General features: G+C 43.1%; 2 protein-coding genes across 3 annotated transcripts; one reads left to right on the top strand and one right to left on the bottom strand.

Annotated features, from left to right (window-relative positions):
- The first annotated feature begins 25952 nt into the window (after positions 1-25952).
- Positions 25953-53400, top strand: CNN3 (calponin 3). Of its 2 annotated transcripts, none has more exons than XM_057718187.1 (7): positions 25953-25973; positions 47231-47352; positions 47552-47618; positions 48429-48566; positions 48905-49021; positions 50853-50999; positions 52292-53400. In XM_057718187.1, exons 2-7 carry the CDS (start codon positions 47297-47299, stop codon positions 52631-52633), a joined length of 867 nt encoding a protein of 288 aa, XP_057574170.1. In that variant the 5' UTR covers positions 25953-25973; positions 47231-47296; the 3' UTR covers positions 52634-53400. The 2 variants fall into 2 exon arrangements, with proteins under 2 accessions (XP_057574170.1, XP_057574160.1); XM_057718177.1 differs by lacking the exon at positions 25953-25973 and adding an exon at positions 26909-27184.
- A 3101-nt stretch (positions 53401-56501) lies between these two features.
- Positions 56502-141160, bottom strand: SLC44A3 (solute carrier family 44 member 3). Its single transcript, XM_057718117.1, has 14 exons — positions 141070-141160; positions 137499-137641; positions 135189-135325; positions 134171-134264; positions 116650-116810; positions 114914-115003; positions 113543-113667; positions 109464-109650; positions 99048-99213; positions 88302-88458; positions 85755-85841; positions 60041-60178; positions 57817-58053; positions 56502-56723 (listed from the first exon to the last, which is right to left on the bottom strand). Exons 2-14 carry the CDS (start codon positions 137630-137632, stop codon positions 56625-56627), a joined length of 1812 nt encoding a protein of 603 aa, XP_057574100.1. The 5' UTR covers positions 137633-137641; positions 141070-141160; the 3' UTR covers positions 56502-56624.
- Between the last annotated feature and the right edge of the window lie 3019 nt (positions 141161-144179).

Raw genomic sequence — 144179 nt, 5'->3', positions numbered from 1 at the left:
TGATATCTTGCTAGGGAGCAGCCCAATGCCAGCCTCCTTGTCAGCCTCCTTGTCAGGGGCCGGTTTTCTCCTATGTGATGATTCAGAGACCCAGGCTTCTTTTATTCTATGATCCACTTTCCTCCAGGCCTCTGAGTCCTCTCTGTCCAGCCAGCGGAAAGGAAAGTGAGAGCAGAGAAGGCACATCTTCTTAACCACCTTGGCCAGATGAGACATACATCATTTCCACTGCTGGGTGTTAGTCACATTTTCCATCGAGAAGGATGCTGGGGCTGGGAAATGTGGTCCTTGACTGGAAAGCTACTTCCCAACAACAACTCTTCACTGTAGAAAGAAAAGAAAGAATCTGGTAGTTACCACAGTCTTCTTTGTGAACACTTACTTTCCGATAAGTATCTTTAAGAAGATTTAATGCACCTCAACTCTAATTCCTTTTGTATTTTCTTTGTTGAATTTGTTTCCTTCTGTGATGACACAGAGCCTCTTGTGTCAATTTCCTGAGTGATTGACCTCACATCATTAGACCTTTCCCGGATTTAAAACCTAACAAGGAAAGCAAGGTTAAATAACAACAGAAAGCAAAGCATGTTATTACATGTGCAACGAGCAGGACGGAAGGCAAGTACAATGGGCCTTCAGAGGAAGGAAAGACTCTTGGGCTTTTATGTTCAGAGAGAGCACTTAGGGAAGATGTGTACTTGAACTGGGACATTAAGTATGAGTGGGATTTCAATGGGCAGAGGGAATGGGAAGAAGGACATTCCAGGATGAATAGGAGGCTTGAGTAAGAAAACAGAGGCAGAAATGAGAAAGTAATTTTTGAGGAATCGTCAGGAAAACAATTTGACTAAAGAGAATACCAGGGAGGATATTGAGTTTTTTAAAAAGACAAATTAAACCTGGCTTGTGTTTTCATTGAATCAAAGTAATATATAAATAATGGAGATCCTTGGAAGACTTTTGCATGAAAAAAATAATATTTTAGAAGAACAATGTAGTGGAAGCATGCGGGGTGGCTTGGAGGGGAGGGCATAGAAGCAAGAGACCAGAATCTTCACAACCCCTGATCATACAGTCTGTGGTTGTCTTTGTATTAGTCAGAATGTTTTTAGTTGCAGGCGAAAGAAGTGCAATTTAAACTAGCTTAAGCAAAAAGAGGATTTCTTGGTTTGTGTGAAAGAGAAATCTTGGCTACATCTGTTTGAAGCATGGCTGGAATCCAGGACCAAAAGTCGTATCATTAGAGTTCAGTCTTTCCATCCCTCAGCCCTGCCTGACTCTGCTTGCAGTCCATTTCTACATGATGAGCAGCATGGCATTGGCATTGCCAGCCTCACATCCTCATGGTTTGGCAAGCCCAGTGTCATCTGAAACATCCAAATGGGTCTACCAGGACAAAGATTCTGTTATCAGAAGGAGAAAAGAGGGGTGAACTTGACTACCACGTCTAATTTTTTGCATTAGGTTTTTCCTTTTCCTAAATGTATTTTACGTTCCTATTTAAACAGACATTTAAGTGCTTCTTCATTGACTGAATCCTGTTTTACTGGTATCCTTCATTTCATCTCCCTATATCACCTATGCTAGTATTGAGCATATAGTGAATACTCAACTCGATCTGAATTCTACTCCAGAGATATCTCACACTCATCCTTCTATTCACACTCCCCATCCTTACCCTATGAACAATACCCTCATGCTTCTTGCCTGGCCCACTGCAACAAACTCCCAACTGGGCTTTCTACCGCTAGTCTCTGGCCTTTCTAATTCATTATTAGAGTTATCTTCCTAAAACACAGGTCAGGTTGTGATAGATCTTGACATAGGACAAATGCCGTAATCCTTAATATGGTCATGTGGTCATTTGTCTAATGCCCACGAACTCCTCCCATCTCAGTATTTCTCTCCTTTGCAGTGTGACTTTGCTGCTTCTCCCACTGAGACGTGGAGTCCCTTTTTCTGCCTCCTTGAATCTGGGCTGCCTTGGGATTTGGATTGACAAATAAAATGCATCAGATGTGACAACAGAGTCCTGGAATTTAGGCCTAACGTGCCTGGTAGCTGCTGCTTGTTTGGAGCGTTGCCCTGAGACCCTGATGCGAGGGAGCCAGTCTAGCCTAACGGAGAAGGAGAAGCCACGTGGGGAAGAGCCGAGGCTCTCTGGCCAACAACCAGCCCCCGACACCAACTGCCAGGCTTGTGAGTGAGGCCACTTGGACCTCCCAGCCTGCTCGTTCTCCAGCTCTCTGCCAGCCACGTAATGAGCCCGGGAGAAACAATAGAGGATTTCCCAGCCAAACCATCAAGTTATGAGAAATAGTAAATCATTGTTGTTTTAGGCCACTAAGCGGGTGGGCATTGTGGTATGCATGATGGGTAACTGAAACAGAATCACCAGGATCTGCTGGAAGACAGGGAATAAAATGACTAGGATGACTCCCCTTAATTGAGGTTTAAAGAAATAGATGATGAGTGCAGATGCAGGTGTGATGAGCGCTGGAGCCTTTGGGATAGTCCAGTATGTCCAGATGTCCAGTCGGTAGGTGAATACATGGGTCTGGGGCTGCCTGGGTTGAGTCATCCTTTTCAGTAGTTGGGAGGGGATTAAGTCACCCAGGACCACCCAATGAGCGAGAGGAGGCAGAAGCCAAAAGTCAGAAGAGAAGACCTTGGGGAACACTAACGTTTAAGGTTGGGCAGAGGGAAGAAAGCCAGAGGAGAAGATGGAATTTTTTTAACACAGTTAGAAAGGGGTAGAGTATGTTTATGCACTTTGCTTTTATTCTTCCTTTTTTTTTTTATTTTTTGGCTGATGAGTGAGGAAAAAAAGAAAAGCAGTAGAAGAAATCAAGACTCTACCTGGGATGGTAATGGAAGGGTGTCCCAAGGACCTAATTAGTCATCCTCAGGATGCAAACTACCCTGGAAACATAGCAGGTCAGTGATGAGATGTTCCCCATTGCATTCTAGGGCACGGGGGGAATGCTCAGCAAAGTGGCATGGCAAACCATGAGAAAAAACTATTCAACAACCCTGCTGCCTATGCTCCTCTTTCGCCCAGACAGAGATCTGAGGAAAACCCAAACAAATGCAGAGAAATATAGACAAACTAACCACTTAACACCAGAAGAGGCAGAGATGTGTGCAGAGGCAGCCACAGACAGACAGAAATCAAAATCTACAGAACACAGGCAACACAGTGAAGAAGAGACAAAGATGCACAAGTATAACAAAGAGACGTGTTTCTTGAACTGTTTGACCTCTTCCTCAAGCTCACATCTCTCTCAGGTACAACATCAGTGTAGCTTTACGGACAACACTGAAACTCAATTATTTTGGGAAACTCAATTATTCCATTTGTATTTCATGCTATGTAAATATACAGTTACATATTTATAATGTAATTATTTGTATGTAAATATACAATTGCATATTTATCCACAGTCACAAACTCCCCGTCGAAAACCCACCATAACAGTTTAAATTAACAGAGCTGCGGATACGCTTTACAATATGTGGTGTGTGTGTGTATGTGTGTGTTTAGTAATCACATCATATCCCTCAAACAAACTCAGCTATCTTGGATTTAGTCTCCTCAGTTTACAATTTTTTTGACATTTCTGATGGTAAGACTGAAGCACTGTTTGCACCTCTCTGCCTCTTAACCAAAGACTCAATTTAACAAACACATACTGAGCACCCACTCTGTGAGGTTCTGCAGGACCCACATAGACATAGGCAGTAGTGCCCTGGTAAACCAGCACTCCAGAAAAGAAGACCTGACTTAGATCATTTGCCAGTTTTTGTAGTGGAAACATTCCCACTGTGGCTGATTCCAAGCCACCAGAAGTTTAACAACTGGCTCACAAAAATTCTGAATATTTAGCTGCCCTGGGACAAATATTTAAGGATGAGTTGCCACATGGAGGAAATCTGAGATGCCCCAGATGACAGCCAGTACCAACCATCAGCTACATGTGTGAAACTGTGTTGATCCTTCCAGCCCAGCTGACTCTCCAGGCAAAGTGTGCCCAGGTGAGACCAGCATAAGAACCTCCCAGCCAAACCAAAGAATCATGAGAAATTACAAGGTATTGTTTTAAGCCACTAAGTTCTGAGATGCTTTGTTATACAGTGATAGCTATCTAATACACATAAAGTACAGTTTGCATGGGAAGGGCCAATCTATAGAGAAGCAAGACCCTTTTTAAGCCTTCCCATCTCCTTGTTTTTAATCCTCAGACCCATTCACAAGCTATCTGGGAGGTTTCAAACTCTCTCTTGGCCGCACCAATACTTCCTGGACACCTGGTGCTGAACATAAGCACTGGCAGCTCCAATGCTCTAGCTCTTTTGACTATGCCACCAGTCCAGTTTTGAATCAGACTGGGGATTGCACACAACAAAGATTCACATTTACAAGCAGTGGTCTTAGGAAAATGTGTTTTACTGAAAATCAGGTCTGATGATTCCACGAAGTGAGGGTAATTGGAACCGCCATGAGCAAGGCTACCCAAAGGCAGATGGAGTGTTTAATAACACCCTCCTCCTATGTTTTATTGTCCCGTCTGGATACTGACATGTCTTATCTGTCCCGCCGTCGGTGATGGACTTTGATCAACTGTAACTGATGTGTTAAATATTGACTTGTTATAGTGAGGATCCAGGATCCATTTCTTCCAGGACATTCCATTCCCATAGTGAATATTTTGGGGGACAGGGTGTCTCCATTTCTGCAGAGTGGTCTCCTCTAAGGGCCTTTCTCCTACTAAAGATTTCCAAAGACAAGGTCTGTCACTCTGGCCTGTGCACTATCATCATGTGTGAAACATTGGTAGCTCCAAAGTGTCAGGAACCAGGATGATGAAAAAGCATCACCTCAAAAATTCAGTTTTCTAAATAAGAGCAAGAAAATGATGATCACAAAAGTCAAGACTGGGTTTCCTCCCAGGAGGAGAGAACAAGTTAATGATCAAGGAGGGACACGGAGAGAAGGCTTCAGGTAGTGCTCAGTTTCTTACCTGAGTGCTTGGGTCACATGGCATTTGCTTCATAGCAATTTTTTAAAGTATTCACATAATTATTTTTATTGAAGTGTGGTTGATTTACAACATTGTATTAGTTTCAGGTGTACAGCAAAGTGATTCATATATATATTCTTTTATATATATTTTTTATATATATAAAAAATATATATATATCTTTTCCATTATAGGTTATTACAAGATATTGAATATAGTTCCCTGTGCTGTATGGTAGGGCCTTGTTGTTTATCTATTTTATATATAGTAATGTGTATCTGTTAATTCCAAACTCCTAATTTGTCCCTCCCCTCCTTTCCTCTTTGGTTTACTTTCTATGTCTGTGAGCATGTTTCTGTTTTGTAAATAAGTTCAGTTGTATAATTTTTTTAGATTCCACATATAAGTGATATCATATATTTGTCTTCCTCTGTCTGACTTACTTCACTTAGTATGATAATCTCTAGGTCCATCCATGTTGCTGCAAATGGCATTATTTCATTCTTTTCTATGGCTGAGTAATATTTCGTTGTATATGTACCACATCTTCTTTATCCATTAATCTGTTGATGGACACTTCCATGTCTTAACGGTTATAAATAGTGCTTCTGTGAACATTGGGGTGCATGTATCTTTTCAAATTAGAGTTTTCATCTTTTCTGGATATAAGCCCAGGAGTGGAATTGCTGGATCATATGACAATTCTATTTTTCGTTTTTAAAGAAACCTCCATGCTAGTCTCTATAGTGGCTGCACCAATTCACATTCCCACCAACAGTGTAGAAGTGTTCCCTTTTCTCCGCACCCTCTCCAGCACTTATTATTTGTAGATTTTTTTGATGATGCCCATTTTGACTGGTGTGAGGTGATACCTCATTGTAGTTTTCATTTGCATTTCTCTAAAAATTAGCAGTGTTGAGCATCTTTTCGTGAAACCATTGGCCATCTGTATGTCTTCCTTGGAGAACTGTCTGTTTAGGTTTTCTGCCCATTTTTTGACTTGGGTTATTTGTTGTTTTGAAATTGAGCTATATGAGCTGTTTGTATATTTTGGAAATTAAGCGCTTGTCGGTAGCATCATTTGCAAATATTTTCTGCCATTCCACACATAATTTTTATGCTCTTTTCCAAATGAGGGTTTTATTTCACAATAAGGAAAAAATAATCAATTTAAAAGTAGTGCATTCTGCATTCTGATTTCTTATTGTGTCACCCGGGAACTTGTTAGAAATGGAGAATCTGGACCCCACCTCAGACCTACTGGACCTACTGATCCCCAAGTGGTTTGTCCGTACGTTAAAGATTGAGAAGCACTGTCCAAGCCTAAAAGACCATAAATCACTAGTCCTGAGGTATTGGGAAAGTCACTGTATCCCTGAATCTTAGTTTCTTATCAGCAAAATGGACATAATAATACAGATGTGGCCCCCTTCCAGGCTGCTGCAAGGAGCATGTGAGATGATGTGTGTGAAAGCACTTTGAAAACACAGTAAAGCACCATCCAAATATTAGGTATTGTTATTACCTTAAGGTAGAGACCTAAAAGAATTGATTACAAAGAAGCAAACAATTACCATTTCCTCAGTTTCATACTTTCTGGAATCTTTTCAACTCCAATTTCGTGGCAACCTCATGCTTCTTGGTTTTACTTCTTCAAACTTGCTTTCCTCCCTGCCCTAGGGTGTAGCTAGCTTCACAACCAGATGCAGGGTCCTCAAGGCCCTTTGCAACCTCTCTAGGGCAGATGGCCTCTTTCAAAAGGTACTAGGGGGACTTCCCTGGTGGCGCAGTAGATAAAAATCCCCCTGCCAATGCAGGGGACACGGGTTCAATCCCTGGTCCGGGAAGATCCCACATGCCACAGAGAAACTAAGCCCGTGAGCCGCAACTACTGAGCCCATGCACCAAAACTACTGAAGCCCCTGGGCTCTAGGGTCCCCATGCCACAACTACTGAGCCTGCACGCTGCAACTACTGAAGGCTGTGTACCTAGAGCACGTGCTCCGAAACAAGAGAAGCCACCACAATGAGAAGCCCGCTCACAACAGAGTAGCCCCTGCTCACCACAACTAGAGAAAGCCTGCATGCAGCAATGAAGACCCAATAAAGCCAAAAAACCCCCAAACAACAAAAAACAAAAAAATCTGAGAAACTTTAAAAAAAAAAAAAAGATACTGTGGTAGCCAATGTGACTTTCTGACAAATCAAATTGTGCTGTCTAAGCACAGCAGTGTTCTGGCCTCACCTGCGTGGAAGCTGAGCTCCAGAGGAATCTGTGAACAGCAGGTAGGCAGGCCTCAGACACACCTTTCATTCTCAAGGCTCTTGTTTTTTAGAAAAAAAGCAGTAATCCTATGTTCTGCACCTTGGAAGAACTCAAAAAGTGATGATAAATACGTGCATTATTTCATAAGATATTAAGTCTTCTAATCTTTGAAAAATACTAAAACAGTTCACAAAAGGTGCAAACAGACAGGTAAGGAAAGTCCTTATGGGTGTGGCTGGCCAAGGTTTCTTGCATTGGGCTCCTTCTACTGAGTTTCAAGAATCAATATGATGTTACTTTTAAGGATGAGATATATAAACACTAGACAGTCAGTTGTTATGGTTAATCATTTGTTCATTTCAACATGTCTTTAAAGACTGGCCCATACCAGCTTCTTGGTTGTCTTTGTGATCTACCAGTACAACATGGAGATATATACGAGGGTGAGTCCAAAATTATCTGCACTCTGACTGTAGAATTTATTTTAATTAACTTTTAGAAAAGACAAATATGTCACTTTTCGACATAATCTCCTTGATTTTCAGTACACTTTGCCCATCTGTCAACAAGCTTTTGTATTCCGTCATTAAAAAATGTTTTAGGCTGAGCTGCAAACCATGAATGTACTGCTGTCTTCACTTCTTCATCAGAAGTGAATCTTTATCCTCATAGGGCTGCTTTCAGGGGACCAAACAGGTGAAAGTCTGATGGAGCAAGATCAGGACTATAGGGAGGAAGGAAACACCTCAAAAGGAAGTTTTTGCAGAGTGTCGACAGTGTGGGCAGAAGTGTGCGGACGTGCATTGTCATGCAAAATCACAGTGCTCTTGGATAGCAGCCCTCTGGGTTTAATCTGAAGTTTAGCCTTCAGCTCTTCAATAAGCATTTTACTGTAATGAGCACTGTTGATTGTTGAACCTTTTTCCTGATAATGTTCCAATACTGGCTCTTGAGAATCCCAGAAAACTATAAGCATCAATTTTCAGCTGATGGTTGACTTTTGAACTTTTTCTTGGTCAGTGATTGAGGATGTTTCCATTCCATACTCTGCCATTTACTCTCAGGCTTGTAGTGATGAATCCATGTCTCATCACCAGTAATGATTATCTTTAAGAAACTTTCACCTTCCTTAGAGTATCGGTCCAAATTTTGTTTGTAGATATCCAAATGCTTCTGTTTATGCTCTTCTGTGAGTTGTTTTGGTACCCACCTCACACAGACCTTTCGAAATCTAAGTCTGTCGTGGATTACTTCGTTTTGAGGTGTTAAAGCATCCTCTCTATAGTCCTGATCTTGCTCCATCAGACTTTCACCTTTTTGGTCCCCTGAAAGAAGCCCTATGAGGACAAAGATTCACTTCTAATAAAGATGTGAAGACAGCAGTGCATTCATGACTGACAGCTCAGCCTAAAACATTTTTTAATGAGGGAATATGAAAGCTTGTTGGCAGATGGACAAAGTGAATTGAAAAGCGAGGAGATTATGTTGAAAAATGACATATTTGTCCTTTTTAAAAGTTAATTAAAATAAATCCTACAGCCAGAGTGTGGATAATTTTTTATTTACCCCTGTGTGTGTGTGTGTGTGTGTGTGTGTGTGTGTGTGTGCGCGCGCGCGTGCGCGCGCGCGCGCACACACACGTGCATGAGTGTAGGTTTTTCCATGACCACAATCAAAGAAGGAAAGGGAAGATCTGAAAGGGGTGTGGTGAAATGTTTAAGAACTCCGCCCAGAGCCCATGTTCTAGAGTCAGACCCTCCTGGCCAATCCTAGTACTATCAATTATTAGTTGTAAGACTAGGCAAGTTATTTAACTCTGCTGGATCTAAATGTTCTCATCTGTACAATGGGGACAAAAACATGACCTGCTTTTTAGGTTAGCTGTAAAAATTAAATGACTTAAAACCATGTGCCTGGTATGTGATAAGGCTCCATAAATGTTAATTACATAAGGATCAAAGAAAGGAAATGGACATCAACTTAGGGAAAAAAACATCAAACTTATTAATGTCATTATCATGATTATCAATATTCTACTGATGATATTTGTGCAGAAAAGAGTTAACATAGCAGCCTCTTTTATTTTCAGATAAATTATGCTCAGAGACTGAGAATATCTTTGCTAATAATTTATTTAACATAGGTTCACTGTGGGAATTATAGCCAATAGCATACAGGATAATGTCTCTTAATAAGCCAGTAAAGAAATAGCATACTGCAAACCAGTGATAGATTAATTACACTGTTCTTCCAGGCAAGGGGGAGATGAAAGGAATAAAGTCCAGATTTAGTTGAGGTGTGCCTTTGCACGAGCTGGTTTGGAAGAGTCGGCTTAGACAGCAGGAGCTGACTTCCAGCTGCTGGAGAAGTGGAAGTCCCTGGTTGCCAAGGATGAAGGTGGTGGTGTTGGCAGGCAAGGTGCCCTCCTTCATGAGGCTGCTGCATGGTGTTCACCACTGCCAGCAAGGAGTCACCTTGCCCAGGCAGGGGCTAATGCCCCAAGATCTTCAGAGAGCTATTTAGATCAGTGAAGGGTAGCCTTGCCCAGACCGAATGCTCTTGGTAAGTCCTTACCAACTCTTGGTGTTTAAGGCTGAAACGTCCCCTAGCCAGAGTGGCTCCTCATACATTCTTATCCATAGGCCCCCAGCAGTGCTACTGAGCACTTATTGACAACAACAGATGTCAGTGACAACATTGGGACACAGCTTCCTCAATGTAAACAACTTTGCTCTTAGATCGAAACAAGCTCATTCTTAGGTCAAAAAAACAAGTGGGTTTGAAATCATGTGAACCAATACCCAGGCCTAAACATCTATCCAAGACGAGGTCTGCTTGCAAGGTTGGCCCTTGGCTGGTGTCTTGGAACATAGATTTTAAGAAGGTCTTATCACCCTCAGCTGATAAGACCGGCTCGCTCTGCCCACACTGTTTATACAGACAATGTGGTTTATGCTCAACACCCGCTTTCCTGGTGAGAGTCTGGAATTTGGGCTTATGCCAGGCAGAGGCTGCCTGAGTGCCCAATCAAAACCTTGGGCCCTGAGTCTCCAAGGAGCTCTGGTTGGCATCTCTTTCATATGCAGAATTCTTTGCTTAATCAAAGAACCAAGCATGTCCTTTGGGACTCCACTGGGAGTGGACCCTTGGACGCTTGCGCCTGGCTTTCCCTAGACTTCGCTCACCTGCTCTTTCCTTTGCTGACTGTTCTTGCTTGGTATCCTCTCACTGTAATAAATCAGAGCCATAAGTAGGATGGGATGCTGAGGCCTGTGAGCCCCTCTCATGAATCATCGAACTTGAGAGTGGTCTTGGAGACCTCTGGACACAGTGCTAAACTAGTTGCCTCTGAAGAAAAATATTTATTTTGGAAAATACTGGTACCACAGCATTATCTAATTTAACGTCAAGAAATGAACATATCATTTTCATAAAAAAGACTCAGAAACAGGACTTGAAAATATGTTCTTGAAAGAATAAAGGATAAAAATGCTGCCAAGCAGCATTTGGTCCTCAATGACCCCTCTATAAAATTGTAAAGATATATTAGGAATCTTTCAGCACCGTAAAAGTTAACTGCAGTATGTAGATGGAGGCAGAAAATGGCAGAGCTGTAACGGATAATTTTTAAATCATCATACTTTAAAAGTCGCCCTGCTCCCTTCACAAAATTTATCCACTAATGGGCTTGATTTTATTATCAGTGTAAATTAATTTTGATATTCACTCACAAATCCTGTGTTTTAAGAGTGAAATGTACATGTATCATGTTATGGATAATTCTAGACTGCTCCAGCATCAGTTTTGAAATGTATTCATTCAACAAGAATTAATTGGATACCTTCTATGTGCCAGGCAGACGTAAAATTCTTTGGTTTAACTTCAGTCCTGCTGTTTTCATTATGATGCCACAGAATGCAGCTTAGTGGCCCTGGTTAGGCAAACCTCTCAAAACCCCTTGCTTTATTTTCTCTTGAAGATGATCATCAAACCATGTATTTGGGTATGTTGTTGTGCTGGGCCCTGTATCAAATGAATTAGTCAAGAGTATTGTTTTCCATCCTTTTGATGAAAGGCAGCTTTCCCATTGAAAAAGCAAATCCTTCATTAAAAAAGAAAAGAAAAGAAAACATTTAATAAAATGATACCATTTCCAGTTGGTTAAATTTAGAACACTGAAAAAAAAAAGTTCCATATAAGGCTCTTCTCCAAGTCTGGGCTAGAGTATTTTCAATGTGAGGGTTAGCTGGATGAGTTGGTATTTAACTCACACATCCACATCCACATGAGGGGCCAAGCCCTCCTGGTCCTCCTGGTTAGCATAACTGGGGGTGAACATTGTTGTTGCGTATCGCTGCTGATGACGACACCTCCCTCTGAGCGGGGACAGATTTCAGGGAAGGGCCTGTGCCAAAACTGTCGTATCTTCCACTTCAGGTCTCAAATTGAAACATTCCCTGGTCCCCTTACAGGCCCACCCTTTCTGTTCTTTGAAGTAGTTTGGAAGCCTACAGTCTGTAACTGGCAAAAATGATGGAGACAGATAGTAAATGCATCCAGTTGCAAAAGGAAGCAATACAGTAAGTCAAATCAGTGTTTGTCTGCTGAGCATGGGTGCTACGGAAACCCTAAGTCAGGATTAGGAAAGTAAAATGTTGACTTCGAGAAGCATATAATCAGGTTAACTCTTAGCCAAGGCTTTTTGGTGTCAGGGAACAGAAGCCCCCTTGGGCTGGCTATGCAAAACCAAGGCTTTATTATAAGCCAGAGAAAGAAAGCTGCTGGGTTTCAGCAAGAGACTGAAACCAAAAACTGAACGCCAACAGGAACCAGTGTGGCTCTCATTCTAGGTCTCGAGTCTCTCGCTGCCTCTTTTTCCCTGAGTTTCTGTTTCATGCCAGCTGCGTGCTGACCAGCTGTGTGAGATTGCAACCACCTGAGACCGCTTGTTGTACCTGTGAGATCACTCCTCCCCTTCCCTGGGAATATCGTTTTAGCTGGACACAAAGCTACCAGCCAGACGCAGTGTTTCCACACCTCCCTTGCTGCTAATGCAGCTGCTGACTAGGCTCTGGCCAAATGCAGTATGGACAGAAGTGACATATGTGCACAATTTCCAGGTTATGATCTTAGACAGAAAGGCATGAGCTCCTCTCCTCCTTTTCCCTCCTCTCTGCCTAGGTGTGGCTGAAGATGGCAGAGCTGAAGCCATGTCTTTGACCTAGAGATGGAAGCTGCCAGTAGAAAGTGGCAGAGACACAAGGTGGAAGGAGCCTGGGTGTCGAACTCCACAGAGCCCTCAGGTTAGCCTTGGGCAGCTCAGGAAAGAGAAACAGGCTTCTCTCTTGTTTAAGCTGGTGTTATTTTGGTCTTTATGAAAGAAGCTAGAGCCTGGAACCTAAGAAACCTGCTTTCTCTGCTTTTCTACATATAAAATGGAAAAATGACCACCTCATAGCTTCTAAATTTATAAGACCTAAGTTGAAATGACCAACCAAGGATCAAACACCCAAGCAAGAGAATCAATTGCCCCATCTTGGCCTTCTAGTCAGCTCACCTAAGAGGGGAGAGTCAAAGGATACAAGCCTAGTGCTGGGCTCACCCCGTGGGTGGGGTGAATTTCAGGGGACCTCAGAGAAGCCCATCTACTTTATTGACCCAGGCTTCTATACTGAGACTAACCATTCCTAGAGGCATATGTGTATTCTTTTAGAAAGAAATAATGTATAACATGTAAACGTAAAGCATATGCAGTAAGTGGATTAGTGAGTGAGAAGGAAAGCTCGGAAATTGGAAAGGACACCATCTCTCTCCCAATGAATAGGTCTCCTGTGGATATGAGGGTAGACCCGTCCTCCCACATAGATCTTCCAAAGCTGCTGGTTCTGCCAAGGGGGATGACAGTCCCAAGCAGAGAAGACTCTTTAGTCAAGGGTATTCAAGGAGCTGTGTTCTCCTGCTGGACCCTCAAACCAGACAGAGTAACTCTGAGGCGTGTTTGGTAGGTAGAGGAGAGTTCGAGATGAAAGGAAGGGATGCCAGAATGCAGAGCAGCACGCTGGGGCTACGGTGGGTCATCCCTAGGGAATGAGATAAGAGTAAGGAAGGAGGAGGCGGGGATTTTTGTGTTTATCTCCTCTCTCCCCTGTTCTCCCTCGCAGCCAGCAGCAGAGCATAGTACTTAAGAGAATGGAGTTTGGAGCCCCTGTGAGTAATCTGGCAGGTCATCCTCTCTGGGCCACAGTGTCTTCACTTTCATCTGTCGGAGGAATACAATAGCACCCACCTCACAGGGTTATGTGAGAATTAAGGGAGATAATCATATGTGGAAAGTGCTCAAAACAGTGCCTGGCACAAAGTAAGTGCTAGGTATGTTAGCTATCATTATTAAGCCTCTAATAATCATTATTATTCTTTCATTAAGCGAATGTTTATTAAACCCCTGCTTAACTCCGAGAGCAGGAGACCTAGCTGAGTTAAGGAACTTGCCCAAAGGGTCACAAGTAAGACTTACTGATGCAGGGTTTGAACCAAGTGGCTATGATGCCCAAAAAATGTGCTCTGGGGGAATTCTTATCAATTTCGCCCCACATGTTCCCTTTCTTCTTTCTTTTTTTTCTCCCTCTCTCTGTCTTTTTAAAAAAATATTTACTTATTTATTTATTTGGCTGTGCTGGGTCTTTAGTTGTGGCATACGGGATCTTCGTTATGGCGCTTGGAATCTTTAGTTGTGGTGTGCGGAGTCTTTAGTTGCAGCATGCAGGATCTAGTTCCCTGACCAGGGATCGAACCCAGGGCCCCTGCATAGGGAGCACAGAGTCTTAACTGCTGGACCACCAGGGAAGTCCCTTTTTTCTCTTTCTTTTAATATAGTCATCATAGATGTAAAAGAATTAATCTGTAAATTAAAGGAGCACACAATCTAGTGAAAAGAGAGGCTAGACAATTATAATATACAATAATTTCTATGACAGAGGTTAAAAACTAAAACTCATGGGAGCCCAGAGGAGGTACTTAACCAGACTAGGGAGAGCCAGGAAGGCTTCCTGGAGAAAATGACTAATGAGCTTAGTGAGAGAGAGAGCAGGTTAAGCAGAAGAGGACATATGGAAAAAGGCATTCTGGACACAGCTGTTTTACTAAATAACTAAAAGCAAGTCATTGCCTAGGACAAAGAAGGTGAAGGTGGAATATACAAGGCTCAGAGAGTGTCCCCCTCCAGCCCCAGTAGCTCTCAGTGAGATGGTCCATGTGAGGAGGGCTTTGTAAACTCAAAGGTGTGTGCATTCATCCTGGAAGCACTGGTGAGTCCCACAAGAGTAGGACAAACCTGGGTGTGCTGCTATCTTGGGGCACGTGTGTTTCTGGTTAAATCAAAGATATAAAAACAAACATCTTGACTTTTCATGAATCAACTCAGGTAGTAAAACCCAAGCGGGGAAAGCCATGACTTTGGAAGGCATGAACTGTGTTTTGCTCACTGCTGTCTCTCTAGAGCCTAAAACAGAACCTGGCACACAGTAGCCACCCAACAGATATTTGTTGAAGGAATAAAGGAAGTGGATGAAGAGACATGTGCATTTTAAGAGCACCGTTTGCTAACCTGCACTTATCCTTTGTGGACTGATGCTGATTAGAGCAGTATTTTTGGCTGACATCTGAAGGAGCTGGCAAGTTATATATTAATCAGTCTTTTGGATGGTTATGTAACTTAGTAGTCTTCAGGAGGTAACACTGCGTTTTTAAATTGAGCTGTATACAGTGTAATTGACTATACTACAATTTTAACTCGTAAATAAGAAGTGGGCACCTGCTTTGTACTCAGAACTAAACTAGGAACCAGTAAGGGATAGACGTGAAACATGACCCCATCCCATGCATGTAAGATGTAATAGAAAGATGGGGATAACATGTGAAGAGGATCAGAATATGCCACCCCCAAATATGTTGCTTTCACATGAGGGTTATTTTGAAGTGAAGGCAATTAAGAAACAGCAGATACAGGAGGAACCTGCTGCCTTCCTCTTTTCTGCCTAAAATCAAGGCATCAATTTCCCTTTGTGAAGGTGTCACCCCCTTCCCTCTCCTGTCCTAGGAAGAGACCCTTAATCACAAGAGACTCTTATCACTGGAGTTTGCATGGCAAACCTTACTAAAATAACCCTTATCTGCATTCATTTCCCCCATATATTTACCTTCCCCCAATTTTATGCCACTAGAAGCCAGAACCCCTTTACTTTTGTCTTGTTACTCTTCCACATTCATGGCCCTATGTTAAAATGGTATATAAGCTGTCAAGCCTAACCGCTTCTTTGGGTTTTCACTTCTTTTCTGTGAAGCTCCCATGTGCATGCACAGTAAGTCTTTTCTCCTGTCAATGTCTTTTGTCAGTTTAATTTGCAGTCCTCAGTGAGAAACCTAAGAGGGTAGAGGAAAAGTTGTTTCCTCCCCTGCACCTGCATTAAAAAGGGTGATCATTATCCATGCTAATTGTGTGATCGTGACTAATGGTGGTTTAACTCCTGCACGCAAAGATAAGAGCATGTGAATAAATGTAGTGTAAAGTAAATAACTGAGGGGTGGTTTTTAATGAAGTAAGTGCAATTTCACCTTGGGAACATATGCTTAAGAATAATAATATATGATCATTTAAATCTCATGAAACCATAGAAAGAAATTACCCTTTTGCTCTTGTATAACTTCTGGTAGGACAGTTGTAAAACCAAATAATTCAAAGGTAAATTCAACTGAAATTGATTTTTATTTTTGGATTTGGAATACAGGAGTGCTTTGTTTTATTGCACTTCATTTAATTGTGCTTTGAAGATACTGCATTTTATATAAATTGGTGGTTTGTGGCAATTCTGCATCGAGCAAGTCTATGGGCAGCATTTTTCCAACAGCATTTGCTCACTTCATGTATCTCTGTCCGATTTGGGTCATTCTGGCAATATTTCAAGCTATTTCATTATTATTATATTTGTTATGGTGATCCTCAATGTTACTATTGTAATTGTATAACATAAGACGCCCGTATTAGGCGGTGAACTTAATTGATAATTGTTATGTGTGTTCTGACAGCTCCACTGATCAGCCACTCCCCATCACTCTCCCTTTCCTCGGGCCTCCCTATTCCCTGAGACACAACAATCTTGAAATTAAGCCAATTAATAACTCTGCAATGGCCTCTAAGTGTTCAAGTGAAAGGAACAGTCTCACATCTTTCACTTTGAATCAAAAGCTGGAAATAATTAAGCTTAGTGAGGAAGGCATGTCAAAAGCAGAGAAAGGCTGAAAACTAGGCCTCCTGTGCCAGTTAGCCAAGCTGTGAGTGCCAAGGGAAAAGTTCTTGAAGGAAATTAAAAGTGCTACTCCAGTGAACAAACAAATGATAAGAAAGCAGAACAGCCTTATTGCTGATATGGAGAAAGTTTTAGTGGTCTGTATAAAAGATCAAACCACCCATGACATTACCATAAGCCAAAGACTAATCCAGAGCAAGGCCTTAACCGTCTTCAATTCTGTGAAGGCTGAGAGAGGTGAGGTAGCTGCAGAAGAAAAGCTAAAGCTGGCAGAGGTTTAAGGAAAGAAGCCATTTGCTATAACGTAAGAGTACAAGGTGAAGCAGCGAGTGCTGATATAGAAGCTGCAGCAAGTTATCCAGAAGATCTAGCTCAGGTCATGAATGAAGGTGCTGTACTAAACAACAGATTTTCAATGCCTGGCTTCAAAGCTTCAAAGGACAGGCTGACCTCTTCTTAGGGGCTAGTGCAGCTGGTGACTTTAAGCTGAAACCAGTGCTCATTTACCAATCCAAAAATCCTAGGACCCTTAAGAATTAGACTAAATCCACTCTGCCTGTGCTCTATAAATGGAACAACAAAGCCTGGATGACAGCACATCTGTTTACAACATGGTTTAAGCCCACTGTTGAGAGCTACTACCCAGAAACAAAAGATTACTTCCAGAATATTACTGCTCATTGACAATGTACCTGGTCACCAAAAGCTCTGATGGAGATATAAAATGAGATTAATGTTGTTTTCAAGCCTGCTAACACAGCATTCATTCTGCAGCCCACAGATGAAGGAGTAATTTCAACTTTCATGTATTATTATTTAAGAAATACATTTCATAAGTCCTTAAGCTGCCATCGATGGGGATTCCTCTGTTGGATCTGGGCAAAGTAAATTGAAAACCTGGAAAGGATTCACCATTCTAGATGCCATCAAGAACCCTGTGATTCATGGGAAGAGGTCAAAATATCAACACTCCCAGGAATTTGGAAGAAGTTGATTCCAACGCTCATAGATGACGTTGAGGGATCCAAGATTTCAGTGGAGGGAGTAACTGGAGATGGGATGGAAATAGCAAGAGAATTAGAATTAGAGGTGGAGCCTGAAGATGTGACTGCATTGCTGTGATCTCAAGATAAAACTCGAACAGGATAAGGAGTTGCTTCTTATGGAGGCGCAAAGAGATTGATTTCCTTTGAGAGAGTTGAGAGGATTGACTCCAATTTTAAAAGTTCTACTGTGGGAATCGAGGGGGGGGGCGTCAAGGAAGGGAGGGAATATGGGGATATGTGTATAAAAACAGTTGATTGAACCTGGTGTACCCCCCAAAAAAAATAAAATAAAATAAAATAATAAAAAAAAAAAAAAAAAAAAAAGTTCTACTGTGGGTAAAATGCTGTCAAACAGCATTGCATGCTACGGGGAAACTGTTCATGAAAGGAAGAGTCAAACTATGTGGCAACCTTCATTGTTTTATTTTCAGAAATTGGCACAGCCACCTCAACGTTCAGCAGTCACCACCTTGACCAGTCAGCAGCGATCCACGTCAAGGCAAGATCCTCTACCAGCAAAAAGGTTATGATTCACCAAAGGCTCAGAGGATGGTCAGCAGTTTTTAGCAATAAAGTATTTTTAAATTAAGGTATATACATTGTGTTTTTAGACATAATGCTATTGCGCACTTCATAGACTACAGTGTAGCATAAACATAACGTTTATATGCACTGGGAAACCAAAAAAAATTGTGTGACTTGCTTTATTGCAACATTTGCTTTATTGCGGTGGTCTGGAACTGAACCCACAATATCTTCGAGGTATGCTTGTAATGCCTATAAATCATACCTATACCTGCTTCAAGCTGAAAGGAAAGAGTGCTTGCATCACTTTACAAAGGAGTTTCTTTGAAGACATTTTGAAAAAAAAAGACTGGGTGAGGTGAAAATATTTTTAAAATCTGTGATCATGATCCAAGCATTTTAAAATGCAAAATTGGAGAAAGAAATGGAAACTAGTAGAGTAGCCAATTCTAAACACACAAAAAAGAGTGGAAAAAATGTTTTCCTGTTATGTTGACCACATTCCTTCCCTAAGTAATAAGGATTTTACTTGAACAAGCATTATAATGTAATAGGTGCTTATTTATCTAGAATGGCTGGAAAATGGGCCCACCTACTTAATTTCATTTTTTGGATGAGGTATCAGATAACTCACTGAAGAATTTCTATTTTTAAGTCACCTCAATACTTCATGTCTCTGGGCTTATTTTAATCTCTCTTTGATTCAGAAAACAAGCACAGAAGAATTTTTCAGGACCTCAGATCACCATTGTTACTCTTTTAAGGCCAAATTCCTCTCAGACTTCAATACCTTGCTTGACCTGACCTCTGCCTACCTCTCCCACGTCATCCTTCTCTCTCTTGCTCAAGACCTCCAGCACTTCTCTCTGTTTCTTGAATCCTCCGGCGCGTCTCGCCATTCAGATCTCCACTCGAATATCACCTTCTGCCTGACCACCCTTTCTGAAGCCGCACACGGACTCTCCAGCACAATATTGATTTGCTGTCTTCATTATTACAGGAAACTATCTTCCCTATCGTATTTGCTTGATTCCGGTCTGTGTCCCACCCCAGCAGATTGAAAGCTCCTAAAGAAGGATCTTTTTTTTTTTCTTTTTATCAGGTTTCAGGGTGATTTTTTTACTTTATAAATGTTTTTAAATTTTACCTTTTAATTTTTTTTTTATTCTTTTTCAAATTCTTTTTCCATTGGGACCTCCCTGGCGGCCCAGTGGTTAAGACTCCATGCTTCCAATGGAGGGGGCAAGGATTTGATCCCTGATCAGGAACTAAGATCCCACAGGCCACAAGGTGTGGCATAACTAACTAACTAACTAACTAACTAACTAACTAACTAACTAACTAATAGGAGAATCTTAATTGTCTCACTTACCATTGTATTTCCCAGGCCTAGAAGAGCCCCCAGTTCAGGGTGGGCACTCAACAAGTAGCTAATGAATGCAGTGAAGGAAAGGTTGATCAAATGACATACCTTCAAAAATGCATTCTGTAAAATACATTCTGCTATCAGCTTGTTATTTTTCATTCATTTATTAGGTATTTATTGAATGGCTACTGTGTATGAAGTGTGGGAGATACAATGTTGAACAGACTGGTTCCTACCCACCTGGAGTTTATACACTAATGAGAAATAAAAGAAAAATCGTTAGTTTAGTTTATGTATGTTTTTAATGCTGTTGACCAAAATGCCTCTTTTCCAAATGTCTTCATTGCCAAAGGTAAACATGTTTATTTCAAGAAACAGGTGCTAAGCAACATTCTGTGGAAATACTCTCCTTTGTTAAAATAGTGCTGTGTGCTGAAATTTAGACCGTTGAGGAAATGATTCTTGCTGCCTCAAAGAGTGAAAAGGAATTGCATTTCAATAGGGAACTCTGGCCTTTGCACTTCTGAGTAAACAAGTTTACAAAGGAATTAAACTGCATTCGTATTCTGATACCATCTTAAATTATCTAAGCTTTCCGATAAGCAACACAGATTGGAATGTGAATCATGTTGCACTTCGAAATGGTTGCTTAGCTGAGATTCTTGATGTTAACCCTACTCCTCACAAACAGAAGCTTTTAACTATATCCTTATCAAATCAAGAACACAATTATTATAAAGAAGCTAAAATGAAGCAACTGCATTTGATGGAGGTGAAAGGTAATGAGACCCTGAGCCTGTATGATCCTCTTTCCCTTTGAGAATCAACGAAAGCAACAGGATCCTCTGCCAGAAGAGTGTCCCTGAGCACATACACAAAAATCACTGCATAACAGTCTTGGGAAGGTTATGAATCCCTGATTGGGACCTCTTCTCTCTTCCTAAACTCTTTCCCCAGACAGCCAAGTTCTGGCATCTGGTAAAGGACTGGTTTGATTTTGAACACCAAACTTCAACAGTCAGCAATTTCTTTGATTCTAAATGACAATAGATAAAATGACTGGGATATTACCAATGGCTTCAAGCAGGAATAAGGCAAGAATAAAGGTAAAAGGAGAGAGAAGAGCAGAGAAGACGGGGGAGAGAATAAATATGGGAATGAAGAGAGGAAGGAAAGAGATAGAGAAAGGGAGACAGAGGCAGGAGGTGGGGGATGGGGAGAGGGAGGCACGCCTCCCTTCCGGAAGTCCAGAAGGAGCACTTTACTCCCTCAGCTCCTGCTGGCCCCTCTGGCTTCATGAATGGTCATCTGTCCAGTTCTCCAGGCCCCTTCCATTGTACGCCTAGGGATTCTCCTCTCTGCTTCTCTCAGGCCAGCTGCCTTTTTATTAAGGACAGTTGCACTTCTCTGCTTCTTCCCACTGGAGATGGGTTTTCTACTCCTGCTCCCTCCATTTCTTCACTGACCCTTTCCTTTCTTACCCAGTAATTTGATTCGACCGTGGTCTTGGGGCTTCTCATCAAGAAGGGCTAACCGTGCAACTCAGATTGGGACTTGAACCCATGCAGCCGGGACTCAAACCCGGCCAAAACCCATGCTCTTCCAACTGAGATCACAAACCTGGTTTCAGGACTTAATGAAGCTCAGGTTCTTGATGTCTCATCACAGAAACAATTCAATGAGAGACAAAGTGATAGGTAAGAAGTGGATTTATTTAGCGAGAAACACACTCTACAGACAGAGTGTGGGCCATCTCAGAAGGTGAGAGGGGCATCAGGGTACGAGGTTGTCAGTTTTTGTAGGGGTGGGTAATTTCCTAGGCTAAGGAGTGAGAGGAGTATTCGAGCTATTTCGAGAAGGGGTGGGGATTTCCAGGAATTGGGCCACCGCCCACTTTTTGACCCTTATGGTCGGCCTTGGAACTGTCATGGTGCCTGTGGGAGAGTCATTTTGCTTGCTGATGTGTTACAGTGAATGTATACTGAGGCTCAAGGTCTAGTGGAAGTCGACTTGTCCACCATCTTGGACCCATTTGGGTCTAATCAGTTATGTCATGTCCTCGGGCTATGTCATTCTTTTAAAGGTTGTGCCCTGCCCCCTGTCCTCCTGTTTCAGGACAATAGTGAAAAATAAAATATTTTTTCTTGTCTTCATTTCTTTTGTATAGTTACTCACCTTTGCCCTTAAAACTCTTCTACCTTGTTTTCTAGTGATTATTTTGCACTTCTTTGTTGTTTCATTTGCTTCATCTCTTTTCTTCCCTTCAAATCTGAGCAATCCCAGAGTTATCTCTCACTTTTCTGTTTTCTTTACACTCCCTCCCTGAGGAAACTATGGATTATAATGATGTAGTGTAGTGCGATAAGAAAAACATGTGGTTCAGAAGCAGAAAAAAGAACCTAGGAAAACAAAAAAACCTAAATTCTAATATCACTGCTGTGCAACCTTGAACAAGTTACTAACCTCTCTGAGCCTCTGCTTCTTCCACCTGAAAAAATACTGAGGACAATAATAAATCCCTAAACTTCTTGTGAGGATTGAATGGGATGAGATTTGTAAGAAAGTACTTGTCATAGTCTTTCACTGAGTAAGCATCTTGACCATCAGCTACATGCCTGACTCAATATAAGATGCTGAGGATTGAGGCAATCAACAATACACCATTTTCTGCCCTAAATCTACTTACAGTCTAGGAAGGTGATTGGCACAGAAAGAAATAAATTAAATACACTGTGTCAGGAGCAAGAATAGGAATATTTACAAACTAGAAAGAACGCATAGGAAAGGGAATAAACCTACTGGAGGTTTGTGATGCAAGGAAGTCTTCTGGGGAAAGGTGATATTTGAGTTAGATTTTGAAGAATAAATGTTAAAGAAGCAAAGCAGAAAAAACAGGTTATGTGGAGGCACTTAAGTGTGGAGAGGCCAGATAATTCTGTGGTGATGACGCTGGTAATAACACCCAATTATTGAGTGACTGCTGTGTGCTAGCCACTGCCACACAATTAAGCACTTTGCACACATGATTTCTTGAAATCCTCATTACAACAATCCTTGAAGGGAAAAGCTTGGGCTTGGCCCTTTGGCCAATGAAGAGCCACTAGACTTTTAAGCAGGGTGAATACCACGATCACAGTGTATTTAGAAAAGTGATTAAGGCATCAGGTTTTTTAAAATCTTGGTGAGATATGTATAACATACATTTTATTCATTTTTAAGGATACTGTTCAGAAGCATTAAGTATATTCATGTTGTTGTGCTACCATCACATCATTCATCCACAGAGCTCTTCATCGTGAAAAACTGAAACTCTGTACCCATTAAACAAGAACTCATTTCTCCCTCCCCGCAGGCCCTGGCAACCACCATTGTACTTTCTGTCTCTGTGAATTTGACTACTCAAGGTACCTGATGTAAGTGGAATCATACAGTATTTTTCCTTTTGGGACTGGCTTGTTTCATTTAGCATAATGTCCTCAAGGGTTGTCCATGTTGTAGCATGTGTCAGAATTTCCTTTTTTTTTTTTAAGCTGTGATATTCTATTGTATGTATACACCACATTTTGCTTTTCCATCCGTCCAGCGATAGACACTTGAGTTGCTTTCACCTCTAGACTGCTGTGAATAATGCTGCTGTGAACATGGGTGTGCAAATATCTCTTCAAGTCTTTCAGGTATAAACACAGAAGCAGAATTGCTGGATCATACGGTAATATTCTGTCATTATTATTATTTTTTTGGCTGCACGGCATGGCTTGCGGGATCTTAGTTCGCCAACCAGGGGTTGAACCTGGGCCCTTGGCAGTGAAAGAATAGAGTCCTAACCACTGGGCTGCCAGGAAATTCCTAGTAATATTCTATTCTATTTTTTTAGGTAATCCATGCTGAAAAGCATCAGTTTTGAAGATAAGTCTGGGAGAGGAAGCCTGGGGGCAGGATGCCATTCCCTGACTAGAGATGATAAGAACCTCCACTTCAAGGCTATTGGGAATGCAGAGAAGGGAATGCAGGTAAGCAATTGACAAGATCTTAGTGCCTAACAGGTGGTATGGGAAGGAGGAGGTGGGCGTTCTGGATGACTCCCTTACAGGGTATCTCCAGACTTTTTGCCTGAAGCTTATATAAGTTTAGGGATCCCCTTTGAGAGAAAGAATTTTTTAAATGAATTAAAAAATTAAGTGCAGGGTTCCATGGAAGTGAGCAGACCCTTCTAGTGTACACCTGAGGAAGAAGAGCACGTGCAGTGGGCATCGTTTTATTTGGCTTGCCGGCATCCTTTTCCTTTGGGGTTAAGTGTCTTCCCTTTCTCAGCCCCTGTGGTGATGGGGGAGCTGCCTGCCCACCTCCCATACCATCTCAGGTCCAGACCTGCCAGTCAGAGCTTTTCTCCCAGTGGCTAAGTGATTGCTGTGGAGAGGGATAGATGACCCATAGCAGGTCAATGAGACTCAGTGTTGGGACTTTTGTTGGAACTGTTGGGAAGTGGTTCATTTCTCTATTATGCCGTGTGTGTGTGTGTGTGTGTGTGTGTGTGTGTGTGTGTGTGCGCGCGCGCGCACGTGTGCTGAGAGGTTAGGATGTAAGCCTGGAACTTCTGGGCATAAATCTGACACCAAAAGGGAAGAGTTAATGGAAGAGAAGAGTTATAAGGAGATACACTGGCTTGTGATACCCTTTGATTGAGTCCCTGGGCCCAGTCATGCCTAAAGCCTTTAAAGATGTATACTAAAATAGGAAAACACAAAAAATGGGGAAAAGATTGAACAAATACTTCATGAAAAAGATATACACATGACAAAATAAGCACAGGAAAAGATGCCTAACGTCATTACTTATTCGGGAAATTAAAATTTAAACCCCAATGAGATACCACCTCACATCTATTAGAATGGCTAAACTTAAAAATATTGACCATAGCAAGTGTTGGTGAGGATGTAGAGAAGCTAGAACTCTTGTACACTGCTGGTAGGAATGTAAAATGGTACAATTATTTTGGGAAAAGTTAGCAATTTCTTAAGTTAAACATATACCTTTCATATGATCCAGCCACTCAACTCATAGGTATTTATCCCCAAAAAATGAAAGCAAATGTCCATAAAAAGACTTGTACATGAATGTTCATACAGCTTTATTTGCACCAGCTAAAAACTGGAAACAACACAAATGTTCACCAACAAGGGGATGGATATATGTGCTGTGATATATCCTTATAATGGAATACTACTCAGTAATAGAAAGGAATGAACTACTGATATATGCTACAGCATTAATGAATCTCAAAATACCTTTGCTGAGTGAAAGAAGGCATTTGAAATGGATGTATTGTACAGCCCCATTTATATAAAATTCTGGGAAACACAAACTGATATGTAGAGACAGAAAACATATCAGTGGTTGCCTGGTTAGGTTGGGCGGCAAGGAGGAGAAAGAAGGAGGGGTTGAAAAAGACCTATTTTTAAGTATACAGTGGTATTAAATACATTTTCATTGTTTTGCGACTGTCGCCACTATCCATCTCCAGAATTTTTCCATCACCCCAGAGTAACCTTTGTACGCATTAAACGGTAACTCCCATTACACAAAACTGACATTTTTGTGTCTAAGTTTTCATGGCAAAACTGAACACGATTCTTGTACGTTCTACAAAGAATGACCTTGAAATAGATTAAAGTGATTTTGACCCTATGTTCTCCATCTCCACTGTGGTGAGGACAGGCTCACATCGTAGCAGGAATGGAACATGATAGAACTGTGATTTGTACCTCCAATCTGGGCGCCACTTCCCACACTCCTTACTCCCAAAGAAAAGTGGGTGAGGTCTTGTCCATGACACTCGGCCACTATCACACTACTGGAAAAACAGCCCAAACGGCTTGCCTCACTAATCCTAGGTCAATTGTGTCATATTTGTGTGGGAAGACTGACCTAATTATCATTCCTACCTCCTGACTAAATTAACAAATCACATATAAATTATTCACTTTCCTCCCTATTAGCCTCCTTCATCTTCTACCCTCCTCCGCTCACTCCGCCACCCCAGTCACTCAAAAGTCCTTGAAAAGCTAATAGCAGTCTTGTGCATTTTCTTTTAAAGTTGCCTTATTCATTTCTATTCCGGATGGCTCAACTAGAGTAAAATGTTTGGCTCTTCTTCTCAAGCACGTTGCCACACCTGGTTCTATGAGCTGTTCTGGCACAGTAGCTGGCGTTTGCTAAACAAACTCTGATAGTAGGATCTCAGGGATGGACACATGTCCTAAGCGTGCAGGAGAAAGTGATGGCAAGAGGCAAAGCTTTGGAAGCCGGCAGACCTGGGCCAGCACACTTAGGTCTCTGAGTTTCAGCTTTCTCACCTCTACAACGGATATGATGTCTACCTACCGGTCGTTTGGGAGTAGTAAATGAGAAAGTGTTTGGAAGGCATCTAGAACAGTGCCAGGCGCTCAGGCGAGTGACTAAAGTTCTGTTTCCTTCCTCCTCTCTATCAAATTACTTCCAGATCAGAGGGCAAGAAAGTGGTGGGTTGGAAGCGGGACCATGAGAGAACGGAGGCCGCCTCTGGCCTAACAGATACAAAGATCTGGTTCAAAGAAGCCTCTAGATTGAAGAAAAAAAGAAAAAAGAAAGAAAAAAAGTAGAACAGCCACCTGGGTTTTTGGATTAGCTGAACGCCGGATAAAGATGCTTGTAAAAAGGAGCTGGTGAGAGTTCAGAAAAGGACTTGAAATGCCCAGGCTCTGCCAGGGCACATTCCGGTGCCCCCGCCCCGCACAGCACACACAGTGAGCTCGAATTTGGCCTAAAGCCTTGACTGCTCCCATGGCGGCAGCAGGGGAAAGGTCAGACCAACAGGTGTGGGAAGCTGCGAGGTAAGGGAAGAAGCAGCAGGTGTGGGAGACCCCCCCCCTCCCCGGGCACAGGGTCTCCAAGGCTGTTCCTGGTGCTTCCCGCAGCGTGGAGGGGTCCTGCTCGCCACCTGCGCGCGCTGGGCCTGGAGCGGGGGAGGAGGCAGAAGGAGGCGGCGGGTCAGCCCTGGTGGGCTTCCCTACCCTCCGCAGGCCCCCGAGCGGATGCCTGGAAGTTGACGCCAACTCCGGGCCGCTGGGAAGACCCCAGGCGCCGGGCCCGGGGGCAGGGCCGCTTCGCCTCGCGGGGCTGGCCTCCGCCGGCGGCCCGGAGGAGGGGCTGCCTCGCCGCGGGCCCGTGTGGCTTGAGGGCGGGGACGGGGGCCAGGGACCCGCGCGGGGAGGGAGCGCGATACCCGCCGCCCTTCAATTGGCCGCGCCGCCCCCTCGCGGGAGAGGCGGGAGGAGGAGGCCCTCCATTGGTTGGGGTAGTCGGCCAATCCCTGAAGGTCCGGGGGAGGCGGTGGGAGCCAGTTAGTGCGGGACTCCGGAGCCGAGCGGGAGGCGCTGCCGGCTTCATCCGACAGAGTAGCCAAGGCACCGCCCGCGCCCCGCCGCCGCCGCCGCGTCCCGGCTACTCCTGCGCCGCCCAGGGGAGCGAGCTCCGAGCATCTTGTGGTGGGGCCAGGAGCGGGGAAGCCGAGTGTGAGAAACCCCCGGATCCGAGCTCAGCCTCTTCCCGCCGCCTGAATCATCATGACCCACTTCAACAAGGGCCCTTCCTATGGGCTCTCGGCCGAAGTCAAGAACAAGGTACGCCTGGGCCAGGGTGGGGCGGAACCCCGAGGCCGGAGGTGGGATGCAAGGGGCCGCCCAGGGGACCCCGGGTCGGGGCTGGCGTGGGCCGAGCTTCTTTCTCCCGGTGCGCCTTGGCTGGCGGGCTTCGCGGAGGGGAGATGTCGGGGCGGCGCGAGAGTCGCCACGCGTCCCCGTCCTGTCCCGGGCTGCAGGCACCGGCTCCGGGGCGCTCTCCGGGCTTTGTTCCAGCGCGGCAGGACGGGACTGGCGGCGGGAGGTGGGGTCCCGGGCAGCTGGAATCCCGCAGCGCCGGCCTTCTGCTCCGGGAGCGGGTCCGCTGCTGCAGGACGCACCCCTCCGGGAAGGGGGCGCTCCTGCGTGGTCATTCGCCCTTAGGTGGGGCCCGTCCTCGCGGCTGGGGACCCAGCGAGCAGCCTCCGCCATCCGCCCCGGGCTCCTGGCAGACCCTGCGCCTTCTCCCACGCCAAACCTCGGGCCGAATCCAAATGTGCGAGTGAAGTTAGGCGGTTACGTGGCCAAACTGGGTCCCCCATTGTTCCTCGCCTCTTGCTGGGTGGGAGACCGCTGAGCGCCCCAGGCGCGGACCTCTGGGACCACAGGAAGAGGGGGAGCGGTCCAGATCCCTTCACGGTTTTCGGAATCCCGGTGCCAGTTGCTGCTGCTTCTGCGGGAAGCAGAGACAAAGCCGGAGTGCGCCGCTTTGGGAATATCTGCTGTAGACTTGAGTTTTTTTTTTTTTTTTTTTTTTATAAAACGCTGAGAACTTTGTAGTACGTTAGACTTTAAAGATATCAAGGAAATCTTGGTGGGTTGCTTTTGTTTAGGGTTTATTTGCTGAGGCGGGCTGTAGTTTGGAGTGATTGGGCTTTGGTAACGCTCGGTTTTGCCACTTTGCCCAGCGTAAGAATGCGTTGGGTTTATCTTTAGGACTTTCAGTCTGGGAAAGAGATGAGAGGCGTCCCCTCCCCAAATCCTCTCCTTCCTTCCTCCCTCCCTGCATTCCAAGCCCATGACATCAGGGGTTTCTGGGGGGAGAGAGCAGCCAATCGGCGCGGAACTGCGCACAGAACGCTCATTGTCTCCTTTCTGCTGTTCTGGCCAAAGCGCCACAAAGGAGGGCTGCTGTGGTTTCATTCCCATTAACCTCCCGGGAGCCGAAGCATGTCAGGATTGCCACCGCACCGTCCTACCGCTGGTAGAATTCACTGGCATTGTCAGAGCTGTAACATCCCAGCGTTGGGGGTGTATGCGGTATGGAGTGAATTATGTAGAGGCCATGAAGCGCACCATTGTCACACCCCAAGGGAGAGTTGTGGCTCTTCTCACCCCGTTATATAGTCTCCACATCATGTTATAATTCAGTTGTTAATAAATTCTAAACAGTCTTTGAAGCAAGAAGTTGATTTTAGTCTGTGTACCCTAAAATTTACATTTAGAACTTTTACCTTGTCAAGCATGTGGCCCATATTAGAAAACAGTTTTCTGAACATTTTTTTAAAGAACAGAAAAGTGAGTGGTTTGTGTATGATTGATAAAAACCCCACCGATTGAAAACTTGCAGAATACTGTTCCGTGCTTTTCAAGGTTTGCGGGCAGAGCTTTAGCAGTCCTTTCAGAGGAATCAGCATGTCCAAACTGCTGGATGTGATACCCTGGCCTAGCTTGTGCACATTAATTTTAATTCACCCTTGTGATTCTTGGCTGGCAACCGTTGAGTCTCTACCTTTTGCATTGTAAATGAGGTATGGGATAACTTTGGCAGTCCTTCAAGGGGCTGACTTTTCTTGGATGTTAATATCTATGTTAATTTTTTTTTGCTTACTAATGAAGCAACTTCTGCCCTTTTCCTACTTATTATTGAGCAGACCGAAGGAAATGCGTAGACTGGGGCTGGATCACTGTAATTATTATACGTTTTTAAAAATAGTAAAACCCCAGCTTTCAGAACCTTTGGAAAGTTAGTTTTAACTTCAGGTTTACATAACTGTGGGTTTACCCCTTTTAAGCATCAAACCATCCTTTAATAACCCCTTTCATTTATATGGTCCTTTCATACAGTATCCTTTCATAGGAAGTCTTTTGATCTCAACAGTAGAGCAGCCCTCTGAGGTGGGGAGGATTCCTGGGATTATCCAATGTCATTTACAGATCAGGATGCTGAAGCTCAGAAAGATGTGATTTGTTCAAGATCACAGAAAGAAGTTGGAATATTCTAAGAATTTTAACTCTGGGAGTGATGTCTTAGTTTAGTGAAGTACTTAGGGATGTTCTGCAATAAGTCACTATTGTCTACCCGCCTCCGCGCTATTTTTGCTGTCCACCTGTCACTTCCTGGCATCATGATTATTCATTTAATGCTGTTTTAATCTCTTCTGGGCTTGGAAATAAAATATCCGTTTGCTAGTCTTTTGTATGAGATATTGCGTTTCATCTGAGGGCTCAGAACCACCTGATGAGTGGGTCTGTGGAACATGAACTTTGACATTCCTTGGTTTGGACACCTTTTGATTCCTTCCTGCTTTTTCATTATATATTGCATAACTGATATATTGCTTAAATATCAGGGTTTTTTTCTCCTTAAAATCTCATTAACAAAGTGGGAGGTAGTGTGGATTGGACTTTGGAGTGAGGCGGATGTGGGTTCTAATCCTCCTGCCACGTACTGCCTTGAATGATGTTGGGCAAGTTTCTGTCCTAGTTTCCTAATCAGTAAAATGGGGAGAAGTGATAGTTACCACCTCAACTCTGCGTTGTTGAGATGTGTCTGGCTTGCAGTAAGTACCCAATGACTATGTTATGGCTATTAGTTCTTAGAATAGGAAATTAGTATTGGTATTATATTTCTTAGACTTGTATGTCACTGCCTCTTTAAGTATTTCATTTCTATTAAAAAAGCCTTTGGTCTTTTTATATTTGTATTGAGGAGGTATTTGATCTTAGTTTTAATTAGTAAAATTTCACGGAAAAATTAGTAACTTTATGATACTTGTTTGATAAGATAATAATACATGGTAGAACATACAAAGTGACCTTTTTTAATAGGCAAGAAGATGTTTGAAAACAGCCTGAAAAAAGTAGAATCTTTCAGCCTGCAATATAAACAGTATCTCTCTAATAACAAGAAAAGGATCATAACTTGCAATCTACAAAGACTATACTGGAGTAGAAGGTCAGGGAAAGTAGAGAAGCGGGTGTAGATAGTTCCGTGAGGGATGGAAACACTCATAAAGTAGTAGGGTCGTACATGTATCATACAGGTTGCACCAGGCCCTTGACTGCATCTTGGGGACCAAAGGTAAATACCTCTGTGCCTTATAAGCCATGGAAACAGGACAGGTCCCGAAGGGAAGCACAGCATTTCCTGACGCTTGGCAAGATGTTGGAGTCAGGGTACTTGCTTGTAGAGTTGAGGAGGCAGTGAAGCATGCCCTCAGCAGCCTTAGAGCACATGCTGCAGGGAGCTTTCTTATAGGTCTCAGGAAAAGTGAAGGAAGTTAGTTGTGGGCGGGAGTAGGTGGAGCTGAAATGATCTTAACCTGGACATGCTTTTTGGGAGTCATCTAATTGAGATATTACGAAGAATGGCATTGGAATGCACATTCTCACAGTTTTCTGCTCCCAGGGAATGTCTAGTTTGAGCAAAGTAGCTTCTCACAGAATCTTGGTTTCAAAATGGTATCCCTCAACAGATAAAAACCATTTTGGAAGGCTCATTACTAACATTGTAAGTCATTGAAGAGTAAGTTAAACAATCATATAGTGATAATTAAATGGAACCAAACGCCCCATGAGGCCCTGCCGGGCTACCAGCCCAGTGCCATTTGGACAACTGGTTTGCTCCACTGATCTGAGTAACCGCAGGGTGATTGTGGACTCCTGCTATAAATTGTACCTGAAGGTGGTCTGCCTTGTTCTACTGGGAGAGCAACAGAATCATGGTAAAAATGTATAGATGGGTTTAGCTTTAGCCTTTTTTTTTTTAACTTTACAGTTCAGAAATAGGTGTTTAATTCAGAACTTGTTTCTTGTTTCTTTACACCACCCGATAGGATCTCGGTCTTATTCGCCGATGAGATATATCAAGATCCATATTTTAGAATATAACTTGGCACATAGTAGATGCCCAATAAATATTTGTTGATTTAATGAATTTACCCCCCCATCAGGAGTAGATTTTATTGTCTCTAGAAACTGGAAAGTAACCATGTTTGAGAAATCTGTGTAAAGGAATTCTGTGGTGCAAGTGTGATATTCTTGAAGGGCATGGTGATTTTTATGGCTTGTTTTTCTTGAGCAGTTTCTTTTAATAGTTAATATTACACTGCAAACGTATCACTAAGATAACTCCTTTGTTACTGAAGTTCTTTCTTAGACTGCCAGATTAGGGAGGAACAGTTGAGGTCCCCTCTGCAAGGCTCTGTCAGATGCATCTCCCGAAAGACCTGCGAGGTGGCCATTAAGCCCGCCCTTGGAGTGCTCCTCCTGGTAGGAATGTACCACGTGCTTTGCCTGCTTTTTGGGTTTCTTTTCCTGTCTTGACCAAAACAGTTAAAGAAGAGACAGTTGGCTGAATTGAGAAGAGGGTACCATGCTCCCACTTTACAAATACTCAGACTTATTTACGCTGGAATATTAATGAGGGTCATTATCAAGCTCACTGTCCGGTGAGCTACAGCTTTTTACACTCTTTCCTTTGTGGAGATTGTACTGTTCGTCTGCCTCTATCTATTCTTTAAGATTCCAAAAATAAGCTTGACCGTGAAGACCTTGCTGCTCCCATCATCAACCAGAGGCATGTCCTCTATTTCCCTGTGCCTTTTTCCCTTCCAGGTGGGATCCTAAGGTTAGTGAGCATTTTCTTTTCACAGTATGTAGAGACCCACTGTTACTGTTATCTGTTACATTAAAAAAGGAGAAGAAGTGCGATTGGATGGTTTTGGTTTTTCGGCCAATCGTGACCATTATATCTAAGAGAGAGGAAATGTTTATTTCTCATCTCAATGTGACTAGGTGGTGGGAAGGAGCTTGTTCTTAGAATTTTTTCACAAGTTTCATTTTCTTCTAGGCATTAGCGTTCTATAGCCTATACCACGTGCATTGGCTTCCCTTAACTCTGAACTCTGTTGGCCTGCTGGGCTCTTAGCTGTTATTCATATGTACTTGTGCTCAAGTTTTTGTTAAGGGTTTTTTGAGCCTGGGGTTAATCCACACAGTTTGTGAGGCCTGAAGCTTCATCATTATAAAAAATACAAAAATAATTTGTGAATTTTATAAAAACATGACCATGGGAATCTTTGTGAATTTGAAGATGTTGGGTGGGTCCCTTCTAGGTTCCTCTCAGTGAGAAAGTAGAACCTGGTGGCTGTGGAGACTGACTGGGTTATAATTTTGGTTCTGCCTCTTACCCTGTGACTTTGGGCAAATAACCTGTCTGTGTCTCATCTGTAAAATGAGGATATGCTAGTAGCTACCTCTATAGGGTTTTGGGGAGAAATAAACAAGATAGAAATCCATGTACCATGTTTCAAATAATGCCTGGAACCAAAAGTACACATTATGTAAATGTTAGCAATTGCTCCATTTTGCTCTGCTGGTTAGGTTCAGTCCTGTCTTCTCCCGAGCTTCTTCTCTCTTCTAGATTTTTTTTTCTCAGTCTTTTTTTTTTTTATTATTATTTTGGGGGTACACCAGGTTCAATCATCTGTTTTTATACAATATCCCCTTATTCCCTCCCTTCCTTGACTCTCCCCCCTCAAGTCCCCCCCACCCTCCCCGCCCCAGTCCTCTAAGGCATCTTCCATCCTTGAGTTGGACTCCCTTTGTTATACAACAACTTCCCACTGACTTTTTTACAGTTGGTAGTATATATATGTCTGTGCTACTCTCTCGCTTCGTCTCAGTATCCCCTTCACCCCCCGCCCCCTCCCATACCTCGAGTTCTCCAGTCCATTCTCTGTATCTGCATCCTTGTTCTTGTCACTGAGTTCATCAGTACCCTTTTTAGATTCCGTATATGTGAGTTAGCATCTCTTCTAGATTTTGAGATTATCTCCAGAACTTGCACATTCGTGCGAGAATCTGTTTGTATCCGAATGAGGCTTCTGGCAAATAGGGGAATACAGAGCCAAGCAGTATCTCGATTTCGCTTCTGTGTCAGGACTGTGATCCCCCCGCCCCAGTCCTGATCCAGGCCTCCTCCGCCGGCAGCCTGGGGTGCGTTCCTGCAGTCAAGCCCCCGGGGTCTCTCTCCTATTCTCACTCTGTCCACATTGCCCACAGGGCCACGGACTTCTTTGTAGAGCAGAGGCCTGGTTTTCTGGGTGTGCCATTACTTGGCTTTTTCTTCCTAAGAAACTGATTTCTGTTAGGTAAGATACATCTTCCATTTCTTGGTTTCAGACAGGGCTCGTATTCCTCCACAGTGCTCTGATACACGTCTACTTTGTAGTGTTGTCACTGGAGGCCTTCAGTTTTAAATGGTCTTACAAAGGATCTGCCTAGACCTGTGTGAAGCAAGTCCGTGAGTGGAAAAGCCTAATTCCTCGCTTTCCCCGAGGTAGTTGGGAGGGGACCTCTTCAACATCTTCCTTCCTCCCAGGACCAGGAAGCGTCAGGATGTGAAAGCAACTATTGGGAGGGCGTATCCACAGTGAGACGGCCAGGAATTAGGGATGCGCGTGCAGAGAAAAGAGGAGGCCCTCTGGGCTTGGAAGGACTCTTCTGGGCAAGTCATAACCTAAGCATTTGTGCCCCCCCCCCGCCATTTTCTAGGGGATGCTAGCTGCTGAGTGGCTAGGCACGCTGGCGGTGATATCGTTGTTTCTTCTCTCCCTTTCTCAAATGTTTGCACACGAATCTGTCTTCATTATCTCAAGCCTCCCTGCCTCTTAGTGCTGCAGAAGGCTCCACAAATGGATAGAGTGCTTAATTATTGCAGTTTTCTTTCCCTCCTTTTGTTTCACGTGGGAGGAAGTAGAGAAAATAATCAATACCATGTGTAGTGAGTCTCTCATAATTCAAACATGTGATTCTACTTGGGATGCAGAAACAGCAACAGCAATCATACTTTTAATCGAGTATAGAAATTATGCTTATATTAAATAGCGTATTTTGAGCTTGTTGGAGTCCTTGGCCCTTAGCAGCTGAGCTAGAACCTTAGGGCTGCTCTTCAGAGCCAAACACAGCCAGATCTCTCCCCCTGAATGGACGTGCATTTGTCTTTGCTTTTCCCTTTCTTCAGAGGCCTGAATGTTAAATAAAAACCCCTCCCCCAGCCTCATCTCAGACACACATGCACACGCACACGCGCGCGTAGGCTTTGCCAGCCAGGCTTTCGTTCCTAACTTTCTTCCTCTCTGGGCTTTGTTTTTTCATTTTCTTTTTCTCCTTTCAGTGACAGCTCCGCTATTGACACCCTTTCTTGCAGTCAGTCTTACAGCATTTTCTAAAACATGCATGTGATAGGAAGCTTTTTTTTTTTTTTTGGGCACACGGGCTTAGTTGCTCCGTGGCATGTGGGATCTTCCTGGAGCAGGGATCGAACCCATGTCCTCTGCATTGGCAGGCAGATTCTTAACCGCTGCGCCACCTAGGAAGCCCAGGAAGCTATTTTTTATTGGGGCGGCTAGTGGGAGAATAAGTCTGAGACATCTCTGCCAAATCTCTTATTATGAACTTTTAAACCATTTTGGCAACACCCTTTGAGACTACAGATTCCGGGGCTGGTTTGAATCAAAGCTGCAACAAGTTCATGGTGCATCCGTCTGCTCTGGTGGTGCTGGTGGTGGTGGTTGCGGTTGCTTTTGGATGCACTCTCACTTCTCCATGAGTTGGAAGGACTTTATGTTAAGCCAGAGTCTAAGCCACCACCCTGTTTTTGGTTCTCAATCCTCTGTTTGCAGGCAGCATGCTTGCCTGTGCTGTAGACTCTGTATGTAGCTTAGAGAGTTCCTATCTCAGTTTGGTTAGAAGGGTGGGAGTGGGAGAACCTCCAGTGGTGGAGGAGACTTAGACTTTGGAGCCAGACCTGGGTCCGAATCCCTGCTGAGCCCGACCTTGGACAAGTCATCTCTGCATGAGGATACTGCATTTGCCTTGGGATGCCATCTTCTTTGCCTATGAGAACCTCTTCTCTTTTTTGATCCTTATGTTGTGAATGAGGTATTTGTCAGGAAGAGTGCAAACAGTACCAAAATATAAAAGTAAAGAAGTGAAGGTATCCTGCGTCCCTTACTCCCACCCAACTGCTTGTACAACTTTAAAAATCACTGGAACATTTTAGAAGCTGAATTATCGTCTATTGTGTGGATTTCCATTATGTATTTATTCATTACTTCCCTACTGGTGGATATTTCCTTAAAAAGTAACTTCTGTGGAAAAGCGTATAACTTCTGACCTAACATGTAAATGTATTAATAGGCATTACCAACTTGCTGTCTAAAAAAGTTTTATAGTTCCTACCAGTGGTTCAGAAGAGAAGGAAGGTCTCTTGATGTTCAAAACAAAACTATCAAAGCAGCCTTGCCAAAATTCAAGTCACTTGCTTTAGTTGTTTTCAGTTCTTGAGTCAATGACATTTGTGACCACTACTCCATCTGTCACTCCCCCAGACTCAAGTGGGAGTTAGCAGTGAGATGAGGCCAAAGAATGGGGTGAGGGCATCTCTTTTATAAGTTATTTGATAAGATAGTTTTTTAAATAGAAAGCTCAGGCAGCATCACAATGATCTCATCAAAATAGCTATCAAATAGTACTATCAAGTAAGTGGTTTCTATGGTATATTGGATTTGAAAGAGGGAATCTTTCTAGTATCTGAACCAGAGTGGCCAGCAAAGTGTAGATAGAAGGTTAGTGGTTGACATTTATTGAGTTCTTCATATTTTTGTAAATCAAGTCATTGATTCTTCTCCTCACCTTCTGATGTAAGTGCTGTTAATGATCTCTGATTTACAGGTGATGAAACGGAGGCATGGTGGAGATGGGATTCTAAATAGAGCATTCAGTTTCCAGAGCCCATGCTCCTATCCATTTTAATTTGAGGCCAGAACTTAGGGGGAATTGGCATCTTTCAGGGGAGGAGGAGAAGGCAGACCAGAGAGGGAAGCTACAGGTCCTTTAACAAGACACCAGAGGGAAGAGAGATGGAGGTGGGGGGGCCAGGAGTGCTGCAGAGAGGCCAGAAAGAGGAAACAGGCCACTGGACTTGGCCGCAGAGAGATCACTGGTGACCTTTTAAGAGATCATTTTCAGTTCAGCAAATTTCCGGCAGGTAGCGGGGAGGGTTGGGAAGGAGTACTAAGTGAGGAAATGGAGAGGTTTATCTTGAAATAAAAGAGAAATAGGACAGTGTTTGAGGCTGGCAGCAGGTTCAATCAAAGATGCGCTTGTTTCAGACAAGATAGGGGGTAGTCTGTGCCCGTTGATGGACTGAATAAAGGTAGGGCTCAATACCCATGGGTGGGAACAAAGGAGCAGAGAGAAGCAGCTTCTTTGCCATGAAAAGCTGGGAAGGTAAAAGGAAGAGGACCAGGAAAACAGAACTGAGGTAGATAAGACGTCCCCTTTTCTGTTGCAAATGCTGTGTTCCTCTTATGGAGCCACTGAGGTCTAATGGCTATACAGCCAGGAGGAGGAAGAGGAGGAGAAGGTCCAGGCCAGGGGCTGCGTGTGGAATACACTGTTGATTCAGCTGCTTCTCTCTGCTGAGTCCTGCTGGGGCCCCTCTGCAGCCTGGGTACCACTCTCTCCTCATTCCCTTGGCCCTTGATCTGGAAAGGATGCGACATTGGGCTTATTTTGTTCTTTGTGCCTGGGTGTCTGTGGCAAGCCTTCATGGCACAATGTCCAAGGAACCTTGGTGTTGGGGTGCAGCACTCTGATGCAGGATGCAGTGCTTCCAGAGGAACTCACTTTCTCCCTCCGTTTCTGTGCTTTCAGATTGCATTACAATCAGGTAAAATGCGGAGTTAGTTTTTACTGTTGAGATGTGGAGAGTGCCACGTGACCTCATTGAAATTTCATACCCTCTAGTTTTCATTGGGGAGAAAATGGCGGTGATATCTAGCATAGTTAATATATCTGTAAGACTCCTGTGAAATCTCTCTAGTCAGCATCTATCCTACATTTAAAATGAGATGTTTCAAAAAAAAATTAAAGAAAAATAAAATGAGGTGTTTCAACTCTGTTCTTTGCTCATATAAAGCCATCTCTCCAGTGGGCAGACTCCACTGTAGTAAGCGGAAAAGGATCCCCAAGAGGAGCTCCAGATGTACTGAAGGAAGAGTGAGATGCTGGGCTCCCTTTCTCCTGGGCCTCCTTTCCATCCTCATCCCATCAGAAGCTCAGAGTAAGGGGGCGGTGTGTGTTTTGATGCTCTTTTGGGGTAGGTAGCTGGGAGCATGTGGGTGAACGTGGTCGGTGGTCTGGGAGTGGAGAGGGTTTCCCGGTTCAGGAGAGACGAGTTATGGTTGACACTTGGGACAGTGGAATGGATTTCATGCCTTCTTCCTCAGATTGTCATAATGGACCCCGAGACTCATCCTACAAAGCAGACTTGCCAAGTAGTTGATGAGGAATGAATAGAGGTTCCCAGGCTACAAAAAAATTACTGCCATGATATTCCTTATAATTATGGAAAAAGAAAGGAAGATTTTTCAGTGCTATTCACTTGCCCGACTCAGATTATTTAGGAAGCATCTAGAGTCCTGCTGAGGAGACAGACAGACAACTGCTTGAAAACCTGGATAGCAGCAAAAAATCTGGATACCTGCAAATACTGTGATGAGTGAGGTGTAGACCCTTGAATATTCTAGAGGTGAGGCAAAGCAAACAAAAACTTGAAGAGCATCTCTGTTTTCCTTTATCTATGGGGGCTTTCATTAGGATCCCCTTTCAGCAAGGTCTCTACAGTGACATAAAATTCAAGACCCAGCTGGCCTCCCTCCTGAATGAGGGGAAGCTTTCTCGGGGATCTCCTTCCTGCCCGTGCTGCATTGGTGCACGTGCTCTCTCCACTCCCGGGTGCCTCTGGTCAGCTCCCTAGGATTTCTGCGTTTTTATCGGTGGTCTGCCCTCTGTGTGGGATTCAGAATTTCTATACGACTTGCATCTAAATAGTTAGATGGTACTGAGACTTCCCTGGTGGCTCAGTGGTTGAGAGTCCACCTGCCAATACAGGGGACACAGGTTCGATCCCTGGTCCAGGAGTATCCCACGTGCCATGGAGCAAGTAATCCCATGTGCCACAACTGCTAAAGCCTGCGCGCCTGGAGCCTGTGCTGTGCAACAAGAGACGCCCCCACTCACCATGGCTAGAGAAAGCCCACATGCGGCAACAAAGATCCAATGTAGCCATAAATAAATAAGTTATTAAAAAAAAAAAAAAACTTTAAATAGGTGGTACTAATCTGTTTCTCTTGCCCCCAGAGTCCCTTCTAGGTCATATGTAGACATTTCTGGCTGACCAGTCTCACTATAGGTTGTGTATGATTCTCCTAATCTTTTCTCCACCCAGTTTGCTTCTTCTAGAAGCTGATGCCAGTTTGTAAACATCTGCTTTTAGAGTGTGGCCCACAGAATTGACTACCAGGGTACAGTGGGATTATTAACTAACCCCTTTGACTGCAAAGCACGAACTCATGCTGTTCTGATCAATGTCATCACCTGGTGAGGTGGTTTGAAGGAGGATTCCCATCCTTGCTTTGGCACATTGATTTTCTGAGTCAGGAGGTGATGATAATTGCCTAAGATTTTATAGTTCACATACTCCTCTCACACCTGTTTCATTTCAATAATCCTTTCCTTGATTAGCTCATGGGGCTGTTTCCATCAAACAAATAAGACGAGCAATAGTATTTTATAAATAATTGTAGACCTGTGTAGACCAAGATAGCATTAGCTTTTTTAGGCTTGCTGCGTAAGCATTACTAGTTAGTTCTAGAACTTTGGACAGGATTTTACATATATCTTGAAGAATTCGTTTACTAAGCTAGGATCTTTCTGGATCTGAATTTTGCTTTTTAACTATTCCCATTTACTTTCTGTAAGGTTAATAAGTATGCCCAGTATCTTAAAATCGCCAGCTGCCAGAACGGAAGAGTACAGCCCTGAACCTAAGCCTCTGGGTACACACCCCTAGGAGCTCCTCCTACCTGACGCAGATGAGCACAGTGGGCCTGGTTGTTCCTTCTGACCAGGCCCTACGTCTAGGGTTACGAAACTAGACTTCAGGAGTGCCGTGGACATAAGGGACTTTTATCAGAAAGTAAAACAGATATGTCCCTAGTGATCCATCTAAGATGACTAGATTGGTAGATCAAGGAGATGTGATGCCCATAAAAACCAGGCATTCAGATGCAGATGCCTTTCTGGAACAGGAGAGATCTTTAATCTTTAAATCTGTGGCACTTCCCTAGGCTGGTAATGCTGTTGGTAAATACAGAATCATTTACTGAGTACCCAGTATGGGTCAGGCATGGACTCCAGGGGTAGAAAGATGAATGAAGCCTGTTCTGACCTCAGGAAGACATAGGCAGGTGTTCTTGGCCACGCCTCACACACCTACACTGGCTCCTGGTGATGACTGCCCTGCCCCCCAAGTGCCTGCACACCCTCTCTCCGGAGTCCCCTGGAGCACGACACCCAGGCTCTTCAGCCCTGTAGTGGAGACACCCTTGACTTTGGGTGGGAATGGGGAGAAGGCCCATCTCTAGTTTCCAGTTACTACTGTCTGCCAAGATTTCTCACGTGGTGAGCTCTTCAGTATGCACGTCTTTATTACTCATTATTTCTGAGTCTGGATTTTTCTGGGAATCCAGCCTCTAAGATTCTTTCTTCCTTGTTTAGATTTCAACTTTCAAAGTCCACTTTTAACTATGTGTGTTCTAAGCTTTGTAGTCTGATGGTCATTTTCTAGATAGAGAAGACAAAGTTGACATTCTATTGTTTCTGCATTTTTCCTACCATTTGTTAGTTATACTGTTTGCTTTAGGCACTGGACCAACTCCTCTTATGTTATTTTAAAATTTTTAATTTCTTGTCAGTTTCACGGTATTCATACGTTGAGTCATGGTATCGTTGTGTTTATTTGACTGTAGGTATTTGGAGGGAAACGTTTGTGCTGGTGCCCTGTGCTGATACCTTGATCTGAAGATCCGGTTGTACCTCTTAGAGAAGGGCCCAGATTTAAAATGCCCGTAGACGTCACTCTGGTTTACCCCAGGTGGATTGATTTTCCATAGCTTTGGAATATATAGTCATTTCCTGTCAAATATGTAGTAAGTTTATGCCATAGAATGAATCAGTTTCTATAGTGATCCTGCAGAAGCCATGCAATCTACCTTGACATCAGTGTAAAGTGATTTTCTCGAGAATTCCTACCCCCACTCCTCGTAAAATACAAACCCACTTTTAGTTTTTAAAATTTTTAAATTTTTTTCGAGTTTAAAGAAGAAATATGTATTAAAAATACAATTGCTTTCTGATCCCATTCTTTCCTCCCTGTAGAAGCTGTTGTCCTACGTTTGGTACTTGTCATTCCTACAGGATCCGATTTTCATCCAGTGTTTAACGTTGACGATAGTAGACTGAACATTTGTACTAGATACTTCTTTTTTTAATTTTATATTTTTTATTTTTATTATGTATTTAGAAAGTTAAAAAAGTTTATACAATTTTCAAAGGTCCCTTTCCACTGACAGTTGTTACAAAAATATTGGCTGTATTCCCCATGTTGTACAGGACATCCTTGAGCCTGTTTTACGACCAGTAGTTTGTCCCTCCCACCCCCCCCAGCCCCCCACTAGTTCTCTCTGTCTGTGAGTCGGCTTCATTTTTGACAAACCCACTTAAAACAGACAAACAGTTACTTCTTCCCTGTCACCAGCTATAATCTGGAAAAGAATGAGAATTTGGGATGCAGAGACAGGCGGGAAGGAGAGTGGAGACCCGTGCTGATGGGAGTGGACAGCAGTGCTGGGCAGTATCCGAGGGGAGCCTGTCTGTGACGGGACGCTCTTTTTGAATTGCTGACAGTACAGGGAACAGGTGGCAGTGGGGTTTGGTTCATACCGGTTCTGTGCTCAAGCGGATACAAATGGCCAGTGTTAGTTCCGACGTGTGTCAGGCATTGAGCTGGGCTTCCTCCTCACGATGGCCCTGGAGGGAAGGAGGCTACTTGCAAGAAATGAGGTCACCAGGGTTAAGTTACTTACTAAATGTCACTCTGTGGAATTGGGAACATGGTTTTGGGAAGTTTTTGAAGTTTGACTTCAAAATATGTGATCTTTGGTCTGTTGGATCCCCAGCGTGAATACTTAAAAATTTGCAAAGGTATTTTACATGTTTGGAGGATCTGTTGAGGGAAGGGTTTAAGGTAGGTAAACCCTGTTAAAGCCTGTTCATTCTCTTGTGTGAGGTATCAACAAGGACAAGAGATAAAGCAGAGGAAGGGAAGTGGCATCTTGATAGCGCAGATGGAAATTTACTATTTGTTTCTTGCTGGAGTCTGTGGTGGTCCCAGTCTTTCTAATCTCCCCTTATTTTAAATACTCGACTTTATTCTCTTTTTGACAAGTGTCTTAACACACTGTATTTAATATTTGTCTCTTTCCACTAGAGCATAACCTTTTAGGGCAGAGACTTTGCCTTTGAACGGTGCCTGTTACACAGTAGCCATTTGAATGAAGGACAGAAGGAAGGAGTCATGCTGAAAGAAGTTGAAGGAAGAATCCCAGACACACAAGGATCCCTTGAAAGAGAGGGAAGCTACACTGAATATGATCTGCAGTAGAGAGCTTGGGGGTAATGCCGTATTATCCTGGAGGCTGGAAACAGAGTCTAGGGAGAGGTCAGGCATGACTGCAATTTGGGGGATACTGTTGTAACCACCGGAGCCAGTAGTAACCCGTCTGTCTGCTGCAGGTTTTAACAGCTGCTGTGATAGAAAACGTATTGTGATACTACGAGGGAAAGACACGTCTTCATTCTTCAGCAGGTTCTAGAATATCCTGGGTGTAGCGGGCCATCAGACCGTTCCTGTACATATGCAGTCATCGCTGCCTCGTGCCGGCTACAGCCCCCATCTTTCTACTAAACTGTGTCTTGGCTGAATACTCCATAGAACAGTCTGCGGAACAGCACTTTTGGGTCAGTCGTGGAGATGTTTTTGAAGCTCGGTTTCTCTCATTACTCAGTATCCCCTTTTAGGGACGCTGCGAGGGAAACGTATCAGACCTCAGTGCCAGGAAGGGCTGGGCAGTTCTTAACAGCCAGCAGGAGCAGGTTTTTATCTGATCTAGTGTCTGTCTCCCTTTACTGTTCGGACATGTAGGCCCTCAGGGCTTGTGTTTTTGAAGGGGGTCTTTTCCTAGGGCTGTTTTGTACATGATGCATGTGGTCTGGGAGAAGACTTGGCAGACAGGATAGGAGCTTACTTCTGGGGAGGTGGGAAGGGAATAGGATTTGGAGGAGGGGTGAAGAGAGACCTGCACATTTTACTGTCTAGTGCTAGTGTTTCTCAACTTTGTTTTCCTCATCTCTTTCCCAAAGAGTCTTTTTAGATGTTTTTCCTCATTGCCTCCCGACCTCCCCCAAATTTAATACAAAGGAGCAGAGTTTGTTGGGGAGAGTCTCAAGTCATTGTAACATCTGAGGTTGTTTTCACCCCTTTGGGGGGCAGTATCGCTCCCACTGAGAATACATGCTCTCTGTACTTATACCTGTTTAAGTTTTTTTTTTTAAAACAAGTGCTATTTTAGAAATCCAAAAGAAAGGCCTTTGAACTGGAGGGTGACTCCAGACTGGTGCTCTTAGCTGCTCTGAGGGGAAGAGCAGAGGCTGAAGCCACTCCGGGCCTGGGCCTGGGCCTGGGCTCAGAAGCACCGAAGGGCAGGAGGATGGTCCACCCCATCAGATGCCCTAGAGGCTTTTTTCTCAGTCTTCATTTCTTTGCTTTTTGATTGTATTTGGCAAGGGGGGTGGTGTTTGGTGAGCTTTAGTGAGCAGCCTCTAATAGGTACTCGCAGCGACCGTGCAAAAGTCATGTGCAAGAGTGTCTTGGTGTGAGAAGAGGTGGGAGGCCCCGCGTAGAGAATTTGTGGGTGTTCAGGCAGGGAGGCAGGGCCTGTAAAGAACAAGGGGCTGCTGTGGACTTGAATGCACCAGGCAGAAATTCTGAAATGTGCTTAGGAAGGTCAAATAAAATGAATCTTGAAGAACAGTGAAGTGAATGTGGATAAACAACTCGGAGGAGTGATTTTTAAACAGACCGGAGTGGAATTTCCATGAGGCATTAATAAGATAAGATTAAGTAATTTTTAAAGCTGACTTTCCTGTTGTGAGGAAGGAAATATCAGCATTTACCTACTGCCTGGTGTTCAGTAATTAAGGCTTTTTAGATGAAAACAGTAAATAAAGTTTATTGGCCAAAGCTTACGTTTTATTTTTAATTGCTCTCAGTCCCTTGATTTTCAAAGATGTGTATAACAAACAATCTAAAAATAACCTGTGTAGTTAAAGAGTATAATTACATTAGCTTGGGTTGTATTTTAGTATACTTTTAAAGGAAACATGATTTCTTTTATATATATATTATTTTATTTTATTTAAAATTTATTGGCTGCATTGGGTCTTCGTTGCTGCACAGGGGCTTTCTGTAGCTGTGGAGAGCCAGGGCTACTCTTCATTGCAGTGCACAGGCTGCTTATTGCGGTGGCTTTTCTGTTTGTAGAGCACAGGCTCTAGGCGGGTGGGCTTCAGTAGTTGTGGCTCATGGGCTTAGTTGATCCGCGGCATGTGGGATCTTCCCACACCAGGGACGAACCCGTGTCCCCTGCATTGGCAGGCGGATTCTTAACCACTGTGCCACCAGGGAAGCCTCGGAAACATGATTTCTGCATCCTATGGAGCAGAGCTGCAGGCCAGTAGCTAAGAGAAAATTAGAAATAGATTTTTTTCCCTAGATGATTTTGAAATTTTTTTTTTAATTTTAAACTTTAACAAAAAGTACACATTCCTAAATCTTGAATTCTGTTTAGCTGACCTGACTGCAGAAAGCTCACTTATTAGCAGTATCTGGGTAGAAAAATCCTTGCTGCTCCTTCACTTAAAGGAAAACTCTAAGTCAAAACCAATAGTTACGTGATGTGGAAGCATACCTGGTTTTCATTTTTAGTTTATCACTTGGGGCCTTGGCTTTGCATGTACGTGCTTAAGAATCTTTTCTGTGCAAGTGCTATTACACTAAGTCTCAGGGTCAGAGTCCGTGAGCCATCCAGAGCCCCACCTGTAACTAGTCAGAGTCAGGGTTTGAAGCCAGGTCCATCTCAGTCCAGTCCTTGATTTTTCTCTCATCAGTCCCTTGATTAGAACAGTGAACAGAGGGGGTAAAAATTCTCTCTGCTGTTCCTTCTGGGATATTTCATGTTAGATCTGTAATCACTCTGTGGTTTGGGGCATGGCTCCAAACCTGTCAGAAACATTTTGAACAAAAGAAACATAAATACGCTTTTATATTTCTTTGGTTGAATAAAAATTGGTCTCATTTGGTTGAGAATTACCACCACCACCATCCCACAAGAAAAACAAAATTCCTCCCACATAACTTCCATCTCTACCTTTGAAAAAATGAAGAGAAAGAATTTCTCTACAATTTTTGCTGATTGATCAAATTATTTCACAGACAACTTAGAATGAGAGGAGACCTAGGGCCTGTATGCAGCCTTCCTGTTGTACAGACAGGAACTGGTTGGGAAGTGAGATGAATTAACCAGTGTCCCATAGCAAGATGGGTGGAGCCAAGCTCTAGCCAAGGCAGAGCCCCTTCTCCTCTAGCATATTGTGCTTCTTTACATTTATTGAAATGCATCTCCTAGTTGAGAGTGCTTTGCTTTTGAAAAAAAATTCAGCTTTCTCTTAGATATTGCTTTTCATAGCTGATGCTTGAGTATTACTTTCTACTTTTCTTCTTTGCCTGTTCCTGTCTGTTCCCCCATCCCCAAATTTATATAGAGAGAATTTCTTTTTCTAGCCACCTAGAACAAGACTCCAGTGTGAAAATATGGCCAAGTCTGAAAATTTTTCTAATTTATTATTTATCCATTTTCTGGAGGAGCCATATGTAAATGGATGTGTTTGATATGTTGGAGGAGGTCCATTACCCAAGAATATTCGTCTGAGGTATAATAGCAGCAGTGGCTCCTTTCTGCACACCCGGGGCTGTGTCCCCCCTGTGGCAGAACCTTCGCACATCACTGCCTCCTCCTTCCCTGTTCACACATCCAGATGCCCGCGTAATTCACACTGGCAGGAAGTCAGAATGTATGTGTGATTTTTAGGGGTTCTGGGTCCTGGGAGCAGAAAATTAACGCACAGCATTTTGCCTGACCTGTCTCATATAAACTAACCTCCAAGCCAGAGCTTGATCCAGGAAACACTGCACAGTGTTAAGTTATCTTAACATGAAAATATAAACTCATTGATTTTCCATTTGTGATGCTGGTTAAGTAAATGTACAGCTTAAATAAATTATCCATTATTCTGTCAGAGGTGTAGAGCCATTTCTCTATTTTGGGAAGCGGTGCAGATGATGAGGACTGCTGTCTCCTTAAATGACACAATAATTAGTGAAATCATTTGCCCTCTGGTGAAGCAGAAGCCCCCCCACTCTGTGGTGGGGGAGGGGGAAGGTTTCCTCTGTGACTGGGGTAGACGAGAACTTGGAGGGCGTCTCCACGACAAAAATATCATCATGCCATCTCATTTCTTTCAGTGATTAAACCTAATGGTGTGTTAGAAGCAAACGTTTCTGCTGATTATTTCCATTTCCGACAATGCTGCAGCCCATCCCTAAGCTCACCATGGTCACCTTCCCCCCGGGCATCGTGTGCTGTTGGCACTTTTTTTTTTTTTAACGTCTTCAATTTTTTTTTTAAACTCTTTGTTGAAATATATTTGCTTTGCACTCTTGTACCCGCCTCTGAGGTACACCAAAGTGAATCAGCTGCATCTACACACATATCCCCTTATCCCCTTTCACCTGTGCTAATGAGAAGACAAATGACACATAATCTTTCCTTCTTCCCAGTTGTGTTCTTCTCCTTAATAACTCTGATTGATAACGACGGACCCTGGGACAAGGAATAGCTTAAGAACTTGAGCATGTGATCTTTAACAGTACTTAAATTTTACTAGTAGTAGTATTTTTACAAAATTGAGGTTTATGGTCTTATGAAGGTATCTTTGAAAACCTGTGTTTAGCAGGTATTTTTAGCATGTAAAGCATCTGTGTTGGTAATGTTGCCTTTATCGTAGAATTCTGTAAATAAAGAGTTTTCTTTTAGTTTTGTTAAATGTTTGGCTATTAGATGCAATGCTAGGTACTAAGGGTCCAAAAGTGAAGTAAATGCTTCTCCTTCCTGTGAGGAGTCTAATATGATATAGACTATACATAAACAGAATTTCAGTATTCTGGTGTCGTACAATAATGATTACGAGGAAGGCGTGTGTATGTGTGTAGGGTGCGGTGTGTATATGGCTGAATAGAAGGCATAGAAACACCAGGACTTTCCAGGCAACAAAACTATTAGACTGGTTGGTATTAGCCAGTTGCAATACTGTGTGAACAGTTGGATGTATCAGAATCCTGCCACTCTCACTTCCTCTCACTTGCTCTCTTTTTTGGAACGTGATAACTGGTGACTTAATCTTTAACACTTACTATGTCTAGTGCCACGTTGTAATATACTGTTCGCGCCGTCACTTCCTGCGTGTCACGAATGGGAATCTGTTTTATCTTGATCCATATTTTCTCCCTCTCCGTCCCAGCTTTCCTCCATGTGTTGTTCAAAATTCTGTAGGACACCTCCTTAACCAAAAATGTTTATTAGTTCCTGAAGCTGTAATGGTTAGGTTTGCCAGCCTACTCCAGTGAGGGTAATTTACTGCAGGTCACAGCTGTGGTCTTAATGGATCATTAAAGCAGAAGCAGCCGGCAGTTTTGGGTGCTTTAGCGAAACTTCTGAAGTTAGTTAACTTGTATTTCAGATTGCTTCCAAGTATGATCAGCAGGCAGAAGAAGATCTTCGCAACTGGATAGAAGAGGTGACCGGCATGAGCATTGGCACCAGCTTTCAGCTGGGCTTGAAAGACGGCATAATCCTCTGCGAGTAAGTTGTGGTCCTGATGTGGCCGCTTTCCAGGGCCCTCTGTCTTGCCCTTCTTGCCCGTCCAGGGTGTCACACATTGACATTCTTCTGCAGCTGTTTTCAGTGCTTTCCTTTACGGGTGTTGAAAGAACCAACTTTACATTCCAGTCCTCGTGTGTTATTCCAATAAATACGGTGTCACTTATGCTTTTCTTTTCAGGCTCATAAACAAGCTACAGCCAGGCTCAGTGAAGAAGGTCAACGAGTCCTCACTAAACTGGCCTCAGGTAACAGCCAACCCAGCAACTCCTGATTCCAGTTGGTTACTCTTTATACAGCGAGAACTTGATTACAGTTTTAAGATAGACATTTTAGCAGAACTTTGTACACATGACTATATGTCGTTTTTTACAATGTTATTTTTAATGTCTCCATAATTACTTAGAATTAGTTCTGTGACTATTAGATGTTTAGCTTAGAAGTTTTCTTATTCTTTACTTAGTCTGTGTACTCTCGGAGCGGGTTTGACACAGCTTACACAGAGAACTACAACTTAGACCATAGGATAAATGAAGGAAGAAGGAAGGAATTTAACATACGTAAGGGTTGACTGTAGACCACTGTATGAAGCATAGTCTTAGCTCATGAATGTGTATGATTAAGTAAAATTGGATATTTTGTCTTGAGCATATGTTTTGAGATGTAAGAGGATAAACATTTAGTAACCACACATTTTTTAAAATTAAAATTTAAACATAATAAATTGTGCATTAATGTAATTTTGTACCTTTTGACAAAGAGAATTCCAGCCTGGATAGCTCAGACATGACTTCTTTAAAGCATGTACGGAAGGTCTTGACCTTAAAGAACTGAAAAAATTTGACTGCTTAAAGATATTAAAAAGACCGTTATGTGACCCACTATGAAATACTCTTTTCCTTTTCCAGAGAGAACTACACTTACTATGTATCTGGTCAAGAATCCTTGCCAGGTAGCTTGCTGCCTGGCCTCTTGCACCTAGTCATAAGACTGAGAATTCTTAGATAATATGAATGTCAGTATTTAGCTCCAAAAGTAATGCTTTTTCTTCTTTATAGTTGGAGAATATTGGCAACTTTATTAAAGCTATTCAGGCTTACGGTATGAAGCCACATGACATATTTGAAGCAAATGATCTTTTTGAGAATGGAAATATGACCCAGGTTCAGACTACACTGGTGGCCCTAGCAGGTCTGGTACGTATGTGTCTTTAATGACTCGTTAAAAAAATCCCCATGTTGGTGATTAATTGCATCTTTGCTCTCATGGGAGTTCAGACGAGGCAGGGAGGAGACTGTCTCTTCCTTAATTATTAGCTTTGTGGAAAGGCTGTTGACCTCAGCTGCCTCGTACTGCATAGCTTAACCAGAAATACATCTCAGAGGTCTAGTGTATTTTTGAATGGTTCTAGATACATTTTTCACCCCTAGTTTGGGTCTTAACGAATGAAACCTTCATGTATGGACATCTTTGTTGTTCCTTCTGTAAAACTCTATTGGCAGAATCACTAGTTAGTGTGCATATTTCTGTCTAGGCTAAAACAAAAGGATTCCATACAACCATTGACATTGGAGTTAAGTATGCAGAAAAACAAACAAGACGTTTCGATGAAGGAAAATTAAAAGCTGGCCAAAGTGTAATTGGTTTGCAGGTAAGTATTGTAGTATTGCATATCAGTTACTTATTCAGTGTCATTAATTCTCACCATGCAAAGCATCTCTCATAAGTAAGGGGCAGATAGGTATACCATAATGTACATTTTGGAATGGATATGTGGTTTATACAGTTTATGTGCATTTAAAGTCCATGAGATGATGATGGTTTTAGAAGAAACCTCAGGCATGCCATCTGACTTGGTAATTATTTCTCCAGGAAGTGATTTTCTTCCTTAATTATATTGTCCTATTTTTAAGAAAATACTTTATAAAATACATACTTTATAAAATTCCTAAGTGTTATTGACCAAATGAAGCAATTTTACAAAACCTCAATGCCAAAGTCATTTATTTACCCTAGTAAAGCATGATTTATCAGTTCTGCGGAATACTTTGTTCAGGTTTTTTTTTCCCTTCATGTTGTTTCCCCACAGCTAAATGCCCATTATGCTAAGAGCTTTACTCTCCGATACCTACTGGATATAGTGCCTCACTGTTGACTGAGTCTATGTGAGGTGGATTTATTTATTTATTTCGGCTTTCTCTGGGTATAACTGACATGGATTTATTTTTGTACAGTACAAAAATCATATCAGTGGTGAGAAACCTGAATTTCCAGACAGTAATCAGTTGTTTAAATTATAGCTCCATAAAAGGAACTAGTAATGAAAAGATGATACACAAGAGTTCAAAGAATAAAGAAAACAAATCAGGTCATAAAATATTGGGTTGGCCAAGAAGTTTGTTTGGGGTTTTCCATACGATGTTATGAAAAGCCCAAACGAACTTTTTGACCAACCCAGTACTATGGTCAGTGTGGTCCCAGTTTTATTTTTTAAATGCACGTGCATATTTTTGTATGTATATGTGTGTATTTATATGTATGTGTATGTGGATATGTACACAGAAACATAAGCTAAAAAAGCTAGATTGTTATACACAAATCTTTACAATGAATCTAAATGGTAGGATTACAATGATTTCCACCCCCCCTTTCTTTTTGCTTATATATATATTTTTTTATCTTCTCCAGTGACAGGTTTGACTTGTACTAATAAAGTTTTCCTGTAATAAATCTTGTTTTTAAGGAAAAAAGACCAACAGTACTAATGTGTTCCCAACCAGTAGAACAGGATGTACTGGTTGGTCCTGAAGCCATGATATTCTCAGTGGGGAAGAAAAGTTAATTATTATTCTTCTGAATGTGGCTGAGTTCAGATTCTTCATTCTGCCTCTCTCTGACTCTGTCTAGTGACATGAGAATGGGAGGAATAAAATGTGGTTCTTTACTCATGAAAATGTTGGTGATTTTTATGAAACTAAAGCCCTGGCTCAGCTGCCAGAGGAGACGCCTGGCATCTACTATCACATTTTGGGCAAAACATGTTTGGAATAGAAAAGCATGTTTAGCCAAAGATTGCTCTGTCCCTTTAAGTGGCTGAAGCAGGTACCCGTAAATTTGGTTATCTGTGCTACAGAGGGTAAGGGAAAGAGTTGCAGAGGAAATTACTCATAATTGTGCCACTGTAATAACTTTGTGTGTCTGTCCTTCTGTTTCTATGCGCATGTTTGTATCTGATTAATTATGTTGTGCGGCTTTGTATCCAGTGAAGTTTTTGAAATTTTTCTTTCTGAAGTGAGCACCTTGACATTTATTTGTCAAAAGCATAGAGGTTTTGTATCTAGTTGACCGCAGCCCTCAGCACGGGAAGGGACTTGTCGATTGTGCCCCTTCTAAGAAATCTTTTTAGTAGAACAGAAAGTTTTGTTTGTGTCATATATACTGCTGACTTCTGATAATTAGTGATTTTATTTTTAACTTAAAAGATGGGAACCAACAAATGCGCCAGCCAAGCAGGTATGACAGCCTATGGGACTCGGAGGCATCTTTACGATCCCAAAATGCAAACTGACAAACCTTTTGATCAGACCACGATTAGCCTGCAGATGGGCACCAACAAAGGAGCCAGCCAGGTAAGCAATACCTTTTTATACTTGTTTCAAAGGGTACAAAATGGCTATTTAAATTCACACTTAGCTTATTCTTACTAACTAAGCTTAAAGTGGTTATTTTTTGTATGATACATATAGAGTATGTTCCTTCAGGAAAGTAAGATTTGCTGAGAAAGCAAAAGAATCAAAGGGCCTTTTCTGTAGCCACACAAGTATGGTGTGGTCCATGGCTTTTATTGGCAGTTAGAACAGCTGGCCTTTCCACCTAACCAGAAGAAAAAGATATGTTTAGTACAGTGTTCCTGCTCCAGATCCAAGTGAGTTGCTCTGTCTAATTCTTCAGACTTTTATTTTTAAAGGAGCCCTCAACTAACTTGGTGGGTTAAAATTATCTGGTGTTTTATAAAGAAATCTAGCTAGCATCCTGGTAAATGTGTGAATCTAAGTAGCTGGAAATGCAGCAGGGTAAGAATGCTAGTATTCTAACACCACACGAGATGGAAGTATTTCCTGTGAAAAATAGATCACCAGCACCTTGCAAGGGGGTGTACCCATAACCATATCAGAGCGGGATACGTCTCACATCCAACATGAGTGGGGATGACATTTGAGAAAGCTTTTCCTCATGACCTCATGAGGTGTTGTTGCCCTTATGAAACATGTCCTGCCACAGGGGGCACTGTCTCAGAGCTGCCACTCAGCTTTGTTTTTTTTACTGATTAAATCTGAAAGCATGTGCCTGGCATAAATGGAGAAATAAGGTGAGTTACAGTACTCTGAAAAGGGGGGAGTAGCTGTTCTGAAATGGCTGGGTCTTTGGTGTCTCAGAGCCTTCTGAAAGACTCAAGTCCTTGAGACTGCTTAATGCAATTTTTGTTGAGTGTGTTACAGATTTTTGAAATTGGTAACCTGGATAGAGCATGTGGTCATAATAGGCATTCAGATGTAACTTTCAGGTATGCCAGCATTATGCTGTGTTTTTATCTTATGTCCAATCTTCACCTTAATCCAGACTAGATGGTATTATCTTCATTTTGCATATGAGAAACCTAAAACTAAAAGTTAACTTGTTGAAGGCCACATAGCAGTTTTACAGCAGAGCGAGGATTTGAAGGAAGGGCTGACCTAGCTTGAAAGCCAATGAATTTTGCTTTGTAAGAGAGTCAGCATCAGGATACTTTGGTAAGCTAGCCTTACCCCTGAACCGAATGGAAGTTATTAGTGTTCACATTCCATGGGAATTTCATAATTTGTAAAATACAAGAATAGATTTTAGCTGCTGTTTTAACTTTTATACTGTGTTCTAACACCAGGCGGGGATGTTAGCACCGGGTACCCGAAGAGACATCTACGATCAGAAGCTAACATTACAACCCGTGGACAACTCGACAATTTCTCTACAGATGGGTACCAACAAAGTCGCTTCCCAGAAAGGAATGAGTGTGTATGGGCTTGGGCGGCAAGTATATGATCCCAAATACTGTGCTGCTCCCACAGAACCTGTCATTCACAATGGAAGCCAAGGAACAGGAACAAATGGGTCGGAAATCAGTGATAGTGATTATCAGGCAGAATACCCAGATGAATACCATGGCGAGTACCAAGATGACTACCCCAGAGATTACCAGTATGGCGACCAAGGCATTGATTATTAGAGTCACAGAGGAGCTCAGTCTGTAGCCCATTGTTTTTATTCAGTGAGAACCAAGCTAGCCTTGAGTAATTTTTATCTTGTCTTCCTAAAACACTATTATGCTTATTGTACCTAAAGGAAATACTGCCTTACATACATTCCTTTTTCCTTTTTCTGCCTCTTCCCTAAATAGTTGCCTTTTAGTGCTGTAACAGTTAAATCCTACAGCATAACCAGTAACTCACGTATGAAGTAAAAAGGAATACTGTGAAAGGGGAGTACTCTTGTACAGTCAATTCTTTTATTAAAGATCTATGCATTTTTACAATCCTCTACTTAAACTGGTATTTTCAAACAATAGGAAGCTATTTTTTTTTTCCCACAGTTTAGTATCTGGTTTCTACATGGAAGACTAAACTTGTGCTTATAGCTAAATGTGGTCTCTGCCAACTAAATTTAAGATGCAGCATTTTAGAAATTTACATATCAATGTTTCTACAGTATTGTTTGCTAATTTTTAAATAAAGTCCTGATCAGTGTGCATCTGTGATTATACGTGTACTCATTCTTACCTAAGCCAACAGGATCTTTTCTGAGTGGTGTTTCAAAAGGAGCGTGTACAAAGCCGGCCTGCAGACATCAGGGTCTGGGGTGCGTTTGCTCTTCCTGTTTGTGCCAATGTATCGATGTAGAGTTGCTCTGTTTTCTTCCACTGTATTTATTGCTGCATTTCTCAGCATAAACTTATCCCATTGTATTTTTTATAAATAAATATTTTTTTTGAACATGCATATGAGCCACAGGCTGATTATTTCCTGGCTAACTTCCAGATGGGTAGAGTTAGATTTTTTTTTTAAAGTATTCTTTCCCAGGTACTTGTTATAAGGTACTTGAACATTTCTTTATTGAATCTACACAGCAGTGCACTGAGTGCTCGAGACAGAGGCTTAGGAAGATGAAGGGACCTGCCCATTGCCCACAGGAAACACCAGCCGGGATTCAAACTACCATCTGACCCTTGCGTATTGCATTGTGACTCATCTGCTGCCAATTAATTCTAAATCCAACTTGGAATAATGTTAAAATCACCTTGGGGAACATTGGTGGGGAGATTTTATATTCATATTCTAGGGTGAATAAATATTAAGAAACATACAGGATCAGGAATAGGACATGCTGTTTGATAGTAAATTAGGATTTACAATAGGACGTGTTAGCAAAACCTAACCTTCGGTTGTGACCCAGAGGAGGTCAAACAGCTAAGTGTTGTAATGATAAAAATTCCAATCACCAAGAGACAAGTGGTAACACACTTTTTGACATTTTCTCAGCCAAGTGATTTCCTCTGATAGCACTGATTCTGTTAGGCCTTGGGGGTGAAATGTGCCTGCTTGTTTTTTGCTGAGGCAGATAATGAGGACATAGGGGTGTCTGATGGCACCCACAAAAGCACAGCTGCCTTGCTCATCATGCCATCGTGACTAAGTTTAATGCTCCCAAAGACACTGCTCAGTAAATCCTTTTTCTATCGGAGCTCAACTAATTCAATAGTCCTGGTTAAGAAGGAAGTCGTAGGGCTTCCTAGGTGGCGCAGTGGTTAAGAATCCGCCTGCTAATGCAGGGGACACTGGTTCGATCCCTGCTCCAGGAAAATCCCACATGCTGCGGAGCAACCAAGCGTGTGCCCCAATTATTGAGTCTGCGCTTTAGAGCCATTGAGCCTGTGTGCCGCAACTGCTTAAGCCCAAGCGCCTGGAGCCCGTGCTCCACAACAAGAGAAGTCACGGCAATGAGGAAGCTCGTGCACCACAATGAAGAGTAGCCCCCGCTCGCCGCAACTAGAGAAAGCCTGTGTGCAGCAACGAAGACCCAACACAGCCAACAAATAAATAAATAAAATGTATAAAAAATTGCAGTACTGAATCTAAAAAAAAAAAAAGAAGGAAGTCGTAATTTGCATTTGTCCAAGGAGACCTGAGCTGGCATGCTGTTTCCTACCCTCTGGGAAGAGGGGTTTAGGGAAACCTTATACTGCACTGCTTGCCCTGCCAAATAAGCCAGATTGGGTGTCCTGTTAGGAAAGTTAGTAATTCTGTTTACCCATTCATCTAGTTGAAACAAGGCTGCCAGTCAACATGTTAGATGTTCCTATTTGTTTAAAGCTTTAAAAAGGAAAAGCCGCCAACACATCCCCACCCCCCCATTCCTCTGACCCACCACTGAATCTAAATCTGGGAATGGGGTCCAGGCAGAAGGACTAAATCTTCCTCCAAGCAATCTCAGGTGGGCTGTGGTTGAAAACCACTTCTGCAGAATGTTTGCTGATTTGTAAGACGTAGCCGTGTGCTTTTAACAAAATTTAACTTTTCACATCTGGTTAAACTTCTGCCTGTTATACACCACGCCCATCAGATGCTAGTTCCATCTAAACTTTTGGTTTTAATTGTCCCTAAATCTAAGAATTGTACTTTGAAAAGCTATCACATATTTAGCACATTTCCAGGAGTGGAGGAGTAGGGAAAAGTCCTATGTCCTAGGGCAACATTCCAGAGATTTCTGCTAGGGTTTATTTATTGGTTGTGAGTGAGGAATGTCTTTTTTTTTTTAGTTTAAAGTTATTACTTTATTCATTGTGCATATGTGAATCTTGATTGTTACGAAATTTATGTATATGTAACTTAAGAGCAGCTTTTCCTGTGTACCTGCAGAAAAAAATGGAAGAAAGAAAGAAAAGGAAAGAAAGCACTTGTCTTCTTGGTTCACATCATGGCACGTAATCATTTACAGGAAAGACATACCTTGTCAGACAGTTTTAGGGGAGGGACGCAGGTATCTGGCGCACGTTGAACCATGCTATTCTTTTTAATACTCTCCTGAATTTTTACATACTCCTGGAATAACTGACATATTTATAAAACTCTTTGATAACATAATAACTGGTACTGATTAAAAACAACTATTAGAGAGGTTCTTTCACAACAATAGAGTCATCTTTTGAATCAGCAGTACAAATTCCTCAGCCTCAATGGGAGTAAATCAACCCAGGGCTATACGGGGCACCTGACACTACAAAGTCACTTTGGAATCAAAGTTTTACTTTTGACACATAATCGTTTTCAACTGGAAATTTCTTTGGCTTTTCTCTCGCTCTTATTAGATGGCTTAGGGAAGAGACATTCCTCTTACCATCCACAGCTGCACCACGTACCTCACAACACCTCTCTCCCCATAGAAGCACACACAGGTTCACAAGGAGAGAACACGTATCTCCTTCCTCTGACCCTCCTCTTTATACTCTTCTTTCTTGTTTCTTTTCCTTGATAATTTGCTTGATGGCTTAGTTAAGACTATTAATAGGAGTCACGAGAGGCAGCAAAAATAAGATAGCGTTCCATTTAATTAAGAAACGCCCTAAGACACCCTGCCTTCTTGATGCGTTCCTCTAAAAGAAATGTTTTGAAGTGAATTCTACTTTCGTGCAAAGAAAAACTGATGAAGACAAGGATTTGAGATGATATTTGAAGATTTTTTTTTTTTTGCGGATTTTGTACTTCATATAATTTCAAATAAAGTCTCAAATGACTTCTGGAACATTTCTGAAAAAAATAACTGAGTTTGATTGAATGTTTAAAACATCTGCTATGCTGATAAATATCAACTTATATTTGGTAGTCAGTTGCTCAATTCAGCCCTCTCACAAACACTAATGTTTTTAATTAGATAAGACAAATCTATCTGAGAATGTCCTTTTCATTGGTGCCCTGAAATAAGTTTTTACATAATGTGCTTTTTAATTGACCATGTAAACATGGTCTTAAAAGGTTTTTCAGTCCCAGCTGGTACAAAAAAGGTTGTATACTTTTATGGTTCTAGTATTGTAATGTGGTCAAATAATGGGGACAAAAACAGTGAAGAAGAATAGGGTCCATATCAGGCCTTAATCGTTTATTCTGTGCACGGCTCTTAGGAAAAGGAAACTTTTTCCAGGTACAGATACCTGATGGGCGCTTATCTCACAAAGGCTGGAGTTCTGTTCCCTCTTCATTGGTTAATGAGTTCTTGTCTCTCTGTGTCCTTGCACTGTTTAATTTGTTGATCCTTTTTACAAAACTCTGAAAAACAGAAGAATGAGTTAGATCAGTGTTCTGTATCTGCACTGATTGGCAGTCATTTACTTGGCCATATCACTTCGGGGAATTTAATCCTTAAAATTTCCTTGTTGAGCTAAAATATCTTGGAGGGGAGGGGCTCGATTTCAAAGTGGGTTTTTAATCAGGAAGGTGTAAATTGGAGAAAGAGGACCTAGTTAGCTTCCTACCACCGCCAGGATATTTTCTTTGGAGTACATACCAAATTTGTTAAAGTGTTATTGTTTTTTTATATTTTATTTGGAAAAGAATAAACTTAATTATAAAACTATAGAAGTGCTTGTTAAACTTCAGTGCCTGGCTGGACTAGAGTGCTTTGCATGCTCTGTTTAAAAGCAAAAGGGCCTAGGTTTCATGGTAATAGAATGAAAGAAAATTGTTAAAATGTCACTTGACCCAGACAACAGAAAGAGATCAGAGACTTTCAGCTGTTAAAATATTCCTGTCTACACAGGATAAGGCAAATAAGCAACTGTGGTGCAAAAGCTGTTGGAAACAGCTGCCTGCTATTTCCAGATAGCAGTATGGAGGCTCTGCTGAGGGTGTGGCTTTTCTCAACATTGTTGTGCCATGGTTAATAAAGCGCCTCAGAATCGCAGATCTGTCAGTACTGGCACTGAAGGTGACTGGTCTACACTGGAGTGGGTGTTCCCTAAAATACAACTGGTATGACATGATGCTTGGGGATGCAAAAATGCCTTAGGAAAAGATCAACTGGGAAACCTCTAGACCACCCAGAGGCCAGACCAAGCCATTAGCACCAAAGGGGCTTGCACTGCAACTCCACCCATAACCTCCTCCTCTGGGTCATTTGCTTAGTGTTAATCGTTCAGCTTCACTTCTTTCCAGGGAGAGGGTTTCAGTAAGGGAGGTAGGATCAGCCTCGGAAAATACAGCCCAGATCTCACTCTCAGATCATTTGGGTCATGTGTAGAAGCTCACAGAGCCCTCTGGGAAAGAAAATGAGCTGGGCACCAGCCTCCTTTATGTGTGCATCTTCAACACTTTTGAGATTATGAGGATGCAGGTTGAAACAGGAAGTGAAATGTTTACTTACCAAAACCTCTTGGTCCATAAAGTAGGGCTTTTCTGATGATCCATCATTTGTTTCCAGATCAACAGCAAAACACAGGAAAAGTGCATCCAGCACAGTTTCAAACACAGATAAAAAACTATGGGCTACTAAGTAGGCAAAAAAAGCAACCAACAGCAGTGGGATTGCCCACACCTGAAGCACACGGTGGTAGTTAAATGCCATCAGTCCTCCAAAAACTGTGAAACATACCACTAACACCTGTCCAAAACAAGAGTTTGTTGAAAATGTTTATAAATTGGTTGGTTAGAAGATTTTAGAAAAGACTTTTATTAGGTGTAAGCAATAGTCTCCTATATGTGCATGTGTGGGAACGTATGTGCCTTATTGTAAAGAGTGCTTGTCAGAACAGTGGGTCCAATGAAATAGGAAGAAGAAAAATGAAACGCTATGATACCAAAAGAAAACTCAGTTAATCTGGATGAGAAGAGTATATATACTTTCATTTTATCTGGGCCTAGTTTTTGTATTTATGCAGATACAATGGTACCTCACAAAATTTTTAGTGTTTTTTTCACCAAACACTACAATAAGCATCTTCATTTAAAAAAATTTTTTTTATAAACACCATTGTTAAAAACAACAGTGCAACAATCCATTGCATGGATATACTGTAGTTTAATATGTGATTACTTTTACCCTGGGGATTAAAGTGGGTGGGTTTTTCAGTGCTGGTGTAGGGAGGTAATAGGATAACAGGCTTTTGCTATGTGTAATTATTACATTTCCAGGAACACGATTATAGGCGATGATGTACCTAATTGTTTAACAGACAAATTGGAGCCCCTCTGGAGCCCCCATTGCGCATGGATGTCCATAAAGATGGACACGAATGTCTGCATGCCATTTCATTCAAAAAAAAAATCAGGCAATTATATGTTCCTTTTGGGAAATACAGGAAAATGAGTTACTCCCTAAAATAAAATACAAGTCTGTTATAAAAATGAAACCTCCTTCCAAAAATTTTTGGAAGTAGTTATTACAAAATATATCATCCACAATCCTACCAAGCTAATGTAAACAATATTATCCATTTAAAAACAACTACAACTTAGATTATTAGGCTGTTTTGAAGGGTGTAATCAGTTTGTGCTTCTAGAGTTACTGTCACATGAAAAGTCTCTGGGGCCCAGCTGTGCCTTAAAATATATGTGCAATTAACTCACACCTGTGAAATCCATGCATGTTCTAACTTGTTACTGACAGCTAACCATGATAGTAACACACCAGAGACATACACCAAGTGCCACAGAAACACAAAATGCTAAATGAGGAACCAGGAGTCCCCATATTTGGTATTGGCACAACTGGAGACTGAGATCTTGTTCACTTTGGGGCACCACGAAAGTCCCCAGCATTCATGTCCTATGTGGAGAACTGGCTGGAAGAAGCGAGGATCTCTAGCTTAGGAGAGGGAAGATGTGGAGGGAGGGTCAGGACGTCTGTGGTCAAGAATCTGAAGGGCAGTCAAGTGGAAGTAGGGTCAGGCACACAGGTGTGCAGAATTAAGCCCAGTGGGTGACAACCACAGGGAAAGAGACATGCTAGCACAGCATAAAGAACCTTCAACTTGAGGCATGGTCAAGTAGGGGCTGAAGCATCACTTCTGTGACTATTTTAGGGACTTCCCTGTAACCCAGGAAGGGGATGTGTTATCTTTAGTTCATAGATAGGAAAAATGAGGTTTTCACAACACTACATACAACTCCTTGGAAAAAGATGCCCCCAGAAATGTAACTGGCTCCATTTGAGACATTAACAAGTCTGTCTTTATGGATTTAATGCTCTTAATAATGTAGACATTTCATCAGGTTTCAATACTATTTCCATATATTTTTATAACAAACGACCCCTATAAAACATTCATTTTCTGAAGTTAGTAGCATTTTCATTTTAGATATGAGAAAGCAGGATTCAGAATGGTAGCAAGAATTGACCATAGCTAAGAGTCAGACTAAGATTTGAATCCTGGTTCTACTTGTGGGATCCTGGATGAGTTATTACACCTGAGTTTCCTCATCTGGGAAACAGGGATACTTCACAGGATTGAGGATTAAATGAGAGGATGAGGCACAGCAACTACCACAGAGTAAGCACGCAAGAAACAGCAGTTCTCCTTCAAGGTCTTGTTGTATGGCTTAATTTTTGGACCCCAAGTTCCTTTATTATTTTAGTAAAGACATCTCACCTTTCCTAGAAAAATTATGAAGTCTCCAAAGCAGTTAACAGATGTAAAATGACTTGAATTCTTGTATAAGAGTTCGAGTGCATCTTTTGCTGATGTGCAAAAATCTGTCCCATTAATGGCAGTTGTAGTGTATGCATTCTGAAACAGAAGACAATAGTTAAAATGGTGGGACTTCCCTGGTGGCACAGTGGTTAAGAATCCGCCTGCCAATGCAGGGGACACAGGTTCAATCCCTGGTCCAGGAAGATCCCACATGCTGCGGAGCAACTAAGCCCGTGAGCCACAACTACTGAGCCTGTGCTCTAGAGCCTGTGAGCAACAAACACTGAAGCCTGTGTGCCCTAGAGCCCTGTGCCACAACTACTGAAGCCTGTGCACGCCATAAGAGAAGCCACCGCAATGGGAAGCCCGCACACTTCAACGAAGAGAAACCCTGCCTTACTGTTGTAAAGACAATATAATGCCAGTGCAGAATATTTGCAAAATAGAGTAAAATAGTTACTATTAACCCACTATCTCTAACAGGTCATTTCATTTTCAAAGTCCCTTCCAGTTTCTGGAATATAGGCACATATATTTTCATAGAATTGTAATAAATGGAAAAGATAAATGAGTATTTCTAGTCAATACAGTGGACTGAGCATCCTCACTACAAACATATGGAAATGATGGGTGAAGCATAACTATCTTAATGCACAGCAGAGTTTGAGGGCAGGAAAAGAAGTTCCAGTGCTAGAAACAATGCAGACCCTAGCTAATGGTGATCACTGAACCCAAAGACTCAATGCGCAGGGAGTCAGTAAAGGTCCTAGGAATGAGGGGCTGGGGATTTACCCCCTTAGGGATAAGAAACAATGCTCAGGCCCATGCCAGGAGACTGGAGCTGTCTGCATAAATACAGAATGTATACTCAAACTCAATCAGCCATTCCAGGAAAGTGGTAAAGAAATGCAACATCTGCCTGGGACCACTGAAATTACTAGGCTCTGGGCAGAGACAGAGCAAAACCACATTCCCTCAGGCCAGGGAATGGTGGTGGCCCACAGACAACAATCTTTGAAGAAGATGAAGAAGCGTTCACAGCAAAAGTGTACAGGCAACTCCAGGAAATGAACAGCAGGTCAAACAAAAGAATCTGCACCTGGAGAACAATCTGAAATAAAGTATTCAAGGAAGTATGTTTAAGATGTTAAGAAGATAATAGAAGGAAGGGCATGGTAGAAAAATGAAAAGGCAGAGTAGAAAACAAACGGAATAGAAATTCTAGAAATGAAAAGATATACAATTTGGTGCAGTGTTGTTATAATACATCTTATTTTCCTTTATATAAAAAATAAGTATTTTCATGTTGCTCCATGGCTTTTATAATTCTAATTTTTAATAAATGCATAATTTATCGGGGTGTGTGCACACACACACGAGCATGTATAGCTAGGGCATATTTAGACTATTTCAAATATTTTGCTATTATAAATAACTATGCAATGAACATCTTAACTTCCTGATTTTGGATAATGTCTTAAGGATAAATTTTCAGAAATGTGATTACTAAGTCAAAGTGGACAAGTGGGTGCATATATTCATATGAGAAGATTTCTTGGGCCAGTTTTCCAAAATACCTTCTCCTTATAACTATATGATAACTTCAAAACCATCTATTTCTTACATTTCCCTTGAAATCTTTAAAATGCTACTTGCACTGCAGTTTATAACAATTTATAACTTCCCTGGGAAAATATACTGGAATGCTACCTGCCTGGGTTTCGCCTTTCCTTTTGGCTTCAAGGATGAAAGTTTCCTTTTTATCTCATGATATAAAACTAATCCTTTCACACATGCATTCAAAAAAACTGTAAAGAAACTAATTTGATGTCTATTGCAGTAATTCAGCCCCCAGTGATACAAGTCTTAGAGTGAGTTACAGAGAAGGAGAGTAAGGCTATAGAATTAACAGACCCTCTCTTGGTAACTCTGTCTTCCCCAGGGCCAACTAGAGAGGAATATTTGGTTCTCAGAGATGAAAGGCTAGGTATTCACCTCCCCACACAGGGCACCCTGCTTGCCTCAGAGGGGATGTTCTCAGTCAGATGTTAGATGAGGTCCCTGCAGGAATGCCTTAAGGGTACTCCACAAGAACTTTTGGTTTCATGACATGCAGAATGCATGTGGAATTGCTTTTAAAATCCCAAACTGGCTGTTCATAGACTTAAGTCCACCAGTTTGGGGACTTAAGTCTTGAGTAGGGATGTGGAAACTCATTGCTAATTATTTGATTAAGCATCTCTTATCATCTAAGGTTCTCAGAGCCCTGACCACCAGCTCATCATCATAAAGATGCCTGTGCAGAGTGGGTAGGTAGAGAATGACATAATCATTCTTTTATAGACTGGAAACCAAGGTCAAGGGCATTGCCCCAGGTGCTCTGGAAAATCAGGGAGTTGTTTTTGTTTTGTTTTCATTCTAACTTTCTGGACATGACACTATCAATTTTAATTAAAACAAAAGGCTATTTGAAAGCATGGTGGTTAAGGTGAGCACAGGCCCTGTAGCCAGACAGTCTCTGGGTTCAAATCCTAGTTCTTACCACCGACTGGCTGTTGGTCTTGGGCAAGTGATTTAATCCCTCTCAGACTTCAATGTCCTAATCTGTAAAGTGAGTTATAGCACCTACTGCAAAGGGATGTTGGGAGGATTACAGAACATATTCCCTACAAAGCATTTAGCAAAGTGGAGACACACGGAAAGCATGTAATAAAGGGTGGTCATTTTCCTCCAGACCTCACCGATGATGAGCTCATTTACAACTGGGAAACACAGAGGCCATTCTTTAAGCGCTGAGGAGGTGCGGAAAGGACCGGCGGTTTCTTCATCCGTAGGCTTTAATCCCTCACACTCTCAGCGACCCAGGAAGGGCAGGACCTGCTTCCCAGACCACGTCCCGGGCTCCCATGTGGTCTTTCTCAGTGGCAGCACTACAGCCACTCAGCCTCTTCCTTTGAGTTCGGGTTCTGTCCCCAGCCCTCACCCCTCCGCTTCTCCCCTCTAAACTGAGGTTCCTGGTGTTCTTCCTGATTCAGGCTGGGAGTTCCATTTCTTCTACGGGACTTCCTTTTCCTACAGATCATGACCTCATAGGCAGTTGAGCACTACTGCTCATAAGCAATAAAAATAGATTTCTCTCCTTGGCTAAAATGATTAAAGGTTAAAGTGATGCTTTCTCACGCATGTGTTGATGCCACAGATCCTGGGGGCCCATAACCATTTATCTTTTCTTTAATGTATCATGCCCAGTGAAAGAGGGCATTAAAACCACTCTGACAGGGAAATTATATATATGCCTTCCTGCAGCTACTACACCACTAGTATTTTACCACAGGCTCAACCCTGAGTGCCACAGGGAGACCTAGAATTAATGTCTGAATGAAGAACTGGAGGAGGGAAGAATTACTCGGGACACAGGATATGGACTGAAAATTTCTGCAGTTTCAGCATCAGCTAATTTATACTCTTCTGAGGAGAGGTACTGCCTTGCCAGGCAGCTGGAGGATGGACTGCAGGAAACCTTCAGTGTTGCAAGTCCCGGCTCAGAGCATTCGCATTTGCCTGGGATGACAGGACGCGAAGGCGGTCTGCAGACCCTAACAATATGCAGAAAGGATGGATAGGACAAGGAACAGGGAACACGTTTGGTTGGTTGTGAAGTTTAATCAGGAGATCCTGAAGCAAGAATAAAGGAGGCGGCGGCCCCAGGTTCTTACTCCCAGACAGAATTCAGTGTGCATGTTTCTTCAGCATCACCAAACAAGTGGGCACGTCTGTGTCCGAGACTGAACCCGTGAAAACACAAAACCCATACAAGGAAGGATTCCCTGCTTGACAGTGGAAGCATCTCAACACTAGGTCCCATGCGCGTTCCTTTGCCTGGGACTGAGGACTCCCTGCAGGTACAGGTGGATTCGCTTTCAGACTCTCAGGGACTGTCCACTAGGGTCTGGCACAAACTGCAGGGGAGGGTGAGTCGGGGTCTTGTGTGGCTGGGAGGAGTCGTGAACAGGGAACGACAACTCAAGCTCAGGTGAGAGAGCAATGTGGAGTGGAAGCCCAGCCAGGGGTGAGGGGGAGGAGGGAGCATGGGGGAAGGGAGGGGGTAGAAGTTGTCACAGAAATGGCATTAGGCTGGTCCCCTGCAGGGAATGGGGGTGGATGGGGCCGAGGCAGCAGCAGAAGGCAGTGACCTGAGAGTCAGGAGTCAAGCAGAGAATTGTCGTGGGACTCCTCCAGACTCAGACCTCAGTGGAGCTGAAACCCCATGCTGCGGAGCAAGCGGAGTGACAGGAAGGTTCAGCCTGTGCTTCTGGAAGCTCCCCCAGGCTGCCCTGTGAAGGTTCAGGGCAGATCTCTCATCACCAACCTCCACTGAGCGACAAAGCCCTGCACCTCCCAAAGCTCATTCTCACCAAAGCCTTTGGGGAGCCCCTAGGCACCTCCCCTGTGCCTCCTGAGCTCTGCCTGAGTTGCACATAAATGCCCTGTGAGCAAACATTGAGCACATTGGTGTCATTAGCAGTCAGAAGCCAGGGGCCAGGCCCAAAGAAAATGAGCTCTTCTGTGGGGAGAAAATAAGAGTACTATTTACTATTTACTAGTTATAGTAAACAGTACTAGTTACTATTGTAACTCTTCCCAGGTACTCGGCTCCCCTCTGTTCCACTTCAAGAGATGCCTTAGTGATATGTCCTAAATGGCTTGCCACAGACCTAGCAGTAGCTTCCTAATTTGTCCCTGTGGCCTTTTTTTCTCTTTTGCTATCAGTAGGCAGATGTACAACTTGTGTGTGTAAATAAATAATAACTAATAATGGCAAGAATCACCACGGAGTGTATACTATGCGCCAGGCCCTATCTTATATTCCCCTTCTTAACAACCACAACTGGACAACGAGGTAGCTGCGGAGACTCGCGTGCAGAGAGATTGGGTTGCACACTCCCCAACACACGCGTGCGACTGATGTGGCATCACTTACAAGAAATGGACCTCTGACTCATTCAAGCCCATCAGGAAAACATTTACTTTGAGCTGCACTTTGTGCTTTTCCTTCCAAAACGTTCAAAATAATAAAGTGGTCCTCTCAGGAGATGTGTCATTAAAAAGAGCCAAGGATGTGGCAGGATGGTTTAGTAGAAAGAGGCTGGGTGCCAATCACATTGCCTCCGAAGACTGGCTGAATGGCCTCCACTAAGTAACGTCACTTTGCACTTACACGAGCCCTCAGGTTCTAGCTAAAGATGCTTCACATTTGTGCAGTACTTCAAAGTGGACCAGGCACCCTTCTGCTATTGTCTTACTTGATCTGCTTCTCACCACGACAGTGAAATAATCACCATAGGTATATTATTCCCGCTTTACAGAAAATCATAATTTTTGAAGAGAAATGAAAGAGAGTTAAGTGTACTTTTAGGTAACAGGAAAGTTGGATTACCTCTTTACTTTGAGAGTTGTCCAAGAATGTTAATTGCAGCTTTTGCACAGAAAGAACATTTTTCCTCCTTAACTCAAGCCGGAAGCCAGCCCAGTCCACCCCACGTCCTTCATCAGTGAACGGCAGCCACTCGTCCTCCCACAAAACTGAAGCAGGCCCTTCTTTTGATGGCAGAACTGTGAACCCGAGCTTCTGTTGACTCTTCAAAAAGGTAAACAGCTTCCCTCCGTACAGGAGGCAGGCATTTGCCAAAAGCCATGCTGTGAATAGCCAGCCTTATTTCTGGAATGCCTTCCTAACAAAATTCTGATAGTTATTAACTCAAAATAAAACAAGAACTAGGAAAACAAGCCTGAGAAACTGGGTGATGAATAAATAACACTGGTATTCATACTTTCCATGGAACTGAAAGAAATACAGTGAAACCTGAGCCCAGAGCCATCCCTGTACATCCAAGGGTCTTTTCTGGTAAGATCTGCGGGAACCATCACAAGCTAGTTTCATCTCAGCTTAGTTTTTATCACAAACACATGCTGAGGGAGGTGGGGCACAGCCTCCGGACCTGGCATTCACTGCTCGGATCAGTTCAAGAGTTCACCACTCACCAGTTGCAAAAGTCCAGTGAGACGGTGAGCGGGGGAACCTGCCAGGTCCCTCGCGGTTGGGAGCAGGTGAGAGGCTGGGTGAGGAAGGAACTCGCCCTGGCTGAGGTCTGATGTTGCCTGAAAGCCAGGCGCTCAGCAGTGCTGTCCTGTTTGCTCTTTTAAAATGTATTTCCTTTTTGCTTATTTTTTATTATTTGAGAATAATGGCTTTATCATTTTCATGCTCCATCATTCAAGAAAATCAAGCAACACAGAGAGACAAAGAAGAAAGCAAGACAATCACTCTGATCCCATCCCTCTGAAATAACCACTGCTCACATCACGTGGACCTCACCTGAATGTTTCCCTGCAAAGATGCCCAGAAGGGAAACACACCAGAAGGAGGAAGGATGGGCAGGCAAACATCAGTTATAAAAATGAAAACAGAAAGCACAGTTGAAGTAAAAGCACGAATGTGAATTTGACTTTAACAAAAGAAAATGAAACGAAACTGAAACTGAAGGAATAGTTGAATGTCAGACAAATATATCTTCACACACAGGACTTAGGTTTCTAAAAAAAAATTTTTTTTCTAAAATTATTATGAAAAATGTTAAGAGGTTAGAGTGCCTATTTTTTAACACCGTGGCTTAAGTTTCGGCAGCACGGATGGTGAAAGCTGAGTCCCCTCATGCTTCCTCCCGCCTCCCGAGTTTGGTGTGTTTTGTCATTATCCTGACTTTGCCAGGATTTTGAGCAATCACAGCCTGTTCTGTGGTGGCGGTCTTAATGACGTAGTGGAGTACACCCAGCACAGCCATGGAGCCGGCTGCCCCGACCGGGGTGCTGCAGCATCCGGGTGGAGGGTGTCCCTCAGCCGAGACGTCCTCTCTGTGAGGCCCACGTGCGTTGAATGGATAAAGGAAGATGCTTTTCACAGGCCAAGAATGACCTCAAAATAATATTTCTTTACACAAAGCCAAATTCAACTCACTGGTACATTCCTTCCTTCCACAGAATGTTAGGATGAAAAGGCTACCCGAGACGTCACCCAAGAAAACGCTCTCATTTGGCTGATGAGGGAACGGAAGTCTCCACAGGCAAGGGACCCGGCAGAGGTGACGAAGGTGGACATGAATCAGATATTCACAGCCACGCCCCCTCCTCCCCCAAATCCAGAAAAAGCCAAGTCAGGCCACGGTACCTGGCTGAACTTGGCCGTCACTGATGTGCTAGCAGAGCTCTGCCCTCCCAGTGAAAACCCACCAGGACAAAGATGTGATGCTTAGCGATGAGCAGTCCTGGATACAGGACTGCAAGGGAAGTGCTGCCTCCCTCCCACAGGCCCGCAGAAGGCTCTCCCCGCATTAACCTCACCTGACCTGGGCATAATCAGCGGAGGAAATGAGCCAGGTGAAGGGCGGCCTGGGCTTCCATAAGGCAAAATTAAAGTTGTGGACCCGTAAAATGGGAAACACTGGGGGTGGGAAATGCTCGTACTGTTTTTTTACTTTAGGCTTCATTAGAAAGAAGAATAAATGGATGGGCTGTCCCCAGTGAGTGAAGACCACTGGTTTCCTCCTTACCCTTACCCTTGACAAGGAACTGCAGGCGGACAATGAAGCCATTAAGGCTCCATTGTCACGCGGATCCCCACACCACAGGCCAGCATCCTAGATAAGCTCTTCAGCCTCGGGCCTCAGCTTCCTCACTTGTACAGTGGGGATAACACCTGCCTAACACACAGCATCCTTGAGAGGACAAACCTAGACCACATATGTAAAATGCGTACCAGGGCACCTGGCAGACCATAAAAACTCAATAAACAGCTATGTTATTTACAGATGTGGGAAGGTTGGTTCTTTAGTTAAGAGAAAGTCCAGCATCTCTGATCTGAAGCTCAGCCTGAGGGAACAGCAAGAGGGAGATGAAAAGTAGAAATGGGAATGTTGACGTGTTTTCACATATTGCATGTTTGGGAGAATAACTCTTAAGTCAGGTGTGTGTCCCTCCCTGCACACGCTGCTGATGGGTGCAGGGCTGGTGAAGCAACAGCTGGCCTGTTAGGCTGCATGAGAAAGGCCTGCTGACTGACAGCCTGGTAGTCGACTGAAAGGTTGCAGGCTGCTAGGAGTAATTACTGCTCTGTGCATGGCTTGGCCCAGTGTGCAGTGAAAACTCTTTTATAAGAAAAATGCATTTGCTTAAAGACACTGGCTGTAATAACAGATCTCTTCTTTCTGAGGCTCCAGAGACTATTGGCCCTTCCATTCTGGCCTCCTCTAACCACTGGCACTTCTGCTTGGAAAGCAGTTTCTCTTGTAGTCAGTCCTAGGTATTGTTAGGGCAGCTCCAACAAGAAAGGGCAGCTCTTTTGAGCTTGTATTTCCTTTTTCTTTATTGTCTCCCTGCTACCCTTAGCAGGTGCTCCAGGCTGTGTGAAGGCAGCACAAACCAGGGCTGGAGCTGAGAAAGTAGGGGCTCGCCCTTCCACAGACGCGTATGGAGGGTGTGTCTCTGCTGAGCTCAGGGCTGGGCACAGGGGACTGAGCCAGGCCGACAGGCTTGTGTTCTTGGATCTCACGAAGTTTCTTTGTTGTTGCCTTGATGGAGGCAAGACTCAGGCATGGCCAACAGGCCCAGAGGGCCCTTCTCACCCCCACTGAGATGCATCCCGATGAAGTCATCTGGCCTCAGCTGTCTCACTCCTTGGATGAATGCAAGTCTAGCAAATGCTTCTCTCTGCCCCACCCCTGTGCCAGCTGAGGCCTTCTATAAAAGGCAAAAGGAGGGGAAGATGAAACCACTTGAAGAACTTCAAAGACTGGATCCACTTGCCAAAATTTTCAGGAACTTTCTAGCCCTGCCTAGATAAGAATGCTAACTGAGCCAAAATTCTCTTAGTCACTTCCTCTATTTTTCACAGACCTCATTTCTGAAATGTCTGTAGAGATGAGACTCGAAATGGAAGGAGGACTATCCAGCTCTCCCCAATGTGTGTGTGATGGTTCACTTCACTCTCCTGACTTCTGCTTCGCTTCCCTCCTGTCTTTCCTCGTTTCTGGCCTCTCTGCCCACCCCACTCCTGCAGGACAGGGCTGTGAGCTCATTCCCCCAGGTGAGAGGAGGGAGCTGGGGGCTGGGGAGAGAGAAGACACCCAGTCTCCAATTCTTATTGGCTTTTTTTTTTTTTTTTTACAATAAACTGCATATATTTAGAATGTACAATTTGGTATCCCAATCTCCCAATTCATTCCCCCCCCAACCCTCCCCGCTTTCCCCATTTGGTGTCCATATGTTTGTTCTCTACATCTGTGTCTCTATTTCTGCCTTGCAAACTGGTTGACTTATACCATTTTTCTATAGTCCACATATATGTGTTAATATACAATATTTGTTTTTCTCTATCTGACTCACTTCACTCTGTATGACAGTCTTTAGGTCCATCCATGTCTCTACAAATGTCCCAGTTTCATTGCTTTTTACAGCTGAGTAATATTCCATTGTATGTATGTACCACATCTTCTTTATCCATTCATCTGTTGATGGACATTTAGGTTGCTTCCATGACCTGGCTATTGTAAATAGTGCTGCAATGAACATGGGAGTACATGCGTCTTTTTGAACGATGGTGTTCTCTGGGTATATGCCCAGCAGTGGGATTGCTGGGTCATATGGTAGTTCTATTTTTAGTTTTGCAAGGAACCTCCATACTGTTCTCCATAGTGGCTGTATCAATTTACATTCCCACCAGCAGTGCAAGAGCGTTCCCTTTTCTCCACACCCTCTCCAGCATTTACTCTTTGTCGATTTTCTGAAGATGCCCATTCTAACCAGTGTGAGGTGATACCTCATTGTCGTTTTGATTTGCATTTCTCTAATAATTAGTGATGTTGAGCAGCTTTTCATGTGCCTCTTGGCCATCCGTATATCTTCTTTGGAGAAATGCCTATTTAGGTCTTCTGCCCATTTTTTGACTGGGTTGTTTGTTTTTTTGATATTGAGCTGGATAAACTGTTTATATATTTTGGAGATGAATCCTTTGTCTGTTGATTCACTTGCAAATATTTTCTTCCATTCTGAGGGTTGTCTTTTCATCTTGCTTATAGTTTCCTTTGCTGTGCAGAAGCTTTGCAGTTTCATTAGGTCCCACTTATTTATTTTTGTTTTTATTTCCATTATTCTAGGGGTGGATCAAAAAAGATCTTGCTGTTATTTACGTCACAGAGTGTTCTTCCTATGTTTTCCTCCAGGAGTTTTATAGTGTCTGGACTTACATTTAGGTCTTTTATCCATTTGGAGTTTATTTTTGTGTATGGTGTTAGGAAGTGTTCTAATTTCATTCTTTTACATGTAGCTGTCCAGTTTTCCCAGCACCACTTATTGAAGAGGCTGCCTTTTCTCCATTGCCTCCTTTGTCATAGATTAGTTGACTGTAGTTTATCTCTGGGCTTTCTATCCTGTTCCATTCATCTATATTTCTGTTTTTGTGCCAGTACCATACTGTCTTGATCAATGTAGCCTTGTAGTATAGCCTGAAGTCAGGAAGCCTGATTCCACCAACTCCGTCTTTCTTTCTCAAGATTGCTTTGGCTATTTGGGGTCTTTTGCGTTTCCATACAAATCGTAAAATTTCTTGTTCTGGTTATGTGAAAAACGCCATTGGCAGTTTGATAGGGATTGCATTGAATTTGTAAACTGCTTTCGGTAACATAGTCATTTTCACAATGTTGATTCTTTCAATCCAAGAACATGGTATGTCCCTCCATCTGTTTGTGTCTTCTTTGATTTCTTTCATTAGTGTTTTATAGTTTTCTGAGTACAGGTCTTTTACCTCCTTGGTTAGGTTTATTCCTAGGTATTTTATTCTTTTTGTTGCAATGGTGAATGGGATTGTTTCCTTAATTTCTCTTTCTGCTCTTTCATTGTTAGTGTATAGAAATGCAAGAAATTTCTGTGTTAATTTTGTATCCTGCAACTTTACCAAATTCATTGATTAGCTCGAGTAGTTTTCTGGTGGCATCTTTAGGATTTTCTATGTATAGTATCATGTCATATGTGAACAGTGACAGTTTTACTTCTTTTCCAATTTGGATTCCTTTTCTTTCTTTTTCTTCTCTGATTGCTGTGTCAAGGACTTCCAAAACTATGTTGAATAGGAGTGGTGAGAGTGGACATCCTTGTCTTGTTCCTGATCTTAGAGGGAATGCTTTCAGTTTTTCACCATTGAGAAGGATGTTTGCTGTGGGTTTGTCATATATGGCCTTTATTATGTTGAGGTAGGTTCCCTCTATGCCCACCTTCTGGAGAGTTTTTATCATAAATAGGTGTTGAATTTTGTCAAAAGCTTTTTCAGCATCTATTGAGATGATCACGTGGTTTTTATCCTTCAGTTTGTTAATATGGTGTATCACATTGATTGATTTGCATATATTGAAGAATCCTTGCATTCCAGGGATAAACCCCACTTGATCATGGTATATGATCCCTTTAATGTGTTGTTGAATTAAGTTGGCTAGTATTTTGTTGAGGATTTTTGCATCTAAATTCATCAATGATATTGGTCTGTAGTTTTCTTTTTTTGTAGTATCTTTGTCTGGTTTTGGTATCAGGGTGATGGTGGCTTCAGAAAATGAGTTTGGGAGTGTTCCTTCCTCTGCAATGTTTTGGAAGAGTTTGAGAAGGATGGGTGTTAGCTCTTCTCTAAATGTTTGATAAAATTCACCTGTGAAGCCATCTGGTCCTGGACTTTTCTTTGTTGGGAGATTTTTATTCACAGTTTCAATTTCATTACTTGTGATTGGTCTGTTCATATTTTCTATGTCTTCCTGATTCAGTCTTGGAAGGTTATACATTTCTAAGAATCTGTCCATTTCATCCAGGTTGTCCATTTTATTGTCATATAGTTGCTTGTAGTAATCTCTTATGGTGCTTTTTATTTCTGCGGTGTCTGTTGTAACTTCTGTTTCATTTCTAATTTTATTGATTTGAGTCCTCTCCCTCTTTTTCTTGATGAGTTTTGCTAGAGGTTTATCAATTTTATTTATCTTCTCAAAGAACCAGCTTTTAGTTTTATTGATTTTTGCTATTGTTTTCTTTGTCTCTATTTCATTTATTTCTGCTCTGATCTTTATGATTTCTCTCCATCTACTAACTTGGGGTTTTGTTTGCTCTTCTTTCTCTAGTTTCTTTAGGTGTAAGGTTAGATTATTTATTTGGGATTTTTCTTGTTTCTTGAGGTAGGATTGTATCTCTATAAACTTCCCTCTTAGAACTGCCTTTGCTTCATCCCATAGGTTTTGGATCATCGTGTTTTCATTGTCATTTGTCTCTAGGTACTTTTTGATTTCCTCTTTGATTTCTTCAGTGATCTCTTGGTTATTTAGTAGCGTATTGTTTAGCCTCCATGTGTTTGTGTTTTTTACAGTTTTTTTCCTATAATTGATTTCTAATCTCATAACGTTGTGGTCAGAAAAGATGCTTGATATGATTTCAGTTTTCTTGAATTTACCAAGGCTTGATTTATGACCCAAAATGTGATCGATCCTGGAGAATGTTCCATGTGCACTTGAGAAGAATGTGTAATCTGCTGTTTTTGGATGTAATGTCCTATAGACATCTATTAAATCCAGCTGATTTATTGTGTCATTTAAAGCTTGTGTTTCCTTATTAATTTTCTGTCTGGATGATCTGTCCATTGGTGTAAGTGGGGTGTTAAAGTCCCCCACTATGATTGTGTTACTGTCGATTTCCTCTTTCATAGTTGTTAGCATCTGCCTTATGTATGGAGATACTCCTATATTGGGTGCATATATATTTATAATTGTTATCTCCTCTTCTTGGATCAATCCCTTCATAGTTATGTAATGTCCTCTCTTGTCTCTTGTAACATTTTTTATTTTAAAGTCTATTTTATCTGATATGAGTATCGCTACTCCAGCTTTCTTTTGATTTCCATTTGCATGGAATATCTTTTTCCATCCCCTCACTTTCAGTCTGAATGTGTCCCTAGGTCTGAAGTGGGTCTCTTGGAGACAGCACATATATGGGTCTTGTTTTTGTATCCATTCAGCCAGTCTGTGTCTTTTGGTTGGTGCATTTAGTCCATCTACATTCAAGGTTGTTATTGATATGTATGTTCCTATTACCATTATCTTAATTGTTTCGTTTTTGTTTCTGTAGGTCCTTTTCTTATGTTTCCCACTTAGAGAAGTTCCTTTAGCATTTGTTGTAGGGCTGGTTTGGTGGTGCTGAAGGCTCTTAGCTGTGGCTTGTCTGTAAAGCTTTTATTTCTCCGTCAAATCTGAATGAGATCCTTGCTGGGGAGAGTATTCTTGGTTGTAGGTTCTTCCCTTTCATCACTTTAAATATATCATGCCACTCCCTTTTGGCTTGCAGAGTTTCTGCTGAGAAATCAGCTGTTAACCTTATGGGAGTTCCCTTGTATGCTAGTTGTCGTTTTTCCCTTATTGCTTTTAATAACTTTTCTCTGTTTTCAATTTTTGTCAATTTGACTACTATATGTCTTGGCATGTTTCTCCTTGGGTTTATCCTGCCTGGGACTCTCTGCACTTCCTGGACTTGGGTAGTTATTTCCTTTCCCATGTTAGGGAAGTTTTCAACTAGAATCTCTTCCAGTATTTTCTCAGGTCCTTTCTCTCTCTCTTCTCCTTCTGGGACCCCTATAATGCGAATGTTGGTGTGTTTAACATTGTCCCAGAGGTCTCTTAGGCTGTCTTCAGTTCTTTTCATTCTTTTTTCTTTTTTCTTTTCCGCATCAGTGATTATCACCATTGTGTCTTCCAGGTCACTTATTCACCCTTCTGCCTCAGTTAATCTGCTATGGGTTCCTTCTAGTGTATTTCTCATTTCAGTTACTGTGTTGCATATCTCTGTTTGTTTGTTCTTTAATTCTTCTAGGTCTTTGGTAAACTTTTCTTGCAACCTTTCGATCTTTGCATCCAGTCTTTTTTCAAAGTCCTGGATCACCTTCGCCATCATTATTCTGAATTCTTTTTCTGGAAGAGTGCCTATCTCCTCTTCATTTAGTTGTTTTTCTGGGGTTTTATCTTGTCCCTTCATCTGGTACAAAGTCTTTTGCCTTTTCATTTTCTCTGTCATTCTGTGGCTGTAATTTTCAGTTCCACAGGATGAAATAGTGCTGATACTGCTTGATTCTGCTGTCTGCCCTCTTGTGGAGGAAGCTGTCTAGGAGGCTCGTGGGTGCTTCCTGATGGGAGGGACTGATGGTGGGTTGGCCTGGGTGGGCGGAGCTCAGTAAAACTTTAATCTGCTTGTCTGCCAATGGGTGGGGCTGTGTTCCCACCCTGGTGGTCCTTTGGCCTGAGATGACCCAGCACTGGAGCTTACAGGCTCTTTGGTGGAGCTCATGGTGGACTCTGGAAGGGCTCACACCAATGAGCACTTCTCAGAACCCCTGCTGCCAGTGCCCCTGTCTCCTCAGTGAGCCACAGCTGCCCCCCACCTCTGCAGGCAACCCTCCAACACCAGCAGGTAGGTCTGGTTCAGTGTCCTATGGGGTCACTGCTCCTTCCCCCTGGGTCCTGGTGAGCACACTATTTTTTGTGTGCCCTCCAAGAGTGGAGTCTTTGTTTCCCCCAGTTCTGTGGAGGTCCTGCAATCAATCCTGCTGGCTTTCAAAGTCTGATTCTCTGGGGATTCCTCCCCCCGTTGCTGGACCCCCAGGTTAGGAAGCCTGACATGGGGCTCAGAACCCTCAGGACTTCTGTGGTATAACTGTTCTCCAGCTTGTGAGTCACCCACCCAGCATTTATGGGATTTGATTTTAATGCGATTGTGTGCCTCCTACCGTCTCATTGCAGCTTCTCCTTTGTCTCTGGATGTGGGGTGGTTTTTTTTGGTGAGTTCCAGTGTCTTTCTGCTGATGGTTGTTCAGCATTTAGTTGTAATTCTGGTGCTCTTGCAAGAGGAAGTGAGCGCACATCATCCTACTCCGCCATCTTGATTCTTCCCCTTACTGGCTTTTGATTTCCAAAATTTTAAGCTCTCCAGGCCCTTCCTACCAGTGGAGAAGATGAAGGAAGGTGGTTCCCAACATGACCTGAGTCTGGGAGCAGACGTGCGTGTGCAGGTCTTCCTCCACCCTCAGATTCGAAAATGAGACTCCCCTGCACTGGAAAAGAAGAGGGAAGACATCTGTGGGTCCTGACCAGGCGTCCAGGTCTGCTTTTTTTTTTTTTTTTTCCAGCAGACCATGTAGTAGTGGCAAGACTCTAAAGGGAAGTGCCCACTCCTAGGGTCTGGGTTTGCCAGGAATGAGGGGGTCCCAGAGACATGGGGCATTCAGTGCTAAAACCAAAACAGTCCCAGACAAAGTAGGAGGGTTGGTTACCCTACCACTAGCACATCTAGGCAGACAGGGCCATAGATGGCCTTCCAAAAGACTTCTGCTTCCCAAGGAACCATGAAGGAACCATGAAGGTAGGAAGATGGACATCTCAAGGGCAACTTGTGTATACTAATGCCTGGTGCTACCTGACACCTCATATAACCCCATGTGGGGATACCCCAAGAATAATGTATTAAACCTTCTGCCAGTCCAGTGGAATGGAAGCTCACAGCTAGAAATTAGGTTGAGAGACGTGATACAGTATTTCTTGCACATCTGAGATTGTGGATGAGGTTTACACCCATGTGGAAGTAGGTCAAAGCTGAGACTCAGGCAGTGGCAGCCCAGAGCACTGTCAGACTCTAGCATATAGCACAACATGGAATCAGTAGCTGCTGCATCAAAGTGGCTTCTACTCCCTTGACCACTGTGAGTCACATCACCAAACCTTTTCACAGATGCATTCCCTGGCCAACAGTCACTGCCTTCTCCCAATGAGTCTAATGCCTAAGACAAAGACAGTTGGGGAGCGACAGCTGAGGACTATATTCACAGTCTTGCTTAGAAGGGGATGGAAGGGAGGAGGGGAGGGGGTTGGCTTCAGAGGTGGGCACTCTGAGCCTTGGACAATGACTCTGTTCCAGAAGCAGATGCAGATAAAGAGAAATGACATGAAGAAACCTGCTCTCCATCAGGAGGAAGATTAGATTTGGGGTACAAGCTATTTAATGGTTTAATTTCATTTCCCACACTAAATGAATTCAAGAAATGTTGAAACTAATCTATAATCTTTCCATTTCTTAAGCACTTAGGGTAATGTTGAGAACTTGGAATGTGAAAGTTCTGTCTTCCATTTGAACCAGCCCCCTGCCCAGCCCCCACCCTGGCCGCCATCAGAGATGATGGCCCAGTCTCAGTGGTAAGTGTGGCACCCAAAGAAGACACGAGGCTGCAGATGAGAAAAACACAGGAGGAGTCAGTGAGCAGCTGCCTCAGCCCCATGTTGAATACTGTTGCTCAGAGTACAGTGTTTTCACGGGTAACCTGCTTCCTTATTTATGGGGAAATTGGATTTTGCTGATTCCAAAGATAGTTTTCATAGATCAAAGTTAAAAACACAGGCACTCTCCCCCAGCATATTTGCAGTGTACTGAGAGCATGTCATGATGGGAAGGGAAGGACAAAGAACATTAGAGTTTGCTTCATGTCCTGCACAGAGCTCAGACTTGTGAAAGGAGTCTTACAGATAAGCAAATGGTGATTGCTTGGATCAGATGATCTTTTGAACCAGTGTTGTTGCAGATACTCCCAGTCATCCTCCCTAGGCAGTGATACAACCACCCTTGACTGCTGAAAATGGGAGTGAAGAGGCAGCAAATGAATGCTAGGTGCAGAAAAAAGGGGCCAAATGATGTGCTATGTAGGGCATGTTTCCTTAACCTTGGGCTACAGTCATTTTCTGTCTCCTGGTCATGGGTTTGGATTTGAGTACTGGCTTTCCCTCACCATCATCCTTTGTGAGAGAAAACTTGGGCATTATTCTGGACTGCGAGGACCAGAAGGGCTGCTATTAGCAATTCAACTCCCTCTAGTCCTTAGTGCAGTGGTTCTGGCTGGGGGTGGTGGGGAAGGAGAGGTGTTTTTGGAGGAGGAGTTCCCTGAGGATGCTGATACATTCCTAACTGGGTAATAACCCCAGGAAGCCAGCACTGCTCTAACTGCACAAGACAGTATCACAGCTTGTACACTTAGTGGGCTGATAAATGATAATCACTCCCATTTATTCAGCACTTACCTCTACATGCTAGGTGCAAAACGAAGAGCTTTGCAAACATTATCTCCTTAGTAATTTATAGTAATCTTGGGAGACAGGCATTGTTATACCCAATTTGTCTGGCACATGGTAGACTTCCAATATTTGGTGAATGAATGAATAAACTAAAATAACTAAGCCTCTCCTTCCCCTCACAGAAGAAACTAACATTTATGGAGCACGTGCTAAGAGCCAGACACCATGCTATGTTTATGTGTATTAGTTTAATTAATCCTCTCAGCTGCCTATGAGGTAGGTGTTGAGAACTTTGCTTTATATATGGGGAAACCAAGTCTAAGTAAGAGAGGTAAAGTGACCTGTCCAATGTCACACAATAAGTTGAGGAGCTATGATCTAAACCTCAACCTGTCTGCCTTCTTCCCACTCCATCACACTGCTGGAAATGAACAGATGGTCCAGGTCCAGGGAGGAGGAAGGAGTGAGGAAGAAGGAGCTCTCATAAGAAGTGAACAAATATCTTCCAGAAGAAGGGGTGGGCTAAACTGTAAGGAGAATGGAGGATGCCTGGAGAAGGAAGCTGGGGGCTTGGTACCATTAATAAGAGGTGAGATCCCACCCTGCCCTGTAAGCATGGGCCTGACTTCCATGTTGCCCAAGGGAGGGGGGAGATCTGCTTGTAGTTCTGCTTATGAGGTGAGCAGGGGCAGCTCCCATTGACATTCCGTGTAATGTGACATACTTGTCTGCCCCCAGTGTCGCAGGGAAGCTCCAGAGGGTGCAGGGAGAGAAGATACAAGGTAGAGAAGAATCAGAGAATCAGAAATAGCTCTGCCCACTGTGTGAGCCTGTTTGAAGCACCCAAGCCCTCCGGACCCCAGATTCTGCTGTAATGAGGGGCGGGGGCTGTATGATCACTAAAGTTCTGGGGTCTGAGTTCCTCTCTGTGGAAGGGGTGCCCCACAGGACTGGTGAAGACCTGGGTTTAAATCCTGGTGCGGGAACCTTGTGTTTGTATTTCCATGGTCAGGGACCTCCTTCAGGTGATCTCTCATTCGTTTCCAGAGGAGGTGGCTAACTAGAGGGATTAAGTGAGTTTGGAGGGAGAAGCAGAGCACAGGTGGCTCAGCCCTTCGTCATTCTCTTTGGGACCCATCTGCCACTGAGAACATAACTTCTCAGCTGGTCAGCTTAGTTTACAGGGGAGACCCCAGGGCCAGGTCTACACTGTTGGCTGGGCCTGCGAGAGGGTAAGTGAGTCTCTCCATTTCAAGGATGAAACATTAATAAGCTGCTCCTACAATGCTTTTTCCAACACGGCCATTAGGTAATCAAGGTGATATTTTTAATCTCCATCTGCTGTCTCTGGGGTCTCTCAGTGGTTCAGAACTTTACAAGGAAGAGGGGATGACTTCTTATGACCCCCAAACCTTAACAGTCAGCTCTGTTACTTTCTTCCTGTCTTACCTGAAGCAGGTTGCTACTTAATGTCTCTGAACCCAAGTGTCATCATCTATTAAAAAAAGAAAAAGGGTGATAATTGTTCCTTTCTCCGATGATAATTTGTGAGGCAGAAGGGAGTAAATACAGGTAAAGCAGGTAGCACGGTGCTGGCCACACGGACGTGCCTGATAAGTGGTAGGTATTCCCGTCTTGAGGAGCTGCACACCTCGGAGGGAGCCTAACAGTTGCCTCCCAAGAGGGTTTTCTGATTAGCTGAGGGCCCCATGCATAACGCACCCTCCCTTCTCTATAGTAAGGCAACCATTCGTTCAACAAACATTAACTGCTTCTCCAAGGAGGTAGAAGAATTTCAAGTCAGGAAGGACAGACGGCAGCTGTGCCCTAGGCCTTTCCCCAGCAGGAGAGGCCGCTGGGGCCCACTTGGGGCAGAGGGCTTTCGGGCCACACCCTCTTGAGCCTTGCGACACGCCCACAGCAGGTGGGAGCCTGGCTCCAGAGAGGCTGCTCCCCAGGAAGCCACATAAAGCCCCGGCCCTAAGCCCAGCAGGTTCTGAGCCACACACCAGGAAACATGTGCACAGTCAATTTTCTCCCAGACAGTCTGGGGCCTCTGACAAATAGGTGTCTCAATTCCTTTCTATCTAAAGTCAGGACAGTAGCATCTGCCACAAAACAGCTGGGCTGTGAGGATTACCATCACCTATAAATGGGCCTTAATGTAAACTATCGTATTGACACACATGCGAGTTTCTTTCTACAACAGGCACGCGTGGAAGCATCTCTCCGGGGCTCTCAGCCTCAGCTGGCTGCCCCAGAATAGCTCCAAGCCAGTCCGCGGGGGTGGCGGGATTCGCAACCGCCACTGTCATGGAAGGAACAGCTGTCTGCCTGCTCTGCGATGAGGCAATGTCAACTACCCCAAGAACCGTGTCCCCTTAAGAACCTTTACATCATTTTCATAACCGAGTTAGAGAAATTGCACAATATTCGTTACTTTTCTTTTCGGAGCTGCACATGTTGCTCTGGGGAGAGGAGAGGAGAGGAGTCCCTGGAGGTCTGCCAGCTGGCTGAGGATGAACCAAAATCAGACACGGAGAAGTCACCCAGTGCCTTTGCTCTTGATGGACTGTGAGAAAGAGAAGCATTGAAATCGAGCTAACTGCAAGGGAAGAGGAGGGGGACAAGAAGGCTTTGGGATATTACAGGGTCAAGGCTGCCACAAAGGCTTAGAAGACAGAGACCAACTTTATGTGCCCTGAAAAACAAGCACCGGCAGGCAGCGTGGGTTGGGGGGTGGGGGTCAGCTGTGAAACAGGGAGGGGAGAGATGTGCATATTTTCTGAGAAGCAGCAAGTTTTTCTCTGCACTGGACTCAACAAGATTCTCTGGAGCCTTTCTGACCAGTATATTTCTTAGCCAGGAAGCCATGGGCATTTCCAACCAAATGCCAAGAGGCAATAATCTATGCATCTCTTGGAATCTCATATCTAGAATGATGCCAAAGTAAAGCGGGCTGGCAGCTTGACGTGCTCCCTTAAGGCAGATCTGAGTCAGTGACCAGGAGATACGGCAGAGATTCACCGGGCACCCAGCTGCCCTGTGTAATGGCCCACGGCAGAAATGGGAGGTGAGAGCAGCTGAACACTACTCTCCACTGTTGAGACTGACCGAGGTGACTGGCATTTTACCGGCATCCCGTCACCAGTTGAATGTCTGTATTGCTATCACTACAGCAGCAGTTTGGGAGAATTGCTGTAAGGGGATGCAGATAGAGGTCCACTCACAATCTCGGTCCACTTGACAAGATTCTGGACGCTTGAGATCTGGGCAACATAAAGCATCGCTGACCTTTGTGATCCCAGGGTAAGTCCTCACCATGGATAAGAACAACAACATAAAAAAAAAAAAAAGATCCTGCCATTCTGGAGACAATGGGAAGACACACAGTTCACGTGTTGCATCCTGCCCCATGTCCCGCACAAAGCATGTCACGGCTGTGATGCAGCAACACGGTACCCACGTGCCCCAGCTCTTGGCTGGCACCATGGCAAGGCTGAGCACGCCCCACGGGGACCTCGGGTCACTTAAACCGACCCTCTTCTTCTGCAGAAGTTCCGTAAGGTGGAGGGATTCACCCAAGTTCCACAAAGGAGGCAGAAGCCAACTGCTGCCACACCTGACAAGGGGATGCCTTTACCGAAGACCTCCTCCCAGGAGACAGAATGGAAACGGTTGTTTTCAAACTTGTTTGACCTCAGCCCACAGCTCCTACACCTGTTCCCACTTCTGGGGAAGAATGAAGAATTGAAAAGGAATATAACACTCAGCATGATAAAAATACAACACGTTAAACAAGAGCCAAATACTCACCAGAAGTAAAGTGGTCAACAAGACAAGCAGAACTGCAGCTGAACAGCACAGCCAATCCAAGACGACTCTGGCGGCACCCATGGCAAAGGTTCTTTCCCCCGTCTGCAGAACCCCAGCTCTGCCTGGGCTCATGCGCAAGCCTTGCAGGGTCACTAGGCATTGCCTTGGCAGTCAGACTTCTTAACAGAATTATGAATTTGAGTCCTCAGGAAACAAAGTAAAACACCAGTTTTGGTTCCTAAATGACAGCTTTAGGAACCAAAGCTTTAAGTAACACACTATGCACTTTATTGATTGGTAAAAAGCCTTTAGTTGTATGTGAAAATAAAAATCCATGAAAGTCTTTCATTTGTCTGTGAGAACTCAAGAAAGAACATTCTGGAACGTTCAACCAGCTTGGAACCATCAGGAAGAGTCCTGTGGCCCGCCAGTGGGTTTCAAACCTAGAGGAACACTGATCTAAAGCCACCATCAGCGCTGGGACAGATGTGTGCCCTCCATAGACAAGATGTGCACTCAGGATGACATTTCCACGAGCAACTGTGTGTGGACCACAAGAGAAGGGGCAGGCTATTCCTGCCAATGGGTTAGCCTGCAGAGCTCCATGGGGGGACTTCTCAGGCAGGCTCCTGGAAAGTGCTGGGAGGGAGGGGAGGCGACCGGATCTCCTCACCTGAAAATCTCTGGGAACGGCCAGGCCCATCAGCCTCCCAGAAGCTTTGACACTGACTTGCCTGAGGGGAGGAGGTAGGCTCAGACCACCCTGACTAGCCTCTTCTGCATGATCCAGGCTTCACCCCCGTCACCGTCCCCACACCTTTCCTGTCCTCTTCCACAAAAATCTGCCCGAAGCCAGCCTTGCTTAACAGCCAGGAACAGACTTGTCTGGACTCTGGCTTGGGCAGGCGCTCAGGAGATCCACCCCAGACAGTGGCTGTGACTCCCTCTTTGGCTGTTTCAAAATGCACAGTGGTTCAGGGCTTGGGTCCCAGAGGCGAGACAGATATTCAAATCCTACGTTTCCCACTAGATTCAAATCCTGGTTTTGCCACGAAAGAACTATGTGCCCTCTCTAAGCCTCGGTTTCCTCATCTGTAAATTGGAGATGACTATCTCAGGGGGCTGCAGTGAAAACTCACAACTGATCCAGTGCAAGGAAAGTGCCGAGCACACAGCTAGCCACACCGTGAGTGCCGAGAGGCCACGGCTACTGTTGTTGCATCGGCGGGTGACCTCCGGTGGTGCTCTAGCTGATGCCTGACAAAGCCAATCTCTTCTGCACAAGTGCTCCTAATCATCAAGTCAAAGTACCTCCCCAGACCAAGACTCCCCTTTTCTGAACTTGGTGGTCCTCTTTCCAGCACATATTGTCATATAAGCATCTCATGCACGTGCCTCACGATTTTCCCCATTTGCCACATGAGCTTGTCGGCTCCTTGAAGGCCTGGCTCACTTTATACGTACTCTGTGTCACCATCGTCTCCTCCCCCATTACACCGGGTTCAAATGGTTTGAATACAGCATAAACAAATAGATGTTGGATAAATAAATGTGTGAGGTGTGCACACATAATATTTTCAGCTATCCACACATTTGGTATTTATGATGTAGAGAGACAAGTAATGAAAAACGATGCGATGTGGGATTTCACCCCCCACCCCGCAAGTGAATTACGGCGCAGCCTTAGGCTGGGTGTCGACAAATGCGGAAACTGCCACCAGCTTCCCTCCCAGGACCAGTGAAGACAGATTAGGCTTTTAAGCAGCAATGCTGAAACACAGCCGGCTACTTGATGTTAAGTAAAGAAGAGCATCTGGGTTCTGATGGTAACAAATGGATCTCATTCTCTTCTAGCATTTCCCAGCTCCTTCTGCACAAAACTAGCAAAGTAAAAAATAAGCCTCAACTCTTTGAAATCTGATTTCCAGAGAAAATCTTTCCCTAGCAACTCATTCCAGTGCCAGGAAATTTTTCAAGAGGCTAATCTAAATTCCTTCTCTCACTTTAAGCTCACTTTCCTTTGTTCACCGCCAAATGAGATCGACAATAGCTCTGACCAACATTATACAACAATTATCTTTATTCCTACAAATCTTTATTTCACTCTGCTGTCCAGTAGCTGATTTAGACTAGAGGGGACCTTTCCCTCCCCATCAATATTCACATCACTTCTTTCTCTTTCTTCTCCATTCTTCCTTCTCTTCTTTCTCAGTCTCCTAAACCTTAGGCCTCCCAGTGGTGCCCGCATCAGCTGGCAGTACCTAGTCTTATAAGAGTCACCCCACGTTAAAGCTGCTCTGACAGCTGGTTTAGGCCCAGGCCTAGGGCACGGGCACCATGAACAGAATCCAAAAGATCTATCCCTCTTTGCAACGCTGATTCACTATGAGCTGGATCCTTGAGGCTAGCTGAGCCTTTTGTGATTCAGGGACAATCATTCCCACCGTAAATCTGTTATAAGGGTTCCTCCCCTTTATGATGGTAATTATAGTGTGATTAATACTAACACTACTTATGATCTTGGAAACACTTTGAACTCCCAAAAGAAAAGGTACTGGTATAATACAAGGTGCTGAAACTTCAGAATGCAGCAAATACATCCCTTAGGATAAGAGAGCAGAGAAAACAAACATGAACATGGTATGAGACAGTGGCTTTCAAACGTGTTCGAGCCCCAGAGCCCATCTTCAAATGAAACCTTCAGTGGAATCCCACTCCGAAATGAGATAAAAGCAGAGCTGCTCTGGTTGGAAGGCAGGGGTGGTGATGGTGTGGGCCCAGAGCCCACCCTCCCTCCTCCTCCTCACTCTCTTCTCTCCCCTCCTGAAGTGGTGGTCCCTGCAGCATCTACAAGGAGCTCCAGGCTTCCATGGGGCAGTGAAAGAGGGACACGGAAAGAACCTGAATTTACATAATACAACGAGGGCAGGGCAACTCAACCTTAGGGCCTTAAGGGACCATGTGGCTAACCTATTAGTATAGCAATGGTCCCACTGCTTTTGTCTTTCTAGTCTGTCTATATGTTTCTCAGCTTGATTTTGATGTATGTATATTTTATCACAGTACATTTTTGTAATGAGTCTCAAAATCTTTGTGGAATAAGTTGTTGTCTGGATATGTGCAGAGTTCCAGGGGAGAGAGTCTGGTGTATTACACTGTGACAAAATATTCACAGCGCTTGGCTTGACTTGCTACAGAACCCACCATCCTGAAAGCGCTATAGTATTTTACTGTGTTTTATACACACTGGCTTGAAGTGATCCAAATGAAAACTAAACACATTCTAAAATATAGTCTAAGATTCTCAAGAAGAGCCTTAAATATAGGGCTTTACTACAAGAAGACTACAATCTCCCCTGAACAATGAAAGGTATTCTTAATGTCACTTATAAGACATTAAACATAGATGGCCTAATTAGTCCCTGTACTTCTACTGGTACATTTATTAGGAAGAGGGGCAATAATAAGAAGTACTTTTCTAAGTGAGATTTCTGTGAACATTTAAATTATTAAACAGCCTGATGACATAAAAATAATGCTTTGTGTAAATCTGACTATGGGTTATTAAAATTCCCTAAATTATCTACAGAAAAATAAAACATATATTTAAATTTCCATCAATTTGAAAGACTCAGGAGAAAAAAAATCTGAAATTCAATCACAGCATGTAATTTTTCTGATATTTAAAGGAATATTTATAGCTTGAAAGTGAAAGGCTGGTAAAATATATAAAAATTAGAGAAGCACTTCTTTTCCTATTTCAGGAAAATTACAGTTCTTGAAGAAGACATTGAAAATTAGCTCTCAGTTGATATACACGCCTTGTGTTAGAATTTCTAAAGCCTCCTCTCCTTTTTATTTCTGAAAAGAGAGACACATTTCTTTGAGAATTGAAGAATGGCATTAATGACCTAAGGTTCAAAGGTAAAGGTCTGCAAACTACAGCCAAGGAAACAGATCCATGAGACAGCCTGCTTTCCTCTGGCCAGAGCTAAGAATAATTTTCACATTTTAAAAATGATTGGAAAAATTCAAAATAAGAATATTTCTCGACACACAAAAACTATAAAATTCAGATTTCAGTGCCCATGAGTAAAGTTTTACTGGAACACAGGCCCATCCAGTTACATCCTGTCTATGGCTGCTTTCCTGCTGCTGCGGCAGAGCTAGGTAGTTGTGACCAAGACTAAATGGCCCAGGGACTTCCCTGGTGGCGCAGTGGTTAAGAATCCACCTGCCAATGCAGGGGACACGGGTTCGAGCCTGGTCCAGGAAGATCCCACATGCCTTGGAGCAACTAAGCCCACGTGCCACAACTACTGAACCTGTGCTCCAGAGCCCGTGAGCCACAACTACTGAGCCCACATGCTGCAACTACTGAAGCCCTCACGCCTAGAGCCTGTGTTCTGCAACAAAAGAAGCCACCGCAATAAGAAGCCTGCGCACTACTAGCCCTTGTTCTCCGCAACTACAGAAAGCCAGCGTGCAGCAACAAAGACCCAATGCAGCCAATAAATAAAAAATAAAGGAAATAAATAAATTAAAAAAAAAAAGCCTAGATGACCCAAAAGTTGAAAACTTTTACACAATCTGGCCTTTATAGAAAAACAGGCCAGCCCCTGACCTAGGAGATGGTGCCTGCCGGCTGCCCCTGGGTATGTCCCTGGGGCCCGTACCTGGTTGAGATGGCGCAGGCATTTGTCAAGACACCAGAAACAGCAGCAGCAGCATCGGGACACGCACCTCGACCAGGCACCGTGCTGCTGGGGTCAGATTCAAAACAAAAGGAACAGTGTCAGAAACCACACGGGAAAGAGGTAAGCAGGCAGTTTCTGCCCACACACTGTGTTCCTACTTAGAGACCTGTGTACCTGGGGAAGCACTGCAGCAGTTCTCACTCGGTACAGAAGTTCTTCTATTCTGTATATGCTACTTCTAATACTAATTATTATCATTACTACTCCTGATGAGCAAGCTTTCTCTCCTGTGTGCTTACCTGTTAGGACCTCTGTTGACTTCCGCAGAAAGGGAAATGGGTTAAGTCCATATTTACTAGCAAAGGTAAACCAGACCTTCTGGTTCTAGGGAAACAAACAAACAAACAAAAAACCAACTCTCTTCCCTCTTCATCTTCTCCTAAGTGTCTTCAGTTACAAGCTATGCTTTTTCAAACCAAAGTCTGTATTCATGAAAAATTCACATCCCAGAGACAATAAAACTAATGCATTGTAGATACTAGTTGTGTCCACATAAAAAAGGAATCAAGTTTTTTTTTGGAAATACATCCTATAGTGAGACTTTCAGGGCTAAATTTTTAGGGATCAATCAGTCCTTTGAAATATAACTTGAACTTGTGTATAACTCAAGAATAATTTAACAAAACTTGTGGGGGTGGGGGGTGGGTGATTGAATGTGTCTTACTCACTGCCCAGAACAAGGTGGGGGGAATCCCTGAAAACAATCCTGAAATAGTTCTCTACGAGGACCCCAGGAATCACTCAGACTTATATGGACATTTTCTTGCCCCAATGTAAATTTGATTGGATGAAATTGGATCTGGATACGTCTCCATCTGGCTGTGGCTGTGAATGGGCCATTTAACGTAAGAAGGCTCTCACAGTGGCCTGTGAAACGTTTCAGGTGAGGGTACAGTGCGGGGCTGTAAGGCTGCTGAGGAAGACCATTTTTTTTAACCTAAGAAACGACACATTTCTCCAACAGTGACATCACTGAAAGGGAGTTTGGCTCCTTAGTCCTTATGGGATCTGGGGAGTGATAAATAACCTTTTAGACCCCTCCCAGAGAAGCTGACCCACTGACGTCTCTGTTAGATTTATGGAGGCGGTTTTCCCAAAGTGTTTAAGTGCCTAGTTCTAGGGGAGACAGCTAGTCCCCTGCTGCTCATTAATTTATGATTATCTGTTACTAATGCGTACATGTATCTACAGTATATGTGTACACATATATGAATGTATTTAATATATACAAACTATATGAAGATATTTAAAATAAAAAAGCTGCTCTGTTCTTCAAGAAATACTTCTCCAAGTGTCCTAAGATTGAAGGATCAATTTCAAAATGCAAGAGCCAGAGTAGCTTGATGTGTCCTGGATGTGGAAATGCCTCTTAAAGTCACAAACATGTAGCTAAGCAGAATTTCAATAGAATTACAAAAAAATACTCTCTGATCAGGGGCAACAGCTTAGCATGCATTTCAAGATAAGGGAGCTAGATAATTTTATGTGAAATTCAATCAATTGTTCCTAATTAATATACTAATCTTAAATCTTGATTATGGACTTAAATATCAACAATTCAGATTTCTGCTTAAAAGAGCAAACAAACACAATTCTAAAGTATAATTATGAATCCACATGTAAAACTTCCCCAGTTTACTAAGAGCGCATACCTATACCCAAAAGGTTGGACTCATGTACGTTTGGGAAACTCTGACCAAGTCACCAACGCTGAGGTGGGAATGGGGGGAGATTAACATTGTGTGAGAACAGAAAAGTTGGGGAAAATCCAATCTTCCCTTGTTTGGCAGGCCAAAAATACCATGAGAACAGCTGTTTTCCTGGTGTTTTGGTTTCCACTGGCATTCATAACCAAATGTGCATGGAAATAAAAACCAGGGAGAAGAAAAACCCCCAGGCACAAAAGCCCCACAGTTTTCTGTCTTTTGAGCTGAGATTTAGGTCAGCTTGCCCACTTCTAGCTATTAAGCATTTGCAGGCGCGCGCGCACACACACACACACCAGCAACTTCCCTTGGCACCCTCCAGGAAACACAAAAGGCAGGAAATATATTTTAGCATTAAAACAGAAACAAATATTATTATCTTATAGTATATTTTTCTTTAAAAAAAAAAGCATGGGAATGTCCATAAAAACTTGCTTACATTTCATCTTAAGAATTCCTCCCATTTGTTCAACATTTAAATAAGAAGGAAAACCAGCCAAGTCAGAACTATGCCCTCTCCACACCACCTCTGCCACCACGTTGGAGAAAATCCAACAAACAAAGCTATAAACAAAACAGGGGCCAGGACAAAAAGGTTGCTGGGGGTGGGGTGGGGGATGGGACCTGAAGAACACTGGCGCTTTCTGAATGGCACTGGCACAGGTCACATTCCTGTCCTGGGACCCAGCGTAGTTTTCCAGTGATTAGCTTTTCTGCAACCCAAACACGGAGCGCACTCTGTTTTAAGGTGCTGCCTTACCTTCTCTTTCAGAGTGTTATACACATACATGAGAATGGCTCTTGGAATCCTCGCCACAGTGATTAAAAATGACCCCTTGATAACTGTTCCCTGATGGTAGCAGAAAAGAATGGTGAGAGATGAAAGGATCGGACGATCAGGAGGGTCATTTTTATTTCTGGGAACAGGAGAAAAAAAGACAGCATTTGAAAAACACTATTTAGAAAGAAACAAAAAACTTCACTCTGGTTCAAATCATCTATGGTACTAACAGTTTAGAGAGCACTGACGCCATCCGCATTTGGCAAAATTTTTATACTCCTTGGTAGCTAAGGTTAAGTGATTTCTTGGACTAAGTTAATTCCTTTTGGTGGCACTCAATGTTACAAACATGAAACAGAAAATTAAAAACAAATACTGATGAGTTCAACAAATTCTCCACTTTACAATACCTACCACCTCCACCAATCCATTAAATTGCGTATTGATCCCATTTTCATTTTCGGAAGTTTAATTATATAATAATCCCAAGGTTTAAATTACACACGTGCATCTGTAAATATTGCCAGTATTAGCTCTGTGATTAAAATCACCACCAAATCACATGACCAGGATTGGCCGCGAGAGAGAGGAACCGGCTTATAGTGAAGGGAAGAAAAGTTCTGCCTTCCATACAGCTCCAAGCTCCTGAAACCCAGCTGATCTCTACGCTGCTCTGTAAAGGTCACTTCACTGTGAATCATTTACGGGACTTGCCATGACACAGCTCTCAAGAATGCAAAGTCAGTTTCACAGGCAGGAAAAAAAAGTGAAAAAGAACAGAATGGGCATAGCCTTCACCCTACGCCAAATCTGAAAGATAAAACAAAGGAGGGAGAGCTGATGCAACCCCTCCCCTGACCGTGTGATGCCAGTTCTAGCAAATGAGGCCCTTTCCGAGAAGCTTCTTTGCTGATTCCAAGTGAAGCTTGCTTTCTTCATAATGGGTTATTCTACAACTTGCTCTGGTTGCTAATAAGTCAGTATGAATTAAGGTTTTGACAAGAGTCTAGTTTTTGAGGGAGGAAAAGGAATGCAGCCAGAAGTGTTTCAAGAGCTGGCAACGGCCGTATCTTGCTGTTACTTAAATCATCCAGGAAGGAAGAGAGAACATGAAAGTAATATCGGGAGCAGAATAACTGCAATCCAGTTGTCCCACAAAAAGGGCGACGTGTGTTTCAACTCAATATTGTTGAAAATAGGAAATACCAGCAAAGCTATTGCTGATATGAATTCATTTAGATCTGATAAACTAGAATAGCAGCAGAGCCAGGAAAATCTGACACATTTTTTCCTTTTCCTCATTTTTTTTTTTTTTAAGGAAGAATGTTTACTTTCCCATTTAGGAGATTTATGTGTCTTTGAACGTATTATGGTGCTCAAGAGGGGATGCAGGAGAAGAGGGCGGCACCTGCTTTCCATCTGGTGGGGAAACAAACGATCCACAGGCCACTGTGAACAGGGCCTTGGGGGATGGTCCTGCAGGTACCGAAGTCTGGGGTTAGGCATTCGCTTTCTGAGGTTTTGCTGGGAAGGGATTAACCATTTTAGGCAGAGGAGTGTCTGCAATGTCTGAACAGCCCTCATCCATGTCGCATCCCAGTGATGGCTCCAGCCGCTCCAGGGCTTGGCTGGAAGAAGATGTAGACGTTCCAGAAGCTGAGTTACCACATGAGAGAGAAAACCTGAAAAGAAGGCCAGCTCACAAACCAGGACAGCTTGTGGAGCCAGGAGTTACTCAATACTCGCCCTAAGAAATAAATACCACTCCACACAGAAATGTCAATCACTGGAGGGTCTCGGAGCCCCCCCCTTCTCTCCTTAGCCCCTTTTCCATGTTCAAAGGTAACATCGCCCTGTCATCCCTCCCCTTCTATGCACGTGTCTGGGGCCTTCATCTCTGTTTCCTTCACAATCAGCAAAACCTGCCTTCAGGAAGAGGCTCTGATTACACCTGGTGATGCTTAAACGAATATTTCACCATATTTTGAGAACTGGCATCGGGGCCCACAGTGCAGTGAGGGGCGTATTAGGCAGCTCAGTGATAGGCTTATGAGGATGCTAGGGCCAACCGTCAAGCCTCCGCCTCTGTCTCTAGGGAGTACTGTGTGCTGAGCACCTTCCACCAGGTTTTGTGGGTGGTGGTAGTAGGAAGATCCTGGGCAGTGTGAGAGAGCAGGGGACTCCAGGATGCACCCCACATGCCCAGCTTCCCTACTTTGAAACTTGTGGCTGCTCTGAGTGCTAAAGGTGCCTGGCCCTGTGCGATGATGGAGCCAGGGCCCCAGGACACTGCATCAGCTCAGGTCGCTGGGCAAAGCATTTAATAGTTCCGTTCATCCAAGTCTGTAACACCTTTAGGCCATGGTACGTAAGTGGTGTTTTGCAACTACTATTTGTTCGGACAGTAGAGCATCAGTTGAATCCAGAAACTTCAGGGTCTTAGAGGCACGTTTTAGCTCTGGTTAGACCCAGCCTAGTGCTCACTGAGAACTTGTCAACAGCATGGAAAATTCATTTTGTGCCTCGGCTCCTGGACAAGGACCAGGCTGCACAGGATGGATGACCTCCAATGTTAATCTGGTCCTGAGCAAAGGAGCACGGTGTGTCCCTGCAGAGACCTTATCCTTTCCTGATATTTCTTTCAACAAAACCACTGCAAGATGGGGTTGGGAGGATGGTGGGGGAAGCTGTGAGGTTCGTCTTTCCAATCCCAAAGAAAATGGAAACTCTTTGTTATGACGAGGTCCTCGGCAGCTTGTCAGGGTTAGGAAGCTCATCTGTCTCCTACCTAAATTCCTTAGGCTCAGCTGTGAATCCACTGTCTCACTTCCTTCTCAGCAAATCCAAAGCAGCTGGAAACCATCTTTTGTATAGTTACAAACAATGAAGTCATGCCTCACATGTCCCTTCTCCAAAGTGAGCGGTGCTGGTTCCTTCATATCACAACGAGCCACATCTTTATGGCTCTCGGTTGACCCCTCTTCAAGCAAACGGTTGTGAAAGGGAAATTACACAGGTTGCCCATGTCCCGGTACTTGATGGTTTTTGTATGAACTCTTCAGCCCCCTTACTGCTTAAATGAATGACAGAGATGAATGCACTCTGGCTATATTTAATTCTCACCCTGCATGCAGGCTAGAACATGAGAGTAAAGAAGTGTGAGCCCTGAGATAAGGAAAAACCTCGAGGTTTCAAAATTAGCACACAGTCAAAAAGGAATGCAGAACTCTTTAATAAATGAAATAGTAGTGCTAAAAATAAATCAGCATGCATTTTGTTTTAAATTAGTTTGTTTATTTTTATCAAATATGCGAAATATCTTAAAAAGTCAAATAGTCCTGCTAGGCATAACAGGAAAAACAGCAGTTTTCTTTCCCCACCACTAATTTTCTCTCCCTAGAGGTAATATGTTAGCTGTTTCTTCTGGAACTCCCCCTCACACTTCTAAATTACTTGTTCTGACTGCTATTTCTTGATTTTCTTTTTCGGCATCACAGACCGTCTACTGACTTCCCGCTATGGAAGGTGCAGGTTTCGTTCCCCGACACAACCTAAACTCCTCAACACACTCATTTTCCCACCCTTCTTCTTCTCAACATAATTATACTGAAGTTCTTAATGTTTTTTTTCCCAGCTTTACTGAGATATAATTGACATAAAACATTATGTAAGTCCAGCATACACAATGTGTTGATTTGATGCACTTACATGTTGCAAAATGATTACTACCATCGTGTTAGCTAACACCTCCATCACCTCACATAATCAACCATTTCTTTTTTGTGGTGTGAACATTTAAGATGTACTCTTTTAGCAATTTTCAAGTATGTTATATAGTCTTATTAAGCATAATCATCATGCTGTACTTTAGATTCCCAGAACTTCTTCGTCTTCTACCTAGAAGTTTCTATGTTTTAACCAGGATCTCCCTTTCCCCCCTACCCCAGCCCCTGGTAACCACCATTCTACTCTGTTTCTATGAGTTCAGCTTTTTTAGATTCCACATATAAATGATATCATCCAATACTTGTTTTTCTATGAATTATATCACTTAGCATGGCCCTCAAGGTCCATCCATGTTGTTGCAAATGGCAGGATTTCCTTCTTTCTCACGGCTGAATGATATTCCATTATATATACCACATCTGCTTTATCCATTCACCTTTTGATGGACACTTGGGTTGGTCCCATACCTTGGCTATTGTGAATAGTGCTGCAGTGAACATGGGAGTGAAGATATTTCTTCAAGATAATTCTTTCATTTCTTTTGGATATACACCCAAGAAGTGGGATTGCTGTATTGTATAGTAGTTCTGACTGTAATTTTCTGAGGAACCTCCATACTGTTACACTCTTTCCATAATTGCTGTACCAATTTACATACCCACCAAAAGTGCACAGGGGTTCCCTTTTACATCCTCGCCAACACTTGTTATCTGTCTTGTTGATGATGGCCATTCTAATAGGTGTGAGGTGATATCTCACTGTGGTTTTGATTTTCATTACCTGATGATCAGTGATATTGAGCGCATTTTCATGTGCCTGTTGGCCATTTGTATGTCTTCTTTGGAAAAGAATTTCAGTTCCTCTGCCCATTTTTTTAACTGGATTTTTTTTTTTTTTTTACTCTTGAGCTGTATGAGTTCTTTATATAGTTTGGTTATTAACTCTTTATACAACATACGATTAGCAAATATTTTCTCCCATTCTACAGGCTGCCTTTTCATTTTGTTGACTGGTTCTTTTACTGTGTAGAGCTTTTTAGTTTGATGTACTCTCACTTACTAATTTTTGCTGTTGTTGCTTGAGCTTTTGGTATCATATTCAAAAAATCATTCCTAAGACTGATGTCAAGGAGCTTTTTCCTTATGTTTTCTTCTAGGAGTTTTATAGTTTCAGTTCTTAAGCTTAAGTCTTTAAACCATTTTGAATTTTTGTGAACAGTGTAATACAGGGGTTTAATTTTATTCTTCTTCATGTGGTTATCCAGTTTTTCCAGAACCATTTATTGAAGATATTATCCTTTCCCCTTTCTGGGATCTCACTTCTCTTCCACTGACCTACGGGTCTATTTCTATGCAAGAACCATGCTGTTCTGATTAATGTAGCTTTGTGATATAGTTTGAAATCAGGACATATGATGCCTCTAGGTGTGTTCTTCTTTCTCAGGATTGCTTTGGTTATTTAGGATCTTTTGTGATTCCATACACATTTTAGGATTTTTTTTCTATTTCTGTGGAAAATATAATTGAAATTTTGATAGGGAATGCATTAAATCTATAGATGGCTTTGAGTAATATGGATATTTTAACAGTATTAATTCTTCTGATCCATGAACACAGGATATATTTCCACTTGTTTGTGTCTTTCTTTCATCAGAGTCTTGTACTTTTCAGTATACAGGCCTTTCACCTCCTTAAATTTATTCCTAAGTGTTTTGTTTTTGAGGTTGTTGTGAATGGGATTGTTTTATTTCTTTCTCAGATATTTTGTTGTTAGAGTATAGCAATGTAACTGTTTTCTGTATGCTAATTTTGTATCCTGAAACTTTACTGGATTCATTGATTAGTCTAACAGTTTTTTGATGAAGTCTTTAGGATTTTCTACATATAAGATCATACCATCTGCAAACAAAGGCAATTTTACTTGTTCCTTTCTGATTTAGATGCATTTTTTTTTTCTTTTTCTTTCCTGATTGCTCTGGCTAGGTCTTCCAGTACTATGCTGAATAGGAATGGTAAGAGTGGGCACTCTTGTCTTGTTCTGGATCTTAGAGAAAAAACTTTCATTCTTTCACCACTGAGCATGTTTTAGTTAATGTTTAGGGTTTATGTTATCAGTCCATAAATAACATTCACAACTGATCCAAACTGTATTCTGATTATATTTCCTTTTCTGTACAACTTCTGGTTTTTCCTTAAGTTAATAATGTTTCACATTTTTTATCTGCTTGGTTTTCCATGGGCTTCACCAAAGTATATGTTTCTTCTCCACGTGTTCAAACAACACATCTGATATTCTCTCAGTTTCCTTTTTGTTTTTTCTTGGAGACATCCCTCCTGGAGCCCACTGCTCTCCTGCTCCTCCTTGGACTGGACATGTTCTATACCTGCTGAATAGCTACCCTCCTGGGAGTTCCTTCTTTTCTTCACTGTGTGGGAGCCCATTTCCTGAAACTTATGTTTTCCTCCCTGGCTTACTCAGTTTCAGTGGAGAAAGGATGTGGGAAGGAAATCTTTTTTTTTTAATTAATTGGCTGCATTGGGTCTTTGTTGCTGTGTGTGGGCCTTTTCTAGTTGCAGAGAGCAGGGGCTACTCTTTGTTGCAGTGTGTGGGCTTCTTATTTTGGTGGCTTCTCTTGTTGTAGAGCACAGGCTCTAGGCATGTGGGCTTCAGTAGTTGTGGCACATGGGCTTAGGAGTTGTGGAACACAGGCTTAGTTGCTCTGCGGCATGTGGGATCTTCCCAGCCCAGGGCTTGAACCCATGTCCACTGTATTGGTAGGCAGATTCTTAACCACTGTGCCACAAGGGAAGTCCAGTGGGGAGGAAATCTTTTGGGATGCTGTATGCCTGAACAGGACGTTATCCTCCTTTACCCTTGACTGATAGTATGAATAGGTATAGAATTCTAGTTTGGAAATAATCTTTCCTTAGAATTTTGACAGCCTTGTCCTACTGTCTCTTTGGTTCAGAGTTGCTGTTGAACATCAGATCCCATTCTAGTTCTTTATAAATTAAAATTAATTTTTTATTGAAGTACAGTTGATTTACAATATTAGTTTCAGGTGTACAACACAGTGATTCAATATTCTTAAAGGTTATACTCCATTAAAGTTATTATAACATATTGGCTGTATTCTGTGTTTCATACAATACATCCTTGTAGCTTCTTTATTTCATACATAGTAGTTTGTACCTCTTAATTCCCTACCCCTACCTTGATCCTCTCCACTTCCCTCTCCCAAATGGAAACCACTAGTTTGTTCTCTAAATCTGTAAGTCTATTTCTGTTTTGTTATATTCATTCGTTTTATTTTTTAGATTCCACATGTAACTGATAAAATATAGTATTTGTCTTTCTCTAATTTATTTCACTAAGTATAATGCCTTCCAGGTCCACCCATGTTGTTGCAAAATATCAAAATTTCATTCTTTTTTATCGCTAATATTCCATTGTATAAATATTACTACATCTTCTTTATCCATTCATCTACTGATGAACACTTAGTTAGCTTTCATATCTTGGCCATTGTAAATAATGCTGCCTGAACATTGGGGTGCATGTATCTTTTTGAATCAGTGTTTTCATTTTCTTTGGATGTATACCTAGCAGTGGAATTGTTGGATCATATGGTAGTTCTATTTTTAGTTTTTTAAGGAACCATGTTGTTTTCCACAGTGGCTGCACCGATTTACATTCCCATGAACAGTGTATTTGGGTTCCCTTTTCTCCATGTCCTTGTCAACATTTGGTATTTGTGGTCCTTTTGACAACAGCCATTCTGACAAGTGTGAGGTGATATCTCATGGCTTTGATTTGCATTTCTCTGATGATTAGTAATGTTGAGCATCTTTTCATGTGCCTGTTGGCCAACTGTACGTCTTCTTTGGAAGAATATCTATTCAGGTCTTCTGCCCATTTTTAAATTGGGTTATTTCTTTTTGATATTGGGTTGTATGACTTCTTTATATATTTTGGATATTAACCCCTTATCAGTCACATCATTTACAAATATTTTTCCCAATCAGTAGGTTGTCCTTTTGTTTTACTGATGGCTTCCTTTGCTGTGCAAAAGCTTTTAAGTTTAATTTGTTTATTTTTGCTTTTGTTTCCTTTGCCCGAAGCAATAGATCCAAAAAAATATGACTACAACTTATGTCAAAGAGTGTTCTGCCTGTTTTCTTCTGGGCGTTTTATGGTTTCTGGTCTTACATTTAAGTCTGTAATCCTTTTTAGTTTGTTTCAGTATTAGTATGTGAAAATGTTCTAATTTCATTCTTTTACATGTAGTTGTCCATTTCCTGGCATCACTTATTGAAGAGACTTTCTTTTTTCCATTGTATATTCTTGCCTTCTTTGTCATAAATTAATTGAACATAAGTGCATGAGTTTATTTCTGGGCTCTCTATTCTGTTCCGTTGATCTATGTGTCTGTTTTTATGCCACTGTAGCTTTGTAGTTTTGATTACTGTAGCTTTGTAGTACAGTCTGAAGTAGGGAGTGTGAAACCTCCAGCTTTGTTCTTTTCTCAAGATTGCTCTGGCTATTTGGGGTCTTCTGTGGTTCCATATAAATTTTATGATTATTTGTTTTAGTTCTGTGAAAAATGTCATGGATATTTTGATTGGGATTGCATTAAATCTGTAGATTGCTTTGGGTAGTATGGACATTTTTACAATATTAATTCTTTCAATCCATGAACACAGGATATCTTTCTATTTATTTGTATTATTTTCAATTTCCTTAATTCATGTTTCCTAGTTTTCAGAGTATAGGTCTTTTACCTATTGTAGTTCTTGATATTTTGCCTGTGATCTGTTTTTCTCTCTAAAGCTTCTGGGATATTCTCTTTACTTATGTCCTCCAGCTCTGGGAAATTTTGATAATTTCTTCCCTTCTTTTTTCTTTGTTCTCTATTTCTGGAACTTATATTAGTCAGATGTTGGGTGTCCTAAATTATCCTCTAACTTTTTATTCTTTTTCTCTTATTTTCCACCTTTTTATCTTTTTATTTGACCTTCTGGAAGAGTTCTTCAACTTTATATTTTAATCCTTCAATAAAAATTTTCATTTTGGCAATCATATTTTTCACTACAAAGGGGTCTTTCTTGTTCTCTCAGTATTCTTTTTTTTTTGGTTCTTATTTTATGGAAGCAATATTTCTTGGTTCTTTCTGAGGATACTATAGTTATTGTTGTTGATGTTACCGTTTTCTTCTGCTGCCTGCATTGTCCCTATTTTCCCTAAATTCTTTTTGTTTGTTTGTTTTGTTCATTTTGATCTTTTTCTTTCACTGGAGGCTTCTTCTAATGTTTAACAATCACTGGTTATCAGTTCACACTTAAGAGTGAGGCACGGAAGAGTGAATTGGAGGTTCTATACAAGGGTGATGGCTGGCTGGTGAGTTTCACTATCTGGTTCAGAGTCAGGGAATCAGGCCATTTCATTGGGGGACCCCACAAGGCACCATCTGTAGGTCTTTTCTTTGGGTTAGATGATTTCTCCAAAGAAGAATCCGATAATCTCCTGCCTAGGAAATATCAACCTGGTTGTCAACATGCTGGAGGCTGAGCTGTGGAGTGTGGGTTGGTAGTAGGTAGAATACTATTCAGTATTCAGACTTTCACTTGTTCCCCCTTCTTTCAGTGTAGAGCCTTGCCCCAGCCTCAGCTGTGCCAGATGCCCCACATCCAGACCCTCTCTGATGACTTCTCCAGAGAGCAAAGCTCCTGTCTTGTCTTCTGCTGGTGTGAAGGAGGGGCCCTGGGGCCCAACTGCTCCTTAGGAAGACCTTTAACTAATCTTTGGAAGCACATTTTACACTTGAATTTCTGAGCTTCTCTAGGTTTTTGTGACTCAAACCAGCCTCCTCTCTCACTGAATGACAGAGACAGGGAGATAAACACTTCACTGGAAGTTAAATAAAAAGTCCTCCTTGAAAATGCTTTGATTTTGTGGTACTAAAATAGCACAAAATCACTGCTGTCAGAGAGATGAGACTGCCAGCCAATTTGGTTAGAATAATCTCTGCTCCTCCACTCAGAAGCAAGCAGCACACACCACCCCCTCCAACGGCTCAAAGGTTCTCAATGCCACGGGCTACAGCCCTTTGTGCATCCTATGGGTCTCTAATGATGGAGGCTCCCAACAGCACCTCTGTAATAAAAGCCACAGTGCTCCTTATGGTAGGGAGGTAATTGCTCAATGGCATGAATCATCCCCGGTTGACTTTTACCCCCATGAACCCTCATGTTTTTCTGCTTATTTAGTCTTAAAGATTAGAGGAAGATCGGCCCCAACAGGAGAAAACTTCTTGTTCTGAGTCCAACCCTGTCATTGTACTGGCCGTGTTCTTCTTGCCTGTGGTTTTATCTTTGCCTCATGGAGAGTCACACACACAAAAGAGGTAAAGGGTTGAAATGTGTGTGTCTGTTCCCTCAATTATTTTGATGAGGTAAGGGAGGATAAATACTTAAATAAGTATCATAGTGAACAGAGAAGCAAGTAATTAATTCACTAGTACTTAACTATATAAACATGAATTATAATTTATAGTCACGCACAATTCCTTTAGAATTTAAAACTGTTTTCCAAGAAAACATTCTCCTCATTTTACATAGGATGAAATGATGCTCGCAGAACTTACTGAAGTGTGTTCCAAATAGATCGACAATTTTTTTAAAGTTTGAAGTCAGTACAAATGGGTATTTATAGAAGTCAACCCTTTCTTTTGGCTATCTTTCAATTCTAAGCAATAGGATTGCTTCCCTGTTTGGCTTCCTTCTGGATTTTCTAGCGTAAAGCAAAAGAGGTTAGAAATGTGACAGATTTAAGATATAACATTTCGTTTTACTACCAATGAGCATCCTGCCTAATTTTGAGCTTAGTCTTTTACTCTTGCCAATCCCTTTTGAGAGGTCATGTCAAAATTCCAAAATATCTTTTGAGATACACAACATGGAGCACAAGGACAAATCAACAGGAATAACATGCTAGACCTACCTGTTGAAATAACACGTAACCACTGCCCCAGCTATAGTCATTTGCTGACACGCGAGGATGAATTCACTAGTCCAGAAGAGGCCGATTAAATGGTACCACCACATATACCGAATGCCTAAAAGAGGCTTATATTCCACTTGACCGCCTTCGATGACGTGTGCAGCTCCTAAAGTTTAAAACACAAACATGTTTTATACCTATGTTTTCCTAAGTATGGAAGAAGGTTCAACAGGTCATGCTTCCTTATGCCTGAGCTTTGGCATTACAGGAAATATAGATGCCAAGTAAAATTCGAAGTACTCACCATAATTTAAGATCTTCAAAGCAAAACTAAGAATTGAGAACACACATTTAACTTACGAATAATATTAACAGTGATAGTTATGATGAGTGAGTGGTTAGGCAATTTGCAAGACACTTGACCTATATGCTAATACTCACCCCACTTTACACATATGAAAACTGAGGTTTGGAAGAGTCAAGTGACTTTTGTGAAGTCTCATTGCTCATGATTAGTGGAGGGAGAATATAAACCTGGACACAGGGACTCTAAAACCCATGTTTTTTTTTAACCACCACACCTTGTGATGCAAACAAAACTTATGTTGATGAAAGCACACAAAGCCATTAGGACTGTGTTATAGAACCCTACTTCACCAAAAATTTAGACTTAATAAAAGAGACAAGGATCTTCATTTTTTTCAAAGGTATTCATTTCAGATTTCATTTTAAGAGGGAACTCTTTTAGTACATTTAAAATGTCTACTGGGCCTCAGTGTTAACCTTCTAGGTTCATATCTCAGCTTTACCCCTTTTTGGGTAGCCTGGGGCAACTTAATTGGCCTCTTGGAGTTTTAGTATCCTTATCTGTAATACCCATTTCCTGGTGGTAGTTCAAGAGAGAGTAGAGTGGGATTACCTGGTCAGTGCTGGCCCATAGAAATATCAGCCCATAAGTGATAATGATTTTTATTATTATTATTAAATTTCAGGAGTACGATACTATATGCAACTGAGCCCAGTGAGGCAACCCCAGCCACGCTCTGCCATTCACTGGCTAGACCCTGCTTTACTTGCGCTCATCTAAAGAAACCCTTGAATTAGCTCTGCAATTCAATTCAATTCCACTGGATCTGGTAAAACCAAATCCTAGCTCTGAGACTGCATTTGATTTCTAGATGTCCTCTGCTGTGTATTTTAAATAAACTACTGTAAGAAAGAAGATGGCACTCTGGTCTTTGGCAAAACCTACAACTTGAAGAACATTTAAAGATAGTTTCATATTTCCTTTCATAGCTATAATTTGCTTTGAGATTCACAATTCATGTGACATTCACAATAAGGTGTGTGCAGAGGATATGGGAAAAGATAACCATGCTGCAGAGTGAACTGATGCTACAGACTAAGGCTGGTCTCAGTAACTCACGCTCTGTGTTCTGCCGAACAAGAGTCACATTGTGAGAAATAGCGGAGCAGCTTGGTTTGCAGAGAGAAGTTAATATTTCATTGAACCCTGGGCTTATTCTGGCTTGGAAGCAATATCTGTTTCAGGTAAGGCACCTTATGCCTTTCCAAAATGGGTATGTTTCAGAAAAGCATTCCCAATCCCAAAGGAGGTGACCCCTCACAACTAACAGGCGTGTGTAGGTAGATGAGGTGAGTGGAGACTTGGAGAGCCACTCCTGGAGTAGCAGAAGTGATGGGCCAGCCAACATGCACACTGATGCCCCCACAAGGTCACCAGTGCCGGGGACAGACGGCAGTGTGCAAGAACAGGTCTACAACATCACACGTGGTTTGAGGCTGGACAAAGTTTCCAAAGATCAGGAGGGATGATTTCCTCGACAGACAAAAGGCAAGTGAGCACAAAGGCTCTGGGTGCTAAGGGGAGATTGTCTCTCCTCGGGGCTGCCCTGTGCTGCCAGTGGTACATTCACACACATCCCAGCTTGGCACACTGATGGCAACAGTCAGCAAGCGGAGGGCGGCTAAAGGGATCAATCATGATCCACACAGGCCTTCACACCCTGGCACGCCCCAAAGAAGCAGAACTCATAAATTATTCTTGAGTAGACACTTGTTTTTGAACATCTTTACTGAAGCCATTGTCTATTTATTCTTCTGGTTCGGTTATACCAGGCTATTTACAGACTTGCCTTTAGGGCAGGGTTTTTCAACCTCTCAACATAGCAATTGGCATTTTGGATCAGGTAATTCTTTGTTAGGGGCGGGAGGGGCGGAGGCCTGCCCTGTGCATTGTAGGATGTGTAGCAGCTTCCTTGGCCTTTACCCATTAGATGCCAGGAGCTTCTTCCCTCCCCTCCTCCAGTTATGACAACCCAAAATGTCTCCAATCATTGCCAAATGCCATGTGGGGGACATAATTGCTGCTGGAGAACCACTGCTTTAAGCAAACACTCTCTGAAGAATCAGGCACTCTGGCTTCAGGAAGAAGCTTAGAAAGGCATCTGTGGGTGGGGCAGGTGTGTTTATGCACACATGACTGCCCTCTCCTGGATGGCTGGGTCAGTGCAGGCAAGAGCCTCTCATCAAAATACCAGTTGCTTTGTTACTAAGGACCATTACAATACAGCTACCACTATGTTTAACTAACGGGAATGGGAACCGGATCCCAAGATAAGATTGATCTGGGGGATGGTGGTAGAAAGGGCACCAAACTGGAAGAGGGCTTGATTCCAGTCTCAGCTTTGACATCTGTGATAAGAAACCTGGGCCTCGGTTCTCTCCTTGTAAAGATGAAGAGGGAAGACAAGATGAAGCCCGGGGCAGTGGTTACACAGTTTGATAGTCACACAGGCTGAGATTCGCATCTCCGCTCTGTCTTCGAATGGCTGATCAACCTCAGGCAAGTTATGAGGTTTTTAAGTCTCTGTTTCATCATCTGTAATCTGAAGATACTAATACCTACTTCCTACTCCTTTGTTGATTCCATCCAGTCTCACAGCTCTAAATGCCACACTCGTAGCTGTTATGAGGATTAAACAGGTAGGTGCTTAGAAAAACAAGTACAATATAAGATTAGCTATAACTGAGGTATAGGTAGATCTGATTCCAGTTCTGAAATTAACAAATATTTATTTAGCATATACTGCATGTTAGAATTGTGCTGGACGTTAGCTATTAGGGGAAAAGATGAAAAAGGCAAACAAAAAAATCAGAAAGAAGATACCATCAGAGTGAGTATCAGGAACTCACGTGTTGCTACATTAGCTTATTCATCTCCCCATCTTCTGGACTGTTTATAATTTCTCTTCCAACCTCTAAGAGTCTTTTCCCACCCTCATGCTCAGTCAGTGACCTCACTTCCGATTTCTCTGAGAAAACGGAGCAATCAGAAAATCTCTGCTAGCACTCACCTCCGTCTCTGCCCCTCATCAGCATGTGTTCACGACTGGACCCTCCCTAACATGATAAACTGTCCCTGATGCTAAGGCCAACCCCCGCACTAGATTCCCTCTCTCACCTACTTGAATACATCACTTCAGAAATCTTCCCTCTCTTTCTTTCTTCATCAAAACATTCCTCATTATTGAATCATTTTTAATCACCTCACAACTTTAAAAACAAAAAACAAAAAAACCCCTACTTTTTGACACCTTTTCCTCCCCCAGCTTCCTTCCTATTTCTCTGCTCCTCTTTACACCCAAATTTCTCAAGATCCTCTCTTGCTCTTTCCAATTCCTTTTCTCTTAAACCCACTCTGATTGCAATCCACTCCCCCACACTTCTCTGAAACGGTTTCATTCACTTCCATGTTGCTGACTTCAATGGTCAGTCCTTAGTTCTTATCTGACTTACCGCAGCATTTGACACATTGAATCCTTCAGCCCAATTCCAGAACAGCACATTTTCTCCTCCTGCCCGCTGGCTGCTCCTTTTCAGTTTCCTTTCCTCATTCGTCCTCATCTTAACATTGACATGCCCCAAAGCACAGTCCTTGAATTTCTTTCCTATCTATACTCACTCAAAGCTCATGGTTTTAAGTACTATTCGTATGTTCCCCAATTCCCAAATGTAGAACTCTAGCTGGCCCTCTCCAGAAACTTCAGACTCAAACAGCTAACTCCCTACTCGACATCTCCACCTGGCTGTCTAAAAGGCACCTCAATCAACACAACTGAAAATGAATTTCTGCTCTTCCCTGAAAACGCTCCACTCGAAGGCTCGTCCCATCTTAGCTGATGGCCATCTCATCTTCCAATTGCTCGAGCTATAAACCTCAGTGTCATCCCCAACTCCTCCTTCTTTCACACCCTTCATCTAACATCAGGAAATCCTTCAAAACAGACAGAGAATCTGATATGTCACACCATGTCCACCATTACAATCCTGTTCTAAGCCACCATCACCCCCCCGGATCACAGCCATGAAAATGTAAGTCAGACCATGCCACCATGCTGCTTAAAATGCTGTAATGACCTCCCATTTCAGAAACAGAGTTCCTACAATGGCCTACGAGGCCCCAGCCTCTGACCTTGTGCTCTCTCTGACCTTCGGAACTATTCTCTCCCTCATTCAGGCCACTCACACTGAATCACCCTCCTTGCTGTGCCCCCAGCACCTCTCCCTCTTGCTCTTCCTATTGCCTAGAACATTTTTCCTTCCTTTACATAGTCTCATGGCTCTGCCCTCATCTCCCTCAAATCTTTGCTCACAAAGTATCTTCTCAACAAGGCCCTCCCCAATCACTAAATTCAAAATTGGACCCTCCTCCTTAAGCATTTCCTATTACTCTTTGCTCTAGTTTTCTCCTTACTACTTATCAGCTTTTAATATACTATAAAATTCACTTATTTTATTTAATGCCTTTCTCCCTCTAGCTTCCAAACTGGAAGGAAAGCTGTATCTCTAGCATCTATGACAAATTCTGATATAGTAACTGTTCAATAAATATTCATTGAATGAATGAATGAGCCAACCTTCCTCAAGTAGCACATCCTATCATAGAGATCTGAGACAACTTTCTGCAAGTCTTCCTGGAGAGCATCATTATAACCTGGAGGAAATGCATCATGCAGCTAGCTACATATCTGGGTATCACAAGCAAGCTTGAAAGTATTTTGAAAGACTGAAGTGATATTAATGATCAGTCAATGTAAATGGCAGTTTCTCAAGGGAGGCCGTCCAGCTGGCTGGGATAATCTCCCAAAGGACACAGGCCCGACTTAAAAGGGCTCTATATTCTAGCACATTCTGTGTTCTCAGCTTCTTCCAGCAAACTTAGTGTCCTGCTGACACCCATCCTGCCTGCGCCTCCTCTTGGCTCCGCTTCTGCTCTGACAGCACGAGGATTAGGGAAAAAGAGAAGAAAACCTCATTGACATTGTGCCTGCACTTTACTTCGTTCTTTCCGTGCATACATCTCATTTAACACACCATTGATGTGAATTCACTCCCTGACAGCACGCACTTAACTGAATTCACTCAAGTGCTGTGCACTGACCTTAGAGACAGAAAGAAAAGGACACAGTCCCTGCCCTCCAGATGTTCATTCTCTCGAGGAAGGACAACACACAAGTCATTACCTTGCATTACTATTCTTCATAGGTCTTATCACCACCTGACATAATCTATTTACTTATTTGTGCTCTTTCCCCATTCACTACTGCCTTTATTCGGTTCACCGCTGTATCTCCAGTACCCAAGCCACACAGCAGGCATTTGATGAATATTTGCTGAAATAATGAAGAATATAAAAAATGCAGGGAAAAATGAAGAAGAAATGTCTAAGTATGCCTGGGCAATTTATAGGAGATTTTTCAAGAAATATATTACTCAAAGCAAATCTTGAATAACGACTAGTTTTCCAAGCAGTTTGGGAAAGAAAGTAGGGGTGAGAGTTAGGAAGGGGAGCAGATTCTAGACTAAGATCACAGCAGGTGCAAAGGCACCTAGATGTTCATGGAGATTGTTTGCCTCACACTTCCCCACAGGGACCATAAACCTCCAAAAAGCAGGAGCTGTTTCAAATCCCTCCCAAGCAACCTCCTTCCCCCTGTCCCTAGGACAAGACTGGGCCGCTAGGAAGCTTTCGTGAAATAACTTCAATTATCTTCTAGATTTCTGATCCCTTAAGAAAAGGACAGTTTTCTTCTAGACTGTGTTCTTAAATACGCCATGCAGAGCAGAGAATAAACCACAGAGCTGAAGCTAGTACTAGACGTTCCCTAGTTGACATTAGTTCCTAATATAAGGAACACATACTGTTTCCTATTTGCAAAGCAAAGCTCTGGTCCCATCTCAGCCTCCTAACATCCTTATGAGACAGCCTGGGGAAAGCACCATTTTTCCACTGCGAAAAAGGGAAAAAGGAAGCCCGGAGGATTAACATACAAGGAAGGCCAGAGCCAGCCTGGATCCCAGGTCCCTTGATGGGAGACCCTCTGTCCAATCCTGCTGCCTCCTTTCCAAGCACGGTCCTTTGCCTTTAAGTACACTGAGCACATCCCTGTGATGACCTCTTCTAACTGCAGTACCACTGGGAGAGAAAGCACCTCCTCCTTCCCCGAATGGGCCTCTTTCTTTTACTGTTCAGACTCTGAAGCTTCCCAACCACCTAATGATAACTGGGGGTCATCAGATCATCTGGTCTCTTTCCAACCTGCCAACTGCACCTACTGGATTCCCAAGGTTATTACCATTTTTCTGTAACTACTTTTTTCACCGGGTTTTAGTAGTCACTGTCACATTGCTGGCAGCAGACAAGTCCCCACTGACTAATTACTGTCATTACTGAGGGGCCTTGATATGCTCCACTGAAACAATCCCCAAACAAGCCAGAGTTTGCCAACTAGTTAAGAGACTGATTAACAGTCACTAGAGAAACAGCTCATCAAAAAAAAAAAAAAAAAAAAAGGGCAAAAAATGATCAATCTAAAGTTTACTTTTTCTGCATTTTCTTTTCTTCTTTACACATAAAATATTAACTCATTCAATCCTCTGACAATACACATCCCATAGTATTTACCCACTGAGGACACCCCCGCAGCACCGGGAACATTGGGTGGAGACTGCAGAGAGAGCCTGAGCGTTTTGTGACCGCCTGAGGGGACGTGAAATGAGACGGTCAGGGGCTGTGCAGGCGTCTCTCACCACCCGGATCACGTGGGCGTCTGCTGACGACCAAAACAAGCAGCAGATGACCCGTCCAGGCCCAGAGCCCATCATCCTGGCACTGCTTGAAATGGCCTTTGGAGACAAAGGGAGTTCTGTGCACCTGAGCCGGCTCACAGGTGAGTGGAAAGGAGAGGCAGGTGACCCAAGGGGACGGCGGGTCTGGTTTCGATGACACCCAGCTCTGGGGAGGAGGGAGGGCAGTGGCTCTGTGCACCACCCTCGCTCCCGCAAAGCCTAACAGCAGCCTGCTCACAGACTCCTATGGCAGGTCCTGGGCACCTGGTTTCCTTTCCTGCCCTCCAATTCCTCTCACCTGTGCTCATCCGCTCCTTCCACGGAGAGAGAACGGCCACGCTTTACCACGTGACCCTCTGACACGCTGCCTTCGGCTCCACAGAGCAGCCGCCCTCCTCGCAGCCCTGGGGCCAAGGCTGTGTAATGCCCCCAGGCCCTGGGCCCAACTGGGGCCTAAGAGGGGGAACGGAAGGGGGACCCTGCTAGCAGCTCGGCCCTGAGTTGGCCTTGGGGCGTGTTCCTCTCCGACGGCACCCCCAGCTCTCAGGACTGGCTCTTGCCTTGTCCTCTGTGACCAGGTTTTCTCCTGTGCTTGGATGCGACCTCACTAAATCCCCTTGGCTTCTTTCTGTACTTGCTGGTCTTCTGGTAATTTCCAGTCCTTCCCTGACTCTCCGAGTGGGCTGGAGCCTCACTGTGGTTGGTGCTCTCATAGCTCCCCAAAGGCCCCCTCCTGTGACGTTCAGCAGTCTCTGCCGTCCTCACGGTGGGGAGAGGCCACCACTCTTCCCAGTGCCCTGCCAGGGCCTCGTGCCCCCAGTGCTCACCTAACATTTGTGCACTAAGGAAAGAATGAAAGAACACGTCCTGCTCCAAATCATTGGGTTTAACCACAGAGACAATGCCCTTCACCCAGACTCACAGCCCATAATGACAGCGGGGTGGGCGGCTGTGCCCTGGAGACGGGAAGGGGAAGGTCCCTCCCTGGTCCTGAGCCTCCTTCCCAAAGCCTCACCTCTCCTCTGTGATTCTTTAGGGTGAGGGCTCAGCATCACCATCCACCGCCCAGAGCTTAAGCCCTGACGCCCCCTGCCACACCTCACTCCCAGCTGGCTCTGGCTTCAGCCTCTGGCCCTGCCGTGTTGCTCTCTGGCCACAAGCCCCAAACACCACGTTATAGGCACAGCCTGCATCCGCCAGCCAGATGCTGTGGCTGCAATATTGCTTCCACTTGCACAGACAAACCTGAGGAGGTCTAATTTGACTTCCTAGCTTTATATCCCAGACACAAGGGACATATGAGGTAGGGGAAAGAGCACGGGTTCTATGCTAGAGCCCTGGTGTCAGCGAGGGGCCTCACACTTCCCAGCTGGATGACCTTCAGCAAATCACTTACTCAGAACCTCAATTTTCTTGCCTGTAACTTGAACATAACATTACAGGCATCAAACGGGGGTTGCAATGCTTAAAGGAGAGAACATAAGAAAGCACATAGCACAGAGCTTAGAATTTAGGAAATTTTCAACAAATGCTTGCTTTCCTGCAGGCACCAAGGCCACTGCCTTCCTTCCTGCCAGGACTGAGACTCCGTCAAGGAAACGAGCTGGAAGACGACTGTTCAATGTTGTCCTAGTTGAGACTTCCAACTGTCCTGCATTTTCTGTTCTTTCATCTTTTCTTGGTAATAGAACCTCTAATTTTTAAGCTGTGCATGGCTGCCCCAAATGAAATTACATTTCCTGTCCTCTCTTGCATATAGGAGTTGCCATGTAACTAGGATTTGGCCAATGGGTGTAGGTGGAAGTGTTGTCATAACTTCCCCGCTACCTTCTTAACAGCCTGAATAAGACAGGGTGGTTGGAACTCGAGTGTCTGTTTCAGTTGCGATGTAGAACCAAGTGGTCAAGGTTGTGGAACAAGAAAGAAGGTGTGTGGGTCCATGACCTCTGGCAGACTATGCTGGCGTGGGGTCTCCTCCTTGTGGGCTTCATTTACATGAGAGAGAAACTACCTTTCAGCTTGTTTAAGCCACTGTTTTGAGGTTTCAGTCACTCTCACACAAACCTCATCCTGATTGATTACTGTCCTGCACCTGTTTGAACAAGGTTCCCTTCAGGCCTTCAGCAAGCTTCCAGAGATCCCCGAAAAAGAAACTGCCCCTAGAGCATCTCTAAGCTTGAAACATGGGCTTTCAAGGGCTTGGACCTCCAGGGAGCTGGCTGCCCATCTTGAAGTAATCTCCTCGGGGTCATTTACCCCAGAAGAGAGGGGAGAGAATCTAGCATACTAAGAATCTACTACATGCGGTTATTCCCACACATATGGCTGGAGCCGACAGGGAACAGATTAAACTTGATAAACCACTACGGAATTATTTTAGCCTTGTTGCTTTGGCATCTGCTGTGGTCCTTATGTGCCTGGAGACAGATGAGCAACTTAGCTCTTTGTACTCACACCAGAGTGTGAGTTTGGGCCTTAACTAAATCAAATCGAGGAGTGAGTGAGAGAAGCTCTAGAGCAGTACCACTCAACAAGGGGTCCACAGACTAGTGGCCGTGGTGCACCCTGCTTGTGATTAGTCTGCAATGAGATAAGGAGCTTGTGAAAGAAGGTAGGTCAGCTGCATCACTAAGCCTATCGTTTTGTTCCACTGACATTTTTTTTTCTCACAGCAAGACTTTCTTGAAGGAGGAAGTGATGGAGGAATATACATTCTGGCATAAGCTCCTATCTGATAACAGATTGCCCTTTGAATAGCACTGTTCTAGACTGTGGTTGCTCTTTTACAGGGATCCCCCCAAAATATAACCCTACCACAAACCAAATGAATCAGAATCTCTGAGGATGGGGCCAAGGCACCTGTATTTGAGTAAAGCACCACAGCTGATTCTGATGACTATTTCTGGTGGAAAGCCACTGTATAGACAGGACAGGAGGACAGAGGACGGTATTGTCTTCTCAGGAGCAAAGCAATGTGAACGTCTGTGCGCACTTGCTTTAAACTTAAGCTCGTTCTTCTGAGCACAACAACATTTTCATAGGGTCCTTCCTGGGTTATTTTTTCCACATACTGATACAAAAGATGTAAAAGAATTTCCTGCTTTTTCCCCCATGACAGAGCCCCAAGCACTGTCACTGTTGCCATCAGACGCCTGTAGCCGCATGGGAAATTTGGCCCCTACAGAAAGAGGCTAATGGTTCCAGAATGGTGAGGCCGCCTGTGCATGACTGCAGGGCGATGGGCCCCACTCCCCCTGCCCTTACCTGCAGTTCCCAGGCTCAGGAGCACGGCCACCCAGAGGACCCAGAAGAGAAGGAGGATGGCAAATGTCCAGAGTGGCTGGAACAGCAGGAAAGGAGAGTGGCTGATGGCTTTATTTGTGACGCGGAGAAGTTCAACTGTCAATTTTATTCTCTTCCTGAGGACGAAAATCAGGACGAGCAGAACTGCCTGGTGAGAAAGTTAAATTATTCAGTTATGTTAAATTATTCAAAATAATGAAGAACTGAGAAGAACTTAAACCCTAATATTTTATGGACATCTCAGCTCTTTTAAGATAGTTACTGCTTTTATTATAATGGAATAGACATATTCTCAAGTACTAACTGAGCACATACTATGCGCTGATCCTTATGCTAGATCCTGCTGCTGCAACAGTGGACAAGACACAGCCCTTTCCCGAAAGGAGCTTGCAGTCCGGTCAGAGAGCGAGAGAAAATGAGAATAAAGTCCTCTGGGGTCAGAGGACTGTCTATCTCTTTTTCCTTCCACATACCCAAGATGCTCAGAGAATGCTGAAGGACGGCAGAAGGGCAAGGGAATACAAGTATGAGGGAAGAGGACAGTGATCGTGCCTCGAAGCAACCTTCTGTGCCTCCTCCTCTGCTGGCTTTGGCCTCCCTGCATATAAACATCCTATTAAAGAAACAAACCTCTTGCCACCCCCACACCCCGGTCCGGCCACCATCATCTCTCTCATTCCCTTCACAGGCAAGCTTCTTCAGGCACTAGTCCACACTAACCATCTGCACGTCCATACCCCTACTCATCCTTCAGCTGCCTGTAAACCTCCAGACCCCAAGACGCTCCTGAAGCTGCTCTCCCCCAGCTCACCTCATCTGACCTCCTGAATGTCAAATCCCACAGAAACATTCCAGGTGTTGCCTGACCTCAGCATGGTATGTGAACCTCTTGTCCACTCCTCTTTTCCTGACACTTTCTCCTTTGACTTCTGGGACTGCTCTTTCCTCTGGCTCTCCTACTTCTTCAGCTGCTGTTTCTTGGGGTCCTTTGGGTGGTCTCTCCTACTCCTTTGTGTTTTTAGCATCCTTCTTAGACACTGATAACCTCCAAATAAAGATCTCCAGGGAATTCCTTGGCGGTCCAGTGATTAGGACTCCATGCTTCCACTACAGGGGTCACGAGTTCAATCCCTGGTTGGGGAACTAAAATCCTGCAAGCCCCACAGTGCAGCCAATCAAAAAAAAAATCTCCAGCCTCACCTTTCTCTAGGTACTAGATGAGTAAGCACATCAGTTACTGACCAGGCCGTGCGTGTCCTACAGTGTATCAAACTCAACTTGTCCTGAATCGAATTCCTTATCTTCATACAAAAACCTATTTCCCCTGTATTCCCTACTCCAGTGGCCTAATATTTCTGAACTCTCCAAGAAATAATCAGGTTCCCCTCTCGCGTGCTTCCATTTTATCCCACACTTACCCTAATGTAGCATTCAACATCCTCTACTATAGATGTTTATTGTCTGCATTTCACATCACATCAAGCTCCCTGAGGGCAGGGCCATCCCTTATGGTCAAGGATGGGCACCGTCCAGCACACAGCGCAATCTCAATATCTTGGACTCAGTTTCCCTGCACAGCTCTCAGTCTATCCTCCCCTCTCCATTCCCATGACGATGCCACAGCTCAAGTCTCATCTTCTCGCACCCAGGCTCCAATAACCTCCACATTACCTTCTGCTTTTAATGCCCCTGACCCCCCACCCCTGCCCCAATCCCTCCTCCAACCCAAGCTAAAGGGATCTTTGTAAAAGGTAGAGTCAAGGATGTCGTCTCCCTGCTCAAAATCCTTCTATGTTTCCCCAAAGCTCCTGGGTAAAGATGAAAATCATTATCACTGAAAACCAGGATCTTCCTGGCACCGTCCCTTCCTGCTGAGGGAATGTCCTGCAGGTTCCTCTCTTGTCCATGTGACCCCACACATGCCACTCCCTTGGCCTAAATGCTCTTCCTCTTCCAGCTGGGCTTGGGCATTGCTGCCCTCAAGGACCTCACAATCAAGTGGAGTAAAGTCAGAGGACAGTGGGATGAACTGTGCAAAACTGTTCCTGGGGGCTGCGAGCAGGGCCTCCTGGCGGAGCTGTGGGGACTGGCCTGAGGAGCCAGGGAAGAGGCCAGGAGGAGACAAGAGCAGGAATTTCCTTCTCTGTGTCCTCAATGCCTAGCACAATCAACAAGGAAGAGGGACTTTTGTTTTTTACTAAAAATTTTAATGAAGCAAAATGATACAATCTTTTGGCAACTAAACTTGGCTTCTAGCTCCTGAGTGGAATGCTAAAATGTGTATATTTAAACATGTGTGTGTCTTTCAACATATATATATGTATGTATAAAATGCTCCCTTCACATTCAAAGTATGCCGCAAGGATACTGACCCCAGGTGATGCGTGAGCTCTAACCCATCACTTTCCCAGGCTCAAGGGAGATCGGCATTATCCACTGGGGACAGTGCCAGGGGTGCTGGCCGGGCGGGGTGGGCAGCAGAGCTGACTCACTACAGGGGTCAAGCCTCAACTTCATCCTTCCGGGCTCTGAGCTGCAAACTGCTGCCTCTCCGCCTGTGCCCCTAGGCTGACACCCTGAGGCGTCACTCAATGCCATTCATCCAATTTTCTTCACTGCTGCTAGTGGTTATACTGAAACCACTGAAATAATATTCACAGGCAGCCCCCTCCTAGGCCACAGGCTCTTCCTGTGCACCACGTCACGGCGTTGCTGGCCTGGTAATTCATCTCATTGTGGGGAGTGTCCTATCTGCGTGTTTTGTCTTACCAGGTCCGTTGCTTAGTGCAGGGCCCTGTGCACAACAGGTGCTCAGTAAATGGTGATGGTGACAAAGGGCTCTTAGGAGAACAAGCTCATCAGCAACCAGTACTTGGTAGAATCTGAGCAGCAGTGACACGTGTGCTGCATGAGTGATGTGTGAGCTGTGGTGCAGTTCCCCCCTCTGCTCTCACGTCTACACTTTCCCAGCCTTACACTCGGTGAAGAGCATTCCCGACCCTGGCACCTGGTGGCCACTAAGGGTTCAGGATATGAAGACAAAGGGAACCCTGTGGGGGTGGGGGCACAGGTGGGGGAGCAAGCTCCCCCGGCTCCCAGCCCTGCTCCTCCCTGTGCCTAATGCCCAACAGCCCAGCACCCGGCCTGCGGTGCAAGGGGCCTTTCTTCTCCAGCATCCTGCACAGGCCCTGGCTCAGCTACGGGCCTGGTCCCAGGACAAACCAGGAGCTTTGCTTTACCGGATACTTGCTCACTGAGGTGCAGCTCACGTGACACACAAACCTGACACCTCACTAGAAAGGAGAACACGTGAAACCCGTGCCAATCATGAGAACGGAAGGATTTCCTGAGAGGAGAGAATCTGCATTTGCTGAGAGATTTAACGGGCGTGTGGATCCCCCGGCTGTCGAGCCTCGGTGAGTAAGCCGCACACTAAAGGATGCCCGTGGGCCACCTGAAGTCGACCCTCTCCGGGGTCTGCGATTCCAGCACTGCTGTCAGCACCGGGGAAGTGAGCTGAATGATTTTCAGTTGCCGACCAGCCTCCCCAGCAACCGGCATCTCCAGGCTCTGTGTTCTGTGTGTGCCTGCTCTCAGCCAGGGAGTTCACCGAGGAGGCGGCAGGTTCTCTCAAACCAGATTAACCGAGTGGCCGGCAGGTGTGGAAACAAAGGCTCTCTGTGTTCAAGGGCAGTGGGAGCTGTCACACCCTGAGAGCAGAGCAGCCACTGGCTGGAAGGTAGTGACTCTCCTCAGACCAGGAAATAGGAACTGCTGTACGTCTGCCTCCCTCTCCACACTGCAGCGTCAACAAGTAAGAGCGTTTACTCATTTTTGGAAGGCTGTGATGCACTCCTGTGTAGGTATCTCAAATAAAACACGAAGGCACTAACAGGTAGGTACACTCACTTCACTAACATATATACACATTCTGCGGCAAAAGAAAAACAAGTGCTCATTGTTTTTGGTTAGAATCCAATTATTTGGATTTCAGAGTTCTGGCCAGCAACTTGATCTATTGCTGGAAGGGTGCTTCTTACCGTGATAACTGTAGACACAACAGCAAACCCCAGCAAACACTGCATATTTTCCCTCTCTGTGTCCAATTCTATGCTGAGGTCATTGGTATAGTCATAATACAGCCACCATAAGACACCGCAGACAACTGGAAAGCAAGACACCAGTGGAACTCAGCACGCACGCCATGAGGTAAGCACCCCCGCCCTTCACACCTGGTGGCCCTGCTCAGGCAGTGGGTCCCAAATCCTTGGGGCTTTGCAGGCAATGACCGACCCTCTGAAGCAGCTGGACTGGGCCAGGATGGCCCACTGAGGACCTGCCAGACCTGGGGTGGCTGCCTGTCTCTCAGAGATGCAGGGAGGTGACTCTGGAGCACAGGTGTGTCCTGTCCGCTTAGCCCACGGGAGGGGCTGGGTGTGAGCAGGGAGGAAGCGGCACCAACAGGATGGTGAGAGGAACACCATTAGAGGCCAGAGTCTAAAATTTCCAAATGAACTCTGCAGGGGACAACTCCCGTGGGAGCCTGGGTATCGGCTTGGCACCTAGAAACTGGGCGGACACCCCCACATTGCAAATGCTCTGCATTTAGGCTCTAAGTGCCACCTGCACCACATCCACAGTGACTACAGGGAGGTCACAGTCGTCCTTTCCAGTCGTACGTGGGGAAGGCACCCTCACAAGCTGTCACGCGTGTCCTTTAGCACCGGCACGCTGGGCACCTGTGAGCTGCAGAACTGATTGTACAGGGGATGAAACACCTACAGTCATGCCAATTATTTATTTATTTGGTCATGCTACTGATTAAAAATTAAAATATCCTATACCCGTTGGGAAATAGCTGCTGCCTTGAGCTCCCTGCAGGCCCCTGCCCCTCAGACCCTCTTCCCTGACAACTTTTGGACAGACCCAGGATGCGGCACTGAAAAGGAAAACACACAGCGGGGGGCCTCCAGGACCCGGCCCCAGCTCAGGGCCTGCGGCTCTTCAGACTGGCTGCAGCCTTTGTGTGACAATGTGGGCACCCACGTGTCAATGGATGGTGTGAAAATTCAGATGAAATCCTTTAAAGGGCTTCCAACAGGCACCGGAATTGCCCTTTAATGGTACGGAAGCCATCACCACTCACCTGGCCGGCTCCTCTGAGAGGCAGCACAGTGCAGAAGAGACAGCAGCCCGGGCAGGGTCTCTGCTGTCATCTGTGAGACAGAAGCAATCCTGTGGTCCTCCCCGTCCTCTCTGGGCCTGCATCTCCTCACGTGTAACATGATGGAGCTGGATGAGAGCCTCTCTAAGACCCCACGTAGCTCAACAATGCCAGCATTTAAGTTCCACACTTAATGGAAAGGGTTCTCATTTAATCAAGAAGAAATCAATCAAGTGGAAATACTTACACAACAATCCCACAACAATCAGCGCAATGAAAATGTGAACCAGAAGGCTGGTGATGAATCGAAAGGTGAACATCATGGCCAAAGACAAGGCTAGAAAATTAAGCAAAATATATAAATTCTAACAACCACCAAGGCATGAGGGTGATGATGACGGGGCTGGAATGACTAAACCTTCCAAAAGAGTGAGGACTGAGGGCTTTCTTCAATCTCTAAATACCTTGGACATCTACCAAACAAAAAAACATGACATACCCGGGCCACTTTCTGAAGCATATACAAACAAGTTCAGTCGGTGACAGGAAGCCACTTCCTGAAAGTGCTAGCGTTCTTCTTGATTTAAAAAAAAATTTTTTTAAAGCAGGTATCATTCCCAAATACCCTAAATTTTTTTTCTTTTAAGTCCAAATGAACCATCTAAAATTTTTTATCAAGCTTAACTCTTTTGATTTCATAACTTCTGTAAAGTTCTAACTTTGTGTTCTCAGATATTCTCATTAACTATGAAAGATGAATGCCTTGAAAAATGAAAAATTTAAGATTACATGATAAGATGTATGTATAAAAATCTGCATATTAGTTTCCAATTTGGGGGTTTTTAAGCCTATGAATTTATTCTAAGTACATCAGTGAATTTATAAATACTAGTTCACTTTTTTTCTAAACAAGAGTTCAAATTGCATATAGATATTTCAGTGTAGTGATTAAGAACATGGGTTTGAAATCAGACAGGTCTGGGCTGAGTCTCAGCTCTGCCACCTTCACTAGATGTGTGACCTTGGCCAAGCCTCAGTTTCCTCTCCTACAAAAGGCGATAGGATTCTGATGAGGTTTAATGAGTTAACAGTAAGCACAATGCCTGGCACATCTGGGTCACAGGAAGTCTGGAAGGTACATAATGGTGGCTAGTTAAGCATCCCCAAGCATTCAGGAATTAGTAACCTTTGGGTAATGAAATCACAGAAAACTCAATTTGTAAACTGACAAAATTATGTTAATGGCTGATCAAAGAGATTCTTTCAACCTTCCAAGGTTGGGAGGCAGCGACTATTTATTTACAGGGGGTAAATAACAGGCTGCTACTATTACCTACAGCAGCAGAGAATACTAACGCGTCCAAAGAGAAGGTCGACTCTTAAAGGGGCTCATGGAGCTGAAACGGCAAGTGGGAAGTCAAACAGTCACGAGGAGGTGGGTGGCTGCTTCCAGAGGCCTGGAAAAGGCAGGATCTGGCTCCAGGCCTTGACCTGCCTACAGCCCAGCAGGCCTGTTCCTAGGAGCAGCTGGATACCTCAGGCCAGTGCTCTCTGATGCTGTTTAACACGATGCACACGCCTCCTTCCCTGGCTCACCAAGCAGCCTTCTGATGTGGCTTGCCTATGGGAAGAGGGCACACTGGCCAGAGGACATGCATCTCTGGTACTTACTGTGGCCAGTTCACAGACTGGCAATCTGCTCTGCACAACCATCCTTCTGCAGAGCTGGGGAGCAGGCCCTGGAAACAGTCACTATCTAAGGCAACCCCCACCTAGTGAGGCCTCTGGGCAGGGAGCCCGCTGGCCTTTCCCCAGTCTTATTGCCCCCTCCTCCACTTGAACCTGAAACACTGAAACTATCTACAAAGAAAATACATGAAGTTTTATATTTAAGTCAAGAGGCTAATTTTCATTGTACAACATACATAAGTGCTAGAAACTTTGGTATAAACAGTCACTAAAATAAAATCAATTGATAATTACCAAATGCAAGGATACAGAGGCTGAGGATTGTGTCTCTTCCTGACATTATTCCACTTAGAATTCGATGGAGGGCGTCAACATCATTGATCAAAACAGATGCAAACAGGGAATAACACTCAGGTGTTTGAGGGATGCATCGGTTAAACAAGGGAAAAGACTTGCTAAAAAGAAAAGATAGAATAAGTGGCAAAGATGTTTACTTAATTACTTACCTCAAACAAAGATGTCTATTTAACATTCTCAGCAACCAAAACATATGAGATCTACAGTAATAAAAAGAAGTTTAACATCCTGTTTGCAATGTACACCTTACAAAGCCATGCATCTGTGCTGCCACAGTGTTTAGCTGATGCCCTGATGGGAAACTGATTATGGAGACCCACAGACACCAGAAACCTAATCTTGGGGAGTGACACTTCTGACTCTCATGTCTTGGCCCTCTTGTATAACAAACTACCAGCTCCAACACAAGAATCACGTTTCTTTAAGGAACTGTTACAGATAAAGACAAACTCGATCAGAAGCTGTACTAATGAAACCACCAGCTTCATTCTATTCTCTTTAAGAAGACATACAAGGCTTGAGAGTTTTGTTATGAACAGAGCCGATGCTTAAGAAATGAGTGATAGATGTATGAATGAAGCCGTGGTTGATAACTGCCTCGGGTAGATGAGAAAGCTGACCTCTTTTGGAGCCCTTCCTGAAATGGGAAAATACCCAGGAATGTTCATCCTAATGAATCTTAATGAGGCCACAAATACCTTCATAGCATCCTGCTCTCCTTTCCTCCCGTGCTCCCCAAACAGTGGAAATAATCCTCACCCAAGAAGTGCTACATTATCTGACAAATTGCTCAAACATTAGGTGGTCGCCAAGTATTTCGTGAAACATGTGAAGATGAAGCAAAGGGAACCCAAGGGCAAACAATGTTACATCGTCAGGAAGGACAAATGGCTTCGAAACCCCCAATGATGCTCAACACAGAACATATGAAAGGGTCTTTCTCAGGACTCACAACAGTACACAGATAGTTCCTGAGTCATCAGATATTGATTCAAGTGCAATACAACCAAGACATTGTTTTTTTAAATTAAAATTTTTGCAGGTGTGATATATTCACATGGCTCACATTCCAAAAGTACAATAGAATAAACTGTAAGAAACTGCTCTTTCCTTTCCTTGAGACACTGAAGTACATTTCCTCACAGGCAACCATCGTTTTGGTTTCTTGTATATCATTCTACAGACTTTTGTTAGCATATATGAATGTAACAGGGAATTTAAATGGGAGTCTGCCACTGAGGCACAAAGAAAATAAAAATTATATCCCCAAATGAGATGCCAGACACCACCAAGCAGGGCTTCTCAAAAAAGAGGCAGGAAGAAGGCTGGTTATTTTCAAAAATCCTTCACCCACACATTAGAAGAGTGCTGGAAGTTGGAGATTAGAAAAGCATTTTAAAAAATAAACTTTTAATTCTGGAATATCTTTAGCATTAATGAAAAATCACAAAGATGGTACAGAGAGCCCGTGTAACTTCAGTCACCTTCACTTAATGTTAACATCTGACATAACCACAGTACATTTGTGAATATTAAAAAAATCAACATTGGTACTACACTATTAATTAAACCACAGTCTTTATTTGGAAGTCACCATTTCCCACCAATTCCTTTTTTTCTCTTCCAGGATACCACACTGCATTTATTTGTTGTGTCTCCCTTGGTCTGTGACAGTTTCTTACTTTTCCTCTATTTCGCATACCCTTGACACTTTTGAAGATTCATGGTCAGGTATTTTATAAAATGTCCTTCAAGTTGTAGAATGACCCTCATGTTTTCTCATGATTAGACTGCAGTTATGGGTTTTGGGGAAAAAAAACCACACAGGGGAGGTGCTATTCTCAGAGGTTCACATCAGGGGAGGTGACAGCAGCCTGACACCACTGCTGAAGTTGACCGCAATCACTTGGTTAAGGTGGTCGGTACCTGCCAGGTTACTCTGCTGGAATGTGACTATTTTTCTCTTTCTATGCTCTGTTCCTTAGAAATGATTCCCTAAATCCAGCCTGCTTTCAAGAGGAGGGAAATTAGTTCCACCTCCTAGAGGAGGAAAATCTACACACATTAAGAACCCTCTGTAAAGATTTATCCCTTTTCTCCCATTTATGTATTTACTTAGTCATTTATTTACATAAGTATAGACACACGGATATTTACTTTATTCTTTGGGTTATAGTCTGATATTTAGTCTGTTGCTCAAATTGTTCCAGCTTTGGCCACTAGAAGGTCTTTCAGGTTGTCCCCTGTGTCCATTTGACATTCCTCATCCCTTTTTTTTTTCTTGAGCACTTCCTTACTTTCTGGTTCTACAGGATGATGCCAGGCTTATCTGGTATTTCCCTCATCCAAGCCCTAAAATCAGACCCTTTGGAGAATAGTATTTAGAAATCGAGCTCTGGACATTGGGTGTGCTCATTGCTACTGGGAGAAATCACCAATCCTAGGCCCTCTTATAATCAACCCTAGTATGTAGCTTCAGAATTGCTAAATAGTACCTCATGAGAAACAAATTTACTAACTGGAGCACAGTGTTTATGTACAGTTTTCTATTTTTTTTTTTTTTTTTTTTTGGCTTATAGTGCGTAGTCACAAGCTATTTCCCAAAGTTACCCAGGCCAGCTCCTCTTCTCTCCATCCCCTTCAGATAGGTTATGTCACACATTAAGAAGTTCATCTGTTGTAGTCGAGATTTTATCCTGAGATCTCCCAATACCTTGGTTGATTTTGTTTTTTATTTGGATGCCGTTGACTGTGTACAGGTGTTGACAAGTGCATAGACTCATGTAAAAGAGCAATTCTGAAGGGATGTTTTTGTTTTGGATATGGTTGACTGTGACAGGTGTTGACAAGAGCAATTCTAAAGAGATGGTTTTGTTTTTGTTTTGAGAGAGAGACCTGCCATGTGACTATATCCCTGTCTCCCAGGGTGAGGGATATTACTCCTATGTCGGATGAGAAGTGTTTCCTGGAAAACTCAGAGGATTTACAGGACCCCATGGCTTAAGGTCTGAGCCCCGAGAAGGGGAGAGGCTGGTGTCCTTGGTGTCCGGGACGGCTACATGGAAGACTGTGGAGACCTTAGCAGAAAAAAGCTAGGGGTGGCTGCCCAATGCCTCGGGAAAGAGGAAGACCCAGCCAGAGGAATGGGGAAATGACCAGCCAGAGTGGAGATGCACTGGACCATGTAAAGGGCACTGCCAGTGAGAAAGCCCAGTAATGGAAGTTTCCAAATAACCCAAAAAGGGCTCATGGAGACAGCGGGCTGGGACATCTCCCAAGCCCAGAAGACTGGTCCTAGAATCAGTACTAGTCAAGTAAAAACGCTCCTGCTCCTTACGTCTTCTCTTTGTTTTTGCTGTGCCAGCCCCAAGCGTCAGATGCTTGTTTTAGCAAGCTGGGAAAGGCAGGGGTGAGTAAGCGAGAAAGGAGAGAGAAGCAGAGGATCTCACCTCCCCTGACCCAAGCCGTCCCCCTGCTTCTGACCCAACCTGAGGGAGGGAGAAGCTTCAACCTCAGGTCAAGTTTGAAGTCCGTCACATTGGGCTGAACATTTAAATTCCTGAATTGAAAATGTCTTTTACCACTTAAAGTGACTGAGTCCTTACCACCTAAAAGTAACCAGAGAAGTCTTGGGAACTGTGTTTTCATTCAGGGGCAAAGAAAAAACTAGTCTGGCTGAATAAATTTAAAGAGACAGAGAGACAAAAATAGAGTAGCTTCCTAACTACATCCTATAGGTTATGTTTGATGTAATGATTACACAAGCAAACACACACACACACTTATATGTATATAAACACCCAAGTCACACTTCTGATATTTCCTTTTCATGAAAAAGGTGGTACACTGCATACTGCTCTATAGTTTGCTTTTTTTTTTTTTTTTTAACTTAATGCATCTTGTAGCTCTGCTCATATTAGAACATAAGAGCTTCCTCTTATTTTTACTGAGGTAAAACTTACATATAGTGAAATGTACAGATCTTATACAATTAGTGGTTTTTGACAAATACATATGTCAACGTAACCATCAGCGCTTTAAAGGTGCAGAACCGCTCTTCTACTCCAGAAAGTTCCCTCATGCCCCCTTCCAATCAATCTCCATCCCTTTACAGGCACTATTAATCTGATTTCTATAACCATACATTAGTTTTGACTCTTGTCTAATCCCATGCAAATGGAAACACACAGTATGCACTCTTCTGTGTCCCGCTTCTTACACTCAGCTGTCACACGTATCAGCAGAGCACTCCGTTCACTGCTGAGTACTGTTCCTCGGCATGAAGACACTGCCACTTGTTTGTCTAGTCTCCTGCTCATTGCCACTTGAGTTGTTTTGAACTATTAACAATAAAGCTGCTATCAAGGACCTACTGCATAGCACAGGGAACCAGATTCAATATCTTGTGACAACCTATATTGGAGAAGAATCTGAAAAATAATATATATACACACAGATATGCATAACTGAATCACTTTGCTGTACACCTGAAACACTGTAAGTCAACTCTTCTGCAGTTAAAAAAGATGCATCGTCAGCATGATGATGACCATCATAATTTTTAAAAAGCTGCTATCAGCATTTGTGTGTCTTTTTATGGACATACGTTTTCATTTCTCCGAGTAAATAACTAAAAGTGGAATTGTTGGGTCACATGAAAAGTGTATGCTTAGCTTTACAAGAAGCACCAAACTTTTCCCAAAGTGGCTGCATTTATATCCCACCAGCAATGGCTGAGACGTCTAGCTGTTCCACCCCCTCACCAGCACTTGATGTGGTTCACCCTCAAAATGGGAGCCCTTCTAGTAAACGTGTAGTGATATCTCATGGCATTTTCAATTTACATTTTCCTGATGGCTGACGAGGTTAAGCATCTTTTCATATACCTATTGGCTCTTTGTTTATCTTCTTTTGAAAAGTGTCTGTTCAAGTCTCTGCCTGATTTTACTGGGTAGTTTGAGTTTTTGTTATTGATTTAAAGTAGGGATCAGCCAAATTCAGCCCACCACCTGTTTTTGTACATGAAGCTTTACTGGAACACAGTACAATCCATTTCTTTATGTATTTTCTATGCCTGCCCTTGCCGTCCCCTGTCAGAGTCAAGTACTAGTTGCTACAGAGATGATAATGTACACAAAGCCTGAAACATCTACTATATGGCCCTTTCAAGAAAAAGATTGCAGGTGCTGATTTAAAGAAATTCTTTATATACATATTCTGGATTTAAGCATTTGTCATATATACATACTGTGAATATTTTCTCTAAATCTGTTGCTTCTTTTTTTTCCCCCTTTTTTTTTTTTTTTTGCATTTTCTTAAGGGACTCTTTAGATGAATAGAGTTTTTAATTTTGATGAAGTCCAATGTATCACTTTTTTTCCTTTTATGTATAGTGCTTTGTGTGCCCTGTCAAATTTTTGCCTACTTCAAGGTGGCAAAGATATTCTTCTATTTTTCTTCTAGAACCTTTATAATTCTAGTTTCTTAGGTTTACGTCTAAGATTTATCTAAAATTAGTTTTTGTGTGTGGTATACGTTAAGAGTCCTCATACAAAATGACCAATTCATTTTTCCTCATGTCTTTCCACTTATTTTAGCACCATCTGCTGAAAAGGCCTCTCCCCATGAAATTGCCTTGCCATTTTCATTAAAAGTCAATTGGTCATGTATATGTTGCTCCATTTCTGGGCTGTCTATTTTGATCCATTTATCTGTCTATCCTCATTCCAATACCACATTATCTTAATCACTATAACTTTATAATAACTTTTGAAATCAGGTGTTATGAGTTCTCTTTGTTCTTCTTCAAGATTTGTGTGTGTGTGTGTGTGTGTGTGTGTGTGTGTACCTTGGTCTTTAGCATTTTCTATATTTTTTAGAATAAACTTGTCAATTTCTACAAAAATTATATCAGGGCACTGTGTTGAAAAACTTCCAATTCATGAATTAGGTATATTTCTCTGCTTATTTAGGTGTTTTTAAATTTCTCTCAGCAATGTCTTAAAGTTTTCAGTTGAGGGCTTACATATGTTCTGTTAAATATATTCCTAGTTATTCTATACTTTTTCGATAGTGCTGAAGATGGGCTTAACTATTTACTAATTGTTAGCTGCTAATACATAGAAATGCAATTTGACTTTGTAGTTTGCAAATTTGCTAAATTCACTAAGTAATTATTTCATAGATTCCTTTGGATTTTCTATGTAAACAATTAGATCATCTGTTAATAAAGATGGTTTTGCTCCTTCTGTTCTATTTTTTTCCCTTACTTTATTGCAGTTCCTAGGATCTCTATTACAGTGCTGAGTAGAAGTGGTAAGAACATATATCCTTACCTTGTTTCTAATTTTAGGTGGAAAGCATTCTATAGTTCACCATTATGTATAATATTAACTATAGATTTCTCAGATGCCCTTTATCAGACTGAGAAAATTCTCAGCTATTCCCAGCTTGCTAGTCTTTTATTAAAAAAAGGAGCTAAACAGCATTACATTAATTGATATACCGTAATTTAAGCAGCCCTCTATTAAAAGCCATTTAGATGGTTTTAGTTATTTTGCTATTATAAATGCTGCAGTGAATAACCTTGCAAAAATGTCATTTCATACTGGTACAAGTATACCTGAAGATTAAATTGCTAGAAGTAGAAATGCTTGATTAAAAAGTGATGACTGTAGGGAGGGGGATCAAGATGGCAGGGCAGGAGAATGTGGAGCTCACCTTCCCCCACAAACACATCAAAAATACATCCACATGTGGAACAATTCTCATGGAAAACTAACTAGTAACCGGCAGAGGAACTCCCATACAGCCAAAGTTGCAAGAAAGATTTCCACGTTACTAGTTAGGACAAAAAAGTCATCAGGTAGGGACCTGTGCCCCTGGGAAACAAGCAAGTCCACTCACAACCTGGGCATCCGGGTCCTGGGCTCCTGTAGGAGGAGACTTGCCTGGTGGAAAATGTGCTGAGACAGACAAAAGGGCTAGAGAAGCCTAGATTCTACTTGCAAGGAGTGTGTGCGTGATGGCTTGCTGACAATCAGGGTGCAGAGAGCCACGCATTGGTGGCTGCCACCTTGTCGCACTTCTTATCCAGAAGGGGCAAGCGCCCTGGCCCTGCTCATTCCACACCAGAGCCTAGTGTGAGATCAGGGCAAAGACTCAGTTTAGCTATGCAGAAACAGACTGGGGCACCTGGGGTGTGATCGGGGTGAAGCCACAGAGGCCATTGTCTACACATGCATGGCGCAAGTGGAGCCATAGCGGCCACTGTCAGGGCAAGCACAGGGAGGTGCCACAAGAGCATACAGAGGCTAAGGGCTGAATCTCGGGCAGACAGGCCCTGGGACTCATCTAGCTACACAGAGACAGCCCAGAGGGCCTGGAATGTGGTCTGGGTAGGGCGGTGATGACCACTGTCAGTGCAATCAGGAGTAGTGGGGCGTCTCCCATCAAGATCACCCCAGCGTCGCTCGCTTCACACCACAGCTAAGGCCTAGATCTGGAGCAGACAGGTCCTGGGAGAAGACTGGCACAGAGGCAGCACAGATCACAGGTAGGAGCACAGCCACCTAAACTCCTGTAGCTACAATGTTCCGACCCACAGTCCAGGCCTACCCCATACCACAGCCTTGCACTAGAGAGAAAAGGCGGTGACCTTGGGCTGCTTCTAAGCAGAGCTACAGGGGCGCATAGGTTCTCTGTGACCGCACGGGCCTCACTTGCTTCAGCAATCACCTCCCTAGGGGTGGGGCACGCACTCAAGGGCAACAGAGCATGACTGAACCTGACCTTCAGGGCTTCTAATCCAACAGCTGGGGAGAAAACCCTGCCCCTGACAGGGCCACAACAGCCATGGAGCAGAAGGGAAGCCCCACTTCATATCCTGCACAGGGTCTAGAAACTACAATACAAACTACACACCCTATCAAGCGGATAATGGCCAGCAAACTCTGAGGAAAGACCTTGCGGGCAGCCATACCAAAACCGGCAACTTGCACCAGACACTGGACATGCACAGTCTACACAGGGATGCTCCCACATAAACACACCCCTTCAAGACCACAGTAGATAATTGTTTCTCCTAAATTTATAAAGACAGAGAAAGTTAAATAAAATGAAAAGGCAGAGGAACTACTCCTAATTAAATGAAAAAGAGAAATCCCCTGAAAGAACAATGAAACAGACCTCTCTAATCTACTAGACCCCAAGTTCAAAAAGGTGGCAATAAAAATGCTAACTGAATTAAGAAAGATTATTGATAGAAACGCAGATCACTCTAACAAGGAACTAGAAACTATAAATATGAACCAATCAAAAATAGACAATTCAACTGCCAAGATAAAAACCAATCTAGAAGCAATTAATAGCAGAATAAATGACACAGGAGGATGAACAAGTGACTGGAAGATAAAATAATGGAAATCACCCAATCAGAACAGCTGATAGAAAGACAAATGAAAACAAACGAAAGCAACATATGAGATCTGTGGGATAATATAAGATGTGCCAACCTACACATAATAGGCATTCCAGAAGAAGAAGGTGAGGAGGATTGAAAACTTCCCAAACATAAAGAAGGAAACATATATCCAGGTACAGGAGGCACAGAGGGTCCCAAACTATATGAACCCAAACAGACCCACACCAAGATATATCATACTTAAGATGGTTAAAGTTAAAGATAAAGAGAGGAATCTAAAGGCAGCAAGAGAAAAATGAGTCAGTTACAAGGGAACCCCCATAAGGCTATCAGTTGATTTCTCTGCAGAAACTTTGCAGGTCAGAAGGGAGTGGCAAGATATATTCAAAGTCCTAAAAGGAAAAAACCTGCAACCTAGGATGCTCTAGCCAGCATGATTATCATTTAGAATAGAAGGAGAGAGAAAAAATTTCCCAGGTAGGCAAAAACAAAAAGAATTCAGCAATACTAAACCTACCCTAAAAGAAATATTGAAGGCTCTTCCCTAAATAGAAAAGCAGGGACTTCCTAGGTGGTGCAGTGGTTAAGAATCCACCTGCCAATGCAGGGGAGACGGGTTCAAGCCCTGCTCCAGGAAGATCCCACATGCCGCGGAGCAACTAAGCCCATGCGCCACAACTATTGAGCCTGAGCTTTAGAGCCTGTGAGCCACAACTACTGAGCCTGTGTGCCGCAACTACTGAAGCCCACGCACCTGAGCCTGTGCTCCACAGCAAGAGAAGCCATGGCAATGAGGAGCCTGCGCACCACAACAAAGAGTAGCCCCAGCTCACCACAACTAGACAAAGCCCATGTGCAGCAATGAAGACCCAACACAGCGATAAATAAATAAATAAATAAAATAAAAAAAAAACAAAGTTAAAAAAATAGACAAAAATTGCTTTCACTAAAAAAAAAGGCGGCAAGAATATAGGGAAGGGAAATCACAATAGGAAAGGCAAATATATAAAAGGACTGAAAATCACTTAAATAAGCCAGTAAATAGATTAAACAACAATAAAAAAATCATAAAAGCAATAGTAACTACAACAAACAGTAAAAGGATAAGCATGAAGATGTAAAATATGACAGAAAAAACATACAATGTGAGGGAGGGGAGTATAAAAGTGTCTTTTAGAAGACCTTGAATGTTTGACCTTGAATGACTGTTTAAAGCAAGTATTAATAGATATAGTTGTGGGTCAACATGCTTGAACTTCATGGTAACCACAAATCGAAAACAGAATAGATTCACAAAAACCAAAAAGAAAGGAACTGAAGCATAGTACAAAAGAAAGTCATCAAATCACAAAAGGAGAAACAAAAAGAAGAAGAAATGAAGAAGAACCACGAAACAACTGGAAAACAAGGATTAAAATGGCAATAAGTACATACTTATTAATTATTACTTTAAATGTCAATGGACCAAATGCTCTACTCAAAAGACACAGCATGGCAGATTGGATAAAAGAAACAAGAACCTACAATATGCTGCCTACAAGAGACTTACTTCAGGGCAAAAGACACACACAGAGTGAAAGCAAGGATATGGAAAAATATATTTAATGCAAATGGAAACAAGAAGAAAGTAGGGGGTAGCAATACTCATATTAGACAAAATAAACTTTAAAACAAAAGCCGTAAAGAAAGACAAAGAAGGGCATTAAATAATGATAAAGGAACCAATACAAGAAGAGGATATTACATTCAATATATATGCAACCCAGTATGGGAGCTCCTAAATACATAAAACAAATACCAACCAGCATAAAGGGAGAAATGCAGAAGAATACAATAATAGTAAGAGACTTTAACACCCTACTGACATCAATGAACAGATTCATCCAGACAGAAAATCAATAAGGCAACAGAGGTCCTAACTGACACAACAAATCAGTTTTACCTAACTGATATCTACAGGACACTATATCCAAAAAACCCATAATTCACAGTCTTTTCAAGCACACATGGAATGTTCTCTAGGATACACCTAGGGTCACAAAACAATGAGGTTACCATTACCCTGATACCAAAACCAGACAAAGACGCTACCAAAAAAGAAAATTACTGGCCAATATTTTTAATGAATATAGATGCAAAAATCTCAACAAAATATTAGCAAACCAAATCCAACTATACATAAAAAGGATCATACAACATGACCAAGTTGGAGTCATTCCAGGGTTGTAAGAAAGGTTCAACATATGCAAATCAATCAATATGATTGACCACATTAACAAAAGACAACAACCACACAATCATTTCAATAGATGCAAAAAAATTTTTTGACAAAATTCAACATTCATTCATGATAAAAACAGTCACCAAAGTGGGTATAAAGGGAACATATATCAATGTAATAAAAGCCACCTATGACAAACCCACATCCAACACAATACTCAACAGTGAAAAATGAATGTCTTCCCACTAAATTCAGGAACAAGAAAAGGATGCCTGCTCTCACCACTTCTATTCAACATAGTGTTGGAAGTATTAGCCACAGCAATCAGACAAGAAAAAGAAATAAAAGGTATCCAAATTGTAAGGGAGAAGGTAAAACTGTTACTATTTGTAGATGACATGATACCCTATGTAGAGAACCCTAAAGTGTCCACACAGAAACTACTAGAACAAATAAATGAATTCATCTAGATAGCAGGATACAAGACTAGTATACAGAAATCTGTTGTATTTCTTTACACTAATAATGAAATATCAAAAAGTAAAAATTAAAAATCCCATTTAAAATCTCATAAAAACACACATAAGAATAAACTTAACCAAAGAAGTGAAAGACTATACATTGAAAACTATAAAACATTGATAAAAGAAACTGAAGAAGATTGACAGAAATGGAAAAACATCCCATGCTCTTGTATTGGGAGAAGTAATATTGTTAAAATGGCAATATTACCCAAGACAACCTACAGATTTAATGCAATCCCCATCAAAATACCCATGACATTTTTCACAGAACTAGAACAAATAATCCTAAAATTTATATGGAACCACAAAAGACCCCACATTGCCAAGGCAATACTGAGAAAAAAGCTGGAGGCACAACCCTTCTAGACTGTAGACGATACTACAAATCTACAGTAATCAAAACAGCATGGTATTGGCACAAAAGAAGACATATAGATCAATGAAACAGGATAGAGAGCCCAGAAATAAACCCACACACCTATGGTCAATTAATCTACGATAAAGGATATAAGAACATGCAATGGAGAAAAGACAGTCTCTTCAATAAGTGGTGCTGGGAAAACTGGACAGCTACTTGTAAAAGAATAAAATTAGAACATTCTCTAATACCATATACAAAAATAAACTCAAAATGGATTAAAGACTTAAATGTAAGACCAGATACTAAGAAACTCCCAGAGGAAAACATAGACAGAACACACTTTGACATAAATTGTAGCATTTTTTTTTGGATCTATCTCCTAAAGCAAAGGAAACAAAAGCAAAAAGAAACAAATGAGACCTAATTAAAAAGTTTTTGCAAAGCAAAGAGAAACCATCAACAAAATGAAAAAACAACTATGTTGTGGGAGAAAATATTTGCAAATGATGAGACTGACAAGGAGTCAATATCCAAAATATACAAACAGCTCACATAACTTAATATTGAAAAGATGAACAACTCAATTAAAAAATGGGCAGAGAACTCAAACATTTTCCCAATGAGGAAATGTAGACAGCCAACAAGCACATGAAAAGATGCTCAACACTGCTAATTATTACATAAATGCAAATCAAAACCACACTAGTTGGAAGGGCCATCATCAAAAGTCTACAAATAATAAATACTGGAAAGGGTGTGGAGAAAAGGGAACCCTTGTACATTGTTGGTGGGAATGTAAACTGGTGCAGCCAGTAGGGAAAACAGTATGGATGTTCCTTTAAAAAGCTAGAAATAGATCTACCATATGATCCAGCAATCTCATTCTGGGTAAAAATGAAAACTCGAATTAGAAAAGATACATGCACACTAATGTTCATAACAGCACTATTACAATAACCAAGACATGGAATCAACCTAAAATATCCATCGACAGATGAATGGATAAAGAAGATGTGGTATACACATATAATGGAATTACTCAGCCATAAAAAAGAATGAAATATTGCCATTTGCAGCAACATGGAGGGACCTAGGGAATATTATACTTAGTGAAGTAAGCCAAAGACAAATACTATATGATATCACTTATAATGTAGAATCTAAAAATATTATCATACTGATGAATCTATATACAAAACAGAAACAGACTCACAGACAGAAAACAAGCTTGTGGTTACCAAAGGGGAGAGAAAGGGAGTATGGGATTAACAGATAAAACTACTGTACATAAAATAGATGAGCAACAAGGATTTACTGTATAGACACAGGGAACTATATTCAGTATCTTATAATAACCTATAATCAATATAATCAGAAAAAAATAACTATGCTATACACCTGAAACCAATGCAATGTTATAAATCAACCATACTCCAATAAGAAATTAATGAATGTATATACATTGATGACTGATGAATATTGATGAATTACCCCCCTTAGGATCCTGCCTCAGCATTGTATGAAAGTACCTATCATTTCTGCACACTCTTGCCAAAGGTGTTTTTTTTTTAACATTTTGCCAATCTATGAAATGAAAACATTAAAGTCTTAAATGGAATTTCCCCTATCGTGAGGGAGGTTCAGCCTTTTTTTAGTCTTTAAAAAGTATTGTGCTTTTTCTTTGGATCATCTCTTCATATTCTTATTTCATTTTTATATTGAGATATTGGTCTTTTAAAAGTTGATTAGTAAGACCTTTCATAAATTATACATTAATCTTTTTTTTACATGAATAGCAAGTTACTTGCCTGTTAATTTTGCTTCTAGTGTTTTGCCTTGCAGAAATGTTTTTAATGTAGTCAAATTTATTGATTTTCTATTTTATGTCTCTTGAGTTTTAAGTCATGGTTAGAAGCTTTCCTTACTTCCAGGTTATAAGAGAATTCTCCCATGCCTTCTAGTACTTCCTGGTTTCACTTTATAAGTTAAAATCTTTAATCCATTTGGAATTTGTCCACACAGGCCACGAGGTATAGATCCAGCTCATCCCTCTGGATGTCTTCCCACTTGTTGAATAGTCCGTCTTTTTGTCACTGATTTGAGATGCCATGTTTTTAAATCGTACTAAATTCTTGTAAGAATTTGTGTCTATTCCTGGCTTATATAACATCTTTCACTGAACTATGAACTATTTCTACATATGAACTAGTACCCAGCATTTTAATTATTAAACATTGTTTTAAAAACTGGAAGGGCTGGTTTTCCTTCATTGTTTTCCTTTTTCAGATTTTCCTTGGCCATTTAAGAAATTTTTTTTCCTTATAAACTTTTAAATCGGCTTATCTAGCTACTGAAAAAAACCTGTTATTACTTTTAGTTTAATTATGATAAACCTATAGCTCAACTTAGAAATAACATCTTACCAATGTAGGGACAAGTAACATTTTTATAATGTTGAGTCATACTGTCAAGAATGATTTCTGGCTTCCTATTTGTTCAAGCTTTCCTTGCACCCCAGCAACATATGAAAGTTTTCTTCCTGAGGCTCTTGTACATTTTTTGTTAAATTTATTTCTAGGCACGTTTGTGTTTTTGTAAGTACCTTCTCTTGCTGTGGTAAAAGGAGTCTTTTCAAAAAACTATAAATGCTACAGATTTCAATATATTAATCTTGTTCCCTGCCACCAAAGTTTTCTTGTCATTTGTAGCTTTTCAGTTAACTTTTTTTTACCACCTACAGAGTAGTAATTTTACCTCCTGCTTTCCAACTTTTAAACCTCTATTTTCTTTTTCTTTTCTATTAGTAAGCACTCAACACCAAAGAATCTGAATTGTTTTGAAAGAAAATGTTTTCTGAACTTTCACTTAGTGTTTCTGAAAAATAAGGTCAGATGTAGATTTAATGTCATTTTATTTGTTTTTCCCCCAAATACAATTCTAAGACCTTAATTTTGTCAACATGGTTTGTGAAATATGGTGCTTTTTAGGCATTTAATTTCCCTGTACTGGTAAAGAATGACCCATCTTAGCCCTGAGAGTGATGGAGAGAGGCATGTACAGTGTGGGTCACCCCCGGTGGGTGGCTGACAAGCTAGCTGCGCACTGAGTACCTCAGTAGCTGGGCCAGGGGATGCATCTATTGGCCACAGGCTGGGGTTTCTTCCCCACTTCTGTTTTTTCTCTCCCCACTAGCAAAGCCACTCAGATATGCAGGAAGTAATTTGGAGAGCTGACTGTATATATTAAATGACCCTATATTTGGAATTTACTCAAGCAAACAATGCAGTGACATGCATGGGCACCTATGTGGGAAGCCAGAAACAGAATTTACTGGAGGGAAAAGCCCAAGCCTTTTAGATTTTAAATAGAGGGGGGACTCAATATACAATATTACATTGAACATCAAAAAGAAAGAGTTACACTTGCTCGTTATCTTCTGCAGTATTTTTTCACTGCTTTTAGAAGCTCATTCCTAGGTATACAAACCTTCTTGATATACTCTAAGAGGGTATGTTATACTTCATGTGATCAACCCACAAAGAAGAAACAATTGGTTTAGTCAAAAAGAGGTATTTAGAAAATGTTCTTTGGCCGTATAGCCACACTTCTCATGTTTTCAAGCTTTTCACTCTTGGCACTGCTCTTCTACGATAAATATGGTAATTTCCATCTTAAAACAACCACTTGCTTGTGTAGGAAAAGGAAATGGAGCCCTCAAAGCTATTTCTATCTCCCTAACTCTGTCCAAGAAAAGCCAGTCAATCAGCCGTTTTGTCTTCACTTGAAAAAATGTTGGAAAGGTCTGCATTTAAGGGGTGAAAGGGCTAGGACTGGCTTGAGAGGCAGAAAAGATGGTGCCCTTAGGACACAGGGTACAGGACTATTCCCCGCTCCCCCACTCTGAAGCTTGGTGTGAACCTAAGGAGGCCATTTGCCAGGCAAAATAAAACCAACGAATCCTTGACGGTTTGTTTTGGGTCATAGGAACAAATATGGATGCTGTTTGGGTTTGAATGCCAGCTCTTCCACTTGTGTAACCTTCACCTGCCTCTGCATCAGCTTTCTAAGCTATAAAATAGGGTTGAAACAGTACCTACAACACAGATATTTTATGAGGCCCAAGTGAATTAATACATGTTAAGAGCTTAGAAAAGGACCTGGCAAGTGTCAGAGCTCAGCAGAGGTCTACTATTACCATCATCAGCATCAAGACATAAGCTTCCCATGGAATTACAGTTACCGTCCCATTTATAGTAAGGGGAGAGTTCATCCAACGCTGGTTAAATTATAGCCTTAAAAATTCTATTCTCTTTCGATTCCTGCTGCAGGCCCAGTTACAAATAGTGTTTTTTAAAAATTCCTTCTCAAAAGACAAACAGTGCACAACCTCACTTATATGTGGAATCTAAAATAGTTAATCTCACAGAAGCAGAGAACAGAATGGTAGTGGCCACAGGGAATGGGGGAAAAGGGGAGATGTTGGTTAGAAGGTACAAAGTTGAAAAAAACTTCTCTCCACGTGTTAAATAATTTTCTTTCAAGTTACTAGAACACGTTAGGGTTTTTCTCCTGAAGTTAGTTATGTTTCATTGAAACATGTTTATGACATCTAACAAAAATTGGAATTAAAAAAATAAGATATTATAGAAAAACGGTATGGTATTCTCCTCTGGAAATAATTTCTCCCCTCTTTCAATTACATATAACACAAAGTATTTATTTTAGAAAAGAAGGGCCAAAGGATGGTTAACTGTATTCTTCCTCCTATTCTGTTAAGATCAACTCATTTTTCTTAGCACCTACTATATAAGCATTTTTCAAGCTGCATTTGCAATCTGTTAGAAAATTATAAAATAAATTACTTTTTTAAAAAGTGAGATAGAATAGAAACTATTAGTGTGAATCACATGCTAAGGGGAAGTCTTGTTTTGTGAGCCTTTTACTTCTCTTCCATATACATAAGTATATATGAAGATATGTGTATACCAGGGTTGTGACTTAATACATTTCTTACTGTAATCCCAACCACACGTTTGATGAAAACTATACTAGGGAATTGGCATGATGCCTTGGTTCTACTTAAACTGTCGCTATCTTGAAGGGATTTTGCACAGAGGTCTCATTCACCGTAAACATATGTAGAATTTTCAAAAAATGGTAATGCAAAATAAACCCAAGTCCTCCTTCAGTACATCTCAGTATCCTGATGGTGGCAATGATTATTAATTGCATTTCCCCCCTTAGCTTTCTCAATGGCTCATATGTGAGCCATTTACCGTAGCAGTGCAACTACTGCTTCACCATTACGGCTTTAATTATAGGGGACCTCCTCTGTGCCAGGTACTGCTCTAGTTGATAGGGATGAATAAGACCCTGAAAGCAGTTCACTGAGTGATGTTCTTGAGAAGGACCTGTTTTCCGTTCTCATTGAGAAGAAAGGTGTGTTGACCATTTGGCCTTGCCCACCAAGGCCTGTTTCTTATGGAGAAATCTAGAGCTAAAAAAACTAACAATGTCTGGTTGCAATAAAAGAAGCAAAAGTAAACGATTTCTACTTTGTAATAAATAGTTGGAGTAGGAAAAAACTCACCAACTACTTTTGAAATCATTCATTTGGTAATAATTCACATAGTACTTTCTGCTAGCTCAAGGGTTGTCATTTGAAGACTGCGTATTTTTACTGCTTGTTGAGTTTTCTCCTTATTTAGCCTGGGTTCCTAATCCATTGTCCTAAGTCAATAGGCACATTGCAATTATTCTCTCCTTGTTTATCCCTGGTCTTCTGTAAACTGTAAGCTCCCTGCAGGCAGGGGTTCTACCAGATATCTCCTTTGTGCTGCTTCCCATGACATCCAGAAGAGTAACAGACTCCCGCCAAGTACCCAACAACTTTTGTTAATGGATAAGGAGAAATGTATGGAAGCTTTTACCTTGGAGGAACTGGTAGCCTGGGGCACAGCGAGTCTGCCTTTGGATTCTGGGTGTAGTTGAAGGAATTCAAACTATAAACACACAGGAAGGACCCTGGAAGCAGAAGACATAGACTGTACCATCTTCCTACGTTGTGCTTATCTTTCTAGGGGAGCCAGCAAGGAAACCATAGTCATTTTACCAAACTGGGGAAAAAGAGAATAAATCACTCAGATGTAGAAAACAGGCCTCTGGGTGACCTAAGACAAAAAGAATCAGCATCCAAACTGAGACAGAGTCAGGTCCTTTCTTTCTTTGTCTCTCTCCAAAATGCCAAACTCAAAACTGAAAGTTATATGATTGGTACTAAAATGATATGAAGATGAGTTATTATATAGGCTTCATATTTTTAACCTAGCCTTGCAAACAATTTTTAAAAATCTTGCATCCTATTTCACAGGCAGATGAAATTTGCAGTGGGTTGTCTCAAATTTCTTCTTACTTTCCTTCGTTTAATTCTTAAAATATAAATCTGAAAAGCAGGCTCAAGATCAAGTTACAAAAATGCTTCTGGAAAAACTTATGACTATCCCACTGGTCAGTGAAACTATCCATGGCCCAAACATTTTAATGAAAGAACATACTTGTCGGTAATTCAGCCCAAAGCCTGTGGGTGCCTCTCTAGGACTGGATGTGCCAAGTGCACAGAGCTCTCTGACCGCCATCTGACCCTGCCTTTGGGCCCTAAATGTCTGCTGTCTCCTCCCGTTCTTTACAGCAGACCAGTCCCTGGCAGCGAGCAGAGAACAGCTAGGGTTTCAGATGAATTACAGATAAACCTGAATGAAATTAAACAAGCTCAGAAGAAAATGTTTACGGCCCTTTCTACACAAGGAGAGGCACCCACAAAGAAGCACAATTTCTAGCTCTGCAGAGAAAGCAGGGTCAGCGCAAATTATGTCATCTAGGTCTGTACAGGTTACCCAGCCGGGGTCCCCAGCCTCAGGGGGAAGAGTGACCCCATCCCTCGGTACCCACCACTGGTGTTTGCAAAGAGCTGGAGCTCTTCCAGGGTATCAAGCTGCTCTTCAGGACAGCGGGACACACAGAGGACAGTGGAACTGAGCCTCACATCCTTGACCTCCAGATTGCAGGAATTCATAAAAAACACGTGTCTAGGAAACAGATGAAATAGAAGAATATCATAGAGCATTTCCTGTCATTGAGCTTAACTGTGGGCCTTAAAAAATATCCACGTGCTATCAAATGTGGGATTAAGGCAAACTTGCATCATCAAATACCTGCACGTAATTTAACATGTATTATGCCTACCTGGGGTCATCTATGGAGCTGTGCAGCTTGGGAACCATATTCAAATATTAACAAAACTTCCCTTTTCCAGAGTCAGCATTTGCTGGGATGTTGATAACACTAGGGAGTTCACTGAGGAAGTCACTGAGGAAGGGAAAGGACTGATTAAACTGCCCCTGGTTTGCTAGGTGAAGCCAGTGCATGAACTACGCAGTGAAGTCCACAGAAAGCACATGTGCACCCAAGAGTGTTCAACTACACCTCAGAGAATAGCTGAACCCAGGGAAGTGAGAGGAGGAGGCCGAGGCTGTGAATTAAAAGCTTACCCCTCCCACCGCCACCCAGTTTGAGCAGGAAACTCATGAGACCCTTCCTGCTGCAGCTGCCCAGCCATTGGGCACAAGAACAAAACTGGTTGCTGCCATGAACAGGGTCACATACGGGTTGGCAGTGGCAGTTCCCAGGCCCATGCCCTACACTTATCTGGGTTGCTGAGATCAGAGGAATGTCAGACCAAAAGCCCTGGCAGTTCTCCAGGGGAGAGATCAAAAGAAGGGGTCCCAGAAGCTTCTTTTTCCTCTAATTGGGGTTGGGAGAAAGGTGGCTGGTGTAACAGGAGGTGGGGGAACAGATTTCCCAGATATATGATAAATATATACTTTATTCTACTTATTAAGTTTTAGAAACTGTAGTAAAATACACATAACATTTTACCATCCTAAAGATTTTCAGTGTGCAGTGGCATTAAGTACATTCACATTGCTGTGCAACCATCACTACCACCCACACACACAACTCTTTTCATCTTGCAAAACGGAAGCTCTGTGCCCATTTAAGAATAATTCCTCACCCCCAACCCTGGCAACCACCGTTCTACTTTCTGTCTCTATGAATGTGACTACTCTAGGTATTTCATATAAGGAGACTCATAAAATATTTATCTTTCTGTGACTGGCTTATTTCACTTAACATGGTATCCTCAAGATTCATCTCTGTTGTAGCATGTGTCATGATTTCTTTCCTTTACAAGGTTGAACAATATCCCATTATATATATACGTTTTGTTTATTTATTCAACTGCTGAGGGACACTTGGTTGCTTCTACCTTTAGGCTACTGAGAATAATAAAACATACACTTTTGGTCTCCAAGAGGCTATTTCCCAGCATTGCGTTATGAATACAGTGTCCAAATAGGAGCACAGGTGCACCCGGGGAGCCCCTTCCTCTCCTGTCTTCTTTGTGAGTGACACCCACAAGCTCAGAGGGAAATGCCCCCGAGGCAGTCCATGCTCAGCAATGCCAAGCCCCTCCTCAAGAGCAACCTGCAGGGTTAGAAGAGGCCTGTCTGAGGTTTGTACCTGGTGACTCCAAACGTGTACTCAGGACCGACTTAGACCTTTAAGATTGCTTGCCTAGGAGTTGCTATTGATTATCAAGTCTTGAAATAATTACCAGGCCATATCCATCTTAGGAAATCCTGGCCAGGGATTTCTCTCCCCTCAGAGGATTCCTGCCTCTTCTCTCCCCTTTATGTTCCTGTGTTGGAGCTGGAGGGACAAAAGTGCGACACCACAGGAGAGGGTGCCGTGGCTGAGAGTGCAGGCTGGGGAGGGAGTGGGACACAGGTCCCCAGCATTCCCAGGGGGGATTCAGGTCCTGCCACACAGAAACAACACTGTGGATGGTGTATAGTTAGTAACATGATTCCATGCACGATGGATAACAGTGGCAACGAACATGTATTAAGCATTTACTCACGCAGTGTCTCAGCGGATGCTTAAAATGATCTTGTGAGGTGGGTATCATACCAGTTTAAAAAGTTGCAAACTCAGCTCAGAGAGGTTAAGCACTCTGCCCAAGGTCACAAAGCTGATTCTAAAACCTGTGTCCTTACGACCACACACATGCCTCCCTTTTACCTGTTGGGCTGATGGGGTTTTGAGTGGGAAAACAGTTTCCAGGCTCAAAATGACAAATTCGTGCAAAGTTTAGAAATCTAGCCCCTCTGTAGGTTGAGGACTTGCTTGAACACTTACTTTTTTAGGGTCATGTCCTGCCCTGAAAGAGGGGCCCCTTCTACTGGGGAGTTCTTCTTGCCACACACGTTGCCAAAGCTGTCGTAGCCAAAGAGGAGTCTTCCTGTGGCTCCAGCTGCCACTGAGTAGCCCATGATGAACACCTGGCAAAACCCAAGTGGCACGTGAGAGCCTGGCCAAAGGGCTGGAAATGGGTCCCCCACACCCTTGAATATAAAACGGAACTGGGTAAAAAGGATTTCCCAGCATCACTGCGCTTTGCTCCTGCAGCAGTGCTGCCAGCAGCTTGGATCTATTAGGGTGCCATTCTTCTAGTGCTCGCTTTAACAGGTTAGGGAGGGAGGACATTCTAACCGCTAAAGCAGATTCCTCTCCGTTTTCTCACCCCTTCGTGCTTCTTACCTTCTTCTCCAAGAGTCTGTCATTTCTTCCTTCTTGCCGAAGTTCATTAGGATAACTCAATTTTTTCCCCCTTGTTTTATCTAAGGCACCAGGGCTATGCTTCTTTCCCTGAGGTTCTGTTCATTCATCCAACCCTTCCTCCCTTCCAACTCCCTCTCCTCCTACCCTCCTTCCACTTTTCTTTTTGTCTTGTATTTAGGGGACTCTGATCCTCAGGGTAGAGGTGACAGAGTTGATATGTACCAAAATACTGTCTGTAACAAGTGAGAAAGTGGTGTTTTGGAATAAGTGCTTAAAACACACAAAACAAAGAATCTCAGGAATTCTGCTGGACAAGAACATCTTGCAATCTATAGTTACTTTTTTCCAATTCCATAATGAATGTGGAATATTTTTAATTTCAGCACAAATGACTATTCCCTTAATATGCATGGATGGGCCTTCTACTCAGATTGAGTCTGTATCTTCCCATAAAACAAATTTAGTGTTGTAAGCTTCCCAACCTACAATGCGGAGAATACCATTTAATACTCAGAAAATAGAGCAATGGTACCACATGTTCCAAAGGTACACTGTCCCAAAGTCAAATAAGTTTCAGATATTCTACATTCATTATTAACTTAGGAAACAAAATAACAGTCTTAAAGTGCTCAGTGTGTGCTAGAGTCTCTGTTACGGAGGGACATAGAAATAAACAACACCAAGCCCCTGCCCCCCAAGGAACTCAGCCTAGAAGATGGGCAGAGCTCAGGGCTTATAAATTGCTGACCTCCTGGAGAAGGAGGTTCTCTGCCCCTCCTACTCCACCAGCACCTCCTCAGTCTCGAGGTCAGATTGCAGGACCAGTGGGTCACCTCTGCTGGTGGACAGATCCCTCACCTCTTTACTTAGAGCCTGTGGATGTGGGCGCAACTGTGCACCCAATGTGGCTGGCATGGTGGGCTGACCCAGCCTCCGGCTGCTCCCCTCCTGCCCTTCCTTTTGGAGTGTGGTCAGATCCTGGTTGGTTTTGGACTTAGAGGGAGGAAAGGGGTCATGGGCTTCTGCCCAGCTCACCAGATATCTAACAATGAAGTGATATTTCCCATTTATCAGCATTCTTTATGTTAATGTCCCCCTTGGGAAGCTCGTAGGGAGGATTGGAAGGTTTTTGTTTTGTTTTGTTTCATTTTGTTTTTGATGGAGGGCTAGGGGAACAGGTTTGGGTAATCCTGAGTCCTTGTCATGCTACTACTGCCTTAAACCATCAGAATTTTGTTTCAAGGTCAAACACACAATTGCCATTCCAAACAGTAGGTGTGTATATCAGCTGTGGTGGGCTGTCAAGAAGGTCACCACCAACTGTACTGGGGGAGATCTGGACAAAGGAGTCTTGAAAGATAAGTAAGAAAAGGCAAGGTGGGAGAGGACACTGGAGAGGTAGTAGAGGCAGAGATGGTCCAGAATTGGAGCCATCCTGTCCTGTGTCTTACATACATGTAAAGCAAGGCTGGGGTTCTTTCTGTTTATAGTAGACTGTTCCTGCTCATAATTCTAGCCCCTCACCCCACACCACCTTTGTCCAGCTCTAACTCAGGGCAGCACCATCAATAATCCCATCCAGCATGTGCCTTGCCACCAGTCAGGATGTCACAAGAAAGACCAGAAAGCCGAACAGCAGAAAGGCAGAAAAAACACTCCCTGCTCTCTTGGGTGTGGTTAAAAAAATGTTGCAAAAGATACTAAAAACTAATCACCTAAGGAAGAACTATCATTATTCAAACTTAATATAGTAAAGAGAACGTGGGCATATTGAAGCTTTCAGATTTACTTTGCAAATGACAAGTAAATTTAAAGCAGTTTCCAGCTCTGGGCCACCGCTCAGACGGTTCTTAATTCTTCAGGCTGTGATGGGCCACCTACCAATTCTTTCCCTAGACAGCAGTTGGCTGAAGGTTTGGTAGTGAGGCACTAGGTATGAATCGTGGAGGAGCTAGGGAAGGTCGTTAACATCAACAGCCCAAGTTCAAAGCTGCCAGGCACTGGCAGAACAGCTGCTCCCTGCATTTATACATTAACAGACCCAGAGAGAAACACCGGCAGCTGTGGGGAAGTTTCGCAGGAGGTGTTGTAGGTATAGTTTCTCCCAGCACCTAGAGAAGAGCTCCAAGAGACATAATAGAGGCAACACAGGACATTCAGTTATGCCTTTAAGACCCAGCCTTCCACTGTGCCTGTTACCCATCTGTCTATGTGAAACCAGTCGGTTAAGTCAACAAGTGAATAAATGCCTTTCTTACTTGGGAAGAAGAACAAACATATTTTCGGGTTTATTCAAATTTAATTCGTTTCAACAAAGGTAATTATGTGGCAGCTACTGTCCGGGTTTATAGGTTAATTATTTACCATGCAGCAAATACCATGGCTCAATCAGGAACAGATGATTTCATGAACATAATCTTTGAAGAAGTTGAGTGAGCTTTTCTCTGCTGTTACCTACAACTCATAAAATAAGTACAAAGGCATCAAGATTCAGCTTCCAAGAGACCCTCCCAAGACAAAAATGGCAGAGCTTGACCAGGTCTACCGACAGTAAGACACATCTGGAAACTAGAGTGGGAAGGGGGAGGGGAATCCTTTACCTATCAAACTAGGGGGTTTAAAATAGCAAAGGCTTGTTTACCTATTAGCTGCTAAGCAGGACATACCAAGAGGGTGTTACACTTAGCTAAAGTAAGAGGAATTTATTTTTAGGCTTACCCTCGTTTTCCTTTTGTTAGAGGAACATTTTATTAATATTTGGGGGGGCTGAGATCGGATGGTAAAAGAACTTCCCCTCAGTGAGCTGGGATAATAAGAGACCACACATTGGCCTATTAAGTAAGAATCCCACAGCAAACGGCGGTTTTCATTTCCTAATGGAGTCTCGCATTAGAATGTGGCCCACGGCAATAAGCTTGCTTATTAACCTAGAAGGTTAAGACTTACCTGACTGGAATTTCCGAGAACAGCTGTTTACCCTGCGGTACTGGCAGATAGGTGTCTCTCACTGCAGCACAAACTTTAATCGGGTACCGCCCTGAGCCCTCTCCCCAGGAAAGGCCCTGGGGACGCGACTTACACTTGGGGCACAGCTGTTTCGGGACACACACACACTCTGGTGTCTTCCCTGCCAGGCACCCGCACTTACCAAACCAGTCCAAAAGAGAAAGAACAGGTACAACCATGCCGTATCTGTGCATTTCCTATAAATCTGAGGTCGCCACTGTCTTTGCCTGGGGGTTCTCTCCGTGGAAACCTTCCAGAAAAAGAAGGAAGAGTATTGAGGAAAAGAGGATAATCACACAGGTCCCAACTTGGAAAAGGAACCCAAACTCACTCGAAGACTGCTCAAAGTAACCTATTTTTTTTTTTTTTTTTAAAACGTGGCCGCCTGAAGCTTTCATGGAGCCTCGGAAACCCTCGCCCAGGGCAGAGCGGATGTGAAGTTCCCAGTCGCCGAGTCCTTACCTGGAGGTGCACCCGGAGGCGGCCGGCCTCTCCCGCGCCTCCCGCCCCGGCACCCGAGTGGGGTCCGAGGTCCTCCCCCGCAGGTGCCCCGGGGACGCGGCGGCGGGGGACGGATCCGCGGGGACCCGGGGAGGCGGCAGCGTCCCGGCGGGCAGGTGCGGGGAGCGCCCGGGGCCCTCCGCCGCGGTCCCGCCCCCGCGGCCAGGTGCGGGCCTTACCAGGTGGTCCGCGCCCAGACACTGCATCCTGCGCTCGGCGCCGGGGGCTGCGCCCTGGGAGCCCACGCAGCGCCCGCGGCGGGCCGGCCCAGGGCCCGGCGGCCAAGCGGCGCGAAGGGGCGCAGCGCCGCCCGGCGGCCGCCTCCGAGCGCCACGGACGTCGCCCCGGGCCCCGCGCTCACCCGGGCCGCCCGGGTCATCCGGCGGTCGGCGCGAGTCCCGCCCGGCCGGGCGCTTCCCCGTCCGCCCGCCGCAGCCGCCGCGCGGTGGGGCGCCCGGGAGGCCCGTGTCCCCCGCTGAAGCGCGAGGTCCCCGCTGGCCCCGCCACGACCCTGGGCGCGTCCTCTCTGGGGCCTAATTAGCGGGCGGCCGCCGCCGTGAGCAGGAAGCCGACAGTCTCAGCAGACCCTTCCAGAGGGCGGGCCAGGGCGGAGAGCTGAATTACATCTGCACGGCGAACAGGTGAGCGCCCTCACCCCGCCCCGGATTCTGGTCTCACTGCTCTACAGGCATTAAACAACCAAAAAGGCAAAAGCGGCCGTTATGCCCAGTCTACAGATGAGGGAAACTGGAGCACGGCCAGCAGCCGTGTAACTTGCTCAGGGACACACAGCCAGCAAACTGTCAAGCTAGGAGCTGAGCCCCGACACTGGAGGAGCTGTCAAGGTGGTTCTTCTTCTACCAGGGTGGCGGCCAGGGGCTGCTGGCTCTCTCCCACAGCGCGTGTCCCGGAGAAACTAAAGCAGCTGGAGGAACCACGGGTTCTAGGAAGCGAAACAAGAAGAAAAAGCCTGGGGAGTCTGAAGACTGCCGTAATCTGTGAGCATGTAGGCGGTGGGTGGCGGGAGGAGACGCCAAACAGAGAGGTGGGATGAAGGAATTTCAGGTTCTGCTCTCACCTGTGTGTCCCAGTCTTGGGGCCATCATTGTCTGGCTCTTCACAATTGAAATGGTAGCAACTGTAGAAGCCACTGGCGGGGGTGTCCCCCCGGTTATAGCTGACCAGTGCAAAAGTGCTGTTGGGGTGAGACATTAAAACAACTGAAGATGGGCCCCTTACCTCTTTTCACTCTCTGCTTCTCCCCATCCACACCCCCAGGGCTGCTAAGTTCCCGTTTCTTTTCAGCCCTGCTTCTCTCTGAGGGTACAAACCTGGCCGAGGAATGATCTGGTGTAGTGTCAGAGAATGGGAGGGACAGGCAGTGGTTCTCTGGTGCCTGAGATTTTAGTTCTGGGATCATCACCACCCTCCCACCCCTAACTCACTGGGCCTTCCGGGTGCATATTTATCACGGTAGCTGAACTCCAAGCGAATGTGAATTCACAGGCCAAATAACTAGACCTCTGAGGAGTACAGCTACTACAAAATGACTACAGTTGAACAATGCATACCATCTGAAACAGTTATTAGAACTGATGGGCCAAGATTTTTAAATAAACGTGATAAATATATTTAAGTAGGTGAGGAATGACAACAGCAATATAAATCAGGAAAAAATTCATGAAACTAAAATGAATAGAAACATTAAACATGAAAAATAATAATTGGAATAAATATTCATTGATGCTATTTATTAATAACGTGGGATAAATAGTAGAATAGATACAGCTGAAGAGGAATCCGTGATTGGAAAGAGTAGTTTCAGCAGCTCTCCAGAGGCAACAGGAAAAGGTTAAAACAAATAAGGCAGCTTATTTAAAAATTTTCTGATTAATATTGAGACTAGAACTAGAAGAGAAAGGAAATGATATAACAATGGAGAGGACGAAATATTTGAAGACAGTGAAGATAAATTTCAAGGTTGAAAGAAGGAAATAAACCTCAGAAAGGGTAAGTCTCAAGCCAAATGTCTTTATTGTTTTAGGAATTTCTTAAAAATCCATTTATTGGAGCAGTAGACAGACTACCCAACTAATTCTCATCAGAATTGTAGCTTCTCCTCAGAACCATAGATCAGTCAACTGGGTGATCACATGACAGTGCTCTTCAAGGCTCACTTCAAGCCTGCCCCTTGCTGTGTCCACCAGTCCTCAACTGTTAAATGACAAACCTGTCCATTCTAATTAGCCTCCCTTCATTGAAAGACCCACTTTATACCAGATCCTAAAAATCTTATAAATATCCTATCCTTGAAACACATCAAATATATTTATGTTCATAAATTTACAGTAATATGAAATAAAATGAAGCCTCATTGATTGCCTTTAGAAGGGTCTAGGGAACAAACTCATTTTTTCAAAAACTGGTAAATAAAGGGGAAGAATCAAGCACATATTCTGTCTCTTCTACCTGAACCATATATCAGGGTAATCACATAACTGATGAAGGAGGTTTTCCTTTATAGAAGTATTCTGGCTTCTAAGTGCAGAAGGAATGATATAATTTAGGATCTTACAGTTTTCCAAACATCACAAAAAAGGGACAGACATCAGCCCCCTCTCAGTGAAGAACACACTGCCACCTGTGGAAGAGTTGTGCCAGAAGAGTTCACATGAACCTGACTATCAATTTATAAGAAATATAGGGAATAGAGGAAAGAAGTCAAATGACACCGCAGGGATGTCATCAGCA

This window comes from Hippopotamus amphibius, chromosome 1 (assembly GCF_030028045.1).
Source record: "Hippopotamus amphibius kiboko isolate mHipAmp2 chromosome 1, mHipAmp2.hap2, whole genome shotgun sequence".
Taxonomy (NCBI): Eukaryota; Metazoa; Chordata; class Mammalia; order Artiodactyla; family Hippopotamidae; genus Hippopotamus; species Hippopotamus amphibius.
The sequence above is the reverse complement of the archived record's forward strand: the minus strand, read 5'-3'. Positions and strand labels throughout refer to the sequence as shown.

Excerpts from the sequence above, each read along its gene's own strand:
- CNN3 (XM_057718177.1), top strand. The coding sequence starts at position 27,128 with ATGACCCACTTCAACAAGGGCCCTTCCTATGGGCTCTCGGCCGAAGTC. Across the intron at positions 49,022-50,852 it reads AAAGTGTAATTGGTTTGCAG|ATGGGAACCAACAAATGCGC; the intron begins GTAAGTATTGTA and ends TTAACTTAAAAG. Across the intron at positions 51,000-52,291 it reads CCAACAAAGGAGCCAGCCAG|GCGGGGATGTTAGCACCGGG; the intron begins GTAAGCAATACC and ends TTCTAACACCAG.
- SLC44A3 (XM_057718117.1), bottom strand. The coding sequence starts at position 137,632 with ATGGGCTACTCAGTGGCAGCTGGAGCCACAGGAAGACTCCTCTTTGGC. Across the intron at positions 116,811-134,170 it reads AGGCTACCAGTTCCTCCAAG|CAAGTCTTTTCCCTTGTTTA; the intron begins GTAAAAGCTTCC and ends TTTTCTTTTTAG. Across the intron at positions 115,004-116,649 it reads CCTCTGTATCCTTGCATTTG|CCTTGTCTTTGGCCATGATG; the intron begins GTAATTATCAAT and ends TTAATTTTCTAG.